General features: G+C 37.6%; 3 protein-coding genes across 11 annotated transcripts in view; 1 reads left to right on the top strand and 2 right to left on the bottom strand.

Moving 5' to 3' along the window:
- Positions 1 to 8,678, bottom strand: part of htr5ab (5-hydroxytryptamine (serotonin) receptor 5A, genome duplicate b) — a 21,495-nt gene extending 12,817 nt beyond the window's left edge. For 2 of the 3 annotated variants that reach the window (XM_055037714.1, XM_055037712.1), the window contains exons 1-2: positions 8,583 to 8,678; positions 3,312 to 4,095 (exon numbers count right to left, since the gene is read on the bottom strand). In XM_055037714.1, the coding sequence (XP_054893689.1) occupies positions 3,312 to 4,019 (708 nt within the window). In that variant the 5' untranslated portion in view covers positions 4,020 to 4,095; positions 8,583 to 8,678. Of the gene's footprint in view, positions 1 to 3,311; positions 4,096 to 7,702; positions 7,717 to 8,582 lie in introns of those variants that run through there. The other variant, XM_055037713.1, reaches the window with a different exon arrangement.
- Positions 8,679 to 27,190: 18,512 nt separating this feature from the next.
- Positions 27,191 to 33,616, bottom strand: LOC129364822 (uncharacterized). 4 transcript variants are annotated; one of them, XM_055037718.1, is made up of 13 exons: positions 33,374 to 33,616; positions 33,140 to 33,287; positions 32,674 to 32,787; positions 32,441 to 32,585; positions 31,906 to 32,229; positions 31,665 to 31,798; positions 29,988 to 31,298; positions 29,679 to 29,823; positions 29,490 to 29,603; positions 29,252 to 29,396; positions 28,487 to 28,635; positions 28,257 to 28,396; positions 27,191 to 28,154 (listed from the first exon to the last, which is right to left on the bottom strand). In XM_055037718.1, exons 7-13 carry the CDS (start codon positions 30,115 to 30,117, stop codon positions 27,997 to 27,999), a joined length of 981 nt encoding a protein of 326 aa, XP_054893693.1. In that variant the 5' UTR covers positions 30,118 to 31,298; positions 31,665 to 31,798; positions 31,906 to 32,229; positions 32,441 to 32,585; positions 32,674 to 32,787; positions 33,140 to 33,287; positions 33,374 to 33,616; the 3' UTR covers positions 27,191 to 27,996. The 4 variants fall into 4 exon arrangements, with proteins under 4 accessions (XP_054893693.1, XP_054893694.1, XP_054893691.1 ...); XM_055037719.1 differs by having other exon boundaries at positions 31,906 to 32,585; positions 32,674 to 32,792; XM_055037716.1 differs by having other exon boundaries at positions 31,906 to 32,585.
- Positions 33,617 to 50,223: 16,607 nt separating this feature from the next.
- Positions 50,224 to 142,691, top strand: dlgap1b (discs, large (Drosophila) homolog-associated protein 1b). 4 transcript variants are annotated; one of them, XM_055037668.1, is made up of 12 exons: positions 50,224 to 50,383; positions 83,072 to 83,157; positions 96,956 to 98,075; positions 100,602 to 100,816; positions 106,100 to 106,277; positions 106,761 to 107,016; positions 129,589 to 129,962; positions 130,045 to 130,124; positions 134,368 to 134,789; positions 135,711 to 135,802; positions 137,152 to 137,304; positions 137,784 to 142,691. In XM_055037668.1, exons 3-12 carry the CDS (start codon positions 97,017 to 97,019, stop codon positions 137,997 to 137,999), a joined length of 3,045 nt encoding a protein of 1,014 aa, XP_054893643.1. In that variant the 5' UTR covers positions 50,224 to 50,383; positions 83,072 to 83,157; positions 96,956 to 97,016; the 3' UTR covers positions 138,000 to 142,691. The 4 variants fall into 4 exon arrangements, with proteins under 4 accessions (XP_054893643.1, XP_054893642.1, XP_054893645.1 ...); XM_055037667.1 differs by having other exon boundaries at positions 96,952 to 98,075; XM_055037670.1 differs by having other exon boundaries at positions 96,950 to 98,075; positions 137,502 to 137,868.
- Positions 142,692 to 144,179: the final 1,488 nt, after the last annotated feature.

The raw sequence follows: 144,179 nt of genomic DNA, 5'->3' as shown, positions 1-144,179 counted from the left end.
GCCTATGAAACCGATTGCTGAAAATACATCACACATCAGTTTCATGTCTTTTCATATAATATTGCATTCACAAACAATAAGAAACAACTCATCAAATAAAATGATTCAACTAGGGTTTTAATTCTGGGTTGTTTTGTTTAGAATTCAAGGAAACTGGCTGTCGCTTATTAAACTTCAAAGTCTTCAACTATGCATGCACTGAAATATAACAAAAACGTTCTCTTGCTGGAATATTCCTGATAACATTCTGCTCGATGTGGGGGGGCGAAATCAAACACCATAAAGGTCACATCTTCATGGGTTGTATATATGACTGAGCTCATTTAAAGCTGTTATAACTTCTACTGAAGGAGTTTCTCAGACGTGTGAGCTTTACACATTTTATCTTGCAGAAAAAAAACTTGCAGTGTTGCTTTGCAGCTTATTATTTTGACCATTTGGCCAAAGCAGCAAACACTCTCTGGATAAGATGAGTCAAAACATATAGTGCAGGCAACAAGACATACATTTAACACTTCTTTGCTTACATAATATGATACACTGATACATACATAAGCAATAGAATTGTCTTAGTCCTTGGAGAATAATTCATTTGTGTGCATTTCTTTTGTAAGAAAAATATGTTTATAAGTTATGAAGGTTTGGTAAAAGTGTGATAAGCTGTAAGGAATGAAAAACAACTGCTGTGGCTTCTGCTTTAAATCATGCCAAGTCATGCTTCTTAGTTCATTCTACGTGATTATATGAAAGGAACAGCTGTTGAGTTTTGGAGCGCATATGCTGCATTGGCTAAGCAACAGCCAGAAACAGCAGGAGCTGTGCCATAACCAAGCGATCAGCAGAAAGTGCAATTCACAAGAAGTTAATGGAAAAACATAATCATAGAAATAGAAAATATTTCAACTTTAGTGAAAAAAACTGTTACTAATCCTAGAGCTTTGTGAAAATACACTATGAAAGAGAGAGAGAGAAAGAAGGATTTAAGATTCTTGTGAGGTTCACAATCTGTTTGGTGTAAGTGAACAAAACAAATCAGTAGCAAAAGATAGGTGATGATGAATATTATGAGTTCAGAGGTAAATTTTTCTACATATTTTCACACTGAAGTATTGGTTTAAAAAGCAATCAATTTTATGGTCTCCTTGAGTGTTATTTGTGCATCTAGGTCAGGAATACGTGCATCACACCTATTAATACTCCATGTTTCTGCTGCAGTGTCTATAAGTGTGGGTACATCTTAATGTCTGAGTGGGCGTATTGATGTGTGAGAGCAGGAGGGTTACTTTCTTGGATTCCTCTGCTCATATCACTGCTCAAATTAACAGTTTGCAGGTTATGGTTGGAAATGAAGGGAGAAGAAGTTTTACTGAGATGTCGCTAATCCAACAGCCGTCTATGGAAAAACAAAAACAACAAACCCCAGCCCCAATAAAATCTATTACCTGTTGCTTGGAGATTGATTGTCTGATTGATGAAACCTGACAAAAGAAGGGTAGTGAAATATCAGAGTAGGTAATTTATTTAGTGAGACTAATTTATTTAGTTCTCAGCCAAGAGATTTTATTTTGGGGCTGATGCCAGAGATACACAACAAAAGGGGGGAAATGCATTACAAATAAAAATGGTTGTCAGGGAACATTTAATAATAATAATAATAAAATCTTAGTAGAAAGATATTCAGATGTTTTTTTTTTTAAAGAAAACATTAAGGTTCGAGAAAAAAAAAAAATCAATAACCAACCAACGCCAATGTTAATCTCAGATGTCTTTACAAAAGCAAAAAAATAAGGGGTTGCTCAATTTTCTCAGCTAAAACTTCCCTGATTAATAGTTGCTAATGTAAAATGGAACGGATCCAGACTTTCATGTGCACTAATTAGATAATCGGCATAGCTTGGAAGGTGCAGGCCCCCATTAATGATGCTGAGACAGTATTTATAGTCTTCAACTCTCGGCCTACGCACACATCAACAGTCTGCGGGTGATGAGTGTTATGACTTCAATTATTTTTCCATACGCTCACACATCAGGTACTTGTGCATTTCTTTGATTACTGATGAGCAGCTCATCAGAGACAGTAATAAACAATAGGTCTGAATAGAAGATATTCATGCTTGATACAACTTAAATATAGGAGGCTAAAATGGAAACATGACACAAATGTTTCCATTTTAGTGTCTTGCAAAAGGATTCAGATTTCTGGAACCTTTAGGTTTTTTCATTTTGCAACTATAAATTTCAATACATTACATGCATTAGTAGCACAAAGTAGAAATAACTGAGTTGTAGAAGGAAACTATTAGATGACATAGTTTTCTTAAAAAGTCTCGCAGTTTTTCTTCAGATCCTTTAAGTAAAATCTAAAGCAACAAACCTCAGAAGACATCTTAATAATACAGAAGCATAGCAAACTGATATGTGGTAGAAAACTAACATCACAGGTCACCCAAAACACACCTTTCCTGTTGTGGAAGAAATGTGGTCATGGTAGCATCATGCTGTGGGGATGATTTGTTGTAAGAGATGGTAGAATTTAATTTAGGATTAGAGTGGGAGAGAGCAACTTCCAGCAGGAAAACACTATACAGCAGACTTACCATGACATGCTTCAGATTAAAATAGTTTCATTTTATATTCAGAAAGGCTAAGTCAAAATTCATACTCACAATAGAAAACTGTGGGAAGACTTGAATAGCAATGGGATTTGACTCAGTAGTAGCAATACACCCGTGGAAGCTAAATAAAAACATGCCACATTTCGCAGATTTGTATTTGTGAAAATGTGCAAACAATCATAAATTATTAACTTTTCACTTTGCAAATATGTGCTACTTCAAGGCATTTTCCAGGTTCTCTAAGTGCATTATTATCTTCCAGTTCCAATTTCAATGCCACCTCCTCTCCATTTTCCCCTGCCGATGCAAGAGATGTTGGACCGCTATGTCTGGAAGACTCCTTCAAAAGTTTTTACATTTTCACCTTTTGATGGACTTTATTGTGAAGCTATGCAAGTTGAAAAGTGTAGTTGCTACGAATGAATAGTCAGTTATACTTTTTTAGCTGAAAATGGGAATTCTGGAGACCATCGCACACTCTGTTGCTGATTCTTTGACACTACCACAGTAAGATGCATGCCTTTTGTGTTGCTCTGTCATAAAATTTCAATGCAGTACAATGAGGTTGGCAACTGTTGTGAGACATGTTGTGAGACAAGATGCTGATTCAATGTTTGTATACATTTCTGCAAGGAATTATGCAAGGATGACAAGCTGCTTTAAGGAGATTGTAATAAAATAAGAATTTTTAATTACCTCAGCCATAGGGGTGATTGTGTTTGTCTTACGGGAGCCGATGCAAAACTTAGCAGCTTTGTAGATCTTCCAATAGACAAACAAAACCACACAAAGTGGGAGATAAAATGCCCCAAAGGTGGAGAAGATGGTGTAGGATGGCTCCTGGCTCACTTGACATTTCATCCCTTCTGAGTAGGTCTCTCCCCAACCAAAGAGTGGCGACAAGGAGATTATGGAAGATAGCAGCCATGTCAGCGCAATCATCACGTTGGAGATCTTTTTCCGAGTCTTGAGTGTGTACTCCAGGTGCCTGGTTATGGACCAGTAGCGGTCTAGTGCAATGGCTGTCACATTCCAGATGCTAGCCGTGCAACAGAGCACATCGAACGAGATCCACACCTGACAGAGGACACGTCCAAGTTTCCACAGTCTGCCGTTCAGCTCATGAACCAGGCTAAGCGGCATAACCAGTGCAGCTACCATCACATCTGAGATGGCCATGGAGGCCACCAAGTTGTGGGGCACCCGATGGAATGTCCTCACCCTGAGGATGGTCACCAGCACCAGGAGGTTCCACACAAAGGTGGCTGCCACAAGCATTGCCAATAAAGTGAGAGTGAGCACGCTGAAAACGGAGAATGGACGGTAAAGGTTTCCCCCGGAGTCATAGCTGTCCAGACCCCCACTGAAGTTGGCTGTCAGCGAGCTGGAGTTGCTGTACGTCATGGTAGCTCCTCACGACCCCAGAGCTACCATGGGCCAAGCAGATTCAGAGAAAATGTCTACAGGAAGCCGATGCATTCTGCAGAAAAAAGACAGAAACGGGGACTGTGATTCAATCTGAACCAAGTCTCATTGATGCAAATGAAGGTAAAAGATGGGAATATCTATTTAATGTATTGCATTTAGTATGATTTTTACTCTCTTAATATGCACTGCAGTGCATCATTGTGTTTCTAGAAGAGAGGTAGTTTAGTGATTTGCTCACAATGGTAAAACACACTCGAGTCTCTCATTTCAGCAGTCAAGCAACCTGCCTACAACTTTTCAAGTGCAATTTCATCTGCTATTAAAAAGGCTCAGAAGCACTCAGGGTAACATCTCTAGCTCAGAAAAAGACCATAAATATTCAGTTTCATCATCGCACTGCTGCGCTCTCATTTGCATTAGAAGCAGACCTGTGTGTTGCACCATGAAACAAACAGTCTTTGTTGCAGTTTTAATTTTTCGAAATGTCACACACATTTTATATATATACTGTATACATATACACACAAAAATTTATCTCATAAGCAAATTCTGCTTCATGCTTTAGGAATGCATATGCTTTGTTGTGAATAGGAATTTTTGCTTTGAAAAGATTCTATTGCAACATACTACTACTCCAATTTCAAGCCATGAAAAAAAAAAGTGCCAACTATATCAACACATTCACAGGAGGATGCTCGCCTAGCTCTAAAGTCTGCACAGCGTGATTTTCAGCATTGTAGAAACAGTACATTTCAACCCACCAAGTGCTGTTGTTACTTTGTGACATATGATTTTTCCCTCTTTACCCTGGCATTGATCTTTATTTTTGTGCTTCTTTCCTAAACTATTTAACTAGTGTAAAAAATGTTACATTAGACATTAGCAATAACAATTTCGTGCACTAAGTTTTGGAAAATATATCTATACATGCATGTTTTAACAATCCCTTAAGATGCTAATTTTAAAGTTAATCACAACTTGTGATTTACTTTAATCACAAGCTGTGATTAAAGTTACATGCATGATTTTGCATGCTTTAAACATTTTACCGTCTCCCAGGAATTCTGTGAAATATGAACATTTTTGCGTGACCTTTACACCTACAAATTATTGAAAAGTTTTACAGAAGCATTTTGAATGCTTTGCAAGATGATAACTGGTTTCCCCATCTACTCTGAATCCCAATTGCTCATAAGGTAAATCAATTTTTGTAGTATAATTCCATCCATACAATAAATATCTGCTACCCAGACTTCCATAGTTTTATGATTAAAGAATTGATCCATTGAATAAAATCAGATCTGTCTAGCAGATAACAAAAGAAGCTTTGGTTGAAATCTTTACGTGTCATAGCTTTATTCGCCCAAAAGGTTTAATCGGATGGATGTTCTCCCTGTGCATCACAAAAAGATTCATCAGTTGTTATAAGAAAAATGTCATGTAAAAGTTGAAGTCTCTTCCTGAACCAAAACTTTTTCGCATTCAGTCATGTTACTACCACAAGCACTCGTGATGCTTGTTCTTGAGGTTTTTTTGAGGGGTGGCGGGGCACATTTCAAACCAACACAAAGTGTTATGTAACTATGAAAATACTAAAAACAAAATAAGAATCTGAAATATATGGCCTGCATACCATTAAGGCCCTTCTGAAGCAGCAACTGTTTCTAATCAGATCAGCTTATGTTAAGCATTGATGTTTGCTGTTTCTTATGCCATTTATATTAGGTTTCCAGCCCCATTGGCTAAAAATACATCCAATGGATTATATTTATGCCCCTCTGTTAAACCACGAGGAGCGTGTTTTTGGGGTTAAATGTTTCTTCTTTTTTGTGCCATATTGAAGCTACAACATCACGGACAAACAATTAAATTTATGTTTCATCTCATTACAAAACAAAAGACATCAAGTCTTATTCTTTGTCCAGATAAGCTTTTTGTAAAGGCGATGGTCACTTCTGTGGGGCTTACTTAGAGAAATGACTTATTTCACCCAGCTTTGTCTTCTTTGTTGCCAGCTGCATGGCTGATGTGGTTCATAATGGGGATTATTCTCGTATACCTTTTCACCTTGCACACAACATCAACCTTTCCTGTGTAGGTGTCACTTTTGACTTTCAACCAAATCCTCTAAGATTTTCCAGAGTGGAAAGTCTGATACTGCAGCCTCTGGAACTTAAGGATACATACAATTTACATAAAGCCTGGTAGGCTGGATCGCTGAGTTTTAAGCAGTCACATGTCCTCACTGAGCTCTTTAGCTTTAGCCATGACTTGTCAGAAAACAACTGCAGATGTTCTTCACTTGCTAGGTTGATGCACAGCACTTTTCAGAAATAAAATGGGCTATTGGGATGCTTTAAAGCAGCCTGTTTGCAAAGGCTTGCAGAACCTTTAACTTCACAATTTGAAATGGGTATGAATAATTATGGGCATGCACTGTTGCATAAAATTAAAGTTACATAGAGAGAAAATCTTTGATGAATGATATTATATTTTGCCATCTATATTTTTGCCACTTAGCAGGAGCACATTGAGCGAATTTAAAAATATTACTTCAAATCAAAGCTCAACTCTGTTTTCAACCCCCCTATTCAAAGTACCCCCCTATATGGATAGACCCACTGTCTATCCAGTGCAACAGTGGGTTGCACTGGATTGAATCCAGTGCAACACACTGTTGTCAAAAGTCATTAAACCTATGCCCTCTGTGTGCAAGTGAATTTAAGGACAAATCCTGCTGTTCTGTGAAGGCATCAGAGGTTAAAAACAGAAAGAGAACAGCATACCTATTAACATACCACTGCATGGCCATTGACCTTAAGTCTACTGGTTGGACTATTCAGAAGGAACCATGAAACTACAGAGATCCACTTGAGACTGAAGTCAAAACTTACCTTTCAACAGGAAAACAGCCCTATACATTTTCTCATTAGCGTGCCTAAATCCAAATGAAATTATGTGGCAAAGCTAGAAATTGCATAATTTTCTTTTCACAATAATGCACTAAATTATTCCCCAAATTTGTATGTGTGACATATGAGAAAGCCAGTAAGTGAAATGTTACATTACCTCTTGATGTTACAATCTGCTTCCTCCGATCAATAACTTCACAACACTAACCCCTGTGCTCCTTCTCCTGCCCTCTCTCATTAACAAGCCCAATAAAAATGCTGTACAAAGGGGCAGCTGTTGTGAAGGGAAAAGGTGACAGAGTATGCATGCATCCTGAATAGCAATCTTGCAGTAACTCTGCTGATATTACAGAAGCAGGGGCAGGTGTCAGGAAGGGCAGTGGACACACACTTTGCAAAAACTAAACACCCAAATGGAAGAATACAGAAAAACACACACACACACGCCTGTATACATATACACAGATGCGAGAGGAATGGAGAAAATGACTTCAAATGGCTTTACAGTCATTTAAGTCAAAGAGCAACAGCTACATTGCTTTGTACTTTGAAAGAACCAGCTGGCTCTTGGGTGAAATACTCCTGGGAATTTTAGCTGACATAAATGGATTGTGATTGTAATCTCATTACCTATGCAAAGGTGTCCACATCTACCATTTAGTAGGAGGAAAGAGGTACGGAAGGGTTTCAAGCTGAAGGATGTACTTGATTGTGGTACAAAAACAGCAATCTATGAGGAGCTTATACCTTTCCAAGGCTCATCCAACACAGAGTTCAAAAACTTGCAGGGGCATGTTTCCTTTTCTCAGAACCCTTTCAGTTGTCAGCCAGTCTCTTCTGGATGCAAACGTAATTTTCTGTAAGAAAGAAAAGCACTTTGTCTCCACGGTGATTGCCTCTCTTTCATGACTGTTTCTGTCATTGTTTTTCCTGTCTCTTTTTGCTACAGTTTGAAAATAAAAATGTGACTTTCTTTTTTTTAGAAAGTTTGTCAGCAAAGAAGCCATATTAGTTAAATAGCAAATGTAACATCTCATTTTCATTTCACATTTGGGGTCCAAATGCAGTGTCACAGCCAGTCCTGTGATTAAAACTGTACCTGCGTGAATGACATTTTCTCTGTGCAAAAAGCTCTTCATTAGGAAAATTGTTGTCTGCTCAGCTGTTGAACAATTTCCTCTGAGGAGAGTTTCTCTGAGGCTGACATTTGCGGATGAAAGGAAGCGGAGGTATTGAGATGTGTCCTCTGACTTGTGTTAAAACCTCAAAAGAAAAATGCAAAAAAAGAGGGAAGTGAAGCCTCATTTTTTCCAATTTGGTCCTGCAGAATGAATTTGTCAATCAATGCAAATTGTATGTTTTTTGTTTTTTTTTGGGGGGGGGTTTCTGCCATCTTCTGCCACACATGTACAGATGTCTAAATATAATTTAGATTTTACACAACAATACAATAAAAGGATTGCAATTCTGTCACCACTTTCATCATAATAATCTCGGAAGACACTTGTTACACTGCATTCCAGAAACACACCTTTACCTTTGAGACAAGAGTAGTCAGAAAACACAATTTTTCATGTCTTGTTGGAAAACAAAATTTCGGGTCATCCTTCCCTGAACAATAACTCACCCCGTTAACAGTTAAACGCGGAGCAGTCCCGACGATCTTGGTCCTGATCTCTTCATCCATATTCACTTTGCTGGTGTTTCAGTGCTGTGACTGAGCCGCCTGGCTCAGTGAGTGGATGACGGCAGGAACGCGCCTCGCTCCGGAGGATACGGAGCGGCTGGAATGAACCACGGCGCGAGCTCAAGGAGGGGAGGGCTCGCGCCAATTAAACGATAAACGCCACGTTTTCTTGCAGGAGAGGGAGACTTGATTGGTTGTGATCCGCACCTGAACACAACTTTTATTTTCTCTAACAGGCGGAACGGACGCGCATAAATGTATCCCCGTCAGCAGCGCGTCTTGGAAAGATTCCCTGTTTCCAATTAGTCTGACCATGCAGTGATCAGAGCGAGCTTCAGGAGAACGGCTCGTGCTGCTTTATGATTGATAATCCTCCCTGCAGTATCTTTGTAGGGCAACACGATGAACCCCTATTTCACAGAAAGTAGCTTGAAATCCAATTTATGTTAAGAGAAAGCGTACTTGTAGAACTTCTAATTGAGTTCTTCTTGATCGGAGCATAGGGAGATCCAGCGGGACACAGGCTGTCCTGCAAAAAAAAATAAAAAATAAGGGGAGAATTTTCCTTTGAGACTCATTAATGTAGCAGCCTTCATACACCCTGAAACGTTCTGGGTTACATAAAATGAACCCAAATGCTGAGCTTTGGTCTAACAGCAGAAAAAAAATCTCTGCAACTATTTTACCCTTGATGCCCATAAAGTCTGAATTATACAAAGAATATTGGATTAGTTGTGTTTTGGTTTTACTTTAGTTCAGTCCTTCTTAGTGTTGCTAGTTGTGTTTATTTCTTCGAGTTATTCTTAATTACCACAGTTTAATCATTTCTTGTGTCTCTTATTACTTAGTGTTAAATTGATTCTTTCTCGCTCCTCAGTCTGCCTTTTTACTCTCTCCTCTCACACATGTGACCAGTTTGCCAATCAGTTCTTCGTTTCCCAGTACTTAAGCTCCTCTCTTTCAGACACTCCTTGCTGGTTCCTTGTTACTTCCCGTTCGGCTCCGTCCTTCGTGTCTCTGTGCAATTACTTCCTGGATTCCTGGATTCAGAATTATTTTCTACCTTGGCCTCCTGTGGATATTTGTAAGTTCTTGTTTCTCATTTTTTCATTAAACATTTTTATTATCTCCACACCTCTACTATGTTTCAATTGAGTCCACAATCAACCACAAACAAATGTGGTTGATTATTATTAATAAACAATCCAAGCAAAGTAATAATAGATGAGATTGCCTTATAAATGATGAGATTGCATTATAAAGTCTGATTCTTCTCAGACTTTATAATGCCAGGTTTTTATTGGCATTATCTGAACTGACATTCAGATGGTTGTAAATATACAAATAACAACAAAAAATCAGTTTAGAGTACTAACCTGATGGGCAATTTCATCAAAAAGAAACAAGAAACCCGGTAATAAATGTGCCTCCGGAACAGCTGGTTCCAGCACCATGGTCAGCGCCAAGGGATATTTCCATTTTACTACACATGAAGCAAGCCAGTTTATTTTTGCACAGGCTGCATGAAGTTACAAGCTTTTCCCCTGGATCTGCGATGGATATGTAAACACACACACACACACACCATCCCACTCATTTGCTCCAGCATGTGTGGAGTAGGCTTATCCAACTCTCTGACTCTTACTTCTTTTCTAATCCAAGGGATTTCTCAGAGACAAAATAGCGTCTGCTAACTTACTGTGAAATATGCAGCTGCACACATGCAAAGGCACACTGAGAGTTTATCACAAAAGCCAATTCTTGGAGAGGGAAACATTCAGGCAGCTAAAGCATCTTTTCAGCTACTCTCTGAATTCCCTCATTAAGGCGCTGCTGCACAAAAAAATATTCATCATGGCAATCCACACATCATGTGACACTGCTCCTTTGTATGCAGATGCAAGACCATGACTAAAAGTGTTCAGCTGGTAAAGCCCCACGAAATAAAAATGAACTGCAGTAAAGAATAACAGTGTGCTCATATCTTGCAGGATGTAAGTAAAGTTTTTCACAGGAAAGTGAAAGCTTCAATGTCTTTTAATACATGTGGACCCCGTTGGGGGGAAATGTATATTTTTGCCTTGTTTTGAGCTGCTGACAATCAACTCTCATGAAAATCCTTCCTCCTCTGCTCTTCTTTCTTCTCCAAAACAGAGTCCTCTTTTTTTTCATCTGTGCAGCTTCCCACTCATCACATCTCCGACCTTGTCCTGCCACACTTGTCCTTCCCCATAAATTGCCTTCATCATCAATTACTGCTATTGCAACCAGAGCATAAGGCCATCAGCATCTATAACTTCACTCTGCAGGTCCTGTGAAATGACCAGAGTGTAAATATGGCGCTGCCTTGAGTGAGGGACTTCACCAGTAAACATGTCATGTAAATTCTAGCCTGGTTGTGTACCAGTGTATTTGTGTGTGACTTGCAGGATCAATGTAAGGTGTGATTGAAAGTAAAGAACAATTCAACCTGGATTTTCATTCTAGGGTGTCCTCTGTATGTTCTGTGATCCCAGACCGTCACACATTGGTTGACTTGTGATCAGCAAAAGAAATCTTAATTGCTGTGCTAAAGTAGTGTTATGATTTAGTCCTTTACATGCTCTTTGCTCTGATTGCTATGATTTCACTCAATTTCACACAAAATCAACATGCAAGATGCCTAAAAAGTGAGTTTGGGTCCCTTTTTTTCAAGATGCAGGCCTTATGAAATAAGACAATGATTAGATAAGCTTCTGAAATTATTATATATTTAATCACACCATTGTCTGGAGCTAGTATTTTCATTTTGACAGCACAAAAAAAGATGTTTGACTGAACTCATTTGATTGAGAAATCTGTAAAAATAATGGGGAAGTCCAGTATTAAAGTCCAAGGAATGAAATGAAGATCTAAAAAGGAAATATAATTCATCAGAAAGACCTTAGAAGCCATTTCTAAGCAAATCTTAGAAATGCTGTGCTAAAACAGATTTTTGAAGTGGTTCAAGTGAAGAAAAACTAAAGAACATTTAATTAAATCTCAGTGGACATCTGAATGTGTAACTTTGATACTTTTGTGACTCACACAATATGCACAAGGACATAAAATTTTGCTTCCACTTCTTAATGTTGAAAATCATAAAAGTTATGGATTCTTGACTTGTAAGAAGTCCAAGTTCTGTGTCAAAGACACCAAACCAAATCACTACCACTGCTGGCCTTGTTGCTGTTCTGGTTAACTTGGCTGCGTGAGCCGCCACTGGTAGCATCTATTGTAAGTACCACATTTTCCAACAGTTGTATGTGTTCACTTGTGTACCTGGTTAAATTTATTAGGACTAAATGATTGATGTTGTTGTTTTCTTTGCACTGCAGACAAAAAGGCAACTATCATGCTGCACTTTCTGCTGCCCTTGAAGCTTAATGACATGTATCTCCACTCTACCACCCATAGCTAATTACAGCCTCAACATATGTCAGTGGCTGTGAAAGCCAGTGGAGGCTTAGAAAGAAAGGCAAGGTGTTAGGTTGTGATGTGCTGATGTAAGCAGCTCCGCATGAAGGAAAAGCAGAGGACATTCAGTAAATTGAGAGGATGGAGAGGAACAGACACTGTCTGACAAGCTGTTGGCAGAGTACACCAAGAGCACAAACTCCTGAACGATGCTCTGAACTTGTGGTGTGTTCAGAAATGTTGCTCAAATTTAAGTTAGTGTAAATATTACATTTCGTCAAGCTGAGGATTTAATTTTGAAGACTTTGTATAGATGCCAAATCCTGCAGCACACCACTTTGGGTTTATGAACTGTTTACTCTTTTTTTGTTGTTGTCCTCAGTGCAACAGCATTAAAATGCACTCCAAATATAGGCTGAACATGTATTATTAAATATAGATTTATATTTTTACATAATCTGAAATCATTTTAATAATTTTCTGGAAGTAATGTTTGATTAAACAGCTGCTTCGACAAATACTTTTTATTCAGAAGTATTACTGTGAGAGAGCAGATCTGTGCTGTACACATTAAACTGTCAGCCTCCAGTTTTCCTTCATAACATCTACCCAGAGAGTTCTACTGTGTTATTTTTAGGGCAGCATGTATCAGGCCTTTAGCTTCTGATGACACAGCATAAGACATCATCAGATCAGTTACAGCCAGGCTACAAACAACAGTCAAAATATATCCACGTCAGTCTCTGGAGAGCCGAACCATGCCGGTTTTATCACAGCGAATGATGTTTAACTTTATAACCAGTGTGTGAGCAGCTGCAAGAAAAAAACAAAATATTGGATTTATTCTGTGCTCCACCAACATGCTGCATTATGAAAAGTGGAACATAATTCCATGCCTTTCAACTGCCTTTCCCAACATCCTCCACACTTATTGCCACCTGTGGTGATAATGTGGTGAAAGTCCAAAGATCAACAGATTTTCTTGGTAGAAGTGTAATGTCACACTAAAAATTGGTAGAAAAACATAACCTGTAATTTATAATTTCCGAAAACAAAAACCAAGGCCGGAATTAAAGGGGGGTTAAAAAAACAATCAAAAACAAGCATTTTCAGGTCATAATTTTATTCTCCACTCAAATGTACCTAGAGTGTTTTTTTTTTTATTCTTTCATACATGTTTTTAGAAATCCCTTTATCTCATGTGGCAGCCATTCAGGGCGCCTGTACATTTTGCTCTCTCAAAGCAAGTCTGTTTTCACAAAGTACCCAACCTGAACTTCTATCTCACAGAGATCCCTTCTCACACGCCTTCCTCACTCAGCTCCTCTAGACTAGCGGCAGCAGCAAAAAGAAAGCACTTTTTGGAACTGTGAATCTGCTGAGCTTATCATCATACAAATGACTTGTCCAATACTCCTAAGAACTGTTGTAAACGGCATAATGAGAACGACTGTTGTGATGATGTGACAGAGGCCAATTTTAAGGGGTTAAATTGTGAAGCCAAATTTCTTTTTAGCTATGTTTTGATACATACAGAATTGGATGACATTTTGCCTGCTCTTTGAAACAAAAACTCATCTCCTGGGTGTAAACTATCAACCCAATTCTTTGACTTCCCAGAAAATGAATGTCCTTGTAAGTCTCTTACTGGTGGACCTAAAGGGTGAAATAGCCACTTTTCGAAAGCCACTCCAACGTGTTAACAACTTGTTAGGGATTGAAGATGCCATCATCTGTCTTCATGCTTCAGAGAGCCTCTTTGAGAATCACATTCTTTCCTTTCTCCAGAGCATTAAAACAACTTAGCTTGCCGTGTTATGTGCAAAGCTCCAGAAAATCTGAGAGGCCTCCACAACTGCCTGTGATAGTGACGGACAGGCTGACCACAATGTATTAGCTGAAGTGGTTGTGTGTCACACTCTACATCTTAAACTTTGAGTACAAGTCAGACTTCTGTCACCTGCTGAAACACACAGATTACTCCACTTTTGTGTTTGTCTGTGATGGACAGAGGGATGAGAACAGGGAAATAGTGGACCCATTTGAGGCACAGTGTGGGAACAGATCGACTTGTTTTGAGTGGGAAGAAGACAAAGGCATGACCTTGTACTTAGAGGAGGAATAAGCAGAAATAGACTGTCAGCTTGCACCAGACTGTGAGAAGGTGTGTGGGTGATGAAAAGGCTGTTTAATTGGATAACTGACAAGAATGTAAATGCAACACCAGCACTACAGGAGAGAATTCCATAATCACAAAGAGGCAGTACAAAAAAATATATATATATACATATATACATATATATATATATATATGTATTCATGAAGGGAACATGCAACTCCATTCAGAAAGACCCCAGTCTAGAATTCAGAGACTGTTCTCCATGTTAACAGCGCTAACATCTCACCATGTTTATCCAAGTTAATCCTCAATTAGTTATTCTTAAATAGCACTAAATGAACTTTGAAGCTGTCTTGTTATTCAAAGAAATCACGACATAATGGAAATCTTGAATGATGCAACAGCTTCTTGGCATGAAAATGTATTTTATCAACAGTGATTGTGCATGGACAAATTCATGAGTGTAGCTCATCTTTAGACACTTCAACAATACTGGTGCTGATTTTTCTGTAAAGGTCATGATGTTTAAGTAAACTGAATTGAAATGAATTGAAATGACAAATACCTCCTTTGGAACTAATTGTTAAAATATATTATGAGATTCATTCTTTATTTATGCTTTAAATAGTTTTCAACTTTACATTGAAAATTACATTACATAAAATTATATTTTTGAACTAGAAATGGTTTTCATGTTTTCATAATCTAAAGCTTGTCTTGAAATGATGCTGCTGCACTTCTTGTCACTGTTTCTTGCCTTATTTTAGCTCATGTCTATTCTAAGACACTTCTCCGAATAGGTCCCGTCTGCTCTCGTTCATCAAAATAGCAGAGAGAAAAACTGATGTTCACTCATTTTTGAAGATGCACCAAACCTGCCTCTGGGCAAGCAGCATTATGTAAATGTGTTGAGATATAAAAACTTGTTGCCACCCAAGGAGAGGGTAAGCTTTTGCCTTTTTCATTATAGCAATCACTTCTATGCTTGTATGTCCTATAGTTTTAAGGCATTTTGAAAATCTTTGGAGAGTTGGGATGTGAAGATTATGATGAAATTATGATGAAATTCAGTTTTAGTGCCACTAAGGGTTTTAGTAGCACTGGTCAGTCCTTCCCCTATTATTCTGGTTTGCAAACATTGGTTAGAACTGAGTTGTTAAGATCTTTCATAGACATTGGAGACACAGCTGTTGTTGGTTAGTTTGCATTCAAACCAACAAGGAAATGATTGACAGATGAATTCTTGGTAATTGTACGCTTCTATTCGGCATGTCACACTGCAGGTTCCAGCCAGCCAAGAGTCAAACAAACCCTTTGACAAGTCTAAGCTCTTAATATGAGTTCATCAGTGTTTCCTAAATCTTGCCAAAACAATATTATTTGGATTTCCTAAAATGTGCTACTTTTTCCTGTTGCAAATTAGATGGCAACTGCTTTAACCACTGGATGGGGATAGGTCTGTTTTGCAAACAACAGGCTTATATCTATAAAAATACATTCTGCTTTACTAAAACTATACTCTCCAGAGTATTAAGTTATTCTTTGTAGTTTTAGTTTATTGTTTTTGGGAAAACATATTTACTGGTGTTGAATTGACATTGCCAATCTACTTTATAAGGCTGTTTCATGTGCAACACCATTTCAGATAAACAAATAAATGAACAGATAAAGCTGCTGTCAAAGTTAATTATTTGACTTCTAATCAATGTTTTTGGCTGCTCATTTATAAGTTAAATGGGCTTGTTTGTAGTTTGTGTGCTTCAGTTTCAACATCCTTGCAACATCAATTGGCCTGTGGACGTGGAGTGAGCTGTGTTAAGTCTTAGTAAGAAAGCATTTAACTGACTATCAAGCCATTAAACAGTACATATCTTTAGGGCAGCAGTTACAATATCTATTAAGAACAAACGGTTCTACTTTAGTGTCATTAGGTCACAAGAAATGTCATGAGACATAAAGGTATATTTTCTATGTGCATTTGTGAACTGCAATCTTACTTTCTTGTTTCTTTTGGAGTGATAGTTTATAATAATGGAGCAATTATTTTGGTAACTGTACCTGAATTAAAACAAGAGACGATCAGTGTGAGATAAAGATTCATTTCTTTATATTTAGTGCATTTTTTTAAACCACTTCTTGCTGCAAGGTGTCTGGGAATCTGTATATTCAAGAGGGAATTTGACCTTGTCTAAAATTATGTTGATAGCTGTAGAAATAACCTCCTGGTGTGGGAGTATGAAATGCATTGAAACTTTTCTTGGAAGGAAAAAAGACTCAGGTCATGAGAAAATTGCATTGAATGGTTGACATCAGGCTTGATGTAGACATCCATGGTAAGAAAAAAAAAAGTTAAATACCTTCAAGGTATTTCAGATAAATCAGGAAAAGTGCTTCGTGCAAGTAAAGGTAGCTTTATTTGTACAAAGTAAAGCTCAAACTTCACCACAGACTGTAGTGAAGTTTGAGTTTTGCAACTTTATGGCACAAAAGAAATAAAATAGACATAAAATGTGAAATGACCCATTTACAGCAGAATTAGGCTAAACCATGTCTTTTATGGGACAAACTACCTAGTTGTTGGGAAGGAGTTACATCTTTTTTTTGTGTATTTATCATTACTTACTTGCTCCTGATACATATCCAATGGCCATCGATGTAGCTCTTATGTTTTATGTTGTCGCAGTCTTTCTGTTATTATGTGGATTCCTGTAAATATTACTGCTTTGTTTTGTTTCCAGGCAAACTTTTACAGGCTCTGAAGGACCCAGTGCAACACAATGCCACATGGGGATTCAAAAAAAATAAATAAAAAATGATAGTCATCAGTTTGTCGCCTATCATTGGGTACTGCTTGTACATGATTCATTACTACTGGAGTAGTAATGAATTTTTACTACTTTTTAGTTGACACTCCTGCATCATTCCTCGCTATATGGGCTCTGGAAACACTTGTAACGTGGTACTGCAGAGATTTCCTCCTTGTGCAACCATCAGATTGATAAATTACCCAGGGCCTCATGTGATGCAGTGTACAAGCCAGGAATAGAAATACTTTTCCATCTTTCTATGTTTTCAGTTGAATTTGAAGCAGTGGAAAACTGGCAAGTTTGTCTGATCGTTACTACCTATTTACTTTCCCCCCCAAAAAATGTCAGTCCGTTCGCACAAGAATGTGATGCCTTGATGTTAATATAACTGGTAAAATATAACATTTTTTGATGTATTGTTTATTTATTTATGACTCTTCACACAGACTAATCTTGAGAATCCCACCCAGAAATGCTACTACAGTTTATATTCACTTAAATGTAGCTGCTACTCTCAGTTAGAATTTAATTTTATAGAGGAAACAGGTTTGTTTCTTATTTACAATCCTGATTTTTGAAATGCATCAATTTGAATTTATATTTTAAACTACATAATCTCAAGTTAAAATGAAAAACAATACATATATTTTTTGGGGTCAAAAGCAAATGAATAACAATATTGTAATCTTTCTAAGTAATTTTCTGCTCATCAATTTCAGACTTTATAAAGGGTGACGTCTCTCAGGAGATAAGAGTTCATCTTAGGTTGCCAGATTGATCCCCCACTATGTCTTTCTAAGTGGTTATGTCCGTGGGCAAGACCCTTCACCCACTTTCCCACCTGGTGGCTTGAGGGTCAGGTGGTTCAGGTACATGGCAGCATCGCTTTTGACAGAGTGCCCCAGGGCAGCTCTGGGTAACCTCTGGTAGCTTGCCACCATCAGTGCATGAATGGGTGAATGTAGTGTGAAATTCTCTGTGTTCCTCTGGACATGATAAAGTTCTATACAAGAGCAGGCCGATTACCATTTAGAAAAAGCAAAAAGGGTTTGTGTTTTAATTAAAAGTTTTATTTTAAACCACAGCCTGTTGACCATTTGTTATTTTTTTCATTACTGGATTGTGATAAGAAAATCCAATTACAAATACATCCACAGACCAGAGGAAGTTCTTTGTGTTCCAATTCCAGTTGTCTTATTTAAATTTCTCCCAAACCTTTGCAATGAGTGGATTCAAAGTAGGATTATTGTGCTTGATAATCTTTCAGAAATCTCGCTTTAAAGTGCTAAGCTTTTAGATTTGGAATGAAATTGAAGATGATGTTTTCTTCTTTTTTTCCCCCCCTTCAAATATTCAAATACTCCTGGCATAATTTAATTGAATGGTAGCCAATCTACTCTGAAAACACCTCAAATAATTACTACATTTTGACTAATTGAGAGAAAAACTTGAATATAAAGTATTAGGGCTAATTCAATCACTTTAATTTAATTATTCCTCAACAAAAATCTATAATTGAAATAGTTAATGAACTATTTAAGGTAGTTTAACTAGTAATTGTCTAATTTCAAATATAATGTGTCAAGTAATCCCCTGATTGCCTTTTTACAAGAATAGCCAGAGGGCCTGCCCTAAAAAACATATAAAATTTATCAAAATAGTCAAGGTCATATGACTTGGAATTAGCAGAGAAGCTATCTGTCTGTGGCTGCTTGAGACTGTCCAATGAAAAAGAAATGACATTCGTGATTTGGGGTTTGAAGTGGTTATGCCTTACCAACATATTCATTCCTCTTAGAACTTTGTTTCAGCTTGTCACTCTTCTGGTTCAATGTTATTGTCATGCAAATTGATATCATTAAGACCAAAGAATAAAAGACAGAGGACAAAGATGAAATTATGCTGAGGTCTGAGGGTTAGATCATAAAATCATAAAGTTATTTGTAACTCCAGCGTAGAAATGTATTTCCTCAAACTACAGCCTTTTTGCATTGTTGTTGGTATAAAATAAAATAAGTAATGTAGAAAAACCCTGTAGAATTTTCCTTCTACTGTGGCACACATTTGTGTTGTTCTGCTCCATTAAATCCCTGTCAGATATTATAACAAAGCATGAAAAAAAATTAACAATTCCAACAAATCTAATAACCCTGTGTATTAGCTTGCAGACCCAGGCTTTGCTCTGGCTGTGTCAAAACACTTTGAGTTTAATATTTAAAATATGATGTCAGAGCCTAACAATTTTCTTGAATGTCTTCCATCTGTTACCTGAAAGGACAATCTGGTTCTTGTCTCACCTTGTTCAGTGACGTGATAAGCCCACTGATTTCCGAGAAAATGACACACTGGGATCACATCAATTTCAGACTCCCCAGCCTCACTGTTCACAATTCTTGTGACACTTATGTGTAATGACCACTTCTGAAACAGTATGAAGGGTCCTTTAATCTGTAATTTGCTGCAATCAGAGCCCTCAGACCTTTGGGGTATATTGAGTCAGATACTTGAAATTGATCCCCATCGAAGAACATACAGTAACAGTCTGCTTTCACTTCCTGATCGAGGTATGTTGATGTGTTGGTGAGAACAATATCAAGTCATTACTGATAGCTCTAATTCTAAAAGGTGTCTTTTTTCCCGCCTCGTGATAGGGAGTGACTCTGTCCATTAGTACATTTTTTTTAAATATGGCATAAATCAATACTTAGCCACTCTGCTCAAAATTTGATTTAAATCAGATTTTGATCAGCTATACACAGAGGAATTTCGAACACATTTACGGTTTTCCCATCACCTAAATTATTGCTTAAACTGAATGTAGTTTATTGCAGACATATAACTAATGTGACTTATTTTTTCTGTAAAAGCAACAAACTGAAGGATGGTTTCTTGTCTCTGCTTAATGTTTTCAATCATACTATCCAGTATATTCTCAGTAGAGTGGAGAGAGTAGAGATCCTTATATTTTGCTGAAAGGCAAAACATTAAACATTAAACATTGCAGTATTTTCTTGTTTCTTTTGTTAGACTTCTGTTAGATTAGAAGGGGTTCTTTATCAACATTTCTTCAGGCTTTCTTGTGGTCTTATCAACATGTTGCTATATAGGCTGTGGCCCACTGCCATGTTATGCATCACAATTTTTTTTTTTAATTTTGAGGAAAAAGAAACCAAATGATGACAGAGGTTATGTGGAATAACACAAAACCTTTTCTGAATTTGATTAACAGGAAATGCAAAACTCCAAGAACACAAAAATGTTACATGTGGAGAAATTTTATTCACTAAGCACCACTTCCAGAATAAACTGACCAATTGACAAAATAGTGGAATACAAAAAGATTTGACAAAAAGGAATGACGTGAGAAGATAAAAATTTGAAACAGATGTACGGCAGCATTAACCAAGGAAGTTGAGTGGTGAACAGACAAAATCAGTAAACACAAAAATCACATAAAACAGCAAGTAAAAGAAAACTAAGCTTCCAAGTAACAAGAAAAACTCAGCAGCGACAAAGCAATTTATGATGAAGAAGAAAATCAGAATCAGTTTTATTTGCCAAGATGGTTCACAGAAACAAGTAATTTAACTTCAGTTCCATTTTGCTCTCGATGAAGACATTTTGGATATAAATATATAAAAAGGGAAACTAAAATAAATTTGTACCTCAAGAGGATCTTTAAAAAAGAAGAAGACCAGGTTGATTTGGCCACCTGGAATACAGTGCACAAGACTATAAAAATAACTAAATAGAAAAGTAACTATTCTGATAAAAATTCAAACCAATACATGAGATGAATGAAAGAGAAAAAAATTAACTTACATTCCTTCAGCCAGTGACATTAACAAGTTTGACATGAAAAAAAAAAAAAAAAAACAGAAAACACTTTGTGTGACAATGGGGCAGCACAAAAACCAAAACAAATGCATCATAGAATGTGACATAATTTGTAATAATCACATTACATATTAAAATACACTATAAAATGTTATGAGGTCATATATCACAATTCTTAACTTTGGTCAAATATTTAAAAACCAGCACTTTCTTTAATTGATCATTATTAGCATGGTTTCTGTGTTGATTTGCTTTCTCTTTTTTTTTTTAAACCAAGTCAAGGTGGAATTGAATAAATGGGTTCAAAACCAAATTTGTTTGTTTGTGTTTTTAAAGGTCTTGTCATTTAAATTATTTTCAGTGTTTCAGAATTTACAGTAATACTAAGATTGAAATCATTTTATTGAAATCCTTCTAATGTGCAACTTGATGTTCTCTCAGTCTGTGAATTAGTTCATAATGTTTGTTAATTAAATACAGTCTTTGAAGACCCACAAAATAAATAAATATTAGTCTGCTTTCAACTTTTCAAATCAACTATTTGTAAGTTTTTAAAATTCCCACCAATGAGAGCAAAATGCACATTTATAGCAACACTGGTTTTTTAAAAAAGTGAGTGCACAAAATGAACATAAATATAAAAAAGCAGGGAATTTGGTCAAAGATGCAGGAATGTAAGAATTCAAAGCAATACTGTTAAAAAAAAACTTTTAAAAGATCCTCAGTAGTGATAATTCTTATAAATGATTTATGTTTCTGTCTCATTTAAGCTACTCATGGACCACCAGAGAACCATGCTCATAATAATTATTGCTTACCTTAATTACAACTGTAATTTAAAGTGCATATATTTTGATTAACATGAAGATTGTCCTTGTTGGTTTGCCTGAGTCCTAGAAGATGTCTTAAAATGCACATCTGCAAACACAGAATTGTATCACCGCTAATTAGGCAAATATATATATAAAAAAAAAAACCTCATCCGTTTAAAAGAATAATTATTCTTACAGATTTCACACTTTTCTATCTCCTGTCCCCGTATCTGGACTGGGTGGGTTTGTCTTAAATATGGAGCAAGAAAGGAGTCAGGGATTACTGGCTAATTAGTCTTCTTGTGTCATGGGAATAATTAATTCGGAGCATTTACATATATTCTAATTGTCTTGGCAAACTAATTGGCATCTGTGTGCCACAGTTGAATTACTGAGGGCTTCTTAAGTTTGTTTGTTACCAGCAAAGAGTAAATATGTCAGCCTCATGCATGTTGTTGTTGCTCCATTAGCTTTGTGAAATGCACCAAACCCAGAATACCACTTGAATGTAATTCAACCAAAGTTTGTTCGTTACAACTTCTGTTTTTGTGTGAGTCACATCGGCTGCTCTTAGTTATGGTCCACAAAGTGCTGTAATTCAAAACGATTGCTTAATGACATTTTAGGGTTAAGGTTTCTATTTCATCTTGTCATTTTATGCATGAAGATATAGTTCGTTTGGGTTTTTTTTTAGTTTGTTTTTACCTCTATTTTCATTATTTGTGTAGTCTTGGGTTGTTTTTTTCTTGTAAAGCGTCCTTGTGAGTTTTGAAAGGCGCCAACAAATAAAATGCATTATCAACATTAATTTAAAGAATATTAATTAACTGAGAATGTTAATGAAATGAGACAGAGTAACAAACTTCTTTCCACGAGGGCCAGTTTCCCGCACACTTTTGGATGTGTCCCAAGACCAACACATCTAAATTAAATTACTGACTTACCTCATCTTGAACTCCTCCCCTATGGAGTCCTGACAAATACCTAATTATGTTTTCCATGTGTGTTGACACTGAAACTCATCTTCAAATTGCAGGACATTGGCCTTAAAAGCTTCGGTGTGATACCTGCAAGCTAAGCCAACCAATGTTTTCCAATAAGAATACAGCTTTGTGTGTGCGTGTGAGCGCATGCGAATATTGAAAAAGTTTACTTTATTTTCAGCAGCGAGGCTCATTTTTTGTTGGAAACTCTCTGGGATCCACTTCTGCTGGCTGAAAAAAACTTCATTCTTACTCTAAGAATTTCAAAATTCAAATGAAATGTTGACACTGAGTGTCAACATTTCAGAATTATGATGCAGTTTGGCCATTCTTACAAAGAGTAATTCATTGAAAGGCTCGCCTGCCTATGTAACCAATGTAAATGTATACTTAAATATAATATTGGTTCTATAAATATGAAGTACATTTGTTAAAAGGAGGAATGCATCACTGTATTTTATGATAAGCTTATAATCATTCATATATAACGGACCAGGACTCTGATGGCTGTTCAGGGGTTTTAAAATATATATTTACATATTTTATAATGAAGACCTTAATATTTTTTTCAAAATGTCCATACTGACCGTACGTTTATTTGAATGACAATCATTTAAAAAAAATAAATAAATAAATAAAAATGGTTGATTGCAAACGATGCATGATTGTACTAAAAAGATATTTTTTTCCAAGTGTTCACAATGACAAGGCCTCCTTTGGTTTAGTTGATGAGGAGACTTTGATGAGGATGGCATTTACCAAAATAATCAGACAGCAAAAATCATGCCACTGTTTGGCATTTGCAAATGATGTTCTGAAATTGAAAGTTCTCTCAGTAATTTTTGCAGTTTTGTTTTTAAATTGTGTGGAAATGTTTTATCACCTGATAACTGCTGCAGTAAAAATATTATTCATAATAATTGTTCAAAGACACATCATACCCCTCATGTGATACATTAAATCGAAAACAAAGTTTTGCTTCCTCTAAAACCTCCTTGAGGTCATTTCTTAAATACGCAGCAGCTGCAAATGTTTTCTTGTCTCAAACAAAGACTGCTTTCCTTAGTTTAGATCAGCTTCTTTATAAGAAGCATTACGCTGAGCAGCCCTGTGGTTCATATTAAAGCTCTACTTTAATTTAAACCTTAAGAATATCTGAAAATGGGGTCATGTTCAGGAACGTAGCTGCTGGATTTAAACCTCTTGCATTGATTTCTGCCAGCAGCACAGTTTGTTGATTTCAGACTCTGAAGACCTCACATTAAAATGTTAGAGATAATTGATGCTCATCTGGGCAGCCAAGCATGCTTCAATATTTTAAGCTAATTTAGCTGTACCCTGTAGAGCAGGAGGGCTCAAGTGGGAGGACAACTTGGCACAAGGTAACACTTTTTTTTTCTTCCCCAACCCAATCTCTTTCCTCTACATAATTATATGAATGAAATTAATTGGGAATACACATTTGCATATCTAGGTTATTTCTCTTATGGAGGGTAAGGTCTTTGGAGAGTACAGAAACAATTACAGGGCTGCCAGACAGTGAAATACCACCAGTTCTCGCAACACGTCTGCCGCCTTCAGCCAGTGTTTCACCCCAGGGAGGATTTGGCCGCAGAGCTCCAGAGAGATGTGATAAAGCCGTGGTGCAATATGTGCACGAGCGCCATCCGTGAAGCAATTTATTGGCCTTCACCTGAAATCTTTAATTATTTGTTTTGCAGAGAAGCAAGCACTGAAAATGATGTTTTGAAGAAAATGGGATTATATCTTCTGGAACCCATGGCAGCGAGTACACAGTGCAGGAGAATCTTATTTTTATGGTCATGCTGAGATGTTTTTCTTTTTCCCCTTGCATTTTAAGACCATTGTGCCAAATTCCAAAGATATTTTTAATCCTCTGGTCTGGTGCAATGAATTGTTGGAAGTGAAACAGCCAGAGTGTCCTGTTAAACCGGAAGCTCCTTAGGAAATGTGTGGGTGTTGAAGATGTTCTAGTTAGTCAGGAAACACTAATGCTTTGTCACTAACAGGATTTTTTTTTTTTTTTACTTAGCCCTTGTAAGTTAATCAGATGTTTTACAAATCTGTAATTATTAATCTATTACTTTCAATTACCTTATAACACGGTGTGATATAATGGATCATTTCATCCAGATCGTATAAATCTCTATTTGGCTTGCAAGCATCGTAATGAAGATGGCAACTGTGGCATGCATCTTGGGACTATGTACTAATACCACAACAAACACTGGAATTAACTCAATTAAAAAAAATATTATTTCATAAAGAAATGTCAAGTTCCTGAAAAGTATGGAGTATCTATGAACTCCACACTTGTTTAATTTTCATTTTGCATCAATTACTACTGTTGCATAGCAAGGATGTATTCAGTCTGTGGTTCTGCTGAGGTGTAGTGGAAGCCCAGATGGCTTTGATAGTGATCTCAGATCATCTGCATTGTTGGGACTGAGGTATCTCATCTTCCTCTTGGCAGTATCCCTTAGATTTTCTCCTGGGTTCATATGAGCCAAGCTCTCTGATCAATCAACTGACGTAACGCCACAGTGATTGAATCACCTTGGTGCCTTGGCAGTGTGGACAGTTGCCAATTCTTGCTGGAAAATGAAATCAGCATCTCCATACAGCTTGTCAGAAGAAAGCATGAGGTTTTGTAATATTTCCCAGATGACTTTAACTGTGAAATTCAGAGAACACATTAGACCAGCACCAGCAGATGACATGGCACCCCAAGTCATCACTACCTGTGGAAACTTCACACTGGGCTTCAAGTAACAGGGATTCTGTGGTTCTCTACCCTTCAAGGTCTGGGACCTTGATATCCAAATAAAAATCAAACTTTACTTACATTTTAAAATAGAACTCAAAACCAACATGCAAACCTTTCTGTGTTTCTTAACTTGTGTGAATGTCGTGGTTAATCTAAATTCAGCAAAGAGAACTGCCTTCTACCAGTCTTTGTCTCAGATTTTCATCCATAGGCTCTGTCTGCTGAACAGGAACGGAGGGAATTCAGCTGTAAAAGTCTGCTTTTTGCTCTCCCTCTGTTTAAAAACAGCAGGGGGAACAGGCCAGCGCAGCGCCGAATCTGCTTTGCAATTACAAGGAGCAGCAGGAACCCAGAAAACAGTTAGCAGGGAACAACGGGCATAATCAATTGAATTGGAATAAGCTAGAGAAAACAAAAAGTTTACTTGATCTTTTATAGATTTTCTTATTTTCTTCTTTGCAGAATGGCTTAATATTGATATAATCGTTCTTTCTTTATGGACGTCATATAAGGCCACATGTTTAAGACTCCAAATGAAAATATGTCATGCTTGTTCAATAAATACATTTGTCTGCATTAATTACCTGCAGAGAAGAAATGGCTTTTTATTTGAGGTTTTCTTCCCCACATACTGAGCAAAGACAGCAATCTGTAATTTTTTTGTGCAAAAATTATATGTTGTATAATGCTACAGGACGACAAAATTCACACATGAATTCAATTAATAATATTTTGAGAATCTGCCTTCTCTGTGTGAACAGGTTTCACAAAGCAGAACAATCATCTTTTTCTTCGACTATTCAGGGAAAACTTTGTGTGATCTCCAAAAAAAAAATACCCAGCAGCATGCTCTGTTCTCCTTTTTATCACACCTTCATTTATGCAGGTAAAAAGTCTTAAAAATACATGTATTTTTAATGGAGACCCACCAAGAAGTCAAAAGAATAAATAAATTTAAAAAATCATCTCTGATTATGATTACACCAATTAGCTAAGCTGATCAACTGAAAGCAAAACCTTGACACAATTGTGAATCTTGTCAAAAGGTTGCTCCCTCCTCTAGATCTAAATTAGATGTACACAAAAAAGCACCACAAATAAAAAACAAAAATATCTAATGCCAAGAGGGTAATCAGTCCTGTGCTTAGTCTAGGTAGGTAAGGTTTCTTGTTAGACTCTTGTTCTATTTCTTTTTTCATTTCTGTCCATGTTTAACAGAAAATAAAACAACACATCTGAGTCACATTGCACAAGACAGCTGAGAAGGATTTTTTTTTTCACAATGCCAACAAAGACTCAGTGTATATAAATTACTATCTCCTGAATTGAGCTGTTTCTACCATTAATTTTAAAAGCACATATGTAGTCTTCTGAGAAAAATAAGTTTATCGTGGTTCTTTGAAAATAACTAAGGGGAGCAAAGTACAGTAAGAACAGAAGTGTTCTCTGCACAACATAAGTAATGAGATATTTCCATAACATATTTACAGAATATGTTATGGCAGGATCTCTAGCAGATTTTCTTCTGGTTTTGATGTGGTGTCTTTAAACATTCCTCAAAGCAAATCTATCTGTCATTAAAATCAGAGCTGATAATCTCCTGTAGATAAGAAAAATGTTAGTGTTGCACAAATGGCCAATTTAAGCTTATGATGAGGGTCAATGACACCACAGAGGCCAGTTTTACTTGTTAATGTCTGTGTTCAAATACTAATGCAACCTTGTGCTGGCAGGCAAGAACAATAAAACACACATAACAAGCAGATGTGAAATAAAATTACCCGTATCATGCAGAAAACGGCGGAATTTTGCATTTCCATTTTTCAAAACAGTATCCATTTTGCATGACAAATCTTTATTTGTTGAACAAATGTCACTGCCATGGTCACATTCATTGTATCATCTCTTGTCTTTGTTTCTTCTGCTTTCATTTGTTACTTTAATAAGGCTCAGTGTCCTCATCAAAGGTTGAGCTGCTCTTCCCTGAAGCCAAAGGGCATGTTTGATATTCCATTCTTTAAGCAGTGTCGAGAGAGAGCTCTTAAACTTGAGTATGATTATGTCTTTGGTACAGCATCACAGACCCCACAGAGGAGCAGAGAGGGAGATGAAAAATACAGATGTTTTCTAATTTATTAAGAGGATTTTACAGTTATGTAAACACAACAAGGCGCTTGCACACGCATACACACATCCTGTGTTTTTAAGCTTCACTCAGTTTATTTTGAGAGTTTAGAATGCAGCACATTTCAAGCCACAACGGTCAATAAAATTAACATCTGTTGAATGCCTGTATTGCTTCTTTTAATGTAAAAACTGTTTTCCTTATGCACATTAAATGCAAGGCTTGCATCATTGTGCCATCTCCTGGTGCAGCTCCAGTTTAAATGTCTGAACATTAATCTAAGTGTTTGCTACCACCTTTTGGTGAATGAGGTATACCACACACTTAAAAAATTTCAGCGAATGAGGTTAGTACACAGGGTATGTTCAGACACACAACAGAATTAATTATTGTGTTGTTTTAAATAAATATATTGATCAAATGATGGTCTCTTTCTTTGCAATTCAACTCAGTTTTCTAATTTGTGTTTAATATCCCCTTCTGGTTTGCACACAGTCTCACAGCCTTCAAGTCTCAGCTCTGCAGCAACAGGCTTGTAGGACTTCTCCAGACATGCAGAGATCAAATGGATGAAGCTCATGATGGTTATCAGAAGCATAAGGACTCCTAAATGTGCAAAATGCTCAGTATGAAACGGGATTTGAACATGGATGAAACTCAATGATGAAGTGGTCTGTCAGGATAATACATCACACTTTCTCAACTTACCACAGACGGCAGTGTTTATGGAGAAATCCTGGACACGGTAGCTGCTGGTGAACATTGCACCGAGTCCCAGAATGATGATGGCATAAATGCTGAATGTGTGCCGCATGTATTTGATCAAGAAGAAGTTCTGCAGGATGAACCTGTAAGATTGGCAACAAACATGGTGAGTTGTTTCTTATTCTTTTATTTTATGTTCCCAAGCAAAACATGTTCTGAATTTCTACCCTTACCATGTAATCATGAACACAGAGATGATGGAAAGGACAGTGGCACTGGCCACTCGGTCCTGCACACCGGCATAATATTTAAGCACTATGCCAAAGCCCACCACAGAATGAAAGAGAGACCACCAGGCAAACACAGCTAATCCATTCTGTGTCTAAAAAAAGGGATTTGAACATGGATCATTTTTCACTTCCTTCAACACTTCACAAAATAATTTATACCTCACAAACTTTGGGTTATGTCAAAAATACAAACACAAACTTTAGTATATTTTAATCAGATTTATACTCTGATAGACCACAACACTGTGCATAATTGGCGACAAAGGAAAATCATCACTGCCTGTAATAGTTTATTTTTTCTAATGAAAATCTTAAAAGTGAGACCTGCATTGATTTTCAACCCCTTTACTTTGATACCTTCAATTAAAGTCCTATTCTGCCATTCTCACTTTAAGTGAAAATAGTAAAGCAGCCGAAAAACTATGTTCCTTTAAATCTAGACTAAAACCCCACATGTTAAGAGTTAGATATGAATATGTACATATTCATATAGCACTACTCAAATTGTTATTTGTAAAGAAAAAACACATTCATGTTTTTCCTCCATTTCACAATTAGGCACTATTTTGTGTTGGTCTACTGCATAAAAACCCAATAAAATACATAGAAATATTTGCTTGTAACATGACAAAATGTGAAAAAGTTTAACAATTGTTGAGGTTACTGGAAGGCACTGTAACACTGCAAAATCTAGCACAGTCTTATCACCAGATAACGTGTCCATGGAATCACACCAGGGTTGTTGATTGCCAGCCAGGCTTTGTGCTTGTTCAGGTTGGAGTAGGAAAGGAAAAGCATGTAGAAGCTGTGAAGTGGTAAAATCCACCTAGACAACACTGCTGGCAGGATATAGCTGTAGAAAGCAGAAATAGCTTTAATTTACTGGCAGAAATAATAAATTTGTTCAATCTTAGCCACATGATATACAGTACTGCATGCAACTTACTGTCTATCCCACATAGGCATGCTACACACTCTTGTAATATTTATGATAGTCCACATCAGAAAGAATTTGGGAGGGTGGATTTCAGGATTGCACGACTGGGGGCCGAGTACATTTCTATAGACAGGAGAGCAATGTCGAGATCAGAAATTCTGGAAAAAAACTATCTTTATTCTTGCACGGCAGATGTACCTTCTGAAGAGGCTCACAGCTGCATAAACAAGCCACATTTTAGACCACAGATCAATCCAGATCCAGAAGTCCTCAGACCACAAGTCCATAGTCAACTCTAGAGAGAAAGTCTCGGAAACATTCCAGGATGAAGTCTGAAAAACAGCTGAGGACCCAAAAGTTAAATATCACTAATCTGTGTGTTCTCACGATCTTGCAAAAATACTAATTTCAAAAGTTGTGTGAAAAGACACCAACATTTCTTTGATTCCTAAAATCTTTGAGGTTTAATTCCATGATTGAAAAATGCGTGCATGATGTATCACTCACCATTGGGCACTTTGTCTTCCTTTGCCAAGTAAAAAAAGACTTCTGAAATCATCTGAGTGATTATTGCAAGAACGATGCTGCCAGCGTGCATTGCTAAATGGAAACCAGTATTTTCAATCCGGAGAAACATGATGGAAGTCGTTGTAAGTTGTGATATGCTGACCGACTACAGTGGGGAGATTCTGAAGACAACGCATTAGTACTATTATGTTGTTCCTGGGACTTTGGAACTTGGCTTTCGCAGAGAAATTTTATGATCTTGATCTGATTACTTTTCCATGACATGTTGCAACAGCTTGGATATTGAGTCCAACTATTTGATCCATAAATAGAATTTCTCCAAGGAGAAAAATATAGTTATTTTAAATTGAACATTTATTACAAGACAAATAAAAACACCTTTTAACAACTCCCAGAAAGAATAAAGTTTAATAGAGTTAAAATCATTAGCTGCCCCTTTTCACTCATGTACATGTCTTCTATGACCCTATAAAACATAGCTTGGTCTCAGCTGTCAATGAAGCACGTCAGGTTCTGGACTTTAAACCTACATGTCACTCTTTGTTTACAGAAGTTCTGAACCCACATGGAGTGCAATGAGACAGAGTATGCTTCCTCTGGTGGTTAAATCATTACAAAACTATATAATTATCTGGATTTTATCTTCAGAGATTTTTCTTAGCAAGTTCATTGATTTCCACCAATGAACTTTATTTTTACTAACAATGTTAATGCAACTTGTGTGCAAAATGAAAATTCAAGAATATGAATATATTATGTTCCATGACCCAAAAATGCATATGTATATTTTGGAACATAGGACATTTTTGGGAAATTAGGTTGAAAACTGAGTACACTCCACTCCTCAATGTATTGTAATTTATTTCCCATAAGTTCTTTCAGTGTATTCAAAAGTTAGATTGTTGATGTCATTTATATATATAAAAAAACAACATTGTACAACACTTTTCCAAGATGTATACATCCTTCCATTGTCCAAATCTGCTTATTCTTTCAATTTTGTAGGAAAACACTCCGGCAGTCTGAGGTATGCATGTTGTCTCAAGTTTTCTTAAGAAAGTGGAATGACATTCTAAGCATTCATGATGTAAACATTCTTCTTTCTATGTAGATGTAATATTTTACCATCACAGGAAAGTATTTATAAGAAAAGACTGGGTTGTGACAATGATATTTCCACTGGAGTCAAACTGAGTTCATTGTCTGTGTAAAGCGGTTGTTTGTGATGTCTCCACGCCACCAGGATGATACGAACCACAAGCAGGACACAGGCAGTCACCAGGATCAAAACTGCAGCGTGAGACAGAAATCAAGTATTCAAGTGTACATAATCTTGGAACTTGTAGGCTCTTCATAAACAGCAGATTTACAATGAGATGAGAACTTTTGTCTATTTCATTTAGTTGAATAATAACTTTAATTTTTTTTTCCCAATAATTGTCCACATATATATTTTTCCTCAAAAAGCTAACACCTCACTTAAGCACCCAGGTTTGAGATTCATTAACATTTTGGAATTACTGTAAGCACTGCAGTTGTTCAATGATAAAATTATTTCTTAAAAAACACAACCTGTCCACAATGACTAATACACGCAAATCGACAATGTTTTACGTGTTTTATCTTTTCCGTATTGATGCACATTTGAAACTTTACCTTCAAAGATGTACAAATTGGTACCAGGAGATGTATTGTTGTCCAGGATGCCTGTCAACCACAGGGTAATCACAGGATAGATGGTCAGAGTATAGCGTATGTGCTCATCAAGGTAAAAGTTCTCCAACAGAAACCTGAAAGCAGCAGAAGACAAAAAAGGCTTTTATTTTTCTCTGCTCCTGTTTTATGACAAGCAACAGCAGCAGTTAAACTGCAAAAGGCAGCTGGGAGTCAGACTCACCACACTAACAGCTCCATCAGGAGCAGCAGCAGTGACAACATTGTGCAGTGATATCGAGATGCTTCCGTCTGATGCTGCAAGTAGATTGTCAGGTTCAGCAAAGTGGAGAGTGTCCCCCAAGTGGCATACACTGCCGCTCCATTTTGCACCTGTTTTGAGACAATGAGAGATAGATTGAGTGAACCAAAGATCAGTCAGTAAATGCTGCAAAGATGTGTGTTTTTGATTCATTTATTTAGACACTCTTCCAGTTACTTGCTTATGAACACTTAAGCCAAGAAATCGGTCTCAGCAACACCCATTGACTTTGAAGGGGGAGTTCGGCTGATAAAAACAAGATAAAAACAGAAAACAGGGAAGTAAAAAGGAAGAAGTCAATAATTTTCATCATCAAAATGAATGTTTTTTTTTTTACAATTGCTTATCAAAGCTGTGTGATTTTACAAGCTTTTAGTCATAGCTGTCATAGCAAATATGTTGCAAAGACCAAATAAAAAGCCGCCCAAAAAACGTTGCCATATATTTATAGTTTTACCAATATCCTGAACATCCAGAGGTCTGCGTTGTGATGTTTGCGTAGCCAGGCACCATAAATCTTTAGACCATGGCAGGAGAAAAATAGCATCACGTAATTAGTGAACATCATTAGAGCTGAGGTTACGAGCACTGGGAGCAGCATTCTGGACACAGAGAAATAAAATGTTCATATGAATGAAAAGAGATGACAACAGGAGGAGCCTGATGGTTAGTGTGAGTTAGTGTACTTACTCTCTGTCATACAGAAAGAGCCAGGTGATGTTCAAGCTAAGATATATGATGATGCTGACATGAGACCCATAAGGCAATGCTGCAGGTGTGGTGTACATCCACTCATATGTACTCCTGCACTGGGCAGAGATAATATAGTCAAATATGTCGACAAACAGAAGGAGCCTGTGGGGAAATAATCTATCTTTTCATGTGATGTTTGAGCAATCTGAAAGGTGTAAAGAGAAAATGAGTGCACTGAGGAGAAATAAACTGACTCAGTACAAGAAAGTATGATTTCCCACATGTGACAGAACAGAAGGGTGATGCAAAGTATTAAAACAGAAAGAAATATTCCTCCTGTGAAAAAGCCATAGAACCTTTCCATCTGTAACTTAAAAGTGTTGAAAACTGAGCACCTGGTTTAGACCACTATGTTTGTGTTGTCTGTATTGAACAAATAAATTTAGGAAAAAAAAGTGCTTACCTTCTACAAAGTCCAGCCAAAAAGTACACAAACATGGCAAAAAAACAAAAGTAAAAAATGAAATTCCACATGAAAAACGTCCACTGAGCGAGAGTTACAGATGTCATGTACTTGAGTGAGACATCTTCTGTGCGCTGCCTGAAGACACCTGCATTGAGAGTTACCTAACTTATTCTGGAGAATCCTTTTAAAATCCTTGAGATGACTGGATTCATGTAAAACAAACATATTCACCTGAATGCTCTCCAAAGCCTGAAAGAAAGTTTAAAGTAATTGCAGGACAAAAGGTAAATAATCCGGCAAACATCAGTATAATCCTGGGTGGGTTGTGGTTTACCATGGTGACCGTGAGGGCTTAAATTACACAGGAGGAAAAGTTTGTCAGAAAACGTATTAAAAATCCAAAAAAGTTTAATCTATTTGTCTTTATTCATCTGCCCTGTGGCTCTTAAACAACAAACGGAGTTAAGTCTCAGACGTATAACAGGGAAGGACAAGACCTATCATAACTGGTGTCACAGTGTGTCCTTTTTATAGCATTTGTTATCTCCGTCTGTCATAAATAGTTTGTTATTTTGTTGTTTAAAAGCAGGGCAAAGAGTAAAGACCAACTTGGATAAAAAGTACTCGAAACAGTTGAATGTGTCCAAAATAAACTAGGAAGGCTGCTGTGGGGAGTTTATAAACTAAAAAAATAATAAGCTTTAAAAAAACTAACAAAGATAAAGAAAGATTGATGATCTCCCATGGCTGACAGGGTGCAAACTTCCTCTTCTGTAAAGACAAAAAATGTGCCTCAAACTTGTCTTTTTGTTTGTTGTTGTTGTTCATAGTTTAGTGAAAAAATATATAAAGTTTGTTAAATTGTTAATTTCTAAATTTTCCTAAATGTTTGCTGCATTTTTACTACAACTTTCTGGGGAAGGTACAAGTAGAGGGTGCATTTTTAGAAACAGAATGGCTAATATTTGAATTCTGCTTAAAAGGAGTGCTGACTCCTTTTTAGTCAAGATAAGCCTCTGCAGGTCTTGTAAATGTGGCTTTTGACCACACAGTGGCACCATTGCTTAATAAGGTGGCCTTGTCAAGCTGTCAGAGTTGTGTGGACCAGCAGCTTGTGGAAGAATTTGCATGACAATACATGGTCAGTTAAGGAGATGAGACTTACCACTACTCTGAATATTTTATTAATCTAAATAGTGCACAGATTCGATCAAATTTTGCTGGAGTGGATTTCCATCTGCCAGGGGAGACAAAACACACAATGCTATGTACAAGTTATGAGTCATTTTCAATTTCTTCGTATTTGCTTCTAACAAAACAGATTTCATGGTGAAAATTTACTATGATTATGTGAAGTATTTTAATCTAAGGCTCTAAATGTCGGAACTTTTTCATTTTTGTTTCTTTTTATTGATCCACTCAACAATGGTTCAGGTATGCTTGAGGCACACGTTTTAGGTTGAACTAGTGTGTTCACACTTCTATACAATTCTGTGTACATCAAACTGTCCATAAAAACCACTAAGTAGTTGTATTACTTTTGGTGGCAACAATTACTATCAAGCTTTGCGAGACTCTGAGCATGAACAGCCTATTTAAGCTACCGTCTCACCATCTCAATCCAATTCAAGTCTGAACTTTGACGAATCCACTCCAAAACCTCTGTGTTATTTTCATCAATTAAGAGGTGGAGTTGCCGGTTTGCTTTTAAGTGTAGCAGCAGAATCTATCTTTTGGATATGCATAAGAAAAGGCTCTGATTCTTAATTTACTTTTAGAAGTAGAACATGTCAAAACGAATATTAAAGCGCCAACTGGTAAAGTCTAATTTGAAACTATAATGTGGAACTTGGCAATTGAGGTTCCCTAAGGCTCTGTTTTTTTTGTTTTTTTGGGGGGGCATTTTATCCAATATCAATCTGCCCACATTTGTTTACTACAACAGCATCACATTGTATGCATACTAAGAGATTGCATTCCTCTGATGTGTCTCCAATGATTTATAATGCTTTTTCTTACTTTTTCAGATTAAAGTTTTTTGTTTTTTTTTGTGGAGGGGTTTAGTTATATGCATAGATTAAATCAGTGTTTATGTGGGTATGCTGCAGAAAACAAATTATTATATTTGATAGTCATCATAGAAGAGTGGATAAAAAGCTCTCCGCTGTTACAGCTCTTCATGACACTTAAGTTAAATAGCTCTTCCCACTCTATTGAAGCTAAATATACCGAAAGAACACTTGACATTGTTACAAACCTTACAGTCAGAACGAAATTTGTGTCAGTTGAAGATGTGCTCTAAAGCTTAGAATGGACAACTCTTTCACGTTGACTGAGTGATTAGTGTGACCCAGGCGGCTGCCAAAGGACAAGGCCCAATTTGTTGGCTGTTCATCATCTAATGAGCCAAATCACATCCAATTACACGCCCGCCACTTTTGATCACTTTCATTATGAGGGATACGTGCATGATGGGTATTAATAAAGATCACTGTCACTTTGGGATTATGTTGTGATTCACATTGTGACTCATTTAGATCTTTGCAACAATAAATCCTATAACATCGAAGCATCATTTCATGACAACACAGTTCCTATATTTTTTTGTTGTTTGCAGGAAAAAAAACAACTTGTATCTGATATTCCTGCAAAAGCTGCAAATCCTTTCAATTAGGAAAGTTGAAAAAGCATGCCTATAAGACATTTCTGTGTAGGCTTTATTGGATAATAGGGACCGTCCTGCATACAACGTTTGGTATTTAGAGACCTTGACTAATAGGCTCCGTGAATTCGTCTCTCCCCAGCGCAGATTATGTGACTTTCACGCTGCAAATTTATGAGTAACATTTGTGGTTCCCCATAGAACCAAGGTGCCTGTTAATGTCACAATTATACTGCCATGACCAATACTGGTGGCTGTGCCACTTGGATTACAAATCAGGATGGCAGAGGACAATAAAGGTGAGAAAGTATGGGTGAAATGTGTAATACCCTTTGAATTACTTCTCTTGTTGTCCAGAGCAACCACAAACTTAAATGCCCACTTTATTCAGATCTTATATTACAAATCAACACAAAGGATCATGGGAACTGGGATAAAACATAGTTTTATTTTATTTTCTAAATATTGACAAGTGTGGTATGTATTTGTATTCAGCTATCTTTTTGATACACCACTGCTGTTGGAAGTCAGTTAGTAAATGGAGTCAACCTGTGGATATCAAATAGAAGGCCATAATAACTCCAGAGGTATCTAAAGATTCACAAGTCAAATATAAAAATCTGCTCAAAAGAAAACTACAAGCAAAGTACCTCACGTTCCTGTCCTGTATGGAAGATCAGTGAGAAGAAAACAATTGTTGAAAGAATGTCAAAGGAAATCCAATTTAAAGAATGGCACAAGTCATGTTGGAGAAGCAGAAAACATGAACAAATGTGCTGTGTAAGATAAGACAAAATTATATATTTTTAGTCTGCATTCAAAGTGCATGTTGCTCTGATCAAACAAATGATCACAGTAAAAAGTGATGGTGGTGGTCAGATTATCCTGAGGACATTCTGTTTTTTGTGACAGTGACAGAGAAACCAGTAAAAATTGGTACAAAGGTGGACAGAGCTTAGAACAGGAAGAAAACTAGTTAGAGGCTTTAGACCGCAGCAGAAGGGCATTTTTCTTTAAGCGCAGTTACCTTAAAAATACATCCAGAACTGGCTTAGATAAAAGTATATTATGTGTCAAGAACAGGCAATCAAAATTTTGATCAAATCCAATTTAGAGTCTCTAAAAAATCAGTAAATTTGGGATCAAAACCTGGCTGGGCTTAAGTCTGAAAAAATTAATGGACAATGTTACAAAACATGAAATTGAAGTCTAAGATTCACAGGGTGTAATACAAAATATAGAAAGTAAATCCACTGAACTTAACCCTGGTCACTTTTTGGAACTTGTACTACATTGTCCAAATTCAGATTCATACAACTTAACAAAAGGAAAAGCAGTAAACTTCAAGGTCTCAAAGGCATAAACAAAACACAAAAATATCCCCACTTAACAGTCCTCACCTAATTGAAAATGAAAATACAATGCATTAGTTATCTGGCTGACCACAAACAGGAAAGGACTAAGTAAAAGAAAATGGCAAAGAATCCCCGCCATAGTTTCCATCAATAACAAGATATCTTGAATTAAAACAGTTAACCAAACAGAAAAAATAATCCATACACAGTATTAAGTTTAACAGTCAAGCAATTTATGTATGCCCAGTAAGAATTGTTTTGACACTGAATGACTGAAGACTTTATGGAGTCAACTGATGAAGCGAAAGTGATTTCAGCTGTGCATCAAGGTGTAACAACAAGCTTGCAAACAAAGCAAAACAAAAAAAGAAGCTCTCTTCAACTTAGAGAGCCCCGAGAGGTCAGTGGATGTAAGCAGCAAAATGTTCAGCCTAGATATGAAAAGCTGATAGTGCCATAGCCCAAAGGACTTGCAACTCTAATTACAGAGAAAGGTAGTGCTCTAAATTATTGACCCAGAGGGCTGAATCCATTTATGTCCATAATAATCGATCTGCGATCGATTATTCTGGTCTCTCAAGTTCAGCGCTACAGGCAGATAAACGGTACAGATACGGCAAAAGGTAGCCTAAGTTTAAAGAAGTTAAAAGAAATGTACTTTTTATTACTGTTACTTTTCTTTGTTGCTTTTCCGCCTGTGTTTGTTTGTGGTTCTTGAAAAGTCTAACCTTATGAATCGAATGTTTTGAGAGTTTGTTGGTCGTTCGGGGCTCGATTGTTTTGTCTGTTGGAATGTAGGGGGACGTAACGGTTATGCTCCATTATAACACCGGACATGCAAAGAGTAACATTGTGTCCGTGTTTTCATTACTCCCCTTTATAGAGGCGTAACATATGGAACAATTTTTAAGGCTTATTGTAAGAAAAAAAATAATTAAAAACTTGTAGTAGTCATAGTTTTACAATAGTTTTTATTGCTCCATGATATTTGTGGTTGAAATGGGGCAATCATTCAAGGGATCTAAAGACTTTTGCAAGGAACTCTGTCTCATATCTCATATCTAAGCCTTTCTTGTTCCTTTAACGGTGACTTAAATCAGAAATCAGGGATACTTTGTTTATCCCCGGGGAGACATTTCGTCACAGCTACCTCGGCCAAAGATTCAAAGTAAATAGAAATGTAAAAGTAGTATATTTGCTAAAAATAGTTTGAGAATAAATAATAAAACATGAAGCAAAACTCTTCCCTAAGAAACTTTGCCTCTGCCCACAGCAAATACAGTGACAAGAGACAAGAAATTGTACTGGGGAATAGAGAAAAATTAACGACCGAAAAACATGTCCCAAAAAGAACATAAATAGATCTACGCTGCACCGGTAGATAAGAAATTTTTTAAAAATTGCACTTTTAGACTCTCAAACTACAATAACAGAAACATTTAAGGGCCAAAACAAAGTTAATTTCACGTATATCTGTTCGAACCTCAGGTTGTTTTGTAGTTTGATTTGATTATAGTTTTGAGAGTGTTTTGCTGCAGAAGGGACTGGTGTATTTAAAAAAAAAATAAATGCAGTCTTGGAAACAAATGGGTCTTCCTAATGGGCAAAGACTTGGTGCACCAACAGTAGATCAAAGTAGATCTTGGGATGACAAAATGAATTACGCCAGTTATGCCTGAAAAGGTCCATAATTTCCGCAAAGTATTTGAAGCAGATCGTAGCAAGAAGTTCAAAATGTATGGCTTGTTCCAAGTCATACAGTTTAAAGGCAATGCTTCCAAACACCAAGGAAATGTATGTAAACATCTAAATGTATGTGAAGAATGTTTAAAATGTGTAAAATATTGCTCTGGCATTTTTCTACATCTTATTAGATGGAAATCTTCCTTGTAATCTTAATTTAAGCTAAGATTTTACTTCAATTTAGCATTACACATGAAGACATTTTTTAAGTATTTATGTGCTGTGGTTATGAGCTTATCATTATATATAAGCTCATGAACACAAACTGATGTAAGACAAAATATTTTTCTAGCATCTTTCTATGATTCTCAGAATTTTTTTAAACTCTGTGTTCTTTTGTTGTTTTTTTAAATTAACACATTCCTATGTTTTGTTGGATCTTGTTTTTATCACCGTCCTCTGTTTCCCTGTGTACAGAGAAATTTTATGTTAGCAATTAAATTTAAGGGGACATTTGCGCCACAGCAGGTTTTTATTCACATGCCTTCTGGAATAATAGTTGCTTAGACATCTCTGAGGGGATGATACATTATCATCTCTGTTATGGATGTGTATTTTCTGTATTTTTTGTTATTTCTTTACTTTTCCTCACTTTTATTCACCTATTTTTAGGCAGATTTTTTTACTTGTAATAATTGCCTCTTTTGTGACATAATCCATTTTTGTTGTCTTTTTGTTTCATTTTGCCATGGTGTGTTGTTTCTCGTTGTTTCGCACTTCAAGGACACTGACTGCTGAATCCACAGAATAGTGAATCGCTGTCCAATATTGTTCATTAGGAAACTTATTGACCTCATACGGCCAGCCTGCAGCAATACATTCTGAATTTTGATGATGGAAATTTCACAGGGATCACAGTTTTCTTCCCTTAAGTCTCCCACATTTCTATCCTCAACAAGCTGTCATATAAAATAAATTCTCACATATGAAGCCACTTTGGTCTGCAGGAGCCTGTCAAAATAATCAGTTCATGCTACAAAAAAAGACCAGTAACTGCGACAGACTGCTGCAGAGCTTCAAATCAAGTTTAAACCAACAGTTGAAAAAAAGCTGAAGAAGCTGTGCAGCATATTTACAATGAGCACCCATTGCCTTTTTACCCAGGAAAGGTAAAAAGGCAAACAAAAAAAATTAATAAAATAAAAATCAAAAATAGCAGGAGTTTCATTGCAACTCAGAAGTCCATCAACTGTTGGAAGTCTAAACTCAGATGCAGAGCCCTCTTTTATAGTCACAGACACCACCTTGAAGAAAGCATAAACAAACAAAACTACTAACTTCTAACTCAAGTAAACCCATATCACAGTAAACCACATAAATAAAATTGAAAAATAAAATAATCATAATACTGAAAAAAATCTGTGACCAAAAATACAAAAATTAATTTAATAGGAACCTCTCAATTAATGCAAAGTTTCGATGACGTCATCACGTCATGACGTGGGTCCCTGCTGTGATCCGCAAATTACTTTGCTTGTGCTGAAACCAAAAAGTAAGTTATGTCGGATGTGTATTTGTGCTTGCATTGCACGTTGGCACAGACTTTACCCTCAGCTTGTCACGATGGCTCCTCCATCACAGTGTGCAACAACTTCTTGTTGGTTAATTGCAGCCTGGAAGAAAACATTTATGAGTGTGGCTGAAAATCAACTGTGACTTATTTATGTCACCCATGTAGATGAGTTATATGACACTCTCACTATTCGATATATGAACATCCAATGCATACCCCAGGAGATGCGTTGCTTGCATTTCATAAACACTTGACTCTTTGTATAGCGCCTCAGTTTTAAGTGTGTAAATGACTTGGAATGCTTCAAACACAACATATAAACACCAAGCTTATAAAGTAACTGAGAAAAATTGTTTCATGAAAATGTAGAAAAATAGAATTTAGCACTCCCACCCAATTACAATCAGAGTCGTCTCACCAGTCACTTCAAGTTCATAATAAACAGCAGTTCCAGGACTACAGGACAGAAGTTACAAGTCCTGTAACTGCCGTTTATGTTTGTTGATTTGTTCATTTATTCAAACTTGTGCAACACTGGCTTACTTTATTTATTTATTATTTTAAGCCAGGCGGATTCAGCCCCTGGACTTTAATTTGATAAATGAGCATTAAACAAAGAGAAGGACTGTTTTGATTGTCTTATTATTTGACACCAAACACAACCAGATCTGAAAACCATTTATTTAAAAAAAAATCTACATACCTGACTGTTCTGATGCAAGACTATGTAACACTAGCTATATATTTTATATTCTTTATATTCCTTGGGGTTTGCTTGGTGATGCAGTGTCATGTTGGTTCTATGTGAGTCAATAGTGAAGGCAACAATAACAGACTACAAAGGATTTAAACAGTTTACTGACAAGATAATGCATGGATTGTTTGTGTGGATTCAGGAAAGGTAGGTCTACACTGTGGAGGAAAGGTAAGTAGTCAATGAGATACTATAGGACAAGAGGTACTAAATGTGACAATACTGTTTGTGAGATGGCAGAGTTTCCAAGAAAGAAATTAGTTCACCCATGAAGGTTGAGATTGGCAGTAGGTAGAGTGTGATGCATATTGGCTGTGGTTTGTCTGTTCTTTCTTCCAGTAGGAGAGGAGAGACAGTGGAACATTGGATGACGGGCAGGTGGGTATGCTGGTTGAGGAGAAGTCCAGACAGCATGAATCAGAGGAATAATGAGGAAATTCATGAAGAAGATCTTGAGGTGAGTTTGCCAATGAATTCAAAGAACCAGGAGGCAGAACACTGGAAACTCGGAATGGAATACGAACAGGAACAGATTTTCCCAAACGTAGGATAACAAAGAGGGTATGCACAGACATCAGAGAATGCCGAATAATAAACTAGTGGAAGCTTGATTACTACTTGTGTAGTAAGAACAATCTGGCATGTGCCTCAAGTGAATTTATTCTTCCTGACTAAACTTATTCAGCTTCAGTTGTGAAGACACACCTGGTGGTCGCACCCTGCAATCAGAGAAGGAAGCTTCACGCAAAACACTTACCAACCTGCAAACTTCTCATGTTTCAGACATGGAAGGCCAAAAATACAAGCATAATTGATAAAATAACTTTCCATCTTGATCAACCTTTACTCTAATTAGCAAATGTCTTTCAGTCTTCTCATCTCTCCAGGAGATTTTCTGAGATTCATATCTTCTTTCGGTTTCCATTCTTTGTGGCGAGTAACTTCCTGCTGGTTGACCTTCAGATTTACAGATTTCAGCATCTGTAAATCCATCAAGGCTTTTGTTCAAATCATCGACCTCTGTTTCTGAATTAATATGTGAAGTCCTATCAGGTCAAAGTCAATTTTCAGCTTTTCTGCTCACAGCAGCATTCATTATCTGTAGGATGGAGATCATAAACTCTTTAATTTAATTACCCCAGCTTTGCACTCCATACGACGCTAAACTTATTTGGAGTAGAAAACAAAATTAAGACAAATTGAATGTTTGTCATGCATGAGAGAAAACAGCAGCTTCACAGTTGACAACAAGCAGGGGATTTGTTGAGAAAGACTGAGAAAGAGGACGAGGTGTGCTTGCAGTATAGCTCAGCTCCTCTGATCTCAGCAGTGATTTAGTGTACTTTTGTGCAGAATACATCCCACAAGAATGATTGTGATTTCTATTGATAGTAAATATAGAGCCGCGATCCTTCCCTGATGCCCTGACAGCAAAGCTTTCCTTTTTACAAACTAACATTTAACACATGTCTGCCTGCAGCGGCTTGTCTCAGTTTCTCTTTCTTTCTGTCCTGGGTTATTTACTTTCATATCCAGCTACCCCTCATTCTTTCATCTCTGAATCCAATACTGCCAGAGTCGTAAACTCCCAGTGGAAGAATGCATGGTGGTTTAGTGACATTGTGAGTGCCTTAAATGTAGAACTGCTTAGTTCTAAGTGAGAATGCCAGCAGTTTGTATTCACAGAAAAACTTTCGTTTTTGAAATGCTCTTTTAAAAAGCCCAATTTTTGTTGTCTTTCCATCCTCAAAATGATAAGTTATGGCCATAAGATGTCTTATAACATAGTGTCTGATGAAAGTATTCATACCTTGAACTATGTTATTGTTTGTCTAGTAACAACTACCATAAATATGAGTGAATATAGTGTTTTGACAAGCACAAGTTGTTCATAATTTAGAGGGGAAGAAAAATGGCACGTCTTGCAATACTTCATATGAATAAAAGTTTGAGAAAATTGCCTTCAGAAGTCACGTTATTAGTAGATAGAGTCCACCTGTGTTTAATACAATCTCAGCATAAATCCCGCTTGGTTTCTGCACAGAGAACATAAGTAGACAAACATAAGTGAACAAATAGTGCACCACACAGCAAACATGTGATGGATGAAGTTGTTGAGATGTTTAAAGCAGGGTTATAAATGAAATATCCCACACGCTGTACATTTCATAGAGCACCTAAAGACAACTGTAAAGCTGTCAACACATGGCTTTCCACTAAAACTAATAACCCAAGCATGAGAGCATTGATAAGAGAAGTCAAGATACTCCCAGGAAGTTTGGAACAGCTGTGGAGACCAAATAGCTGCAGCTTTTTTTCTACCTGACCTCTTTTAGGTGGAAAAACTAACACTGAGTTGCAGAGTCTACAACTCACCATAGAAAGTGGTGGTAGTGTCTTACTGTGAGGATGTTTTTGTTCGACGAAAACAGTAGCATTGATCTGTTGTTGGTGTAATATGGGGGAGTGAAAAGGTTTGAGGTGTGATTGTTTTTACAAGGCACTGTACGAAAGTCAAATATAATGTGTCATTTGCATTTGGTGTTTACTTGCAACAGTTCATAACATATTAAAAGAGTTGTCACTACAGGTGGATATTTTTCTTTCTTTTCCATCTTGGTTTATGCATATTGCAGTAAGGGCTACTTATATTGTCAGAGTACATGTGGCAAAAAAAAGCCTTTTTTTCGAACTATACTTAGATGTGAATTTTAATGATTCGCGAACAGGGTACATTCATGTTTTTTTGACAGACGGAAAGCACACAGAAAAGTCTTAATGAATGTGACACAGACTCTTTGCCAAGGTTAAAGTCTTTACTGGATGTGAGGGGAGTCCTTGAGACACCTGTCATTTCAAGTGGAAAGAGAGATGGAGAGGGCAAAGAGAGGGAGAGAAAGCAGTGCAGCGAAGCAAAGAGAATGTAGTCTGTTTGGTTCCCTCAGCACCTTCTAGCTGTCAGCAAATAGTTCAAGCAGGAATTGCTCCTGCCTGTCTCAACCAAAAAGGACAAGGCAGCAATGTGATGGCAGAAAGTAATGACACAGTGCCACCGTAGCAGTATTAGGAACCGGCTCCAGGGAGCAGGAGTTTCTCTCACAAAACTATCAGGCTCAGCTGTGAGGAATCTGTGAAGCGTTCACTCTCAAAGCTGCAAGCTGGTTATTAAAAAGACAAAGTTTTTTTTTCATAACACAGGGGTCAATGCTTCAATTTGTGCACGTGTAATGACGCTACATGCATTCATGTCCTCCTGTTTCTATCCCGTTCAAAATATTTCGACTGACTAAAAAATGCCTTGTCATTCATTCCAAGTCATTTTTCACAGCTGAGTTTTACATATTGAATTAATTATCTATCAGCCATGCAGCCACAAAAACGGGGACAAAATTATTTCTGAAATGTACTCTGAAAACAGTCGATTTTGAAAATAAACTTTGTACATTTCATTTTGTGTCATCAACTTAAGTTCACCATTAAATGCTTCGGATCAATAACATTCACAGACTAATAAAACAAACCGGTAGATAAAACTTTATGGTCCTCCGCAGGGGTTCCCAAGCCGATTTTCTTCACGTTGTGTGGAAAAATTGTTGACAGTAGTGAGGAACATTATGAGGCCACCCGTGGAGCTTTCACCTGATGGCATCGGACACATTATTTCTGAAATATAATTTTTTTTAAGATCTCTACTTAAAACATCTTTTCCAAACTGTCGCTTTCCTTGCAAACCTGTTGTATTATATCCTGCACTTTTACGTACACCAGAAATAACTTAAGCTATAATTAAACGTTTAGGTAAAACTGTTTTTGTCAATTTTAACATTTTAGTTATCAAAATATGTATTTATTCATTAGGCATACAACTTGCATCCTGTTGGTTTGGAAAAACAACAGCAGTATCAACATAAATGCTTAAAGTATGAACTATAATACACTGATTGAAAAATCTGTGTGAAAAGGAAGACATTTTGTTGCTATGTTTAAATTCAGTTTTTCAGACATTTATTTCCAGTATTGCACTTTAAAGTGTTAAAGAAAAGACATCAGGATAAAGGTAAGAAAAATTATAATTTTTCTGAGTCCTAATGTTTTTCAAACCAAGCTCTATGAAAACATAAAAACAAATATTCTTTCTTTGATTTTTATCACATTGGTCCTTAATTTGATGGTTGAATAAAAAGCCCTTATTTATACACTCTCTGTGAATGATATTTCTTCTTTTAAAAGAAAACATATATCAGTGCCTGACTTATTAATCCTTTCCTCTTACTCTGTCATCATATGCAATGTCAAAAGCCCTCTGTAACACACCCTTATACTGTCTTCAATATTTAATAGCTCCCAATGAATTTCTTTTGTAAAGTGTAGGGAAGAGGAAAAACTTGTGTCCCTTAGAGAGAACAGAAAGGTTCCCCTGATGTGATGATACGATGAAGGCTGGCAGCTGCATGAATGAGAGAAATAGAAAATTCTAAGTACTACCTGTTCTATTCAATAACGGGAAGAGTTAGTGGAGATGTTTTAGCATCATAGGTGTTATCATGATTATGTCCATCATGTGTATTTTTGTGTATTTTTCGGTAACCTTCCGACTCAAAATCACAAATCAAGTCGCTGTTAATAAATGAACCTGACACATTTTGGGTGTCAATGAATGAATTCAATTCTGTTTTAAGTGTTATTTAGTTCTGTTAAAGTGCAATCAAATGATCTCCAAATCTCCATATCCCACCTACAGACACATAGTTAATTGTGATAGTGATGGATTGCCAACATTTCCAGGGCTTGTTTTGAAATCTCACAATTCATTGTGTATTCCACCCCCTTCATCTGAATAATTCAGCTTCAATGCCAGTTCTTTTCTTAGTACTTTACGAGTGTTTGTATGACTGCAGAAGAAGCCTTAGCATACGGACTGAACAACATAGAGTACATTTCCAGCTCTTATCCTTGTGTTCAAAAACTCTCATCTATGCACAAAAACTTCTGGGTACCCTGGAATCTCTAGAATTAGGTAATAATTTGCTGGGAACTGAAAAATATGCAACAATAAAATTGCAGGCTTGAATTTACACACTCACGTGTACACCCCCATACACCTAGCCTTATGTGGACTTCAATTAATCATGTTTCAAGACAAAGAGGCCTAGATTAAATCATGTTGGGAAGCAATTGAGTATTCAAGAAAAAAATCAAAGGTTTTCAGATGTCCCCCTGGGCCTTTTCACCAGCTTCGATTGAAAGCACTGGCGGGAATGTGCTTACAGCCTTCTATTCTGTGGGTGTGTGGATGTGAGTATGTGTTTTCTTTTTTTCTTGTATCTAACCATGCCTCAGGGCTCAGATCTGCTAATCTCTCAAGTCTTTAAAATTGTTCCTCAAATAGGTGTAGAGACAAAAGGAAAAGTGAGATTGAGAAAACTGCAGAAGGTGCTACAGTCAAGGTTGTATAACTGTTTGTACTGGTGGTGTTGTTATGAGAAAATTATTACTGGTAATATAAAAACTATATTCCAAATACAGAGTCTCTCAGAATAAGATTTTTACTTTGGGAAAAGGAATAACACAAATTACCGTAAAGGTGAAGCAGAGGGAAAATAATGTAGGGTTTTTACTTTTATTTTGCAGCTAAGATCTAAAATTGTGTGGCATACCTATCTAGTCCTCAAACTGATGCCCCTAAATAAAATTTAATACATGTGTCTGCCTTTATAAGTCACCTATTTAATAGAGTCCTGCTATACACCAGACTTTTATTCATAAAATATTTTCCTTTAGCTTTACTAACAGTTGTCTAATTAAAAAAATGCAATGAAGTGTATTGAATTATATGATTATAATGTGACAAAATGACAAAAAGTGCAGAGGGTATGAATACTTTGCAAATAACAAAATATTGTGCTTTTCATGCAATGAACCATATAGAAAGAAAATATAACAGACTTTTTGTGTACTGGTCATTTGTTTTGATATCCAGGTTTCATTAACATTTGCATTGTTGCAAGGCTATATTTGCATTAGCAGCATCAAGAGAATTTCTTACTGTGAAGTTATTAATAATTCACAACAATATAACCTGAGCTTTGTCTACCACCACTATTGATTTAATCATTCAGGCATAGCAATTACTATAGGCCGAATAATTAAACTCATCTAAACTGCTGAGAAAGATAATTATGGCTTTATTTGTAGTAAACTGAGAGATTCTGAGATTTCTTTGCTTAGGGCCTGATCAGTTTCAAACAGACTGTCTAAATCTGATTTAACTGTTAAGCTTTTATTCCTTAACAATGATTTAAAGGAACCTTGCATTTTCTTTCATTTTTCAGACATTTTCAAACCTTTTTCTGCTTTGAATTATTGATAAATAGCTGTTGCATGCTGAGCCTAAGGCCGAGGAAAAACCTGCACTGGATTTAGATGCTAAGGAGATTCCCACTGTGACTCCCCGTGTGTCATATAAAAGCAGGCCTATGTGACCTACGTAATCTACACCCATTAGGTGTAGGTTACAGCTAATCACTTATTCACTCACCAAGACACCAGGTGGAAGTTATCTAATGAGCATCATCAAGCTCATTAGAGTCATGATTAGGAAAAGAGAGTGGTGGGATCTAATCCTGAACTACAGTCACTGATGTTTGGAAAGGGTTAGAAATTGTTTAAAGTCTTTGGGATTCCAGTGAACCACAGTTATTCGCAAACATGAAACAGGGATGGACATTTCTCAGACAGACCAGCCTACCACAATTATTCCAGAAGTGCACTTGCAAAACACCCACAAAGTCACAATAGAACCAGAGTGGAGGTTCTATAGTGGTTAAATCAAAGTCTGCTGGATGCAGACAGAATTGAAGACAAAACAAAAATTATGTACTGTCCTCTCGGTAAAGCCGTAGTTATTTACTGCAGTCATCTTTGGGTAAGAGTTTTGTTTCTAAAAATAAAATGACTTCTCACACTGGGATAAAGCAGGATTAAATCATCACACTAACAATTAACCTCAAAGGGAGTGAAATGACATCAAACTTGATGGCTGATATTAACACAGTATGATATCAGCTGTGAATTATACAAATTTCTTTCAGCTCAGTTAATTCATAACGCTCCACTGGCAACACTAGTAATCAATGTAATCTGCATACAAAGCAAGTACTGCCTCTCATTATCACTCCAGTTGCTTTTTCTCTCTGTCTGAAATGTTAGCTGTATCACGGGGGAAATATTGATTCCTCTGACACTTCCAGGGAACACCATTATTGACCGACTGCCACCAATAAATTGTTGAAAGCTAGTTGATGAAAATGCTTCGAGCTATGGCGAAGAGATCCAATAATGACCGAGTGCAAATATTTTCTTATGCAGTGTCATGCCCAAGCCCCTGTCATTGCTTGTATTCAACATGCATACTGCCATTGATTTCTGATCATTCAAAGGCCACACTATCAGACCCATGTAGCCTCCAGCAAGTTGAGGATTTTGGTACAGCTGCTGTTGCCAGGGTTATGGTATCAAAATATGCAACCTTGTTGTTAGATCCAGGCTGCCTGGGAGGCAAAATAGCAATGGCTTGGTTTGCTTTGTTGGTTTTCATCTTTCCCAGCAGGATAGCTTCCAGTCATTCCACAGCATCAGCTACACAGAGAGCTGGGATAAGATGGTGCGGTGTGCCGTTTTTGCACAACAAAAAGGGGGTTTTATGGAAGAAATGCACAGTATACAAATAAAACATCTTGAGAGTAAAACTTCTACTGAAACTACTGGGCATTTAATGACGTTGATTAAATAGTCAAAAATTCTATATGTATTGATAGATAAATCCACTTTTAAAACACGAGAATGACCAAAACAATCTAGTCACAATATCTGTGATAAAAAGATTTTGAGCTTATATCATAATAATCTTCTCCAGGATGGATTTGCTTATTTATCATGGAACTGCCAGTGCAGATTTTTGCATCATTTAGTCCTCCTCTGTTGGTTTTATAAAGCGATTAAAACCTTGTTGACCTTTAAGATTACTGTGTAAGTAATCTTAAAAAAAAAAAACTGTAACATTACAGATTATTGTAAACAATAAAAATATTGATTTATTTACTCGAATTGAGTTTTATTCTTGCAGGATTTACAAGATCCCCAGACTATCTCAGCATTGAAAGGACACAAATGCATACAGCAAATTGAGTTGTTGACCCTGGAGTTCAGAGAATCAAACAAGCATTTAATGCACCTCACAGATAGGAATTTTGAACTAAAACAGAGCTTCTTTGGATCCTCTCTATATCTCTGCTCTAAACAAATCAAAGAATAAAGCAAAACAATTTTATAAACAGCACAGACCAATGAGTTTCCTTTATTTTCATGACTATTGACATTGTAGATTCACACTGAAGGCATCAAACTATGAATTAACACACGTGGAAATATGTACTAAACAAAAAAGTGTAAAACACCTTAAAATACGCCTTATATTGTAGTTTCTTCAAAGTTGCAACCTTTTGCTGTGATTACTGCTTTGCACACACTGCATTCTCTTGATGAGCTTCAAGAGGTAGTCACCTGAAATGGTTTTCACTTCACAGGTGTGTCCTGTCAGGTTAATAAGTGGGCTTTCTTGCCTTATAAATAGTCATGAAATAAAGGAAACCCATTGAATGAGAAGGCTGTGTCCAAACTTTTGGTCTGTACTGTATATAGCTAGTCTTTGTTATTGTCATTAGTTCAGTTGATTGTGGATACAAAAACATAAAACCAATCAACATATCACACTGTTCTTTTGCTATAAATAGGCTTTTCAGGTGTAGCGCTGGAGCTCAAAGATGCATAAAAATCTAGAACTCTTTAGTACTCCAGAATGAACATTTTGAGTGATATTTCACTATTTAAATCATTTTAAATAGTGAGCACTGTGCCACTGCCTCCAGTGGCACAGTGCGCACTGGAGGCAGGAGAATCCACACTGAACAGACTCTACTCCGGCTTTTCCTTCTCTCCCTTCGTGTGCAGCGCTGGTTCATACGTTCAGTGATGCCTCTGCAGCCCACAGACAGAGCGGTTCAGGAAGATACTACGCTCTGCGGGACCTTGCCGTGCAAGTGACGTGCCGTAATCAGTCCTGACTTCAGATCATTTTCAAGGAAACAAGGAGATTCGAGCGGAAATCACAGGATTACTCTTTCAGGGGCTCCCGGTCGGACTCCGCTCAGACAAGGTAGGCAGCAAATGTTTGCATGTTGCGCCCTCCCGCCAACACGCTTCATTCATTCTGCAGAGAGAATATTTTTGTCATCAAGTGAAGTGATCATGTACTTTATGACATATGCACTTTTGGACTGGTGGGACTCAGACCGCAATGTCCTGTCGTGTTGCCTGATTTTTGTGCACGGAGATGTACAACTTTGTCTTGATTCTGGTAAATTTTAGAAATAAGGTTAACGTGCCCGACAAACTTGGTAGACTGCTTTATTTTAATTGGCGCGTTGACAGCTGTCCCTACTTTCTCAATCAGTGATAACAAGGCAGTTGTGGAATATCCAATCATCCCCATCCGTGCGCTTTGACGGCAGACCTGCGTCTGCTATTGCGTATTTGGCATTTAAATATGAGGACAAGCTGCAGAATTTCTGTTTTTTTTAATGCAGCGATCGTACTTCTACCTTTTCTCTTTACCATCCATTAACGCTGTTATCACTTGTGGGATGAGGTCGCAGCTTTATTCAGGATCATCTCACCGCACATTAAGGACTGTGGGATGTTAAATTGACCAAAGCCTCCAGTCATTCCACAGCATATGTTCATTTTTGAGGAACACTCTCAAGCCTTTAAACCCTCATCCTTAGTAAAAGGGACTACATGGATCATTCATGGATCCATGTCAAACTTGTTCAGTCTGTTTGGTACCCAACTGTCTTCAAAGATAGTTCAGTTTCTCTGAGTCTTTCCTACTCGCACTTCTCCACACTGACTGTGTGATTACAGTCATTAAAACACTGCCTGGAGTGGCATTGCCAGTGCAATTCAGTCAGTATAAAAGAACAATGTTGCATCTCCAAATTACTCTCCAGACTGAATCCAGCTGCAATTCGAATGGATCACTTGTCTGATCTAAACGGTTGACTGGTTTGTCTTGGGTGATAGTTGTTTGCAGGTTGAAAATGAAAATTATTCTAAGGATATGCCCAGTAATTAGGCAATAGTGTTTGAGCTGAGGCGAATGCAATGAAACCTCTTATTTCTGGAGAGGTAGACTGAAATCCTAAGATCAGGAATAAAATACTGAAGCCATAATTAATCAACTAATTAAAATGCAAGGCCTGAATAACAGGGAAAACACTTAATGCTGCAGTTGAACTGAATAACTTTTTTTTAATTCTCTCCTTGTGTTATCATTAGTTTTACTTTTCTACCAAAAGGCTTAAGGTGGACATTTTTCTCCTCTCTTATCTAAAGTATGCAGCAGTCCAATCCAACAATCTGTTGATCTTCCACTGCTGCCTGTGAAACTTGTGAAAAGACCAAACATGCACGCTTTCCTTATTATTCACAAGGCCATAGCAGTCTCCCTCACACAGCAGAGACTGTCTGCTTCTTCCTTGACTGTAGGGGTTTCATTGTACTGTGAAACAGAAGTCTTGTGTTTTTTGCCTGTCAAGTAATGTTAGTTTCTGTGCTGAACTCTAGGAGCTCATGCATCACAGTGTATATTTTTCTCTTCAGTTTTGCTAATAAATTAAATCAATCTATCTCTTTGCAAATATGTTATGACTGGTACCTTTTTGTTTTTTGTTGTTTTTTTTTTGGTCAGTGAGCCAAGAATTTTTTTCTGCTCCTGAGTTACATATAATATCATCAGGTTCATTTGTTTATTTATTTGTTTATTAGTATCGCACATTTCAGCAACAACAAAAATTAAAATGCATTAAATAACAATAACTCACCTATGTGTGATTGACCTCTGCACTTTTATGGATGGATAAAAGTGCAGAGTAATTAACCTCTGCACTTTTAATAGTGCAGAGGTCATCCATCCATCCATCCATCCATCCATCCATCCATCCATCCATCCATCCATCCATCCATCCATCCATCCATCCATCCATCCATCCATCCATCCATCCATCCATCCATCCATCCATCCATCCATCCATCCATCCATCCATCCATCCATCACACCCTTGTCCCTAGGGGGTAGGGTGTCAGGAGGTTATCTTTTTATTATATATATGTGTTTATATATATTTTGCTAACATGCCACCCTGGAAAAAGTTTAAATAAATCATTAGCGCCCCAAATTTAATCACATTATACCATTGCATGCATATATGTATTTTCTGACCTGCACTAAGTCATCTTCTCTGCTACAAGATACGTAGTTAATCCTTTGTAGGTGATGCCAGTGGAATATTGGGAATGCTTTCAAGTGAGATAAGAACTGTTTAATAATTCAACATCTTTTTCACACTTCTTACATACCCCAGCACGTCTCGCTTGATTATGCAGATAATGCTGTCCAGATGAAATGCGTCATTACAGAATGGCTTTGTTGTTGTACTACTTGAGATTGACTTTGAAGCATCAGAACGCTGAAATTAAAATGAAATTGTATATCTAGATATAAATGTAACAAATGGCCATTGCGTTTTCAAGGACCAGAGGGTTGAGGAGCATTGGCACAATGATTGCTTTCTAACACCCCAGGGGTTATCACACAAGAAGATTCTGCAAAGCGTAATGATGACAGACCTGTTACTCATAACTTGTGCCCCCCTGCAGGTTTTATTAAAGAAGGCCAAAAGTCTCGGCCGTGTTGTAATGACGCTTGTGGATGACAGCAATGATGAGTCAGGCGTTATTGTGTTCTCCGACGTGCTGTAAATCCTGCATGTGTGTTTTTTTTTTTTTCCTTCGCCAAATTTTAATTACGCCGCACTGTTGGAGAACCGGGCCCTGTCAAGTCCAACTATGTCTCGCTCCCCCTGTTGTCCCTCTGCGTTGGAGAACAGGCGATGTTCCATTTTCAAGACTTCAATCTCACATACTTACACTTTTAAGGGTCCTCTCGAAGCACTCCCATACAAATTCTGTAATTTTAGCATGTATAGTGTCTTGAGCACTTTTGTGCCATTTGAGTTGTAGTAAAAGAACTACTAGCAATTTAATATAGTTTCCTAACTTTACTTCTCAGTGCTATATTGGTAAAAATGTTAAAGGGTTAATTGATGAGTGCTGTTGTGATGACTTCCTGTAGGCAGAATTTCAGAAACGGCAAGCTTTTTAAAGAGACAGATGACAAATTTCAAGGTGTTAAATTAGTCCATAAAATATCGTTTAGGTCATATTTGATATATGAATGTAGCAGTTTTATAATGGCTGAAGTAAAAAAAACTTGTTTGATTCTGCTGTAAAATGTGAATGTGTCTGGAAAACGCATAATACTGCCCTGGTCTTTCTTCCTCTCTGTTTGTAGTTTGTATATTTGCACACAAGGTTACTACTCCATTGTTCTTTCAAGGCTTTTGTCTGTCTCCAATTTTTGTCAGCTTAAGCATAAAGAATATAAAGAATAAGACTATTTTTTTTTACGTTTTACAAGAATCATAAAAATAAGGATTCCCTTATTAGATTCTCTGGAATCTAATAAGCTCAAAACAATTGGGACATCAGTCATGAGCATACTATGCTTTAAGAAAAAAGCAAACAAACGAAAACGGTTTATTTTCTTCTTTCTTTATTGCAAAAAATAGGACTTAAAAAATAGGACTTGCTTTGGTAGTATAAAAATGTATTCGAGAGATGCTTTTTGTCAGGGGACACTATTAATTCTGGTGGGAGAAGTAGGGAGAAGGAAATGAGGACGTGTTTGTATGCCTTCCAGCAACTGGAGCATGCTCCAACTGTGAAAGGCCAGTGCCATTGTTGGGCAACATAATCCACCAGGGAGGCCTTAAGCCGGAGACTGGGGGAGAGCTGCCTTTATCAACGTCCCTATACGGATGCAGAGACTGGGCGAGAGTTGCCTTTATCAACGTCCCCATACGGATGCAGATGCCTTTCAGTGCAGAGTCTGCTGTAGAATGCTAAGCAACTGTTACTTAACTTGTGTGATGGAGTGTACACATTCTAACCTTGTTATAATTCTGAATGTAAAGAATGCAATGCGTCATGCCTGTATGAGGAATTGCAATGATGGTGGCAGATTCTGATTTAGTTTTTTTTATTATGTCAAGGTGAGCAGATATATGGCCAAATGTGGATATACAAATGGCTCCTCTGGGGTAAAGGCCTCCCATATATAATGGTGTGTTGATGATTTTAATGAAGTGTCGTGGAGTGTATGGTTGTCTGCAGAATAGATGCAGATAGTAATGTGTCTGTGAGAAGTCTCTTTATGGTCACTGTGGCTCAAGATTGATTTTATATAGACTTCTGCTTCTGTATTGGATTCTCTAGAATCTAATAAGCTCAGTCATTGTTGCTCCCCCAGCAGAAAGCATACAGTAGATTTACAGCACTGGCTGAGCATATCATGTACTTATTAGAGCTGCAGCAATTACTGATTTTCATTAGTGTACTATCACATCAAATTACATGTGATTTTGTAAAGACAATATTTCAAATGCCATATTTGTACTTGAAAGAGTATTTAACTTTGTATGTACAATTCAGTTCCAAATCAAGAGTATAGATAAAAAAGAAAAAGAAAAATTAACAAGCATTTAAATGAATAGTGAACAACCATTAGGTCCAAAACAACCTTGTGTTGTATTTGTTCACAACAATGTAAAATGAGCTGGGCATTTAACATGAAAAATACTTTATTCAGGAAAGAAAAAAAAACATTCTGTATTTGGTGCTTGTGACTTTAAGATATAATTGTTGGTGCTCATTTAAAGAACATATTATTGCGAAGTAGGGCTTATTCACCAAAATCACAATTCATTTTATATTTTATATCACATTTTATGACATTTTGATTCTGAAGAAAACAATTTGTATGATGTTCGGAACATAAGATTGTCAGCTGACACATTGAACTGAATAGACGTTTGGACCAGTGAGTCATGTGAGTTTTCTTCAACTTTGAGGCCTACTATTTAGAAATTGAAGAAGTCTTATTTTTTTGGAAGTGTAAAATCCAATTATATTCAAACAAGTGGTGAGTCTGGGCTTTAAAGTCATAGGAATAATGGCGTGGAAAAACCTTCATACAGAAAGTTAGTAATGGGGATGATTTGGATCTTATTAGTAATAAATGGTAGCATTGTATCGATGTGTACACACTGTGAACAGTTTGAATTTTGGAGTTTAGAAAATAGTTAGGATTTTTTAATCAAAAATAATTATTTAAATCTGTTTACTTTGTATATTTTTAATTAGTAAAACAGGGACACTTGAGGAGTTTTCTGTCACATTTATCTTGACAGTGTAATAGCGTCTGCCGTTAACCTGAAATTGTAAGAGTGTTTTTAATGTGTCATTGTCCCAAGGTACATTGTCTAATTATTTTAGTAGGAGTAGTAATTTTACTGCAGTCACCGGGATGTGATGATCCAGTCATGTCAGCCTATTTAACCTCCACAAAGTACAGATTTCATGTGCACAATAACAAATTAGTACGACATGTCCACTTTTCCCAGGCACTGAGTAGGGAAATTTCTCTTCCAAATATCTTGGTGACCTCCATGTTATTATATTTCAGTTTGACATAATTTGGCAACAATTATAATCGTGCATAAAAAACAACCAAGCTTTCTGATGATGGTAGGTCATTGCTTATTGGTCTGAAAACACAAATTAGATGCAGCCTGCTGAAAGATTAGCTCAATCATCAGTTGGGGAACTTTCAATCACGTGGTTATATTGACAGTTTTGGTGTTTCCCAGAGCTATGGATTAGCTTTCTGGAGCAGCAAAGGAACTTCTATGTCAGTGTTCCTCCATGCCAAAGCTCTCTGCATTAGCCTGCAGCTTCTGGCTTGGCCGCCTCTCACTTGCTGTGACAGGAGATGGAGAAAGACGATGAATCAGATGCATGACAAAGATCTCCCCGGAACTGATGACAACTCAGTTTCCGGAGATCGTCACATAGTGAGGGAGTGTGTGTGATCACAGTTACATTTATTTTAAAGTTCTTAAGTCAGTTTGCTTAAGAACCATGTAACTGACCAAACTATGTACCTATTGTGTATGTTCTACAAGTTCTGTTTTTAAAAAAATCCTGATTCATCAAACACACTGTATGAGATTCTCAGTGTCTACCTGAATGCAAGTGCAGCAACAATTATTCATAATTCCACTAATATGCAATTGTTTTATGATGCCATCATTATTTATTAGTTTATCAGTTTATTCCACAACTCTATTTGAATCTGTCTACTTCTCCCTGCTTCAGAGAAGTAGTTGGCCTTCTGCACAAGAGTCTCCACAGGAGGTCAGACTATCATGTCTCCAAACATCGAAGTAAGCCTTTGTGAGCCCAGATCCTGTGTATTTAAGGCAAGGAGATTTATTTCAAGAGCCCATTACACAAGATAAGCTGGAAAAGGCAGGTCTCTGAATGGTTCTCTGGAGCCTATTTTTAAATCAGTAGTGCAAATCTGAGGTGATGAAGTAGCAATAAGCAGCATGAGGTAGATGATGTGGAGTGGCAGGTTTTGATTGATCTGATCTTTCGAAGAAAAATATGAGATTTTAATTGCGCTCATCCCAAGTCTGACAGTCTGCTGGATGCATGGCTTATGCTCTTTTTTTATAAGGGCTTGAAAACAGAGTACCTGTCCTTTCTTTGATCTCATCCTTGACAAGAAAAGAGTATAAGATGGTCTGAGGCAGTCCTAACTCTGCACAAAGGTTTGAAGCTGTTGTCTTGCATCCAACTGGCATCAGCTCAGACTAAAAGCCCCTTTGTGTTCCTGATTTTAATATTTAAGACAGCCTCTTGAGTCTACCGCCAGGTTTTCCAGTAGGAAAAGCCAAGAGAAGCTTTTTCTGCTTTAAAACCTTCAACTGCTCATCACCATTCTGTGCTTGCAGCTCTTCCAACATTTTCCATTGGATTTAGCATCAGCCAGTCTAGATTTAGCATTAAATTAATATGACTAAATTTGTTGTACTACAAAGCGTAGGCATGCTCCTTTCTAATTAATTATGACTTACACATCAACACTTTTTAATACCGATTTTGACAAAGCTCCTTCAGCAAAAAAAACATCACATGACTAGAATCATGTTTATGGAAATTTTACAGTCATACTGATGTGACAAAAACGCGTATGGCTAATAGATAATTTATAAAGAAAGAAGGTGTGGGCCTTGATGTAATCATAGTATGGTGATGGATTTTATATTGGGGCCCATGAACTGTAGAACGTCCATGTGAGGAGAGGCAGGGCCCTAAAACTCTGCCAGATTTAATTTCACGCTCTGCAGAGCACAGCTTCTGAGATGGTGACATTTACATGGCCCTCTATACCACGGCTAGATGCTACTGGCCCAAGGCGCCGGCTAAATCAGGCCTAAGAGCCAATGAATGAGGAGCCAAAGCAAGCAGTAGTACAAGGCGGAGATAGCTAATGTGCTGTGTGGAAGAAGCACACAAAACTATCTGTCATTTCACTCCTTTCCTCTGCCTCAATTTAAACATCCTAATTCATTCTTTTTTTCACTGATAAGTTGGTACAGTATCAGGTGTCTTGCAAAATAATTTATACACCCTCGTCACATTTTTGCGACACAAAAAATTCTTTTTTGTTGTGGATTTACCAGAACTTATATCAATTGTAATGTACAAGTTGATTTTTGAAATTATTTATGCAAGATGGATTCCACAGACCTTTTCATGATGAGTTTTAAACCCATTTGTTTAAGAAGATCAGAATGAAACTTAATAAAAGAAAAAAAAATCTAAGGAATCATCCCCATCTGGCTCTAATATTTAGTAGTTATAGTTAGTTTTACGTGGCTCGCTGAATTAGTGAAAAGCTGATCTTTAGCCTGCTGGATTTTGTTTCAATTTCAGCAAGTGTTAGAGTGGAAGTTTTCAATTTTGCTTAGGTTGTGTATTAAAAATAAAAAAAGTTTTGTTTTTCTTTCTAAATGTTTGTTACATATATACTTAATGCCTTTTCTTCAAGTTTTTCATCTTATTTTTAATATTCACTGTGTTTAATTAATTGAAAAGGGAATCTTGTTGACTTGGCAGTAGTGACAATTTACCAAATTGTGTAAATGGCTTCTGTAAAAGCTGAAAATGATGCATGGTCAAGGTATTTACTTGTATTCAGCCACACTTACTCTGATTAACCTAAATAAAGCCCATCCTCAACCGCACTCCATTTTACTATTTTTTTTTTGCTTTTGCAAAAACGTAACCAGATTAAATGAATATTATCTATGCATATCGAAGTTTAAGTCTTGCCACACGCTCATTTGGATTTTAGTCTGGACTTTGAAAAAAATGAATTCAAACTATTGAAGTGTAAGGGACTGTAAACCTCCACCCCATTCGTGAATCAGCTCCATCCTCTGCCAGGTTTTTCTCAGCTTCTGCCCTGCTTTCCTCTGCCTTTTGGCAAATAAAAATTACACGTGTCCATACCATAATTCTGCTAATATTATGTTTCACTGTGAGACTGGTGTGAGGATTTTTTCCAACACTGTGTTGTTCTAGTTTTTTGTTTTATTTTTTACTTTGGGGTATTAAAGAGGGTGAAATATAAACGGTATGCATGCCTGACTGTACAGATTTTTGCTTGCAAAAACAAAAACATGTAATTTTCCTTCTAAAAACCTCGCACGCGATTCCATGAAAACTCACTGAAATTTATGACAGTAATTTGATAAACTGTTCAACAGTTAGTCCTATTTTTTTCAAGATCGTGTATGCAAAGCCATACATTCCAGGGAACATATTAAAGCAATTCATTTATACTTACAAACTGTCCTGTTACAGCTGTACTACTGTTTACTGCGTACGTATGTGTGTGTTAGTGGGGAGTGAATATTGCTAAGTCTGTAAGACCAGCTTTTCCAAAGGATTATCTGCTCCAAAGACCAACTGCTCATCTCTTGACCAAAAGGTCATCATTATGTCAGTGCCAGTGAACCAGCTCTCACCAACTTCACTATGTTGGTGATTGTTAGTGAAGTCTATATCTCACTATGGAAACGTGAGACATAGACGTCACTTTGTGGTGAGACATTATCCCTCACCAACCCGTCTCTCTTTCTTTACCACTAGTTGCTTTTACATATACACAGGCGTTTCTATACTGGATTCATAACGAGGCAGACAGCACTGGAGTCAGTTTGTTCTTAGAGAAAATACTGATTTTGAAGGTTGTGACAAAGTTCTGTTGGCATTCAACTAATCAGTCATCATGATCCCTAGAAAGCTATTTGCAAAAGGAATTGAGATTTAAAACATATTCCAGTCAAATGTTGCACCGTGACTATTCCGGCTGTTTTATCAGACACAAAAGGGTATCAGGCAGATGGACATAATGACTGGAGTAACTCGAGAGCAGGTGGATGTCAGCATTGTACATGTACGTCATGGACTGGTGAATCAGCGCAACTGTCACACAGATGAGTGTGCAACGCTTTGTCCATTACCAAGATGTAAATCTAGTTTTGGCTCATGCTAACTGCCACAATGAGGTGGTAACAAAGTTAAGGAATCATTAGTGAGGATGTCCCAGTGGAACAGCAAGGGAAGGTGAGCTTGGGGATGTTACATCGCAACAGATGACGATCATACATGCGTGTCAGTGTGTGAATACACACTACATGAGGGCCCTTGTCTTTTTTTCTTTCTTTTTTTTTTGCACAGAAACAAGTGAGAAGGGAACCAAATGTGGGAATTCAGTTGGCGACGCCAATAGCAGCCAGCTTTGAAATGATTAAGTTTATTTTTCTTCAGATCTGATTCATTTGGAGGCTCAAGTTTAACAGCATACGATCATGGCCCTGTTATTAAGTGGTAAAGTGTTAGACATTCTGCCATGAAAATGGTGTCATATTCTGAGGGAGCTATTCCTGTGAGGTTATCGGTAGGTTATAGTAAACAGAGCAGCTCCAAACTATGAAAACAGTTCTGGCTGCTGTCAAAGAAAAGCCTCGGGCCATGGAAGAACTGTTCTGAATATGAAAGCATTCCTGACACTATTTAAAAATCTTACATGAAAAATGCTAAAGCTGCCTGGATAAAAATTAGAACAGCATTATCCACTATCTGGCAAAAATGTTCCTCATTCACATTTTGTCACATTACCACCACACATGCAAGTAAATTTTATTGAAAATATATTTGATAGACCAACACGAACCAGTGTATAATGTGAAGTGGAAGATGCGCAACATAGCATGCAAAATGTAACACATTAAAATTCTTAAGTTTGGCATTATTTTATATTCTGCCCCACTTACTCTGCTATAATAAATTGGTATGCTGGCTACCAACTTGAAGTAGGCGTACCACAGTTTTAAAAAGTAAGATTTTGCAGGATACTGTTCCAAAGGTTTTAGGTCCCATTAATAAAATGCCGGGGAACATCTGGAGTGGTCTGAGTTTGGAGAAGAGTTTCTCCTCACCTGTCCTTCCATCCCTGTTTAATAAAACAGCAACACTGTCACTCTCATAACTTTAAGTGAAACCTCTTAAATGTGCTGAAAACTAAAGGACATGGCTTTCTCCAGTTATTAAAGTTGTGATTTTTTTTTTTTAAGTTAAAGTTGATATCTGAAATGTCTAGAGCATTTAAATAGAGAGCAGGAGGACTAATGGAGCCCAACTAATTAGACAACTAATATTGGTTTCAGTGTGACTGTGTGTGAAGAAGTGATGATATCCACCACAGTAATTGCATTTATTTGTTGCTTCTCCTAAACTTTAAAGGTTATTGATTCCATATCAAGCTTAAGTTTTCCACCACTTACAATTGTTTTTTTGATAAGAAAATCAAAACGACAACAAAAAACTGTTTGAGCAATGCATGATATATCTGCATTAACTTTGGTAGCCGCCAATGTTTGTGTGGAACAAATTGAAAACTGACAGTTACTGTTTGTGTATGCATTTTGAGAGGGCGAGGTTTGGACAGATGATAGTCACAGTGAAGTAGTGCAGGATTGTGAGCTGCTTGAAGCAGAGAAACAATGTGAATGGTCATGTTGTTGAAAATGCAGGGAATATATATTGATACTTGGTTAAATAGTTGATATTGATGCATCCCTGATTTTTATATAATAACTTCTAAAAGAAGTAGGTTTATTTCCCTCTTTTTTTTTTAGCACATTTACCTAAAGACTTCACTTTGAAAAATCTGCAGTAATGATAAGCTTTGTTTTCAATCATTTCAAGGCATATTTCCGTTTTTTTGTTGAGTCTACCAGCTGGTATTCTCTGTATTTGGCCTACATTACAACATGTGGCAAAATACCAAATGTTATGTTTGTATTAATACCCAGATTATCTCCTCATTTGTGGAGAGAATAAGTTGTCCAGTTGTGTTTGTGCTCTCAAATGACGAAGGTCATATGACATCACAAGAGGCCATTAAACATGTCAGTGAAGTAGAGGTAGAGGTGGGACAGAAATGTCTCCAAAAAGGTGTTGCTATGCAAAACCATGGCTGATACCAAGGAGGCAGGCCTGGAAAAGAGAGAGAACATAAGAGGGAAAAACTCTTTTTTTTTGCTCTAATAATCGATTTGAATGGATCCAGAAGTGCAGAATCCTTGTTTCAGAGCCAATCATCCAGATTGCCTCTCTATTCTTTGTCTTCCCTTTTTATCTTACAGCAAAGCAGGTAGAGTTATGTTTTTGCACGGGAAAAAAGGGTAATTTTTCCTCCTTCTACTTACTGCTGCAGGAAGCGCGGTTTGAAAAAGTACATAAGAGACCATAATAACTAAGTTGTAATAGTTTTGGGTTATATGCGTCATACACTTGTTGCTAGTCAAATCTCACTCACTGGAAGAAAACAGGGTTGCTCATATTGGATTTTGCTTTTTGTGGCTCAAAAAAACAACACTCCAAATAAACTAGAAACTTACAAATGCCATGTATTATTTTAGAATGAACTGCAAAATAATAACTGTCCTAAATTATTGTTAAAATAATTACAGTCATTGTAAGTTGGAAAGCAAAAACAAGGTTTCTCAATGGAAGTTCTCAATTTTTTCACATCAGCATAGTCTGATTTTCATGCCCAGGCTGAATCTTGATTTTTTATTTTTTTTTAATAGGATGTTGCACCATAGTAACCCTGTTTTACATACTGAACAATGGTTAATATCATTCTGTTACCAGCTTCCCACCTGCAGATGAGTTTGTGGGGAAACAAATTAGTCATGTTCATATCGGCTTGCCTCCATCCTTGACATCCACGTCCGCCCATTTGTGACACAGAAATTTCATCTGGATTTTCTAGTAATTAAATTAGCAGGGAGAAAAGGTCACATTTTCTTGGATCCAGTGCATGCATTGGGAGAGTTCCTTTCTAATTGAGCACAAAAATGAACAGACAGCTGGAGGTCAGGCTTCAGCCTGGTCCTGAGGGCTGGGTGATGGGGCGGATGTTCTGGAATGAGCCAGCTTATTTCCTTGTTTAGTTTCCATTTTTTAGGTCACTTTTCTGACTGAGCTTTTTCTGACATCATGCTATTTTTAGTATAGAAAATGTAGATGTGCATAATCGGTGGTTCTGTATTTGTATTTTAATCAGTGGACTGGGGAAGTGCAGACAGATGACTTCACTAAGAGTGTTTGTGTGTATGAAAAGGGAACAGAAGATGAATGAATGTTCACAACATCCAGTAAAGACAGCAGCTCTGAGGAATGGTTTCAGCACCATGGACGGCACTAAGTTCTTCAGGCATATGACAATGCTTTATCTGTACTGGTGAACACTGTTTACATCCACTCGTGCACCCTTTTTCAAATGCAAATGTACATTTATGGATTAATTAAAACTGCTGTGCAACAGAAATTGGAGGCTCATGTTATACAGTAAACATGTTTGCAGGATGTGCAGAAGGAAACAACCTTACTCAGCCAATATTATTTAAGTTGTCTGCCTCCTAACAGACTATCATCTCTTGAAAGAAAAAAAAACCCATATAATTTTATTTGATTTCTGACATTACTACAAAACATAAAATGAACAATACAAGATAGTTTTCTATTTTGTTATGTAATAGTTCTAATTTAACAGATCCAACTGCCTCTTGTCAGAGCGCGCTTTGTCAGGGTCATCACTGGCCAACAGTTTTGGTAGCTGTGACAAGCTGGGGCATTTTCCTCAGGCTTCAAGAAACCGAGAAAGAAAAGATTTTAATGATGCCACTTTCCCAGCATACATTTTACTAAAGTTACGTCAGCCATGAGTATTGGATATTTTTTAGCAGATAAGAGTTGTGCTAGTGATAGGAAGAAAATTTTTCTTTTTATGGTTTTTGAAAGACAAGACTATTCAAAGCTATTTGAAGTTTGTCATGCTTTCATAAAGTTTAACTGAAAGTTGAGCTTAATGTAAATAAGAAAGTTTGTAAAAATGGAAAGGAGCAAAATATCTTCACAATATTGTAACTATTAGACATGACTTTTGTGTGGAAGGTGGTTTTACAAGCTCTTGCATCATGGGTTTAACACATACTGTATTTTAAAAGGAATCTTTTATGCTTTTGTACATTTGAGTTTGTATTTAAAGAACTTACAACATGTTGTTGTTTTATCTTCTTTTTATGGTTTATTTGTAAAACTGAGAGAAGGTTCAAGTCTTCTTTCCTTCAATGCTATTGAAGCAGAATTAAAGCTGCATTTTTTATACCAGAAAAGACAATAATCTTCTCATTTCTTTAAACTTAGGGTTGGTTGTAAACCATTAATATAAAATATACCAGTACATTGCACACATGTCTTATGCAGCAAACGATTAATAAATAAATAAAAGACTAAACATTGTATGTCTAAAGTATGTGCAACACATACAATATGTATCTTCTGTGTATGTACAAATAATACTGCATTTGCAATAGCATTTTTTCTGCAAATGCTACTGCAAAAGAGCAGCAATGCATGTGAAAAACCTTTAATACCTGGAAATAGAAAGTGTAATGTCATGAACAATTTCTCTAATCCCCTTGGTTTTTTCACTCAATGTGAACCTTGTGACTTCAACAGTGATATCCCATTGATTCGTTTAGCAACCTTAGATTTGCAAATGGCAGTTTGGATGCTTCAAATGCAAGACACACTTATCACAATCTTTATTGGTAATTTTTTATCTACAAACATCTTAGAATATATCATAAAATGTGTGCTTTGTTGGCCATATGTCCTGCTCAGGTAAAATCACTTTAATATGATCAATTTCTTGTGTTTTTGGATACCATATTAAATAAGTGATTGAATCTGCTTGTCAGGCGAACGACTCTGCCGAGTTTTAATGATGAACTGAATCTGCCTGACTGGAATGAATCGGATTGAATTGTGTGAACTTTTTATGATCAGTAAACGCGCCTATGTGCAATACACTGTGCTGACAACACTGTTTGGTGAATGGAGTTGCTAGATTGAAAAAGATTAATTTAGATATTTTTGAATTTGTTGAGATACTTAAAAAGAAGATAAAGGAGATGCTAAACTTACATGTTTGAGAAAGAAAAGTAGATTTTCTATTTAGACATGTCCGATGATCTTTCAGGTTGCCACAGCACAGAGCAGGACTACAGCAGATCATTTTTGGAATTATTTATTTTCAATACATTTTGTAATATAATGCACACATTTTGAGAAGTAGATGTTGGTGAGCTACACTGTAGAGAGAAGAGTAAATAGAATATGTTTTAATTCTTTTTAGTTGGGTTTTATTTATAGAACCCTTTGTCCCAAAACTTTGATGCATTTGCAGACTTTTTTCAGTGACTCAGAGAGAGACAACTTTGTAACTTTTGGATATGTTTGATAAATAATTGTTTAATCTTTTGCTAAGATGGTTCATTGTTCAATTGCTAGACAATGTAGATTTATATATATAAATATATATATATATATATATATATATATATATATATATATATATATATATATATATATTTTTTTATTTTTTTTTTTGTTTTTTTTTTGTTTTGTTTTTTTGTGTTTTTTACTGAAGTCAGAATTCACAGGACAGATCATCTCTGGTCAAAACTAAACTGCTCAGTGATTTTGTGAGTTGACATATCAACCACAGTTATATGTCAAGTTTATCTCTAAAATAAACTGAGGGTTCAAATTTGGTTTTAGGTTTGGAAAATCAAAATAAACATTTCTGTTTGTTATGACTTCAGTTTAACAAAAGCAATATTTTAAGCAAGATAAAGTGCAATTTTATGCATTATGAGTTCCTAGTGGGTCTACAACAAAAGAAAAATATTATGTAGCTTAAATGTGGATGCTTTTGTGCAATGCTTAGAAACTGTATAATCTGAGTGTAAACACATGCTCGGCCTATGATATTTGTACTTTTGAAATGCTTGGAAATGTGCAAGCAGATAAAGACGTGTTGTAGCACAACATTGAAAGAATGCAACATAGCCTTTGCATGCAGGAGCACAATATAATAACACACACAGTGATGTCATTTCTATAATCTGATGGAATCTGGGCCAGCTTTGATGATGAGGCAGCCTGAGGGATGAGCAGTCACTGTCATAATGATTCGGCGTGTCAGAGGGTGGAGCTTTATGGAAGAGTGGGAGATGCATATTATTAATGTAGACACACACAGAGAAACAAATAAATAAATTATATATATATATATATATATGTAATGGAAGAGAATGATTCCATTTTATTGGCATTATTTTTTGTGCTTTGCATGCAGGTTGCATAAAAAGTTGAAAACTTCAATATTGGATCATTTCTGACGCACTGCTATAGCATAGTCGCATTTACTAAATGTGGGAATTAACTTGTCTAATTTATCACAGTAGGTTTCTCTCAGCCATAAACTTTGTTGCTTCATAATTTTTAGTGAAGTTGCCAAATTATAATTTTGATGTTGCATGTTTGGAATCTCTCCTGCATTCAGATGCCAGATAATTTAATTTAATTTTCAGGACAAAACCTTTTAATGGAGAATAAATAAATAAATTTATTTGATTTCAAGCCACGCAATGATTTCTTGGAGCAGACCCTGTTAAAATTACACCATGCTTTCAGACATTCTAATTAAGCTTTTATGCAGTGCCAACCACAATTTGTGGTAGTCTTATTCTCCTGACAGTAAACTGGTGGAATGTTTTCAAAGCAAATTATGACACTGATTGAATGTGTGTAAGTTAGGAAAATATTAAACAAAACACAAGTTGTTAGAATAAAGTTCTTTTCAAAAACGGTGTCTGCTAAAGTCTGCCCAGAGCAATACGATTATCTAAGAGTCAATGTGCGTTTATTGATTCCTTTGAAGGCTTAATAAGGCCATACTAATGTGCCAGACATTCTCATATTGCCTGAGCCAGATGTCAGCATAAATAATTAACTCAATGCATTCTAAGTGGAGGGTGAATGTTTTTTGAGTTTTATCCACTAAATCTTATTAAAATCAAATGTGGTGGTTTAAAATGTTTTATTTTCAGTCTATGTAATATTCAATATTTTCCATTGGATTACATTTAAAAGATTGACTGATCAAACTTTAAGTTTAATGCTGCAGCCGTCAGTTTATTGGTTAACAAGTGCATCCCGGTTTCTTATGACTCTCGTCTTCCTAAGAACTCTCTTTTCTTGCCATTGGGGGCTTTATGTCTAAGCCTACTTATTTTACATATAGATTTAGCCTTAAAAAGTCACTGGGATGTTGTTTCTGTGGATGATAGCTGACAAATTTAAACAGTGGATTTAGATTATGTTTCTTTGCTTTTCTGTACATGGCTGCCAATTAGAACTGCTAAATAGATAAAACCACAACCATGTTTCAAATACTTGTCTTCTCATTTTGTTTTTAGTGCTTGGAAGCAATGTTTGATAGGATGTAATATTTCAAGTGATGTGTATTGTGTTTCTTCATGCAAATAGATTTGGTCAGAGGCCAAATTGTAAAGGTCACTGAGTGGTGGAGAAATTATGTTGATGGAAAAGGATGAGAAGGGGAAAATATGGCTTTATCACATCTGGTATTATCATGGCAGTATTTATCAAGATAGCAATGCCTGTTTTCTAATATCATGTAGCACTATTCTTTTAATTTGAAATTCTCCAGTATGGACAACACTTGAATAAATTCAAGCAGGCTTGCTAATGAAGCCTGCTAATTCCTCAGCTGAATTACTGAGGAGATAATTCACCCATTTGGATGAGCTGTGTTGGAGCAAAGACGCATCTAAAACCTGCCACACACTGGACCATTAGGACTGGAGTGTGACAATTTCAGTGTATTTCTGTCTTAATCATTCCAATGACAAATTTTTGGTGAAATGTTTAAAAATATGTAGCAAAATTGTCTGACTAGAAGTTAATGATCAGATTGTCTTGAGCCACAAGACATGGAGATAAAACTTAGTTTGCATAAGCAGTTGGTACCTTTTCTTGAGTGTTTTCTCTAGTGAACAGTGGAGATTATAAACCCCAAGTGAAGTTACATTTGAATGCCAAAAATGAGCTCAAAATATGCTGGAATATCCAAAAATTGCAGTCTTTGAAAAGCTGCAATTTTCATTAAGAACTACAAACCCCATAGAATATCTTAACAGTATTTCTGGGTCTCTTTTAGAGCTTTTATTCTATCAGTTCTGGCAGGCTGTTGTTGCTTAATTACTTCTTTCAGCATCAGTAAGTAGAATCTTTATTGTGAACATACGGTGTTATACAATCAAAGTAATTGCTCCCTTGCAGCAAGAAGGTCCTGGATTCAAATTTTACCTGAGATCTCCGTGCATGGAACGTGCATGTTCACCCTGTGCATGCATGGGTTCTCTCCAGGTCTTCCGTTTCCTCCCACTCTCAAAAATTGTGGCTATTAGGTCAATTGATCTAAGTTGCCCTGAGGAGTGAGTGAGTTTGTGCATTGTTGTTTGTCCATGTTGCTCTGTGATAATGTGGTGATCTGTTCAGGCTGTAGTCTGGCTCTTGCCCAATGACTGCTGGAGGTATGGACTCCAAAAGCAATATAAAAATACAGTTGTTAAATGATTTTGGAGAGCTGACAATGTTGTGTCTATACGATCATGTTCACATCTTTTAAAATACATAAAGAACAAATGAAGTGAAAAATCAACAAGAACACTTTCTTGGCGAATTGTCCGATAAAGCAAGATTGAAGGTATTTGGAAGAAATGTTGAAACCACTACTCCAACTTTGAACTAAGAGGGTTGAGTGGGTATTTTTCTGCAGTAAGGTCTGATGCACTTCACATATTGGATGACATCAGGAAGTAAGAACCCACTTGGAAATAACGAAACAATATCTCCAGGGAAGTTTCTTCACCAGCAAGAAACTCAGAGCACAAATAGACAATGACCCTCAGCATACCGTCAAATTAGCTACAACGTGGCGTAAGAACAACAAATGAATTGTTCTGAAATGAGTATAAGAAGCAATATGTTTTTCTCTAACCTTTTTTTAATTCTAGAAATTCTAGAGTGTGTAAATAAACATTCTGTGTATGTCTAACCAGTATATGGGTGGACTGCCAGATGTAGCAGGAGGACTGATGGGAAAGGCTGCCATCTTTGAAATCTACTGTGTTGCATCAAACTTGATGGACCAGCTTTGTTTGCTATACAGCCAAGATTTACTTTTGTCTCTTTCCACACCACACTTCTCAGTGTAACAGAATATTTGAGTTTGATTTGTAATTTTGACAAGAAACTAGAAATGCCAGGATCAAACTTGACTACACAACGCTTGGGTTTCCAGAGGTCGTGCCTTCTTGTAGGCTGCAACGACCACGCTGGTAAACTGTTACCCATTAAAAATCACTGGAAAATCTCACGTTAGCCAAGAAACCATAATGTCTGTCGTGGGCTGGCTAGTTTATCTGCTGCTGATAATTCATAAAAGATGGAAGGAATCAAGTCATGGAGGAGAAAGGAAAGTGTATGTTTTTTCTTTTCTGATGCTTGAACCCTTACAATAGATAGTCAATAATACAAACGGTTAACTCACTGCTTTACTTTTTTTATTTTTTCTATTAAAGATCATACATGCTGGGTGCAAGCATTTATAGTCAAGTTCCTCTAAAACAACTTCACCCCTCCTCTGCTGTGTCAAAGTAGAAGAGTGCCAAGAGCTCGTATTACACATATTCCACTTTGCAGAAAATATGACTCATTTACTTTTCTCACACGGGAATTTCTTGTGTGTTGCATGTCCTTGTGAACGCAGCAGATCTTCTAGTTTTCTGACTAAGCCTTATTTTGTTCAGCTTGTGTAATCCCCTTAAATTCCCCTCTGATATCCCTACTTCCTTCACTTTAGATTAGGAGAGGGAGAAATCAGACTCCTCGACGAACAGAGTGGAGAGCCTTTCTGAGGGAAAACACATGTTTTCTGGATAATAAAATGCCTGATCTAGCTTTGCATTTGGATTTCTTTCAAAGTAAAGCCCCTCCAACATATTAAAACATATGTCGTGTGCTGTAATGTTTACACTATAATCCCGTACTGCCACATTTTTTTGCATTTATCTTATTAAAATCCTGTTTTACATGCATGCCATTCCTTGAATTTATTATCATAAACCTGATTTAGTTTTGCATGGAAACTAGCTTCTTATGTCCCAGAGATATTCTCACATAGCCACTTAAACATGGACTTGTCTAGTGAGGAGATTTCAACCTTGTTTTGCTCTAATAATCAAGCCCTCTTCTTGCATGAATGTCACACTCTGCTGCATTAATGTCGTAACTCAGACAACAGTCCATGGTTACACACAGTGTAGTAATTTCATAGGAGGCTGCACATATTGTGTACACACAGATTTAATGACCATGTACTGTGTACTTCTTGGGGTTGTCTTGCATAGCTTGTAGGTGTCAACAAGATGAATGGGGAGATGCTCCTCCTGCTGGCTTTTTTATATTCTGCACAGCAGTCTGTCTAGGTTTTTCTGTCTGGTGATGGGCGTCAATGTAATGATGAGCCAAATATTTTTTATTCAGTTTTCTTGTCTTAATCTTTGAATTATTATTTTTTAAACATTAAATATCATGTACATTATTTTGTTGTTGATTATAAATTAATCTGTTTAAGAAAAAGTCTTTATTAAGGTAAACAACAATATAATGCTTTAAAATGTAATATGAAGAACAGGTCAGAACATCTCTCATGATGATGTTTACTGGATGATTTTAAATATGATCTGGTTTCCCCACTATGCACATCACAACTGTTATATCTGGAACTTGTGGTCATCCACTCAGCAAGAGACGGTTTTACACATCGAATGGTTTGCCATTCAGTGTGGCAAACCACGTTGAATGGCGATGTAGACAACAATGCATTTATATTCTTATTTCTGGGCAACGTAGAGAGACAAATTAGGCTAATGTGAATGTTTTTGAACTGTAGGCGGAAGTTGAAGCACCTGAACAGAACCCTGTTCAGAATCCTCACATAAATGTGGAGAAAATGCAGAAAGATCCCAAGACAATTTTCTTTCAAAACAACAGTTCACAAAAATGTCAATGCACATTAAATGTGGAATATTGTGGCTAAAACATGGTTTAATATAATAATTAATTTTGAAATTAAGTCTTATAGAATAAATAGGTCTAGTGGCAGACACACTAGTTCTATCTTTCAAACATGATGTAGCTGTTTCTCTCTGAAATCCTGAGCCACATAAAAAATTCTCAAAGAGAAAACTGAGATTTAAGGGTTTCAAGCAGTGCCTCTGTGGGTTTCATAGAGATGTCTGAAAATGACAGGAATTGAGACTTCCTGAGCTCCTTAAATGTCTTTACTTGTCAATCTAAACCAAAGTTCCTTGTATTTCCTAAACTTATTGGATTCTAACATTTTGTCACTGCTTAAGTTAGGAGAAAACTAACCCGTCAATTTGAAACAATTAAAATGTCATTGAATTATCTATACAATAAAAAAGAATTGGGAGCATTTTGATGGACTTAGATGGACAGTGAAGGCTCATCAGAGCTGTTTCAATTAGCGCATTTTCAGTCATGAGTCAATTATGTTGTGAGTTTGAGTATATCCAAGACATAAAAAACAAAATAAAGCATTTCGAGTATTTGTGTGGAAAAACCCACCTGAGCTGCATAACTCATCTATCTTACAGTAACCTACTGAAGTGACAGCTTATGCTCTTTCAGATCTATATTTATTGCTCTGTGAAACACAATTTTCTCTTTCTGTCTGGGTTAAATGTGGGTAGTGATGGGTTTTGCATGTTTCCCTTATCCTTCAATTGAGAATTAAGAACTGTAGCTACTGTTTCCTTCTGCCAGTAAGTGTATTCAAAAGAGCTGGAAAAATCCTTTTCAGACTGAAAAGATGGGTATTGAAAGTAAATATTTGTGCATATAGTCCTGAAATTGATGTATCAGGTATACAAATGTTTAAAAATAACATTCTCACTTAAGGTGCATAACATCTAGTCCATGTAAAACGGTAGGTTATGAATTCATACCATTGTCTTGAAGTCATGAGTGTGTGTCTGCACAGTTTGTCCTGCGTCGACCTGTCCAGGGTGTAACCAGGAACATTAAATTGATTTTGTTTTGAAGTGACCCAAAGTTGTTTACTGAAGGGTTTAGTTTCAGGAATATCCATGACAATATTATAACGCAAAACAAGCATAAACAGTCAGGTGAGAAACCTGCATTCATCATAGTCAACAAATTTCCTCTTTTAATAATTTAAACAACTATTTAAGTATTGATATTTCTTTCAGAGCTGGGAATCTGTAGCTTTCTTAATGTTATTGCAGGCTTAGTGGTAGCATTATATGAAAAAAAAATGAGCTTGGCAGTTGCCTTTTACTCTATTCACTGAGAAGAAACAGAATAACCTTTACGTACTTTGCTGGAAATTAGCATGACAACCAGTCGTTTATATAGATTCCAATAACTTGGAGTGGTCAGTTATAAGCATTTACTTAAATAATCCTCACTTTGCAGCCTTTCACACAGATTTGGTGAGATGAAGACCCCAACTCATGCCTGGAGTCTATCCTTTTGCAAAATGCATCTCTGGTTCATACATTTTTCCTTTTAACTGTAGTTGGATTAATTTGCTTCTGACACTACAGATACTATAGTAAGCCCTTTGGACTTGGACAGATTTATTATTGGTCCCTTCCCGTTATAGAGTGAAGCTATTTCTGTGCTCATAGCAGCATTGTAACCCTTCTTCAGCATTCTGTCTGAGCAACGGAAAGAATATTGCTGATATGCACCTTTTTTGGGTTGTACTCTGTCAGTGAAAGAGGAGGAGCTGGCCTGGGGGTCTTGACTAAAAGAGCTGTGGGAATGCCAGTGGGAGCAGTAAGACAGCCTTATATATGTTGGTGGAATTTACATATCAGCCATTTCCTTTTGTGCGTGAAGCAGATAACGTTGTTTGCCTCACATGTTGGTGTATGTATATAAAAAAGCTTGATTGATATCTATTCTAGTCTATATGTTATGCAAATTGTAGTCCACACTAGTATCCTACAATCATTAATATGAAGTTGACCCAATCCTGCAGGTCTACCAGATTAAGGCAGCCTTAACACAAGGTATTACACTCTCTATTCTAATCTCAGCAATATTGCATGCAGGCCATGATTGCAGCTCTAACACTCCTCTCCTTGATTTGACTAACACTCAAAGTGGGAGGTGTCCTCTCACTGTCTTTGTGGATCTCCTCCTACTAAGCAAAATAAGGAAATGAGTGTTTCAAAGCAAACAAATCTGGAATAAATTTTTCCTTGTGGATTATTTTATATTATTAATCTTTAATAGCTCAGTCAGTAAGATTTTCAGAACAAGCTGTTCTTCGGAGCCCAGTGATGTACATCTCTAAGAACCACATTTATTTTTGTATGAACTCTGAACTGACCTGTTTTGAAAGTCATTCATGTGTTGTTTGAAGAAGGCTTACAATAGAATGTCTTTATTTTGTTTATTTGAAGAAAAGTATTGCCAAAAAGTACACAATGTGGCTGAGAATAGGCACTCCACTCAAAGAATATTCTATGTATCGGTTTCCCCTTCATTCCGTAGTGTTGCAAATGACGGATAATTTGCTCTTAATTAGAATAATTAAGTCGCTGTATGTTTTTTTTTTTTTTTTTTTTTTACACCATGAAAGACACTGACAAAAATCTAACCTTGTGAAAATAAAAGCATGCCTCGGTTTTTTGTATGTTATAAAAAATATATTGTTTTACTTCTGTAGTGAGGGTAGTAAGGTGATCTGCCAATAGACTTCTTTTGCCTCATTGAGTTGAGTTTTGTGCTTCTGTATAGTAAGTGGTATGAGCTGAATTAGTACTCCATAATCTTAGCAAGCAGGAGCACAAGATGTGGCCTTAAAATGGAGCCTTGAGGAACCCCACATGTGACTCTGGACTTGCTAAATTACAGGAAGGCATTTGCACTTGCCATGAAGGCCATGTAATATCTAGAAGAAATCATTTTAATTGCATCACTGTTAACCAAGACTTTTTTGGATCTGTTGTACATAAAAAAACTGGATTGGAAGACAATGACATTTTTTTTTTTCAAATCAGAATGTAATGTACTGAAGCAGTTGAATTTCATCTCTTGAATATTTTGCTAAAAGGAATACTTGGGAAAACTATTTTTTTTAACAAAGCCTTCAGTCTTATGTAGTTATTTCAAGTTTAGAACAGATTTAAACTTAGCCGATATTGTGATTTGTAATCCGGTGCCAGAAGAAATTTCAGCCACCACATATTGTTGGACGATTTTTAGAACCAAGTAGTTTATTTCAATAAAGGCACTTCTCTTTGTTGCGTCTTTCTCATTTCAGTCTCTTGCTCTAGGCAATGTCCCCATCCTGAGCCTTGTCTGCATCTCTCTGTCAGAAATATAATTCACCTTTTGATGGTCTACTCATGACAAAGAAGCAGAAAATGCATCTGTGCATAGATTTTCTTTTAATAATCAGTAAAAGGTTTTGGTTGAGAAAGGAAGAAAGAGAGAGGATACCACAGACAGATAAACGAGAACCTGACAGAAGAGGCTAATCAGGCTGAGGAAAAATGTCATCACTTTGCCACCATCTTATTTGTCATTACTTTTCCCTTTTTCCACCGTAGAAATTTTATTTTTCATCTTATCAGAAAGCTGCTGAGCATTGAGCCATGGACGAGAGATAAACACTTGACGTCTGACCTGCTGTCAGAATAAGCCTGAAAACCATCAGATTTGTCTGCAGATGGGGAAGGGGGGGCTCTTGCTTCTTTTATTGAGCTGGCTTGCATCTGGAGGTTTCAATCAATCCATTCACACCAGGAGCTCAAAAAGAAATTGAATTATGTCCGGGGCATTCAACCACAGTTTCTTAATTGGTACGGGATTAGTTCACATTGATTTGGTCTGATTAGAGTCCCCAGTTTGTGTTTCCACTTAATCACTGAGCACACCCTTCTCTTCCACTGCTATTTGCAGGCGCTCCTTTCCAACAGCTTATGCCAATCATTTACAGCCTTGGGCAACTTTTAAAATTTGCATGAAATCACTAGTGCTGACTATTGCTTGATCTGCTGCAGCAAGGCACACACTTTTCTACGTGTGTGTGTGTTGTATTAGAGTAACACACTGCCCAACATGTTCTGAAAAGTTGGCTTGTGGTTACACCAGTCCTTTCTGGGCAGTTGAGGCAATGAAGTTGGAAAGAAAAGATCAAACAAGTTCTTCTCTAGAGGCAAAAAGTTACGATGGGAAGAAAGTCCAGCTATGCATGAGAAAGAATTTTAAATCGGGGTACATGTGGAGATGACAGGCAAATGGACCATCTGTTTTTGCCCTTTATAAATTAAGCTCAGGATGGATCATTTAAAGTTTAAATCATTATTCCTTCTGTTAAGATTTTCTGTGTATTTGACATGTCAAAAAGTGGAAATATGTTGCACTTGGTGTTCAGGATGAGGGCACACAGACTTTCCCTTATAACCTTTGATTAGCTCCATTTTTATTGGACTTTAATTTTTAGTTTAATTGTCTTATGCACATGTGTATCCCTTTTTTTAAATTTAATTTTTATTGTACATTGGTGAACCAGTGAGTCAGAACAAAACAATTCCCAGTTACATAGTCAGTTTTTCAATAATTCACAACATACAGTGGAATTGTCCCGAAACGTGACTTGATGACAAGAAATTATGCAGAGCATGCCCATTAAATCTGTTGTTGTAGACATTGAGCAATCGAAAGAGGGTAAGAAAGCATGCCAACAATACTCAGTCATTCATTTGAGTATTGAAGCTGCAGATCCCAGCAGCTTCAATACTTGTGGGTTTTGCTCATGTTCAAGGTATGCTGTTCAGTTTCTTAATATTTTTGGTAGCATTTTTAATAAGTGAGTAACTTATTTTTCCTGCTGATTTGTGATTTGTTTTCTTACTTCAAAATGCCTGATATAAAATAAGTAACAAAATTACTTGGTTAAGGGTAGAAAAACAATATTTTTTTCAGCATTGTGATTTGTGAAATGTGAAAATAGCAGTTGGCAAATTTTCTGATAGTTTCTTTTGTTGCATTGCCTTGGATTGAAAGTTAGATTTTCTTTTATATAAGCTATCTAATGTTATAACAATAATGATAATGAGAACACATGTACATAGATCCACTCATAAGATAGAATGGGAGTACACGCTCAGCTGTCAACGTCTACTGAGTCAGTCTGGAGAAAGCAGAACAATGTAGAATGTTTCTTGTATTGCCTTTTATGATTCCATAAATATCACATTGGTATTCATTTCATTCCGAGGCTCAGTAACAGTCACACAGTCAGACATAATGCGCCATATGTTTCTATTTTCTCGTTTCACAGCATTGGCACTACAGGCTTTCACTCTCCCTTCCAAGATTTTAGTTGACTGACTGCTGTCCTTAGGTAAAAAATAATGCAACTCTTAATCTGATCTAACATAAACTGACAGTGGTGTCAAAAATTTTAATTTGTTGCAGGAACAATGAAGAACTGTTTCAGTAGCTAATCATGAATAAGAATATTTATTTATACAATTTATTCTTTAGAGGACTAGGCTTTTGCTTTTTCCAAAAGACTAGTACTTCACAAAATCACTTCACAAATAAACCCCAGTTATAAAACTGAGGTTAATTTATATAAACAAAGATTTATACATGTAAATAAACTGCATTGTTTCTTGTTTTACCTTTTCTTTTAGTTATCAGACAATAACAGGGGTCAAAATGTTTCTCTCATCTTAGTATTTTAAGACTAGCCATGAGTCAATATGGAGTCCCAATCAGTTCGAGCCATTTATATGCTGGAAAAGCCAGCAGCCTTAGAGCGTTGTAAAGCAAAACACTGTCAGGGCTGTACTGGTTTTATGATCTAGATCACTCAGTGGAATTCTGGATGCTGCAGTATCTGCTTTTCTTGATAGTAAAATTTTGCACCCAGGGGAAATGTCTTCAGGAATCTTTGTATTGTGAGATTTTCCTAAAATGACACATGAAGCTACAGACTTCATAAACTCATATTGGCTCCTAATGATGCTCTATTAATGCTACACAGTGTTTGGCTCTTTTCTCTGTTGTGACGCTGTGATAGTTTTCCTATTGTAAACTGGACACGCGAAAGCAGCCCATTACCACCTATGTAATCTGAAGCTGAGTTGCTCACCGATTATATACACATATAGTATCTGAAGTTTTGTCCTAATTTGATGCATCTTTTCCAGGATGGCTCTTCCATGACATCGTGGAAGAGAGGTTGGCCTACTGGTTCTCAGTCTTCTTGTTGAAAGTGAATTGTAGATTAGGCCAAATGTCTGTAAATTGTAGTGATGAGCAAGTCCTTTTTCTGAATTTGCTTAAAACATACAAGACAATTCTTTTTTATTTCTACTTTCTGCTTACAGTTATTTGTTTGGAGTATAAGCGGCAAAAAAAAAAATGTGTCCAGGTCTTACAGGGTTAAGGCCACTGTTAAGACAAACTCCTTTAATAATGATTAAGGAAAAATCTGTAGATATTAACCTAAAATTACTACATGATCATAATTGTTTCGAGAATGTGTTCAAACTAATCAACTCATGTGATGTGAAAATAGTGATGTGTAGTTTTTTTAGGACTTGTGGTATGTTGCTCTCCGGTCACATCTCTGCCACTCAGGTGTGTGTCTGCAGAGATCGAAGCTTTGTCTGAACAGGCCATATCACACAGACAGGCTGGCATAGAGCAAAAAAAAAGAAAGAAACGGACTCTTTGTTACTGCTCTCTTTCCCTATGAGCATCAGTTTAAATGGTACACTTATTTGACTAGATTTGTTGCATGAAATGCACAGATTAAATCCAGACATGGAGAAAAGTAGGGTTAGTTGGACAGATGCAATCTTTGATCAGAATCGAGTCAATGACTTATATAATGTGCTAGAATCAAGCTATTTCACTCCAGACAATTGCATGTAGTGTCTTTCACCAAAGGAGACCTTGTTTTGCAGCTGCACCACAAAACACTTGTCTAAAACCCTTGTTTACAAGATAAGAGACATGATACCCTCAAAATAACTTCGAGGGTAACAAAAACATCGAAGAATTATTTTTATCTTGTGAAAATACTCAGACCTGAATTTACTTCACCGATATCTGAATAAGCATTATATAAATGTACATATAAACACACTGGAGAGCCAAACACCTGCTTTTTAATAAATGAGTGCTTGTCACCAGTGTGGGGGTTTTCACATTGCACCACTGTGAATTCATTAAAAGTGCCCTTTGGAAGTCTAAATAACCAGGTGGGGTGCCATCAACCCCCCTCTGCCCTCCAAATCATTCCCTGCATTTCAATTGCAAATACTGTAGTCTTCATTGTCCTTGGACAAACACTACAGATTAAACAGGCAAACTCTCATCCTTACATAATCTTGACTGACCGGGCAGATATGTGTTTAAGTTTCATTGTAACCCAGGGACCTTCAAGGTGCATTTCAGCAGCTCAGAGCTTCCTCAGGAGTAAAGAAAAAAACAGACTTGAGACTGTGGCATCAGATGAGTCTGTTAGTTTAATCACCTACTGTTTTATTACTCCAAATCTGGAACTACTTTAATCACATAGAGATTTGGTTGTATGCTAAATCGGATTGTTCTTTTTTTTCTTCTGTTTTTTTCTGTTGCAAGATGAGATTTTAAAAGCTCACAATCATTGCTATTTTCATGCATTCTGCTTGCCAATACATTTGCCTTTCAGGGTCTACTGAGATGTTCTATAGTTGATTTTTATTTGATCTATACTGATGGTACAAATAGTAAACATTGCATGTGGATAGACTGAGTAAGTCACTTGGCTTGAAATGTTTTTTTTTTATGAGGTGATAAAGCTAAATGTTAAACATTATTTTACAGCTGGAAATATCATGAATTTAGCTGTGAATATATAATTCCCACTTTTGTAAATTGCCAATTCAAATTTAAGTTGATTCAGTTTTTCCCCGAGGGTACAAAAAAGGACAACAAAACACTTGGTGAATCCTTCTTCATTTTTCATTTACCATACCAGTGTGGTTGTGATTCAGTATGATCATAATTATTTTAGGACCAAAGGCAATGTAAGACGGCATGTAAAAGGGATACAGTGATGTTGACATGTAAATCATGTTCAGAATTTCATGTTAGAAAAAAGGGTTGCTAGCGTTACTATTTTGGTGTCTGTGTGTGTCCGCTTAGGGGGCAACATTTTTAAAAGATTAATCCATGCTCTTGTATGGTAAACAGTATTGGACTCTTCAAAAGCAACAGAGCAATTTTGCTGTAATGTGTTTATAATGTTATGTCTTGACATCAAGTTTGAAACGGGCAAAGTAAACCCTCAGTAGGAAATACGGTTCCTTTGTAAGAAGCTTCTTCAACCTGTTACATTTACATTTGACCTCTTTTTTTTAAATGCCTTCGTGACAGAAACATCCGACTAAGTCATCACTTCCACACTGATGACTGACAGTTTAGCCTCTTAACGTATAGGTCTTTAGGCTGTCTGTACACAATTTACTTACCAGTGTCATCCTCCTTTAATCAATCAGGCATAATTTCAGTGTATGTTTGTATCTTTCTGTCTGTGTTTATCAATCTTCACTGATCTTGATTTTGTTTTCTGTCACTTTGGTGTTCCTGCTTACTGATAAGGAATCAACATTACATCTGAGTGTCACAAGCTCATGCTCCACAAATTTAATCTGCGTCCAGAAATGAGCAGCAACAGGAGGCCTGCTGCTGTCAGGTGTGAAATTATACTGCTGTGAAAATATTACAAAGCACAGTGATGATTGCTGCTGAAGTTTGAATCTTAGTTTTGTATAATGGACTTTTGCTACACAAAAGTGGAGATTATGCCTCACGCTGGGCCGGCTGGCAGCCAGCTGGTGCTGCTGCTGACGTCGTGCGAGCGGAGCTGAAGCTTGGGGGGTGGGGGGGTTTAATGCAGCGGGGCAAACGGGCTGATTCACACCTCGTCCTCAGCTGCCAAAACTTCAAAGGATCCCCCAATAGTCTAAATCTCCATCTCCTTCAGTCCAGGCTCAGCAGTTCACTTCCCCTCCCTCCACCTCCATGGTCAGGTCAAACACAGCCTCATCTTTTATGTATCGCTTAGTCCATTGATTGAGCTCTGAGAGATTCACGACTACAGAAAAAGCTATTTCTGTATCCCTCTGAAGCAGGAGAATGGATTTTTATTTTTGTAGAGAGAATTTATTCATTTCCTCTTGATTTTTCTGTTTCCACTTCCTTTCTACAAGTTTTTCTTTTTTTGGATAGGTCAATCATTTTCTTTTTTAAATAATTTAACACAGATAAATTATTTAGACTTCAGGTAGGATCTACTGGAAAGCTTCCGCTGCAGTTTCAGGGCTGAATTTCAATTAAAAAATATATATAATGATTGTAATATTATTCATGTTTCTGCACATGTAATTATGGCAATAATCGAGTCTCTGTTTCTTTCGCAGCACAGTTTAAGATAGAAATTTTAAACTATTGTTCAAAATATATAGTGTGCCAATAATTGTTTAAGCTCTTCTCTTGGTTATTTATTCATTCATTTTCCTGCAAGTTGACATTATTTTCTAGATTGCTGCTCCTCCCTTTTTCCTGATTTTGTGCTTTTGTTTAGGTGATGTGTTAACTGTATGCTGGCACAAAGTGTGTTAAATGGACATTTTCCCTGGAAGAGTTGGTAAAAATAATTTAAGAGAAAGTGACAATAAATCTATTACAGTACATGCTTTTACACCCCAAGCACTTTTTTCAGATTTCAATTTTAGATGCAGTGGTTTTCCTGTCTTGGCTGATTTAACTACTTGCTGATATGTGGCACATTACTTTTTAATGAAGTATAATACGGCAAAAAGAGAGGAGACACTGATTTTCAATGTTTAACTTAGGAGATTTATTTATTTATTCTAATATTGTTTTGAGATGTTTAGGTTAGGAAATATTTTCCCAAGCTAAAACCCTTGGTCTTGGTGAAATGCATGTAGACTCAAGCAGACCAGAGACTATGCACTGTACTATAGCGAACTATAGTACAGTGCACTCTGGGTCAATACAACCAAAACAAACATGCAAGTCTAATGCTAAAAGAAGAAATTAGAAGATCGAAGACAAAATAGAAATTGCCGAGAAACACAATTGCTCAAATCTGACGCTAATCCATTTTTGTTTGCATTTTGTGAAGAAGGAAGTTGCACTGTTGTCATCTTTGAATGTTTTTGTATTGTTTTTTTTCAGTGGCTCATGGTGGAGTACCACTACAGATGAAAGTATGAGCAGGTTTTTCAAATGGTATTATTGTAGTGATACCCTTATTCCTTGACATTAAAATTTGGTCTTCCAAAATTTTCAAGATCCAGCAGGTGTCAGACAATGACAGAAAATGTCACCTTTCACCTTCTTTGGAAACCAGTGAGGTGAGCATAATCTGGTGAGAAGGGCGCTTTAAGAGATTCTGAATCATAAGGCCTATCTGTCGGACATAACCTTTTGTAATCTCTTCGACATTGAGAGTACATTTAAAAGCTAGTGAAATATCAGGTGTGAAGTAAAGGGAAAAGCTAAAAATGATTTCTAATGTGTATTTTTAGCACAAAGCCCTGCCCCCTTGGTGCTTTAAACAGATGCTACTCCCAGTGGAGAGCATCTCCAGCAGAAACTCTCCCACTGTTCAGTTCATGTGTGAACGTCAACAATGGAAAGGGTCTGGCTTTTTTCATCATCTCCAATATTCAACTAAACCTTCTCGTTTTATTATGTTTCAATGATATATGGGTTCATTGGAAAGGCAAATCTTTTTTTCTCAGACACCCCTCCAAAAATATCTTAATATTCAGTATTACCCCTTAGAAAAATGAGCGTCTCAAAGTGTTAATCTGTTCCACTCAACTTCATTTAAACTAGATGCCAGGTGTAATGCTAAGTGGTAATAATCCTCTTTAGAAATAAAAACAAGATAAACCCAGTTAATCTTAATTCAAGAGGTGCTTGCAGTTCTAATTTCAAAAGTTCTGCTTTTGCATCACGTCTGCTGCAGCGACACCTGATCAGACTTAATGTGATACGAACTTCATGAGTAGATGACATCAATACATGTAACCGGTGTTAGAGGAATTGCCTTTTAAGTTTCTCTGGATGCATGAATGAATGAGATTCTTTTTATCTACATGAAATAAAGTTTATTTTTGTTTTGTTTTTTAGGGATTTCACACCATCTTTTCTTGACCTACACTTTCATCTTCATGTGAAAAAACTCTGGTGCTCACTGGAGTATTAGTAACCTTCCTCTGACCTGTGAGATAGTATGTGTGTGCAACCTGTTCCATCCCAGTTCCACCTGGCGTGAGTTAGACAGACCACCATCTGTTCGGTGCCCCCACGCTGAACTAAATGCCACTTTCATAGAGTATTAGAAAATTGGTGTTTTTGCTCAACCTAATTTACTAAAAGCATAATTTTTTTTTATATATATATAATTGCTTTTGTTTTATGTTTGGTTTCGTTTGCTCCAAAGATGAAATCAGTTTGCATTACCTTTGTGTGAGAAAGAAATCAAGAGGATGGGCCATTGATAAAAGCCATAGGAAGTGGAAGGTAAATGCAATCTGCTTGCTCTGCTTTTCAGCAGTGAGGAGCCATTGCACTGATACAAAGGCTGGCTTTCACTCTCTTTCAGAATACCTCAAGGACTTGACATGCTAGATTTAAGCAAGTGCAAATAGGCTTAAAATGAATTCTGCACATCCCCTCCCTCCTTCCGTTTCTGTTTGCAGCTTTCCAAGCAGGCGGGGTTTTAGGATCAAAACCAACATGCTGGTGCAGCTTTTTTTTTTTTTTCACTAAAACAAAATGGGACTTAGTTAGGTATGCACATATTTTAATGTCATTAATCCAGACCATTTTATGTTTGCTTTTTTTCTAGTTTTTAATTTCAAGGTCATCTTAAAAGCAGGCATAGATTCTTAAAAATGCCTTTTGAAGAATTACAACATGCTCTGTCACCAAGCATTTCACCAGTAATGAAACACATGCAGTGCACTCTGAAGTGAGTGCAGGGAAGAGAGCAGAGAGCAACAGCACAGCATGAGCACATGGCACATGGACTAACACATTACCCACAAAGGGGGGCTCTGCGTGTTTTGATGTGTTGTGATGAATTCTTAAGCACTAACTATGTGTGTTTTTTTTTTTTATTATTATTCTATTCAAGGTGCAGAAATGTGGAAACGCAGACGGCAAGGAGTGTGGAATTGAGAAACTGGAAAAAAAGATGCCAAAGATGAAACAATAAAGCCGGTGAGTTACTTACGACTGTGGATGAGTGCTTTTTATGTGAATGTTACAACTCCTACAGTGCATTGCAGAAGTATTTATACCTTAAATTTTTCACGTTTTGATGTTTTTGGTGCAAAAGCGTTTGTGCTGTTTAATTGTGAATTTGAAGTCTGAGAAAAATCCAATAGGTGTTTTATAAATGAAGTTTTCTTTTTCAGTCTTTCACAAAGACAAAAGCAGTTAAAACTCTTCAAATCCTTAAGAACAAGCACACATACTGTATTCTTTGAGACACACTTTTAAAAAGTCTCACATTCTAAAGATTTGCCACAAATGGTGCAAAACAAATCCACACACCTATGTCGGAAGAAAATAACTTGTAACATCCACTTGTGTTTTCTGGCTCTGAAGAAGACGTTTTCCCCTAAGATGTGCTTTCAAGGTCCTTGCATAAATTAACCAAGAACTGTCTGCATTCTTAACATAAAGTCAAACTTGTTGTTAGTGCATGTTGGACTGCCTCTTGCCCCCGAGGTTTCTGCTTTTCCTGGACAGGATCTCAAGGTGTCATTGTGGAAAGGAAGGGCTTTGGCTTAAGAGCCTCAGGGACACGGCTTTTCTTTTTTGCAGACGGGTTTATGTTGGCATTCTCAGGCTATGATCTTCGGGGTTCCCTGGAGTGGTTCGCAGTTGAGTGTGAAGCATCTGCAATGAGAGTTGGCTCATTTTCCTCGTTGCTAGAAAAACATGGATTGCTTCCTTTGGGTTGGTCTCCCCTTCATTGGGAGAAGTTTGGGAATCTTAGTGTCTTGTTCAGAAGAGATGGCAGGATGGACCAGGAGATGAGTAGACACTCAAGTCTCATGTTAATTTTCTAAATTAAAATAAAAACTTCACAACACACTTTTTCTATCTTTATTTGTTAGAGTAAAACAAAAATCACATGAAATTGTCTCTCCATTTCACATTCTGAACTAGCTTGTGTAGAACTCTCATACAGAAGTCCAACAAAATACACTGAAGTTTATGTTTGTAATATGAAAACATTACAGAGCATAAATACTTTTACCAGGCACTGCACAAAAGTCTTCAATATATATAGCTTTGGCCACAGTGTCACACATGAACAATCCAATACCGGAGTGTGAGTAAACCATTAAATATCAAATTTAAGTTAACACATTCATAACTCAACTCTGACCTTTTGAGAGCAACCTTCTGTGGTTCTGCTATGGTGCATCTTCAGTAGAAACGCATCTGTCAGGGTTGACAGGTTACAATCAGCAGCAGAAAGGAGAGAGAGCCACAAAGATATCTCTGAGACTTATGGTCTGGGAAAAAAAAATTGTCATGAAGATGAAGATCATGGGACAATTTTCAAATGAGGAGAAATACAAAGGACAGATAAAATAAAAGGTTTTCTGAGGCTGCTTGGGTAAAATATCTTTTTCCTGTTTGTGTACAATGATAACTGGTGACAGAGCAGATGGCAGTGGAGGGATTTACACGTGGACAAAGTGTTCAAAAATGCCTAATAGCAAGTAAAAGTGCTGAACATGTTTCCTCTGCCAGGCATAAGCTTTAGCACTCTTGCAGTGTTTTGCAGAAAGCAAAACAGAGGGCAGAGCCAAGGATTTAGGGACACATTTATAAAAAAAAAAAAAACATTAATGCTTTCATAATCTGACACTAGGATAGTAGTTTTTGCTGTATTGACTTGTTGATGGATGCTATAGAGCTGTGGACTTCGTCATTTTTGTCTAAAAGCAGCAGATTACAGCTGTACAAAAGGGCAAAAGCAATGGCCCAAATGGTGGTAACAACTCGAAACATATGAACTGTATACACATGCCTGGGGCTGGGACTCTCTAAAGTAAATTATGTCTAATACCTGTTTAAGACTTATTTTGAAAACGTATTTTAATCTGACTAAGAAAATGTGTTTAAATAAACTAAGATTTTTTATGTACGTGACTGTATACAGTTAAAATCGACATTTTTCAATTAAAATGCAAAAAGCAAGTTTAAAAGGTTTTTAAGCTTCTCTAGAATTGTTCAACATGAAGGCAGTAAAATGTCTTACTTAAATTAAAAATAATTTTAATGTTAATCTACCATTCCTATAATTGATAATTTGTGAATTTTGTGCCCCTCGATCATATATTTCAATACTTCAAAGTTAGTTTGAGACTCAAAGGAAATAAATTTCCTAGCAGGTTGTGTGAAGTTTATTTTCCATGAATCCTTTTTTTGTTCTTTATTAAATTGATTCTTGTATAGAAGCTTATTCATATCAAGCACTATAATTTTTCTCCTCAAAATGTGTTATTATTGCAATATGTTATTTCAAATATAAGAGAACTGAAATATGTTTTCTGTATATTTTAAACTGTTGTCCTTTAAAATCAAATATCAACCTTTCTTAGAATATTTTATGTGCAAAACAAAACAAGCAAACAAATATATGCGATTTTATTTTTTTCCCCCAGTGTTGTCACTAAATCAAATGTGACAAATTTCTGTCAACACAAGGCAAACTGAGTCAATTGACGATTTAAAAATGGCACACACCTGAGGTTATGTAGTCTCATTTGCTGCACCTATCATAACAATAACCAGACCATGAAGTCAAAGGAAGCTCTTTTCAGACAACCAGAGAATTAATTTTGATATGTGGTAAAACAGGTGGCAGTATCAGAATTAGCTTGCATATATGCTCATTGTGTAGTATTAATTTAGAAAAAAAGTTTTAAGGATTTTAATAACGTTTGTTGAATTGAAATAATGGAAAAAAAAAAAAAATATATATATATATATATATATATATATATATATATATATATATATATATATATATATATATATATATATATATAAATGTGGGTTATAATTTATTTGGTGGTCTCAATATTCAGCAGTGTTATTGCAGATTCATCTTTTTTCAACACATCAGACAGCTCTAATTTAAAAAATAGATATATTTTTTCCTTCTGCTTTATGCAAAAAAGTTATGCAGCTGTTAAATAATAAAATACAAATCCATAATTTTACATATTTCTGAAAAGATTTACTGTTTTATAACCAGAAATTTTGTATCACAAAAGAATAAATTGCTTGAAAATAATCTTCAGCATTCTGAGTAAATTTCCTCCAAACTGAATTTAAAAATGTTTTTCTGTTTTGTTTTTGTTTTGTAGCTGAGGAAAATTGTAACTTGTTGAATAGCTCGGCTCTTTTCTGATCAGCTTTAGTTTGCAAACCAGCTGTGAATCCTCAGGCCAACGACTGCTGCCAAATAACTGGATTTATTGCAAGCAGAGCTTACCACTTGAAAACATATCATTGCCTTGGCATGGGTCGTCATTGAAGGCTATTTGAAAAATAAGCCATGTTCTTTTCCAACTCTAAGCCACAAAGTTGAGTATCAGAGGAAGCATTAAAAATAGAAAAGGCCTGGAAATTAGGGGCATAGATTGTGTCCAATATTTCTTCAGAGCTGCTTTGTCTTTTTTTTTTTTTTCTTCATTGTTTCACATAACAAAGGTCTTGAATGTTATACTGATGGATGATGATTCATTACATCAGAAGTGCATGTTTAAGGAGAGTACAGTGCAAGCTAGTGAGTAATTGGAGACTGAATCCTCACAGCTCTGATCTGGTGATAATAACGAACAGCCAATGGCTAGGAACTGTGCAATGATAGAAGATGAACCTTAAAGCTTTGAAAATGATTGTTGGTGAGAGCAAAACACGACATCATGAAGAAAGGAAAGTGAAGTACATGATTGGACATGTAGAGGAATATTGGATACACAGCTGACAGAATGAGAGTGTTGAATCTTTTCCTCATACAACATTCACTTCTACATTTCTGCTCAGTTTAACAATATATAACACAGCCTCAGATAATCTACTGAAGATGCCGTGACACATTTGTTCAGATGGAGTATCTAATGAAGAATGTTGATTCATTTTTTTACACTGTGTGCAAAGACGATAGACAAAACACTCAATGGCATAAATAGATTTTGGAAGAAAATGATATTTCTGAGACAGAATTATGAAGCTGTGATGTGGCTGTGAATGTGATCCAAAAATCATTTTGACACATCAGTGATGACTTTTCACACAATTTATAGGGATGATATTCTGTTGTAGAAATTGTAGGTATTTCTAAGCTTTCTCCAGGACTTTGCTTAATACGTTTTTAGATTAAGGTATTAAGAGGAGCTATTTTGACTCTTAGTCTTTCCTTCAAGCATCCTCAATTAATTTTTAATTACTTTTCAAAGTTTCAATTAAAACCTTATATATATATATATATATATATATATATATATATATATATATATATATATATATATATATATGTGTGTTTCAAATGTGAATTAAGGCCATTTCTTTTGGAAAACAAAGACCCTTTACATGCAGTACTCGTCCAAGCAACACCCATGATAATATCTAATAGGCAAGAAGTTAATGTTCTTTGATGCACCGTGTCACCTCGGTTACCAGTAAAATTAGGGAATATTTATCTGTGTGTACCTGAGCAAATTATGAAATGGGAAGCTAATTCAACTTGCTCATTTCACAGTTCATTTAGCTGCTCATAAAACGCCCAACTGCAAATCACCTTTTTTTATTCTCTGAAATTCAAACATTCTCACACAGGAAAAATACAGGTGCAATTTTTTGCACCAGTTATTAGCACACTTATAACAAACAAATCAAATTTTTTAAGCATTGTGAGAAATATGACATTTACAACAGGAGAAAAAAAAAACACCAGGTGATATTGAAGAACGTTAAATCTGAAACCGCTCTCACTATTTCACTGAAATAAAAAATATATATATATATTGCTGATATTTCTTGCACTGTTGCAGACTTATTTTAAGTCTTAATAATGTTTTTTTTTTTACTATCAAAAACACAAAACTTATTTCCCTACTATGTAAAATTAAATCAGCCCAAACTCATTTGGATTACTTTCTTCTGCTGGCTAAAATGCTAGAATGATGAAAGAAGATTTAAAATTCAAAGGTTTCCATGTAGTTTTGTAGCATTTTGTAGCAGTATTCTTAAGGTCATTGTCCTTTTGGACAACCAAAGTAACCAGACAAACATGTGCTCCAGGGAGTATTCAGTTTCTTGAGTTTGCCCAGTGACTCAGTGATCAGAGGAAAGCAACTGGACTTCAGTCTGGAGTCTTTGATAGACTTTGGCTAAGCATGAGTTGACATGAGACATAATGTCCACTTTGTTGGCATAAACCCTGTAGACTTTTGTTTACTGAGTAATTTACATGCCCTGTTCATGTCGCTAAGTTCTGATGTGAGGTCAGCTGGGAGCCGAGTTGCCAATCATCAGTGTGCAGCCTTGACCTGCTTTGACACCTGCTCTCTGTGCTGGCATTGGTGTAGGAAGAAATCTCCATGGTGTTCAGAGAGAGCTGGAATAATTCCTCCCAGTCTCAACAGGGGTGTGTGTGTCCCAGTGTGTTTCCTTGGGGTTCGTATCTGTATTTGTGATTGGTTGACTCTGGCATGTGGGTGTCACAGTTTATACATGTCTTCCAGTGCTCATAGGAGAAGACAGCAAGTTGCACCCCATCCTCCCCTTCTTGCCTCCCTCTTACTCAGTTGGATCTCACTCCCAGACCTGTCAATGTGTCCGTTCATGTGTCTTTGATGTGTCGTGCCACCCACAGTACAGGGGAAGCACAAACCATCAAGATTTCCCTCATCTTTTCACCTCCCATTACGAAGTCATGACCTCTCCTCTCATGAGTTTAACACATAGGTTAGTGGAGGAAGAGTAGAATGATCTCTTGAACATGACCTCTTGCTAGTCTATTTTTATTACTTTTTTTTTCTGAATTCATTAGAATGACAACGTATGCAAATCCTAATTACGATTGGGTTTTTCTCCAGCACACTATTAATATAATATTTAATCCTTATTCTACCTGTAATGTTCAATTAAAGTTGATAAATGCAACAGCAATAGACATTTAATGTGTATTTAGACTGCATTAGCTGAGAGCATAATAACACATTAGTTGTGTGCACACAGCTTTCTTTCCCTGCATGTAATTAACTGTAGTCAGTGGCTTGAAATCACCTGACACTGCGTCCCCCTCTGGCAGCATTTTGATGCTAATGCTGGATGACAGAGCCAAGTGACTATACTGTGCCTACTGTACAATCAAAGAGCATGAGCATAACCTGATTTTGTTTTTTTTTCCTGCAGAGAAGGTGAGTCACTTTAGACAGAAACAGCTGGAAAATGCTCTTAGTTGTGTACCTTTTATCTGTGTATGCTCTGACTATATGCTGCACTCCCAAGTCTCTTCATAGCTAAAAATAGCAGCGATAATGAAGTTGTACAGTTATTATAAGCCACAATAAATGAAGAAGGAATCAAGCAGGAAACTGAGGCAAGCCTTACATTGACATTTACAGCAGCTTTTATTACCTTCTGGGTAATGCTTGCAGTTGATATATCAGGCCCCAATATGCGATAACACTCAGACTCACCAGGCTTTGATTTTCTTATCGCCATCACAGTGGTAGCCTGCGTTCCCATAGACCAGAATTAGCTGCCCCAGATTTTTTACGGGCTTTAATAAGAAAATGTGACATTGTTTCTCTGTTTGAGCGCAGGAGAAAACGGCATATATCCAAACAGGCAGAGGCTGTTTATCGGGCGCTTCAAAAGCCTGTTTATTGACGAGCTAAAATAAAAGCTGCATGAATGCTACAGTGTCCCAATTTGAGAGCAGTTATAATGGTGTATATTGAGAGAAATAAAACAAACAAAAAAAATTATTTGCTTTTTATTTAATTATGAAAAGCAGTGTAGTGTGAGGTAATCATGGTGTAATTGCTTTACTAGAAAAAAAAGAGATTTTATATCACAGTAAGTATAAGCAAATTTAAAAGATACAGTATGTGTGATATCTAATTTATTTTATTTGAAACAACAATTTAATACAATATCACAACAGATGATTACAAATATAATAATGTTAGATTTTATATTGTTGTTTTTGAGAGAGAGCTTTTTGACTCAGAAATAGCGCAGGTGCAGCATGTATTCTGAATAACGTGGCTGTTCTAGGCTCAAGTCCATAACCCAGATGGAGTACATCTTCTCTTGTCCTCTTCACTCTTCTTCCTCTGAAGCTTCTAATGAATAAAGACTATAAGGTCCATGTGTCCTTTTAAAAGCAAAGTGTAAATTTAAAAGCCATTTTCTCAATTTTGATTGTGCAAAATATAATAAAGCATTTTTGCAGGACAGTTCCTTAGGTTTCCTGCCTTACAGCCTCTTGATAGATGTCATTTTTCACCATGGACTGCAGGTGCATGATGCATTGAGCTGAAATGTCTAACGATGACAAATTTTATGATATTAGCCTTTTTTATACAGTTTGCTTTGACTGGAGTCATTAACCTCCAATGATACTTTGCAGAAATTTAGTCTGTATTTCTACGCTCCCCACATAAAGGATTCATGCTTACGCCATCATCCCCTTGAGAATGCTAAAGCATTTTCACAATTTCCCTACAAAGCCTTTATACACTTACAACAGGTGATCATGTGATTGCCACTCACATTTAATCTAAAAGTGCCTACCACCTGTGAGCTTTCATGAAGAAAAAAATATATCATTATTTTTTCAACAGAAAATCTATTTGTGATGATGATGGCACCCTCCTTTCTTGTCTAATTTCCCTTGGCTGCTTTTTATGGATGGTTTTATTAGACTTTGGAAAATTAAAGAAAAACAAGTAAGAAAACAGGAAATTATTTTTCCACGTTATATCGAGGTTAGTGAAAATAGATTAGTTAAAAAGGCTTAAAATTACCTTAATTTAAATGCTCCAATTGTCCTCAAAACAGGCTTAGGACAACCTCTATAATCAGTTAGCACTGTGTGTGAGTGTATCTTGTGGCCTTTTAGTCAATTAGTTTAGAATTGTGAAAAAAAAAAAAAAACTTTTTTTATGGTCAATTCTGAAGAAAAGCAGAATATGCTTCTGTATTCTCTCAAAGGGATGATGGCAGAAAAAATAGAAAATAAAAAATGTTTAGTTAAACTAGCTATAATGCTTGACTTTCCAAACATTATATGTGAAGATAGTTCTCATTCACAACACATACCATGTCAAGGCTCTACAAAAAGTCAATACAGTCCAATCATTGAATTGTATTGGAGCGGTTACTTGGATCACCACTCCAAGTTATCAGAGTTTATGTTCTTTGATGTTGTATTGAATAAATGTCATTTTGAACTTCAGTACAGCTTTTGCTCAACACCTAGCAAAGGTATTCACGTCCCTCGAGTTTTACCTCATTTTTTCACATCCATCATCTGAAAATGGAGAGATTACACCTCTGGAAACTCGGTAAGACATGGCCATCCACTTTCACTAACAAGTTTGACAAGAACAGCATTAATTAGAAAAGCAGCCAAGCAGTCCGTGGCAATTCTTGAGGAGCAGCAGAGATGCGCTGCACAGTTGAGAGCATCTTTTGACGGACTACTATTAGTTTTGAATTAATGACACAAACGGTCTAAGGAAATAAATTTATACATTATTGTGAGAAAGTCTAGTAGGTGATATGTTTGCGCAGCGACATTACAAATTCCTAACAGCAAAATAGTCCTGCCACTTTAACATTATTTCTTGTGAATTTTGCATTTGAACTGGATTATCAGAATTTTACCTGACATCTCATAGATGTAACATTTAATAGAAAGAGAGGTAATTCCTTCTCTAGGAATTTACCTCTGACTGCCTGATAAAGAATAACTTCATATGTGACTGTAAATGTAACCTTTACAATGAAAAACAGAGGTCTGGGCTGCCATCATTCTCTTCAGTTTCTACTGTATACCCTTGATGGAGTCAACCTTAAGCCATCAAAAGCAATCTCAGTGGAGTCGTGGCCTTTTGTTATGAAGTCAAAGTCAAGTGTCAAGGCTTTTCAGTTTTTTTTTCCTCTGACTCAGTTGCCAAGATTTCTTAAATGATTACATTCATTTTTTATACACAAAGTAGAAGATATATTTTCAAACAGATTAAAGTTTTATGTGGTTTGTATTTCTATAGAAATGGTGAGCTGCTTGTCAAGTCAGTTTCCTTCTTCCAAGCCTTCCAAGCCTTTTCCAGGCTTTCTCCCAAACCCACTGCCTAGGTTAAATTGTTCACTCTTCTGAAATAGTCCTCATGACTAGTGGAATTTGTCTCTGGAAGTTGATTATTGCATCCCCTCCCGTAATTCAGCACAGTCACTCAATTTGTCAGAAAAAGGCCCCGACAGTCAGCCTAATTATATTGGTTGTGACAAAGGAGTTGTCTTACAAGAACCAGGCGCATCCATTCACCCGTAAAGGCTTGCTGTATAATAATGCAGCCAATATAGCTGGCAGAAATATGCAGATTTTGGTGTCAAAGCACATCATCCCATTAAGAAAGTAGATGCTTTGAAGCATTGCTGTACATTTGACTTGTTGAAAGTGTTGAGAACATGCCAAGCTGCTACTTGCAGTCACATGTCATGGAAGCAGTTATGACAAAGACATGTTAATGCTCTATATTTATGGGTGTAGATAAAAAAAAAAAAAACACTTTTGTATGAGTTATTTGGTAATATCACCACATAAGATTGTGTAAGTTTGCCTTTGTTTTTGTAAATGGTCAAAGTGTGAAATTGATTCACAACCACAAGATATGAGTTGCACTTTTCTTCCAAACCACTCTTCTTACTACAGATAAGAACAAAAGATTAGTTCATCCATCATTTACCTGTCTTAAAATGATCTTCTCTGAATCTCCTGGCATCTCTAAATTAACACTGCATATTGCAGAAACTCAAGGAGATACTATCATCCTCAATGTCTGATTTGCCTCTGGTTGAATTTAAAACACTATGCTATATCATTCTGGTGTAGATTTTTTCTTTCAACATCCATGATGTCTGTATCTGACTGCTTCCAATCACCTTTTTATTTTCTCTTTACAGTTTTCTGGTGATTGTCTCATAGATTTTTAAAAGATCTTATTTCCTTATATTCTTTTTTCCTTTCACAGGGATGCATAGTGGGACATTTGGAAGCAGTGTTGTCAGGCAGCAACATCCCAGCCTGTTCTCTGTCTGCATTTGGTCACATTTATTCTTTGGGTGTCAACGACATCTCACAATATTAAAATGCTTTAATATTGTGATATTGTCATCAAAGTGAGGTGCGACTTGCAAAAATGCTGTTTAAATGCTATTCATTTGTCACTTTCAACTGTGATGCCTAGAATATTTTACCACCTCATCACTTGCTTTTGTCAGAATTTTCACTTATGGAGTCCAAGACAGGTCCACTAAGTTAGCAGATTCTGAACGGTATCCCCTCACAGACGGTGATATTGGCCAGGGTCTCATTTATAGAGTAATATGTAAAGGGATTTTGTCGAAGCTAAATTAAGTTTTACCTCGCAACATATATACTTGTCCTCTTAATCATATTCTCAAGGCCTATTTGATTGATAATCTAGAAATGTGTCTGGGAAAGCACTCAGTTCTGTTTTTCAAACTGGAGTTTTGAGACAAAAGAACTAGTCATACTAATTGTAGTCCCTACCCCTTTTATTTTTTTTCCCAACAGAAAGTAGCTGTGACAGTCCTCTTGCACTAAGTCTTATTGATTTCCCCGTTTCCTTTAAAGATTGTGTGGAGTGACTCAATGTGGCTTTGCATTTTAATACCACATTTGTTTACTTTACTTTAGGGAGACTTGAGGCTCAAGGTGATGCAAAGAACATTAAAGATGTAGCTAACCACTGCAAAGCAGCACAGCTATTAACACAGTATGTGAGATAACAAGTGAAATATGTCTTTAAATTATGAAATATAAAACCATTTATTGAATTTGTACAATCGTAGTATCAGTGTGTAATCTTCCATTTTTAAAATAACTTAAGATACAACAGATATGGATTTTTTAAAAATATCATTACAGATATGTGTTTCATTTTATAATAGCATTCATGAACTAAGGTTCATATTTCTCATTTTATTCTGCTTCAATTATTGTTGATTATTCTTAGGCTGCATTTTGGATAACCTTTAAAAAATGTAAAGCAAATGTGAAAAAGTTGGTGACATTTCAGTTAGATTTTGATTTATACTTTTCATTGATCAAGGAGCAAGCTACATCCATAAGATGAAGTCTGAATGTTTTTAAAATTTCTGAAAGTAATTATCAAATATACTGGGCTGTGGGTGGAAAAGCACTAGTGTTACCAGGAATATGATATGTAGCAAAGAACAAATTAGTTGTCTGTGAGAAAAGCAGCATTATCATTGGATCATACTTCAAAGAGGCCTGTTGGGTTGTTCATGTGCTGTATGGGGAGGTATGACCCGAGAGGTAGAGACACAAATAGGTCAGTCAGTTACGATGGACACAAACTATAATCCATGACCACAGCTGTCTTTGAGGGCTTGCCAGTGTGGGCCTTACCTGACAGGCACAATAAACCCAAAAAGATCTACCTGCTGAAAGCTGTGCTTTTTGAGCAGCATCAAACATCCACGTGGATATGGTCTATGTCAGCTGTACACCATGTTTGCCTTCATGTGTGCATGTTTACGTGTTTGTTGCTTGCGGGGAAAATGGCATATATGACCGAATGTCAGTTTACAGCTCCAGTGCAGTGTAGCAGACAGCTGTGCCAGACGCAGTTCTGTGGATCACCATGAGGGCCCTTTATTTAGGTCACATTCTGTGCTTCAGTAGCCAACAGAAAGGATCTCTGTCTACTGAAATGAATACCTTTAGCTGGACATAACCCTGCAAGAAGTGTATGTTTAACTGATATGTTTACTTTGAGTTCCTTCTTGTGGGTCTGTTGTTGAGACCGTGCTGCTTAATATTGGTATTGGATATAATCCCGTGTTAATATTAGCAGTAAAAGTGCATGCATAATTTCTGAGTTTTCAACTAATCGAACAAGAAAATAATAAATGGACCTCAATATCTTGCTTTTGACCTACACCCTGTCCTCTACTTGCATAAAGGTACACTTCCTCCGTTTTTATCCTTCTTGTCCTCCATTTTTTCCCCCACATTTTGTTTATCTACAAAACAGTCTGTGCTGTATTATAAATCGTGTAATGATTTGCACTCTCAGGCTCAGCCGTTCTGCTGTCAGTGTGCTACACTGAGGTGCATGGGGTTTTATTTTTGCTTTGCTGCTTTTACTTGCAGTCTATTAAAAACTGTGTGGATTCAGCAACTAGCCATCCTCAGATGAGTAAAAAAAGTAGTTTAAGGGGTGCTGATGGATGTATTTGTTTTCATGACAGGAAAAGGTCATTTATTACAGTTGATACTTGAAGCCCAGAAGCTATTTGTTGGGTCCGATAGTTTGCCATGTAAAGAACTAAAGGTTTAGAGGGAAAGTCCACAAACATAATTCATGTTTGTGGACATGTGTGTGCATGAATTCACTGTGTACAGGTGTACTGTAAGCCTAAAAATAAATGCTCTTTTTGACCCAGTTTTTTCGTTTAGTGTTCTGTAAAAGCCCTGGATTAAAAGCCTGAGACTCTGGGTAGTTTGTGTGAGCTTCTCTTGCAGAATTAAAACAATCTGTTCACTGCACTGGATCTGATGGTTGCACTGGGTACGTGTCCACTGCAACTATCAGTGGCTTGGTGGACAAAAGAAAAAAAAAGATGAGTTTTTAACCAATAAGAATTGTTTAAGACCTACTTCCTGTTTGTTTTTAAGATAAAGACCTGTATTAAGCTTGTATTAATTTCTTCATTAGAAACACTTGTTTAATTTCTCCTTAACACAAATGTCAGCTAAACCATTCACATGGCAGAAACTTAATGCAACATTGTAGTGATCTCTAATATTTGGGTGTAATAAAATAAATTAAAATTAAAAAAAATAAAATAAAAAAAATTACTAATGTTTCATGTATTTAGGTGTCTGTCAATCTTTGACCTTTGTCACTTTCATAAAGTTTATTCCAGCCCTGCTTATCACCTGAGTTTTTAATTTGGCATGACACTCGAAGATAATCACTTATACAGCAATTTTATGACAACTGGAGGTAACAGTTACTTGGTTGTGGTATAAAATGCCACTGCTTGCCTGGCAAATGCATATCACCACCTCTTCAAATTTTTAAAACTGCTATACCCATTTGTTTGTGGTCTTTTTTTTATTATTTTTTATTACACTGTTGTGTAATCTGACAATATCCTTGAACAAATAGTTTATATCTGGCTTTTTTTTTTCTGGTAATTTCAAGCCAAACACAGACAAAATGTACACAGAAGCTTGACGACAGATTTGAGTGTCAGCGGCATTGTAGCTTGTTGTTTCTAAATTTAGAGTGCTTATATGTATGGTTTTAAAGGACAAACATAAAGCAGTGACTGAGATGAATAGGTTCAGCATCAAATGTTTTCATCTGCATTTCAGGGCCATGAGAAACTTTCTCCAAAATGAAGCAGATGCTATAATGTGCTTGAGTGTACAATAATGTTACAAATATATAGTTCTCATCATGCTTAAATAGGAGGCAACCTGATTTCTTATGTTACTTCAGGGGGTTTCTGCTCTCACCTGGTGAAACCTCTCCAGGAAGCAGGATATATAGTTGTCTTCTATTATTGCAGTAAGAAATGTTATGAATGATAGAGAGTCAGCATCAACATATTTATAATTCTCTTTTCTGTCTTTCTCTTCCTGTTTGTCTGTTTTATTTCATGGATGCGTCTTTCTTTGTAGAGCTAGATTTGGGGCCTGTGCAGACTTTCTGCAGAAGCAGTCGGGTGCACAAGCCAACCGGGCCAAAATGACCATGAAAGGCCTGTCCAACAGTCGCAGTCACCACACAGTGACCTGCGACCCATCTTATGACTCCATGACTCTGGGGCACGCCGACCGTCGGTCCTACTTCCTCAACCAAGGGGAAGCTCATCCCACTGAAAACCCCTGCTACACACAGCGGAACGCCTTCCAGACTGAGTGCAGTGCCTATCCTGACCTGACCAGCTGCACTTTCCCTCGCAGACATTACAGCTCCCAGCATGAGCTAAAGGAAGAGTGCAGCGCCATGGTGCCTTACACAGGGCCTACAGGGAGCTGTAAGGGAAGCGGAGGGAACACCAACCGCATACCGTCAAACTTGCTCGAGCAATTTGAGACCCAAGCTCCATTGAGACGTGAAGGCTACCACACTCTGCAATACAAGCATACAGCATTGGAGCACCAACGCAGTGACAGCCCTGGTCGAATTCGCCACCTTGTACATTCTGTGCAGAAGCTTTTCACCAAGTCCCACTCTCTGGAGGGGCCTTCAGGCTCTGGAGGAGGTGGGAGTGGGAAGATAAATGGCACCAAATCCAGCCCAGATGATCCTCCCTCATGCTCTGGGACCCTCAAGCACAGCAAGCGTAGTAAGAGCAAAGACCGCTCCAAGTCAGAACCGAAGATGCGTACAACAACATCAGGGTATTGGAGCTCAGATGACACGCTTGACCGAGAGGTGTGTCTGTACCATCACCACCTCGGGGGTGGAATTGGTTCCATGCCTTCAGGGGTTATGACTATTGGACGCCACCCAGATAAATCCCAGTCACAATACTTTATGGAGTCCTACAACACCATCAGCGCCCAGTCACTCAAGACCTCACGCAGCAACAACGATGTCAAGTGCTCTACATGCTCGGGTAGCAGCAGCGGAGGTCTGCCGCTGATGAGTGCCCTCGATGGACAAGTCCAGCTGAAGAAGAGCTCATGGTCCTCTACGCTGACAGTGAGCAGAGCGAGGGAGGTGTACCAAAAGGCCTCCGTCAATCTAGATAAAGCTCTCGTCAAAGCCGAGCCAGGACGCACTTGCCATTTCTTACAGGTAGGATTGTAGCATCATCACCATCTCTTGCATGTCATGCTTCAAATGTCATCTGTGGCCCGCTACTACTCTATGCTTCTGTTTTTATTCCCGCATGGATATGCATTTGTTCATGTCTGTAGGAGTTGAATGAATGATTCATCCTGTCAAATCTTGATCATTGTCTTGTGTTTTGTCTTTTGTATACTCATAAAACATTCTTGAAAAACCATACCATGGCATCTCCTCTTTTGTGTTGATGTGCACTTAATTTTAGTTTTCTAAGTTTTTATAGGCTTATGCTGTGACATGTTTATGGACTAGGGACAAGATCAAGTTCTTCTGTAGTTTCTTCTACTGTTTCTTCTGTACAACAATTGCAATTGCAGTATACAGTAGAGTGAACACTTAGAGTGCAAATGTAATCTTTTCTGAGTGGCACACATTCGTGTCAAACTACATTTATTCTGCTGTCAAGATCATGCTTGGTCTGGTCTTAGCAGCAGTCATGAGATTGCGTGTTTCAGTCAGTGTGGTGCCGCTGCAAGATCAGAGCGAGCAGGAAGTTCAGCAGACAGAAGCTGAAAGTAAACTGCCCCAGTCCCAAAGCTCAGTGGTCACACAGCAACACAGAGAAACATGCATACTGACACTGCAACGTTGCCGGGTCACGCATATGTTAGGGGTGTTTTTCTGCTTGCAGAAGAATTTTCAAGATTTTCAGTTTCTTGCAAAAGTATGCGTATCTCCTTAATGTATTTAAAATTATTTTAAATACAATAGTCATAAAATCATATTTAAATGCACAGAAAAATTAACAAATAGAAAATAAATTTACTGTTTTGAATAAAATAAGTTACAAAAATATAGTGTACGTTTGTGTCCAGGTCTTTGTCCAGGTCCACAAAGTATTGACTTTGTGGACATGGCTAACTAAAACAGCTGCTGCTCTACTGGGTTATGTCCTGACCATTTTACCACATCTGCAGACTGATTTATTTATTTATTTATTCTATTTTTCTAGCAGAATTGTTCAAGCTCAATCAAATAAGAGCTAAATATGCTCTAAACGTAATCATTCTACTTTAGCTTGGGCTGTATGCTCCAGTCTGAATCATTTTGCAGTAGTTACCATATTTTTCGTCCAGGACTCTCCATCCATCTTCCAATCAACTCTTACCAACCTTCCTCTCCTGCTGACAGAAAATATACTTCTCTTATTGATCATTTTCTTGTCCAGACTGCAGACTGTCCTGTCAGTATAGGTGGATACCTAGGCTCATGTAGATTTATGCTTTTTACCCCAACGTAAGATGTTTTATATCCTAAACCTGCTTTAAAATGTCCTTCCTGTTCACAGTTGTGCACTACTTTGTTTTGGTTCATTTTATGTTTCTGGATGCAGGAGGACAAAATGCTATAAAGTTCAAAGTGTAAAGTATTTTATTCCATCTTGTGCAGTTGGTTAAAATGTACTTTTTAGAAATGTTGACAGATAGTACAAACGGCGTATCAGTGTGCACAGTTCATGCCTGTGTGTGCATACGCTACAAAAAACAAGGTAAATAAGGCCAGCAGAGAAAAGCATGAGTGAAAAGGACAGAGTGGGGGAAAGCAAAGGCAGTGTGCGTTCTCTCTGGCCATGCATTTTAGCATCCTGGAAAGCAGACTGAGCTGATTAAGGAAGGATGTTGTCATTGCAACGTGGCAACAATTCTTTCAAACACAAAAAGCTTTTTTTTTTGTTTTTCTTTGTCTTCAAAGTGAATCTAATCACTTAGTGGGAGCATGAAATATTTATCAGTGTTTTTATACAAAAAAAGCATACTGGAAGCTAATGTTTGCAAGAAAATCAAAATCCAGCATATTACAAGTGCTTTATTTTATAAAGTGCAAATCAATAAATAAAAAAAATTAAGCATGCCCTTATTTCACGCACCTCTTTTCACAGTAGTGCAAACGTGTTTTTTTTTTTTTTTTTAACCACTCTGTAGTTGGCCCTGACATTAAGGTCAGCTCGGTTTCCTAGCTACGCAGTTGTCCATTGAATGATTTCCCTGCACTTTTTTTCCTCACTCTGTATCTCATTTCTTTCACTTCAGAGCTGGTGCCCTAAAAGCCACTCACATTGGGAGTGCAGTGGTTGTGTCGAACAAAACCCCCTTTGTTTTTCCCCTCCTCTTTCCATCTCTGCTGTCTTTGACTCGCTCTCTTTTAGATTATGCCAGCTGGGAGATGGGTTTTCCTTTTATGTATTTTTTTTTTTTACCTTCATTAGTGAGTGTGAAAAGCCAGGAGAGCAGGCAGAGGCCAGGGTTTACAGCGGTATTCTGTCAAAACAATTAATTTTCCCACGCTTGATATGCAGCACGCATCATGGGACGGACAAAAGAAGGCCATCGGCATTGTGAGATTAATGGTAGGATCAAGACAGGCCGGTTTGGAATATATTCTGATCTTGTTGGATAAATTTGTGGATCTGCTTGTGGGAAGGATGTTAAATTCTTTTTTTCCTTTTGTTTTACTAATCTCACCTCATCTCTGCAGGTGCCTCAGGATGACTGGAGCGGATTCTCTCCAGTGGAGAAGGATGATGAGATCCCTTGCCGGCGAATGCGCAGTGGCAGCTACATCAAGGCCATGGCAGAGGAGGATAGCGGCGACTCGGATTGCAGCCCTAAGCCCTCGCCCAAGGTCCAGGCACGGCGAGCCAGCTACCTGAAGGCCACACAGCCTTCTCTTACTGAAATGACCACGCTCAAGTGAGTGTACGCTATAAATGATTTGGTCATTTTTGGGACGGCTTTTTTTTGTTTTCACTCAAAATATTAAAGGGTGGTGAAAGTCAGCATGAGAAATTGGTAATATTTTTAGAGCCAGTAAAACATCATCTAGTTAATTTTTCAACTGAATTTGGACTTGGTCAGGTAGTGCAGACTGAGTATCAACCCAATTTCAAACATCCCAGCAGCCAATGAAATAGAAGGCCTTTGCTTTCGATTTCATTTTTTTGCCTGGTTTGCCAAAAGGTTTAACACTCTTTTTGCTTTGACAAATTATACCATTTGTGAGGCACAATACTTAATCCCTTATTGTTTGAAGGTATAACTTTCTAGAACAGACTGCTTATGATTTTGCAGTCATTGTGATTCTTAAAAGGGGGAAACAAATAAAACAGTTCTTTGAAATCATTGACAAAGACATTAACAATGCTCATGCCTTGTTTGAGAGGGTTGTCAGATTAGCAAACTCTCTCCTTTGACGGTAGCATCTGAACTTCACTCTACCAGGTCTTGTAATAAATTTACTAGCTTTTTCACTGAGAAAATAAAGTAGATGCCTGATCTGAACATCTTCATTAATCCCAGCACCAACGATGTGAGCAGTCAAAACAAATTCAGAGAAAATTGCACTATTCTACCAACTCCGCCATAAAAACTTAGAGGAAATTATCCACCGATTAAGCTCCTACTGCTGCTGTCTTCAAAGGCTACCCAAAGGTTTTCCTAAGAAAGGTCTTCCTGTTATTGCATCTGATCTGACTGAAATAGTAAACTCATCCCTCTCACCAAATGTTTTACTCCAGGTTTTAAAAACATAAGTTATCAAATCACTGATAAAAAAAGAACAATCTGGGCAAGTCATTTTGCAGAATTACAGGTCAATCTTCAACCCACCATTCATCTGCAAGGTTTTTTGAAAAAGCTGTTTCAAATGTTAAATGTCAGTCCGGTGTGTACTGACACTGCCCTTGGCAACGTGTTCAGTAAGATTCACATAAATGCAGACTGTGGAAGAACCACAGCGCTGGTTCTGTTGAACCTCAGTGCAACATTCAACACTGTTAACCATGATATATTATTGAAATGACTGGAGTTGAGTAGCACTCTCTGGCAGAATATTTGACTGGCTTCAGTCTTACCTAAAGAATAGAGATTTCTTCATGTCAACATGTATCATTTTACCAGAACTAGCAAAAATCACACCCAGGGAGCCTCAGAGAATATATGCATATTTCTAGTAGCACAGAATATACCAACTAGTAGAAACCATTTAGTTCTGTCACCAACATAGGTTGTGTGATTTCTGTAACACCTTCTCATTACAGCTCTGATGCAATTCAGTTTTTTTTGTATCTTTTCATTTCAAGTTACATTTAAATTTCATTTCAAATGCACTGTGAACAGACCAAGCCATCATTTAAATGGATCCCTATTTGTGTGCAGAAATCTTTCTGAAACTAATTACATCGCTGAAAAATCTGCTGTACTTCAGGAATGTTGTCAATTTTGTTTTCTATCTGAAAGCAGATTAAGAGCTGAGTGTTATTAATGGGTAATCAATTAATGATATTGTTAGGTAAGGTGTTTGCTTCTCAGTGTTGCTTTTAATCCTCACAGCACTAATTCAGAAATGTAAGTCTATCAAGGACATCTATAAAAGTCTTGAAGTGCAAATATCTGAAAGCACTGTGGAGACTACAACAAAAGAAAACTTTTTGTATTTTTAAGAAGTTTAAGGATAAATGTATTAAAGTACTCCATGTATGCCAAGTTTGGTTTTAAGAAGAGCAAAAGTCTTTTTCATTGTTTGTGGCTGAAAGTGATTTTATATGATATTAAGAAAATTGCGGAAATGACCAATATTCGATGGCCTTATGAAGCATTTACTCTTGGACTGGTTGCTTTGCAAACAGCAGCCAATAGTATGTCAAGTACTGTAGCATTGTGCCCAGGTATTTGAGTTTCCAAAGCTCTATTTTCTGTTGAATACAGCTTACAAATAAGTGAGTTCATAACTCAATCATAAAAAGGACGTTTCTAACCGCCTGTATATAAACGGTTTATATACAGGCTTGAGGTAGAAAAATATATTCAAGTTTCAAGGTTATTCCATACCATTAAACAAATCTAGTTCTTATAAATATTTTAAAGCATTCATTAAGTCCTAGACACTAGATCTTTATCTTTCACTAAATGGAGGTATTTTACTTTATACTTAACATAAACAGAGAAAGAAAGGAGGACACATTTCTTGTTTTGAAGCATGGGGCTGTGACTGATTAGCTGTGTAATACTTGGAGATGAGAAAAACACAAGTGTATGCTCAGTCATTGTTCATGGTTGCACAAACACCAGCATGCAAAGACACACATTCTTATATAAGAACATGTGGCACAGCTTGGGGCCCCACTAATGACTTGAGTGAGGCGCAGGGAATGCCATCATCATTTGATACAATCCAGCGAAACAACCCCAAACTGCAGTGCTGCATTTTGGAGATAGGGAGTGAGTCGGGACCCGCTGACAACTTGTTTTCATACTAAGTCTTTGTGAGCTGGCTCAAGTCTGTTCCACTCTGCAATGATTGAATAATCAGCTTTGTTCGTCCATATGTTTCAAAAGGCAATCTGTGACCATTTTGTCCTTGGTGTGCCTGGAATTGCTCCCAAAAAGTTAGGCAACGTGTTTATTCTATTCTCCTACTTGAATATTTTTGTTGTTGTTCATTTTTTTTATTTCCTTTCTTTTTTTCTTTTTTTTTTACAGAAGAACTGCAAATAAAGAATTTGCAAAGTGGGGAACAGAAGTAGAATGATTTCATCAGACACCTAGAGCTACTCTATTATTTATTGTCGACTATGAAAAACATCTAAATGTCAATTGCTCTGTAGAGAAATCCTTTAGAAATCACTGACCAGTCAGTCTCATGTGTTACAAGTTGGATCTCACTTTTGAAATGTCAAAACAGAGGTCATTGATTCCATAAACAGCCTTCACTGTAATATGGAAAAAGATGTGCAGAACAAAGGCATTGTCAGAATTTTGTTTTTGACTCCATTCCTCTGTGCATCACCCACACCAAGTTTCTGTTATGAATGATTCACAAGTATCTCTGACATTTGAAACATTCGGTGTGACAAATTTGACTCAGTTGAAAGGTATCTAATGTCTCCTGAGTGCAGAAGAATATAGTGGCACAAGGTCGGCAAAACTTCTGTTTTAATTCATTGGATGTTAGTTGTTTTTTTTTTTTTTTGGTTTTTTTTTTACAAAATTGTTGAACCAACTAACAAAGCAAACATGTTATGTACAGACTTTTTTTAAAATTGTTAGCAAGTATATTTTCTTATGTGCAGCTTCTCAGTGAAGTCAGTCCTTTATAAGAGACATTTAAGTGAAATTTCAATAATTACTGAGTTTTAACAGAGCTGCTCGTGTCACAAATAATCTTAACAGATTACATTGAGTGAGGAAGTCTTGCAGTTGGTTTAATTCAAACCTTTTAAATTTGGCCCCTCAAGAGCACTGGCTGTGCATGAAATTGCTTTAAATGTTCATTATGGATTGAGGAGTTATTTTTCATATTTGATATTTCTGGGTTATGACCTGGACATTTTTACTTTTAAGATAAAGGAGGAAAAAGACATGAGCTGTACTTCTAGAATATGTTGAAAAAAATATATTAAAAGAATAAACTATTCTTGAGGTGTTTGATACCTCTTGAGAGAGGGTCAAACAATATGGATGGAAATTTTGCAATTGCTAAATGGGCATTTGACATCCTTATTCCTGCCCCAATAATTTGTCCCTTCAGTTCACCTTTATCCTCCAGTGTTCCATCCAAGGATGACTAATCTGGTTTGCTTTGCTGTGGCAACCAGGCTCTATTTTAAGGAAGAAATGCATAATTGAAGAGATCTGACCTGGAGGCAGAGAGCAGGAGCTGTACAGCATGTTTTTATGTGATGTTCTTAAATACTTAGATAATAAAATGGGAACCAAAAGGAGAGGGAAACGCTGAATATTTGCCTTTATGTTATTAGTATATTTAAGAATCTGATTGACGATCTTCTAAATTTTTGTTTTTGTGAGCTGGCCATGATATGTACGACGAGGAGAACAAGTCTGATGCCTATTTCAATGTCTCCTGATTGATGACTTGTTTGACCCATATTCAGTGACCCAAAACACACAGTTGTTCACACCTATGCAAACAGGCACCACAAATCACGCAGCACAATCAGATTGGAAGCAGGTGGAAGATAAGGAGACACAATTTGTCACCCTAGTGGGTTTTTACATGGCTGAAAGTTGTAGTGTTTCTTTGCTTCAATTCAAAAGTCTGCAAATGAACTCAAACCTAAAGGCACAAGTACAATCATATCCATTTTTTGACATTTATGAAACAGTCTCAATGGTTAAGTGTTTCAGAAAATATTGCTAAGTATCTCAAGGACAGACTAATAATGCTACTGCTATATTGTAGTGTTTTGCTTATTCATTAGATAAGTTTGTCCTGAAGCAGCAGAGCTGGATCATTACATCCTATATAATCAGGTGCACATACTCTCAGCTCGGTAACATAAAATACCATAATTATTTAGCAGTTTTAAAGAAAAGATTCTACCTTATACCCAGTGTTAAATTTATTTCTAAATCCAAAGCATAGTCTGAAAGAAAAAACTGACCACAGTGCAGAAAGTACTGAAGATAATGGAGAATGAATGGGGGTAATTACACATGACACAGGCTTGGGTATTGAATCATAACTAGGCTTTTTGTTCACTAACAACACCCACGGTCACTTTACTGGTCTGTCTGCTGATTCACCTGTATTTATCTGCAACACCGATCTGTCAGTCTCCCCTCCTTTGATTTTTATTCCTCTTAATGCAAAGACAGCAATTATTTTAATATACTGAAGTAAAAGGTTTTCTGGAGTAGCAAAACTGTTCATTCTGTTCAGAAAATGCACTTACTATTTTAAACTGTTAGTTATCGACCAAAATAATAGACAGTGAAGATGACACATTAACCTCTCTTTACATCAAAAAAGCATATTATCAAATTATATTTTTTACTGTGAAAAACATTGTACAGATGGATTCCAATTTAGTTATTTACAGGGGGTGTTTTTGCTCTAAAACCCTTCAAAGTTATGTACTCCCACCCATTTGTCCTGCTTCTACATTGATTTGTTTTGAGTGATGCATTCTCTTTTTCCTCTTCCTTCAGTAACCCGTTTCCCTTCTCTTGTGGCAGGATTTCCACGGAGCACTCGCCCAAGCTGCAGATTCGAAGTCACAGTTACCTGCGGGCGGTGAGCGAGGTTTCCATCAACCGGAGCCTGGACAGCTTGGACCCAGCAGGGCTGCTGGCCTCGCCTAAATTCCGCTCCCGCAATGAGAGCTACATGAGAGCCATGAGCACCATCAGTCAGGTCAGTGGATATCTGGAGGCCTGTATCTTATAGCTCATCCACCATGTCTTGTAAGCTTTTGCAGTGGGAGGAAGTCCTCCAACTGCAGGAGGACTTTCTGCTTTCTGTCTTTGCAATCTTGCAAAGATTAGTATTCAAATTGACTATCTAAATGAAAAAAAAAAAACACCCCCTGGTCTCATACGTCTTCCTTGATTTTCTTTTTCTACTGTCTAAACACATTCTGTGAAACAAAAGAAGCAAATTTGCAGAATCTAAAATAAGGGGTCAAATTTTTTCTGCATGTTTTAAATATATTCAAATACACCAACAAACATGTTATATGTGCATAAAGTTTGTTGTGGTGGCCTTATCAGAATCAAATATCATCAAATACCAAAATATGTTATGATTGGTCTATCAATTCGTAAATGTCACCTTTCAACGTTTCTTTTATCCAGTGCTTTGTGGCATGCTGTAATTCAGGGCCTTTTTCTTTCACAGGTGAGCGAGGTGGAGGTGAACGGGCAAATAGAGGCGGTGTGTGAATCGGTGTTTAGCGAGATGGAGTCGCAGGCGGTGGATGCCCTGGACCTGCCCATGCCCGGCTGCTTCCGGATGCGGAGCCACAGCTACGTGCGTGCCATAGAGAAGGGATGCTCACAGGAGGAGGAAGAGGGCGTCGTCTTGCTACGTGAGAGAGGGGCAGACTCCCCCCCGCGCACTGCCACTACTGTCCGGACCATTCAGAGCAGCACAGGTTGGGGAAACGTTCGTTTTTCACATGCTAACTCATATACATAAATATTCTATAGCCCATTATATATTAATCTGGGTGCAGAGGTTTCTAAATAATACAGCTCGAGAATAAAATTAACCAAGGAAGAAAAGAGTGTTCCAGTTGCATCAAACAAAGACATTTTATTGGCATTTGATTGCACATGGTAGTCCTTACAAAGGCTGTGATCAATCTGCAGCCCATAGTCACACTCTACAACCGTCCTCTATATTGCCATCCACCTGACCCAGTTTCCTTCTTCAGTACAATTAGTTGAATCCAGAACTGTTTCTTTTCCCACGTAGAGAGCTTAACTAAACTCCAAAGCTTGTGGACTGCTGGATCTTATTTTAGCCCCCTTTTGTGCCTCATGGTCTACAGAGCTTGACTTTTCAGTATCTCTATATGCCGGATTGATGCTTAGTAGTCCTGGCATTCAGCACCGAGTGCCTCCATGTTTCAGGCTGCAAAATCCAAACGTCATTTGGGTACATCGCGCGTGTTGAGTCTCTGTCGCTTGATGAGGCCTGGCTTTCCCTTCAGCTCTTATTTAATTATGCCAATTAGACGAGAGCATTTCTCCAAACCAAGCTGACAAGTACACCAGTTGACTCATTAAACACATTCACTGCAAAATGGAACAATGGTGACAAGAAGTAAATTTTTGAGTGTGACAAAAGGTTTAACTCCTCTGCAATTAACTCTTTTCAGGGTTTCAGAGACAATCTCTGCAGTGTAATTCCTTCTTTTCACCACAGTGTCTTGCATAACCCTTGAATGTTTGTGCATTTTATTATGTCATAGTCAAAAAGCTTAGTGTATTTTGTTATGATTATTATTTATTAGGAGAAATTAACATTTAATTATGAAAAGGAAGGAGAATGATGCATGACGTTAAAATATTTGACGAAGAAAATTTGAAAAAGTTTGCATGCATGTGCAGACACTTGAGCATTGTTCTTCTGAGGCTGGAAAACTTTGCCCTCTATTTTGCAAGACTTACCATAGTGTCACCATTAAATTTAGTTTTAGGCTTTGACTGGGCCATTGTAGCTCATGATTATGCTTCTTCAAAATCAGTTTAGATTCACTTTCCTTCACTTTCACAATTATGGTCTATTTTGTGTTTGTCTGTAACACATAATCATAATAAAATACATTGATGTATAAGGCTGCAGTGTGACATGTAAAAATGTCAGCGAAATGAATATCTCGAGAAAGACACTGTATATCAGAAACAGTGCTGGTTAACGTTGCAATTAAAGACAATGATTAATCCAGCTGACTGTCCGGTTGCGTGACTGTAGGTATTGATCTATGGAAGACTGAGATGAAGACACAGACGTTTGCAGTTCCTTCCCAAGAGGAAACAGGAGTTAATGAAAGCCATCTATCAGGGGAGATGCAGTGAGAAACAAAACTCGGTTTTCAACCTACACAGCTGCCGCACCACAAATATACCACAGAGAATCCCTCTTCTTTGCCTCTTTTGCTATTTACTGTCTCTCATATCTTTCACAGTAATATTTTCTCAATTGTAACACAAAGACAACAACTTTAAAGGCCAGCAGAAAAAGCACTCATATCAGTCATAATGGCTACGGAGAAGCAGGCAGTTAAGTGGACATCCATTTTTTTTAGCCTCAGTTTGCCACAAGACAAGAGATTAGTTGGTGGTGTGGTCAGGTCCGATTCAGCATTGCTCCTGATTGGTTGTCAGAGTTGTATGTAATTTGTTCTGGACTTTTTCTGACCTTTGAATGAAAATGTGCCTCATAATCAGCTGCAAACAAGCAGACGAGGGATGTTAGGTTGGTGATGTAGGGAGCAGTTTGCCGTGGTTTTCCTGGAAATAAAGGACTCCTTCACATTACTGTCATAGTTGCACTACTGCACTGTTCATCACTTCCTGAGATTTTCATCACCTAGTCAACAGTCAGTGAAATTAATTAGCTACTGATTTTTAGCCTGGTCCAGTGGGAAGGTGGTGACTGGAGAGGGAGAACAGCTCAGCATGGCCACGTTTTCTCGTTCTTGCTCCCTATCAGAACATCGTCTCATGTGCAGAGGTTAACATCCAGAGGATGGCACGACAGCAATTTTCTGCTCATGCAGTGTTAAATACAGGTGTCATGGTAAGTATCATTCTGAAAGAAACTCCATGCCTTAATTAAGTCTCCTTTTACATCCCTCAAAATTGAGGGCTGTTATTTCATGTTCATATCTGTTGTGACCCCTATTAGCATAATGTAATACTGGAAGCTTGGCTGCACAAGAAATATGATTAAATGCCCACTCATGTCCCTTAATGTTCAGTTTTTCCATTTAGATATTTTTGTTCTCAGATAATAATTTTAAATCACTTTTATTGAATAAAATACCAATAGGTTACATGGACTGCCTTGGATGAGCATTGCATAATTAGAATATATTTTTTAATCTAATGCACATACAAATCAAGAATTTCCTCTTTCCTTGTGGTCTAAATGTGGTGTGAAACATAGATTACTTCCTCCTATGTAGTCCTTAAAATGAGGAATGACAATATTACAGACCAATCAAGACCATGTAAGTACAACTTACTCATAGTCGGAGCAATAATTCTATATTTTTTAACTAATGAACCATAAAAAGTTCAAGCCTGGATGAGGAGAAGTATTTATTTTGACACAATGCACAACTAGAAGGTGGAAAACTTGTTGGAGGGCACAGGCTCATAAACTCTTCAAAATACCAGGACATGTTAAAGGGAAAACTTGGTGATGTCGTAACAGGTTATGACTGGGACTCTCAGCAGAATGACAGGTTAGGCCCAACTTCTTCATTCAACCTCCTAAAGACACCAGATTTTTATACATCTTTATCAGGAATGTCAGTATTTATGGAGAGTAATTACAACCTGATATTAACTTTACCAACAGCACAAAACAATTCTGCTTTTGGAAATTACATCCTGCATTCATTTATGCTCTTGCTTATTGCTAAGTGGACAGCATTTGCATTGCTCTATACAGTCATTTCTCACAAAGCAAAATCCTTTAACGGCTTTTTCACAGTTATTTATTGCCATTGTTCCACAATACAGAAGAAGCACAAAAGCAGGCATTCGTGCACATTCACACATGCGCACAAGCAGAGATTTCGGTGGATTTCACAGGAAATCAGCTGGGGGCCCCAAAGTGAGAAGTTAAGATGTTGTTTTAGTAAATATTGCACGATGTTTCAGAAGGCTGTTCTCAAACACTGGTTCCAGAAAAACAACCCACACTTATGGCTCCTGCTCCCGTTTGTCCCAGTGGCAAACCGCCAAAATATCTCACCAAGCACACACTCGCACTCTGGAAGCTGTGAGAATCCCATCAGCTTCCTTTCCGTTTCACCGCTGCGCTTCTCCTGCCCATTATTATTGATGATCTTTTAAACCAAAGGAGGAGAAATGAACCTTTGATCTCCTCTCTTTGAACGTGAAGCGGCTTCCTCTCTCTCTATCCCTCTGTCTTTGCCTGTCTGCCCACTCAAACTGGCACACCGCATCACACTCGAGGTACCCTCGCAATCACTCACGTGTTTGCTAACTGCAGCCCCCGACTGACACGTTTGGCTGAGACATCAGCTCCATCGGATTGGTTTAACAGAATCTGCGGCAGATCCTCTTTGTAAATCCATAGTAATCAGTTAACGTGAGGATTTCACCGCCACTAAGCTGTGGCTCCTCCACCTCGCTTCGTCTTCAGTTAACATATTAATCACCTTTTCACCCTGCTACGTCTAGCACCTCCTTCGCCTCTGTTACAACTGCCACATTCCCTTCCTTTTTTCTATTGTATAAGATTTAAGCAAGAAAGCTTTCAATTACAAACGTGTAACATTGATTTTAATAGAAACTTGTCATACTTTACTGTTTCTCTCTCTCTGCCCTATCTTTGATAGTCTGATCTAGATTTTTATGCATTTTTTTTCTATAGAAGTGGTATTAGATTGACTAAAATGCTAGGCTTTCCCCCCACCTAGACTCTATAAAACTATCCAGGTCGGTGTTTAATGGCTGTGAATTTTCTTCAGCTCCAAAGAGAGGCGTTGTACTGAATAAAGCACTCCCTAAGGCGTTCGGCATTTGAGGAATACTAGCAGTTTAAATTGCTGAGTGCCTTTTCAGACACTCAGTGGAATAGCACCTCTTCATTTAGTTTTTAACTCTCAGGTGGAGATGTGCCTTTTCCCTGCCTACATTGCTATGCTGGATTTGGAGTGGTTAAACAAAAGTAGATAAAGCTGTTTGCAAAAAAAAAAAAAAAAGATGCATTCAATTTTTGAGCATTAGAATTTGACATTTAGAAGACAAAAACATGAGAAATCATTTCAGTTATAAAAAGATGCATCTTATTCATATTTTTTTAAATACATTCTTTTCCCAATTTTACAGGCTAAAAGCTTAAAAAAAAGACAAAACAGCCTACTTATTATTTTACAGAACAGACACTCAAATTTATTTATTTTCAATTATTCCACATTTATTTTTGATATTTGCATTTCCTGTATTCAGAGCCAGTTGCATTTAGCTCCTGGTGAAAGTGCATATAAAGTCTTTAAAATATATTCTTCAGAAAAAGATGTGAAATTGCATACATTTTCTCTACTGAATTAATGTATTCAAATTAATGAAGATTAGATTTCATGCCAATAAGCATAAAAGACACATAATTTACCACTTAAATAAAAATAAAGAAATGCAGGGAGTTTAGACTGCATTACTCACCTCATAAGCATGGCTGTAGTAAGTCCCTTCTTTTTCCACTATTCTGGAAAAACACAGTGTTGCTGAGTATTTGCTGCTCTATTGTACAGTGGAGTACTAGAAGCTAAATGTGAAGACCTGTACAACACTGCCCCCAGGGGCTCAGTTTAACACAGCACTCCACCTCTGCCCCTTCTTTTACAGTAGCTGGGTGAGTGGGTGGATGGAAAAACTACCAGACAGCTTGACCCAATTAAGAACAATCCTTGCCATCGCCGACTCCTTTCAGTAGGTCCTGATCTGAGAATGGAGCCCTGGAGAATAAATATCATCGGATTTCCCACAGCGCTAAATATAGGCAGCAGGGATACAGAGTGCCACAGTCTGAGCAGATCAAGATCAAGCCAACCACTCAAGCAGCACGGGCCCACGCAAACATCCAGCAGCAGGGCCAGAAGTTGTCATGTGCCGGCATGACTCAAGTTTGGTAAAAGCAAAAGAAAAGACCACTCTTGTTTCTTTTTTTCATAGTCGTTGTGAAGGTCCCCACAGTAAGGTCCCCTTCACAACAGTGAAGGGGACCGGTGAGGAAATTCAGGTGAATTATCAGTGTTGTAACTGCTGGTTTAATAAAAATTAAACCAGCAGTCCAATTAAACCAGCAGTCCATTAGTAGTGGAACTTGGCTGCAATTAATTGCTTTTTAATCAAAAACCGTAACAAAATAATCAAACAGTTTAAATTCAAATACCCTTTCTATTGCGTAACTATTGAATAAATTGACATAGGAGACTGTTATGACAGATTATGGCTTAGTAATTACTTGGTAAGAAAAAAATGTTTCCTAGTACAAGAACAAAATAAATGAATTACTAATTTGTGATACAAGATAATACTGGACTTCTAAACAAAATACACAAATTATTATTGAAAACAAAAATGGACTTTGTCATATTCTTAAATGTGGGTGAATGATATCACTTACATACATAGACATTTGAGAAGTCAGGAGGTTCTGCGGGGGAAAGTTAGGATGATGACTGTAAATGAGACTGTCCCACCCTGGATAAGTTTGTGTCGGATATGTTCGGTTGGAGAGGGGAGTGGGAGTTTCCACTGACACAAGATTCACTTGTGTCAGAGAGAAAAGTAGGACTGCGCACGCCGACTTGTGTGAGCTTAACTGAGATCTAGAGACTGTACATGGAGATTTTTCAGTGTTTGTACAACACGCTCCACAGCATGTGGGACTTCTGGATCCGACTCTGTAAGTAAAGTTCTAGAGCTGTTTGTTACTGAGGATGGCATCAGGACCGGGAATTGAAAACAGAAGCATTCACAGGAAGCAAGGACGGTGATTTCAGAATAAGAGCATGGTTTAATTAAATAATTAAAACGAAAAAGTTAAGTATGTCCAACATCCATTGAAAATTGTGAAATCTTAATTCTACTTGTTAAAGAAAACTATGACCACATTGGTGGCACGAGTTGAACCTACATTTGTCCAAATGGCACTGAGATATACTTTGAAAATTGGGCTCATGATTTCTAATTACCTCACACATTTTAAGATGTAGACACAAACACCCCTCTCATAGTTTCTGGCTAGTCATCCTTCATTTTAAAATGTACTTATTGTCTTTACAATGCAATTAATTTAGAGGTCACTAAACTAAGCGCTATATGAAAGCAGTGTAATTTATGTTTCTAAAGATATTTTTAACGCAACGTTTTAGTCTAGTAGTTTAATAGAGGGTTATAGACACACAGTATGTCTTTTCAAAAAATATTAATACCCATAATCATCTCTGCATTTTTTTCCACATTACAGTCCCAAACCTAATTGTTTTAAATTTTTTATGTGATAGACCAGTACAAACTAGCATTTAATTGTAAAGTAGAGTATACATATACCTCTTCAATTGTGGTATATGTATATGCTTTTTTCACTGTGCATGAATACGCAAGGGCACAATTTCCACTTCAGATCACTCAGTACTGTTTATGTGTGGACGTGGGAAAAAAATAGTTAAAAATAGTTAATATCCCCATGTGGACAAGACTTTAAAGACTTTAATAAGAGATGCAAGCAAGATTTGTAACTGGAGGAGCTGCAGAGATCCACCACCCAGGTGGGAGAATCTATAGTCATGGTTTCTGATGAAACCATGACTATAAAATTTATGGTTTTTCTGTAATCTACAAATGATCTACATAAAGACCACATATGTAGATGTGGTCTTTATAGACGAATGACAGGGGGAAAAAAACATTGTAAGAGAGACGCCTCATTTATTATAATGCATCCAGAAAAAATATGCAGAAAAAAGTCTGGTCAAATGAGAGCAAAATAAGACTTTTTGGCCAACATGAAAATCGTTATGTGTGATGGACACATGGTGGTGGAGATATTATACCACAGCACTGACAGGAAAGCTGGTCAGAGTTGATCTGAAGATAGCTGGAAGAAAGTCTTGAATAAAATACTTGTTGAAAGCTGCTGCAAAAGACTTGGTTCACCTTCCAGCAGGACTGCAGTAAACACACAACCAGAGCTTCAATGGAATGGATGAGGTCAAAGGAAATCCATTTGTTTGAATGGGTTCTACAGACTTAAATTCAATGAAGAATCTTTAGCACTACTAAAATTGATGCATTGAGCATTTTCCTTCCAATGGACTAGATTAGTTTGCATTTTGTGAACACATAAAATCTATCAAAAAATACACAGAGGTTTGTTTGTGTTGGATAAAATGGTATAAAAACATTTGAAAGACCCTGTAAGTGGACTGTGGTTTACAGCAATGAGGCCTTTATAAACTTTCAGGATCTTTCCATTCTCTTTTCCCTCCCAAATGGACTCCATATGAACATGTGACCACGTCAGATTAGCTTGTTGCTTCCAACAGAGACACTGTTGGAAGCTTCCAGCTCTGGATTTATTTTGGGACGCATTTCAGACATGGACCGGGCTGACAGGTGATTGAGGAAGGCATGGTGATACTGTATCACAACATGAGCCTCTGCATGGTCTGGATATTTAGGTTACACTAAAGTCCCCTCTGGAATTTGGCTTCACTGGGGTTCATCTCAGAGTCCTGTGCTGTTTAGAGACGAAAGATTCTGCACCCTTATAACGTTCAGGGGGTAAAGATAAGTGGTGCCACTTACCACCGGTTCAAGGCCTGCGAGGGTCGATAGGGAACCTCTGACGCCCTACTGCCTGACAGATGATCAGTCTGTGGCCCCATGTTTCTGTTCAAGCATCTGCGTTTAAATGAGTCAGAGAGACGCTTGCCAAGCTGAGCTGTTTGCTTGCTCACATACCATCTTTCAGAAGTCTATTTTAAGAAGAGGTTGAAAAACCCAGCTGAGCACAACATGTCATGGATACACACAAACAAGTATTCAGCACATAGGCATGTTCATCCAACTAGGCCAGGGTTATGAGGGATTATACTGCTATTGTGTTAATAAGAACCTTATGAGTTTAAGAAGACAGAGTTATTGCCCTGTATATATATAGAAAAATTTTAAAAAAATGATTAATTTGGAAAAACTGCAACAATGCTAGCATTTATTTATTTTTGATATATTATTATTAAATTATTCTTTATACTGTTAGCATTTTACTCAGGGAGACTATCTTAAAGTAAAAGAAGTTACAAATTATGATCATCATCCTAAAGCTTCCACTTAAACATATTTTTAGACTTAATGTTTAAACTTATGTTCCCTTTTTTTTGAGTCACTTATTGGTGACTAAATCTCAGACAGGAAGACCCCAAAATCAATTGCAACGAAAGGCCATTGTGGTAAAAGCAATTCCTAACTGTTTTGTTATGAATTGCTTAACTGCAACTAAACAAAACTTTAGTTGTGGTTTATTCAGCATCTGGTCATGACCAGGCAGTCGGCATTCAAACATAGTATTTAATTTTCAATCTTTCTTTTTTGTCCAGATACATTCGAGCTTCTAAAATGAAGGAAATGTATATAGCAAAGGTCCTAATTTCTAACATTTGCACACCACTTTTTGGTTTGATGTCCAAAGCCAAAACTTGTCATTGTCCAGATATTTATGGACCGGACTGTAATGGCTTATAAAATGCTCAGGGCAGGAAAAAGGCAGACTCTGAGCTTTTGAAGATGCCAAAAAACAGTATTAAAAATCTGTTGCATTTTAAGATCTCTTTAGTTAAGTCTGATTTCTTAAACATGTTTGCTGTTGAATTTATTAAGTAACGGTTTGTCACCACTAGAGGGAGCTGCATTCCTAACTATTTGTGTTTCATCCCTGCAAGACATCTGAATATAACTTTTTTTTTTTCCTTCAAGCGCTCTGATATTATCTTCTAGGCCCAGATTCTGTATCGACATAATTATAGTGTTTTTACATAAGAAATGGTTTCTCAGATACAGCGTGAACATTGTTGGATATTAAAGCCCTGAGTCATGACTGACATTCATGCTTCACTTGATGTATATGTGCCTCCAAGTCATGAAGATTAAGCCGCTTTTTGTGAGGATGTTGCATTTTGAGCTCTGTCCTTGGTTACACACAAACACACTTGTAGGTTTCTTTGTTTCCTCCTCTGCTCTTTAATTACAGGGCCAGTTAAAGCTCAGATTTAACTGCGTGTGTCTTTGCATGCAAAGTACAGGTGCATGTGAGCGGATCAAAGTCTACATCTTCTAAGAGGGAATTTATATTCAAAGAGGAATATAAATTAAACACCACTCTCTCTCTCTGTCATCCATTTCTTGGATTGTCTCTCCTCTGGCCTCTTACACACCTGCATATAATGCTGTCATTCCCAATGCTTTGAAGGTGCAAGTAGGTGTGTTTGACAGGAAACCAGGGCCGAGTCGAGGCATGTGGGGACACACTGCGCTCATGCACTGCTTGCACGTGAATTAAAAAAGAAAGAGAGAGAAAAAAGATAAAGACGGCCCGTCTCAGTCGTGGCTGGCAGCTGTATTCGCTTTGGAGCATGAGGGTGTGTGCGCACATGGGATGGTGTCAAAGTGTTTGTGTGTGGCTTCTTGGTTCACAGCTGCGGGATCAAGCCCGAACTGGGAGCTGGATGTGGGTAAACTGTGATTTGGCTATCTCTTTTCCTGGAGGAGATAAATCCTTACCATGCTGGTGTGTCAGCCACTCGGTAATTACTTCGTCCTGTCACGGCTGTCTGAGAATGTGAGCCAGTGGGAACTTGCACTGTCGCTCTTTCACTGACACAAAGAGGGGAAAAAAAAAAAAAAAAAGCACTCGCCGTTTCTTTCAAACAGCTCATTGTCAACATATAATGCTAACTGCTACATAAATAGAGCCAAATATGTGTGAATGTTTTTTTATTTATTTTTTTTTTACTTTTACATCTGAAGTCTTGTGTAGATGTTAAGAGAAACAGTTCTTTCATATTTGTCAGTGCTTGTCAAATGATTCTATTCAAATTAAGGGTCTTATTCTGCAGGTTTAGAAGTCAATAAGGTTTTGAAGTGACATAATTAAGTGTTTAACTTAATGCTACCTTCCTTTTTTACTGCGATTGACAGTCAGTGCTTGTTTGAGACATTCATTTTTGTCTCCAGCCAGAGATATTAAATGAAAAAAAAAAAAGTAGAATTTATTTCTCTGTCATCTTAAGTGATGTTGTCTTTTGTGTGTCCTTAGTAAGAGCCTGGAGAAAAGAGTCATAGAATAGTGGGCTAAAAGATGTGGAGACCCAGAACCAAGAGCCCAACTGGCATGAAATAATTTATTTTAAATATGAATATTTATATTTATTGTAACAATTTAATTGTTCACCGTCTGATCTTTAAAGTTCCAACAATCTTAATTATACTTTCACTGTTTTCTGGCATGGGAAGCTATCAAAAGGAGACCTTCCTCCTTTTGAATGTCCTTTTTTTCTCTCTTTCTCATTTAGACTTAAATTTCAGGCATACTTAGAAATCCCAGATAAGACCATTGATTTCAGCTTTCAGAGACAGAGAGATGTTGTTTTTTGATAAGCCATTTAATTAGCCAAATATACTCTACATGCTCTTTTTCAGCTCCCATCATGAGCTCTCTCTAGAGTTGTTTTGTGTCAGTTACTAACATGGCTATTCTGACATTAAATACATTTTTATAATATCCTTCGCATCTGTAAAAGGTGCAGCCAGGACTAAGTGATTTAGAAGAACTTTCCCATTTAAATAAATGTATCATAGGTTTTAAATAAATGTATAAAAACTTAATGTTGCATAGATTATAAGACATTATTAAATCTCTTCTTTTATGCAGCACAATATAAACTCAAGATATGAAATAAGACATGTACCAGATAATTACATTTAGAGAAATCAATTGTTCTCCAGATGTCTGACTTTAGCAACTGAAACTTTCTTGTCTTTTGTTCTTCTTGTATCTTGAAGATTATTTGGTGCTAAAAGTAAATGAGGATTTTTTTCAGATTCTTCACTAGATGTCACCATTGTCACACCTGTGTGTTAGCGTGCTGCTATTAAAGCTTGTGTAATCTGATTCAGCTCAAGTGAATACGGCCGCTGTAAGGTGTGACATGATGTGATCTCAAGTAGCCTTTCAGGTCTTTTAGTGACCTGAAATATTGCCCGTAACCTGCCTGAGCAAGCTCGTGAGCAGAATAAAAGGTAAAAGGATAAATCAGAAGGACTTTAAGCTTTTCTTTCAGTCGCCGCAGGGTGTTTATGTTTACTTACGACTTAATTGGTCCTGGCTTGTTAGGGGCCTTTGGAATGCTTTGATTATAGCCATTCAGGGAGGAAGAGTGGCATTTGGATATCTTTTGACACAGGAAGCGCAAAGCATGAGAGTGTCATTCATGCTTCTCCTGCTGCTCTCAGTTCGAAAAAAAAAAAAAAAGAATTTAGGAGAGGGGGCGCAAAGAGGAGGAGGAGGTGATGGCAAACAGCAAAAGAATGGCTGCGGCTGTGCACACCCCTGCTGTCAGCACACATGCAGTTATTTCCAGTTAAAAGTAAAACGAGGATTACACCCACCCTCCCAGGTTTGGAAATGAAGTAAATGGGCCGACTGGTGTATCAGGTGTGTGGTGGGTTTTCTCTGTCCCACTCCTCCTGTTTCCTGCCCATGTTTTGGCATCAGAAAGAGCAAAGGAAAAAGCAAAGCCCCGAAAGGATTTCCTCACTGTTGACTGTGGATGATCCCTGTGGCTCCTGCATGCTGAAGCTGGGCAGGGCAGGGCCTGCAAACCTAAAGCCCCAGGGAATGAAAAACATGAGGGAACGGGTTGTGTAGTCAGACTTCATGCAGGGGAGGACAAACATGTTTCTGTTCAGCGCTGTGTTTTTTGCAGAATATTGAATGTTTTGAAACTCTGCTTGACAGCTAAATGGTGCGGTTACCGAGTTCATGTTGCTTTCAGAGCAGAATCTGTCGGAGTAGCTTGGTGGAATGGTGCATGGCTATAAGTGGGTGGTTTGGGCTGCACAGTGTGGGAGGCCAGGCCCCAGTGCAAATTAAAGACTTCTCTGTGAAAGTCCCAGACTCGGCTACAGTAATATGACTGAGCAAGAAGTCTGTGTGCGAGCGGCGGGGGAAGAGACCCAGCCCCTCCCTACCCCACTCTTTTTTCTTCTTTTTTTTTTTTGAGCCAGTCATTAAAAATAAGCCACAAACTCAACCCTGATACGTACTGAGAGACAGAAAAAGAGAGAAAAAATGCATCCCTTCTTTCTCCTCCCTTTCTTAACGCTTTGCTGCTTCACTAACCAAGTAAAACAGGAGGAGGAGGGGGAGTTTGGTTTAAGATTTTTAAGACGTGCTCTCAGGCCCCTCCTCCATGTAAAGAGAAGCAGGAGGGTTTTTTCTCTTTCTCTCTTCTGCAGAGGGAGAGAGAAATGAATGGGGAAAGGAATGCAGGAGACAAACGACAGCTCTCGGCAGGAGAGTGGGAATGCTGGGGAAGCCATTGTTCCCCAGTCCTCAGTCAAATTATGCAGGTAGTGAATGTAAATACGCAGGAAGTGAGAAAGGAAGATTGGTGTGAAAAGTCACACCTCAAACTGGCAGACCCAGCACCGATGTATCAGTTCAGTAATTCATATTTTTCCAGAAAAATATGCTTGTTACTCCTCCAAACTAACATACCCAGCCAGGACTTACAGCTGCCATCTGATCCCTTCTCCTCCTCCTCCTTCAACAGGATGTATAAGGTCACAGGGTCAGGACTGGAAACCACAAAAAACTTTATGCACCAGCATTGCCTGGTTCTTGTTCCAAATCCCCTCCACTCCCCCACCTCTTTTCTACCTCCTGCCTTTTTTTTGTTGTCTCCCTCGTTTTCCTCTTCCTCTTTCTCCTAACCATCCAATCTCCTATCGCCTCCTCTCTTATAGAAGGCCTGACGTTTAGTTTTGGGCTCAGATGGTTTAAGTGTGCCTCTGGCAGTGGATTAGGCTGCTAGTGTCTCCTCTCTCCCCCTCCAGCCTCGCTCCATGTGCAAGTGGTCAGGACAAAGAACGTCAAACAGGAGGAGAGAGGGAAAGGAATGCAACAGGGGAAAAAAATAAAAACAGGCACCAACACTGATGTTTTACTGCTTTCCTCAAGAAGTAAACTCAGCACACTTGAAAAAGCAACTCTCTTCCTTTTTGAAATTTTAAAACACAGGTTTTACTTGTCGTCTTTTGTTGTGAGTCCCTAGAGAGATTGCAGCAGAAGGCTGAAAGAAGTGAACTTTTGACCACATTCTGCAGCATTTATATGTAAATAACAGCTGCAGCGAGGGCAGCAATCTTTCATGTAATGACACGACATTGGCATTGTGTTTAGGCCCTTAAGGCTGATTCCGCCTCTTACGTGTGGTTTGTTTTAGAGGTTTGTGCTAATTTTTGAGGGTTTTTCCTACACTTTGCTACAAAACTTTTAGGATTTATAACTGGTGAATAGTAGATAAGACAAGCTTGTACACAATATTGGGTAACAAGTTAGAGACCGGTATATAGCAGAAGAATTGAACAGTAACAAGCTGGTTGAGGCGTAAACAAAATATTACAAAGATATTTGTGAAATATTTAATTGTCTTGAAGAGGTTGAAAGGACTTTCATCATGTTCATATTATTCATAAGAATTTCTTGTGAAACATTCAATTTAAGATCTATTTCAGTGATTTGAAAGAAATTAAACTGCACTCGTGCAGCTCCTTCTTTCAAGAAAAATAGTGAACTGAACAAAATAATTCTCTGAAAAGTGATTCAGTAGACTCACTTGAAACCCTTTTGATTTGTGCAGAAAACAAAAGCTAAACAAACCCCACAAAAAATTTGCCTGACCACAAAAATGTCATTCTTAATTTTCTGCAAAATATTGTTAGTTTCATCTTATTCTGGTGAGGTAAACATTTCCCATCTCCTGTAAGATGGATACATTGATTATTTGGAACCCTTATAAAGAATCTGTCCTTTTTTAGCTCAGAGAACTCCAAAGCACTTTCCACTACATTCAGTCATTCCCACACACATTCACACACTGATGGCGGTGTGCTACAGTGTAGCATTCCACTGTAGCACACAGTGGTATGCCTTGGGGACATACCACTGTATGGTATGTCCTTGGGACAGTTTGACAGAAATGAGGTTGCCTCTGACCACAACAAGCAGGCAAGGTGGGTTAAGGATTTTTCCCAAGGACATAATGACGAAGACAAAAGAAGCAGGTGTTGGAACCAACAACCGAGTGCTTACAGGACAAATTCTTGCCACCGCACTCTTCCTATTTAAAGAGTTCTTCAGTGCTTTTTCTAACCGATGGTCAACTCTACAAGCGGTCTTTCTCAGCTGACAATGTCAACAAAACAGAGCAGACTTAACGGAACACAACTACTTAATTTTTTACTTCAAGATAAGACTCTCAAACACACTAGCAAGCAACTTAACTCAACTCCCATAAGAACACAAGCAGCAGATTTCACAGTGAAAATAATAGTGGAGTTTTAATCTTTTGAGATGTTGTTACATCCCTAGTGGACAGTGATATATGGCCACAGCTGTGTTTGCCACTTCAAGACAGTGAGGAGTTGATGGTGTTCTAGTTATTTTTACTTTTCTACTCTGTAAAGTAGAAAAGTTTCTTTTGATGAGCACAACAGTGCTCATCAAACCTCACTTGCCGTTAACTATTTACATATTCAGAGACCTTTTTTTAGCCTCAGTCACAAATCCAGTTTAATGACTGACTGATTTCTTCCAGCTACATGATTTTGCCCCCAGCTATGCTGGACTCCTTACAGTTGCCACTGGAATTGCTGCCGACACATCTGATGTGTCACTCAGCACAGTGAGACAGTCATGCTTTTAAAGTATCAGTCAGTCAGTGAGCAATGCTCTGGGAAATGAGACTAGTGAAAGCATGCGTGAGATGTGTGGGTGTGTTAGCTTTAGTGTTTTGGCTAAACCTCAAGTTTATGCCCCACAAGGCTGATGGAATGTACATGAGCTGAAGGAAACAGCACGGCCAACTAACCCCTTTGTCCCGTTCTCTTTTTGTCTCTACCTTTTCTCACTTTTTCTCCCTTTTAAATGGGTGACTATGCTCTCTCTTTTTCTCTCTCCATCTCTGAGTCCCCTGAAAGCAGGTCTTTTGAACAGTAAAAGAAGCCTGATGTGTCTCTTCATGTAGTTATAGGCTAGACGGGGAAAAGCTGTTGCGAAGGAGGAGTGGAGAACAATGTGAAGTGGCCTGGAGCTGTGACAGAGCAGGTCTACTATGTGAAAACCCCTTCATGAAATGAGCTCTAGCCAGAGACATTGGCAGAGAATCACCACTGGAAATATGTAGTCTCCACTGCCACTTACTTCACTTGTACTGATATCTTCTGGATTTATGCTAAAGTCACCCAGATATTTTCTTGCAAATGCCAAACATTGGGAAAACTTTGCAAGAACAAACACTTAGTAAAAGTCTTTTTCAAAAATATTATATTAATATTTGTGCAACAACATTTGCAACATTTCTTAGAATTGTTTGCGGGTGCAAAAGTATACAATATAGGAAGTGGTAGGGAGTTTTCACACTGTTGAATAACAATTCCAAAGTTAACTCTTAACAAATTACAATAAAAGTTGAATGGCTCTCAAACACTGATAACAGGAGTTTATCAGTATTAGTACCTTCTGATGACTCTAACATTATCCATTTCCTGTGTAGATTCATCCCACGATGTGCAGTTAAACATTGTTACCTTTGTGTAGGAAAAGTCTCTGACAGTATTTACAATGCTCCAAATTTTTGCTTACGTCAAAGATTTAACTAGAGTTGACCTTTTCTGTTGCCAGTGGTGCTGTTTTTAGACCAACTTGCAGTAAAGCAATGCTAATTTTAAATGGTATCAAACAATCGTCTGCATACATCATATTTACATAAACTATTAAAACTTAGAGATTGCGCTAAAGTAAAACTGAAAACAATTTGATTCAAATTGTGTAAAATTCAACTTATCACTATACTTGGCATGGAGAGCCTCAAGCTATTAAAGAAGCATTGATGTAACAAGGCTTTTAGTTGAACTTGGGTCATAGGAAAGTAGGTTAAGTGAAGTGGATCTGTTGCTTAACACCACACAGTTGGCTCCCATATTTAGTGGCAGCCGACAGTTGTAAACACATTCTTATCTTAGAGATTGAATAGCTTGGCGGAGCAGTTGACTGCTGTTGACACAGGTTTGTGTCAGAAAGGGCAGCCCAGCTTTGTTGATATCATTGCCAGTCAGATGACACTGCACTTACATACAAACCAAAGCTCTGCAGTGATATGCAAGCTGTAGTTTATGTCAAAGAAGGAGAAAAGTGCAAAAGTTAGCACAGGATGTTTATAACTTCCTCCCCAACCGGCGCTCACACATGCTAAATATACTCCCTTTAAAAGGCCCTCTCCTACTGCCACCTTCCCCTCATGCTCACACATGCACATAGGCGCACACAGTGAGCTATTGTGTCTGAGATCTCAGGCATCTGGAGAGCAGAAACCCTCTACTGTGACCTCTGACCTCTGCAGGCTAAGAATTGCAGACTGACATGAGGCTTTCAGAGGGACTTTCAGGTGGCTCAGAGAGCCGTCAGTAAGTCCTTTTAAAGGGACTATTGTATGCAGCATTCAGAGGGGCTTTTTCTGTGCTTGTGAATTAAAGACATAAAACTCATTTTAAAAATTGTAGAAAACCCTCTAATTTTAGTGCAATTTTTTAGTCTGGGAAAACTAATCATACATTAAAAAAATGGTGGTACTGGATAACATTATTGTATGACAAATATAGCTGGATAATTTTTTTAGCACATGTTTTACTTTCGTAAATCGATTAGAATGTTTGGTAATTTTTACTTTTGTAATTCCTGACCTGCCTTTTCCTTGATTTATAAATAGGACATGACATAGTAGCCCACGATTCAAAATAGGAACTTGTCATTCAAGTAATTAGGATGTGTGCTAACATCAGAAAATAGCTCAAATAAAATAGCCACTCACCTGTAGAATTCTTTTACAGGTGAGTAAGTCCTCTTTACTTAAATTTACCTTATCGGCACTGACAGCAGTGTAGTATTGTATGGGAAAAAAAATCAGCACACAACTTAAAAGGCATGTTCATTTGTCTTTCTTTCCAAGAAGTACTAAGTGACATAGGTAACAGTTTCATGTCACATTCATACGCCAGAAAAACAGAACACAAATTTCTCATTAATCATAATATTCAACATTAAAATAACTCAATTGAATTTATTTCTGAGGGATTATTCCACATCCATACCAGTGATTGCACCCAGCCAACAATAAACTAATCAAGTAACATCTGTCACGTTGCCTTTCTGTTCACAACAATGGTGTAATGTTGCACAGTGTGAACCTTGTAACGTCATTGTCATTCTTGAAAGCTGCCCTAGAAACAGAAGGACAAACCTTTTTGTTTTTTTGACTAGCATCCAAGTCAAACTGGTTGGGAGAGTTTTAGCAATCAGCTTCACAAAGCGGATGCTTCAAGGCATGAGACGTGCTGGTGTATCCTGCTCTCTGTTTTATTTCTTGTCGGTGTTATGTTGGCTGCCAAGCCAGCGTTCCTGCTGTGTTTTCTTGTAGGTTGGCGCTTGGAGTACTGTCCCAAATAGCTAATAGAAGCTCTCCTCTGCCTGCTGCTGGTACAACACCGGGCCTACTGGCAAACCTTGTGTTGCTGTGTTTTACCATGGTGACACTGTTACAAAGGACTCCAGCTGGTTCACAGTGGGATTCTGCGTGAGGGAGTGTGACAGACAAAAAGAGAGAAGACAGAAAAATGGACAGAGCCGTGCCGTGACTTATCCTCATCCCTCCTCTTTTTCTTCAATCTTCTTCAGTTTTTTCCTCTCTCTTAGCACACCGCCCCCCCTACAGACCTTCACCCCCAAACACAGTGCAGCTGGGCTCAGCTGTCAGTCGTTCACCATCCACCCCCTTTTCTTTATCTTTGCATTTGTTTGGCTAGCAGTGGATTTCCCCTTGGCCTCCGCACGGGGGAGCTCACTCGCTCCTCCACCAACTCAGCCAGCCCTCTTAAACCAAACCATCTGCTCTTTGAAGTGGCCTATCACAGATCCACAGATTGGAGGTTACAAAGCAGCTGTCTGCCTTCAATCTGAGCACAGTGATTAAAACAAAGGAAACAGCGCACACCTAGGCAGACACACGGAGTGGGACACAGCAATCTGTGAGTCAAATAAAGAGGTGGGCTCCAGGATTGGCAAGTTCTGTTTTTGTTTCTGGGGCTAGAAAAAATGAATGGAGGCCACTTTGTCCTGGGGGAGGGAAGGCTTTCTTTGATATTATCAAAGCCAAGGGAGGAGAGAGTGCTCTGCCAAAAAGAAGAAAAAAAAACAAGCCACTATTCACACCAGTTTGTCAGCATGAGACTTTTGAAGCATTTGTCAAATAAAAAGAGATTTGGCAGGGAGACACTAGAATTTTGTCATTCACAAACTCCTCTCCTCTTTTGGGAAGACAATGCTCACAGCAGGCTGCAGATGAGATGAATTTCCTCAAGACCATTTCCACGAAGTGAGAATGCTGTCTTTTTCTGTTCCACGCAAGATAATGAGTACTCTTTCCTGCTTGGTCTTTGATGTTATTAGGTGAGGAGATCTTTCCTTAATTATCATGAGAGGATTTGATGGAATCCTGTGTCGCATTCCTGTTTTGCTCTGTCCTTGACCGTCTCTGCACGTGGGAGGTCTGGGCGAAGTATACTTCTCCCAGCGCCTTCACTTCTGTAACAGAACCAAACTGGTTTGTCAAATCGGTGGAAACTATGGGAAACTTCACCTCACACCCCCCCTCTCGCTACCCCTTGTCTTATCAAGACAGTTGTTTTTCTCTCACTTCAGTCAGGCCGGAACAAATTTAGGGATTCACTTGTTTTCATGAGTGGAATTTTCTTAAAACGCCAACATAGTCCCTTGTACAGACCGGCACATTGTTGACAACCCCTCCTTTTGGATGGAGAGCATTTCATGGACAGGAAGTCTGCACTACCCCCCACCTACATCTTGATGTTGAGAGGCTGAAACATTACGCTGGCTTGTGTCAGTGTTATAAGTGTTTCTCTGCAGACCTGCACATTTGCTCATGTGTATGTGGGCCTGTCCAGACTCTTCTGTGTGTTTACTTAACCTGCCTTAGCATTCGAGACCGCTTATCATTCTCTGGAGTCCCTGGCTCTTGCCCTGACAGCAAGGTGGGACGCTACCCTGCCGTCTCCGGTTTCATATAGTGCTTTATTGAGCGGATGAAAACCCTCCAACTCTTCTGAGGGCCCAAGAGGAGAGCACAGACACACATGCACACACCCTCATGTGTGACTTTTAGATTACTTCAGGGGATAGATTGTCTGAAAGCAGCTGACATTTTATCCTTTGAACCTCCTGTTTGATAGGGGCAGGACCTCACTCTCTCCCTCAGTGCATCTGCATGCGTTTTGTTGTTTCTTTTTTCCCTCTCCAATTTTGACCTAAAGGGCAGTTGCAGTACTTAACAAAAATATTTGTATTCCTTTTTAAGACATTTCTACTGTGCAACCACAAACTGTTGTATTTGATAGAAAAACACAAAGTACTGCATATACATGTGAAGTTAAATAAAAATGATTAATTGTTCTCCAATTTTTTACTTGTGAAATTCTGAGGCATGTTTTGATTTTTAATAACTTTGAATAAAACTAGTGGAATCATTACTTATTAAATGGAGACCATCTGTGTGTAATTTTTTCTCAGTATAAATACAGCTTGTCTTTGAAGTTCTCAGGGGTTTGTTAGAGAACATTAGTGAACAAACGGCAAGACCGAGTAGCACACCGAATGGTTATGGCATAAAGTTGTGGAGAAACCCAAAGCAAGATCAGGCTACAGAACAATTTCCCAAAGTTTGAACGTCTCCAGGATCTTTGTTGTCTCTGTTTGTACAGTGTATGACGCAGTTGCAAAAATCTGCCAAAGACATGATCATCCACCTACACTGACAGGTTGAGCATAAATTACAGTTTGTGACTATGGCTGAATTTCAAAGGTCTTCTTCTCTGTTTGGAGTATCTGTTTACTGGATAACTGCTAGCAATTCACCCCACAAATCTGGGATTTACAGAAAAATTTGTCATGATAAAGTCATCATTGAGAGAAAGTCTTTATGCTGTGGGTTCTTCAGCACAGACAGGCTCATTGGTCACAGTGTTGTTGGGAAGATGGATGGAGGTAAACAGAGCAATACTGGTGGTTTGAGGCTGCAACAGAGTTTACCCTGGTACAGTCAACATACTCCATCTAATCTGACTTAACCTCATTTCACAACAAATAATAGAAAACAATTTCAGTTTGCATGTAAAAATCTGGTAATGATGCCCCAAAATACTTGCAACTGTAATTGCAGAAAAACTGAATGAATTATTGAACCAGAAGGGTCTGAATAAAAATTCAAAATTTTGGAATTTTTGTTTCCAAAAAACTAATAAATATTATTTGTTCAAAATAGGCCCATTTTGTAGCTTGCTTACTTAATGGATCATCTTAATTGTTCAAGTTGAGTTTCCTGCTCACATTTCAAGCAGATGACACTCTGTTGTTGACGTGAATACATGAAGTTTTTTTTTCTGTTATGCTGTCATTAATGACACTCACATTGTCAAACATGATCTCAGCACAGTGCAGATCATCAGAGGTACATTTCCAGCCTGTCAAGGTCTAACTGAACTCTTGTTTGGGATCATCCAATCACTGCTGCAGCTGGAGGCGGCAGATGACTCAGACAAATCAAAGTCAAGATGAAGTCATTCCTCTCTTCTCCTCCAGTATGTCAGGACACAAAGCAAACAAGAACCCCGGTTCTAATAGTTTTTAGACATAGCTACTGGCACTGGGTGCGGCTGGCAACAGGTTGTCTGTTGCATGCAGAGCGGCAATCTCACTTGGGTAGGATGTTTGTCTTTTACAGGGATTAAAAGAGAGCCAGGAAACCCGCTGGCCTACTTTTGCCGCAGAGCACAGAGAGAGCGCGACCTAGTTTTGATGACGGCACCATTACAGGAAGAGGGGATTCCAAGTCATAATGTCGTTAGGAGATGGCCATTTTGGTCTCTCCACCAACAGGCTGTGTTTTTGTTGTCTGCTGGAGTGTTTCTGTAGACAAGCTTCTGAGTCAGGGTGTGTGAGAGCTTCCATTGTTTGTACACGACCTGTAGCTGTAACATGAGAAGGAGGGAATGCTGACAGAAAGAATGAGCGTGTTACAGAAGACAGCTCTCATTATATTTTTTTAAAGATATCTATTTGGCTTGAATAGATCTCTATTGTTGACTTTCGTGGTGTCAATTAACCTCTGTGGTGATTACTTGTGCAAACAGACATTCATCAGCGGGCAACCATTTTGTCAGCATTACCAAATTATTTAAGATATAGTCAGCTTGTAGAGAGCTTAACCATTTAGATCAGTGGGTCAAGTCGCTCACATGTTAATCCTATTATAAGATGCATCTCAGATTTGTCAAAGTTGCCCCTAATCTGTTGACTACAACACTTGGACTATAGATGGTGAATTGATGCAGAAAAACTTTGGAACTAGTGTTATGTAATTGTTTTTAACAAAATAATTAGCTTTGCAATTAATTGCTCCTCTAACAGTTCCTGAACAAATAGCATTGCTGAAGCTACTTGGATTCATTTGTGCTCTCTATAAAATAAATCAGTTCTGGATAGATAAAGGCCAATCACTGCATCTCTAATGTAGATAATTGTGAATCAGATGCTAAAGCTTCAAGAGAGTGGTAGAAACGTCAGGATTTCATTCAAATCACATATATGAATGTAAACTTCTCTTGTTTTCCCCATTTTAAAGAATCACTATCGGGAATGGACTATTCACATCATGAATAAACTCTAGGAAAATAGGCCATCACGGATCATAATGAAAAAATTAATAAGCACCAATTTACATAATAAATATAGTGTACTTCAAAACACTTAATACATTGATTTCATAGGAATTTTGAGAGGTTGAACCAGAGATTTTGATTTTCCCTCTTCATCTATACACACACAAACACACTGCATAAATGTGCTCATTTTAAAAATAAACTCACCACCAAAGAAGTTGAGAATATGCAAATATAATCCAATGTAAAGTTTATTTTAAAGCTTTTTACGCATCATTACCTTATGGTTTTATTTACCATCAATATGTGCAATAAGCTTTTGATTTATTCTCCAGATATAAATAAGTTGGGGGTTTTTTTGTCATTGTTTTTCTGCTATTTTTCTGCAGTGTCATCATGCATCACTACATACAAAAAGACGCCTCCACCTGTGCCACCAAGGACCACCCCGTCCAAACCATTCATCTCCATAACGGCCCAGAGCAGCACCGAGTCGGCCCAAGACGCCTACATGGATGGAGGCTCCAGCCAGCGGGCCGGCATCTGCTCCCAGCAGGGGCTCTCCAACTCCACGGAGAGCATTGACAGCATGAAAGCCCTGACGGCGGCCATCGAGGCAGCCAACGCTCAGGTACACGGCCCCGCCAGCCAGCATGTCACCAACAGCACCATCACCATCACCGCCACGGCAACCACTTCTGTCTCGGCCGACAGCAAGGCGCAGAGAGAAGCGCTCAGAAAGTGCCTCTCCATCGGGATTCAGGTTTGAAGAAAGCGGAACTTTTAAACACACGTCTCAAAATAAAACTTGGCTGCGGTGTTGACAGTTTCTTCCCTCTTTTTAGGTGGACCCGGAGGAAGGAGGGCCAACAGACGAGCAATCGAAATTCCAGTCGATAGGAATTCAGGTGGAGGATGACCGATGGTGAGGTGGGGGGCACACAGAGAGAAACCGGATCAGCCTAAGGGGAGGCATGGTCTGTTTGGACTGGGCCTGTTTAGACAGATAGGGATTGTGGTGTGGGCTACAGCTTTTGATTCCCACCCCTCCTTTCACACTGACAACTCCTCAGCAGCTGTCCCCAGTTTAGGGGAGGTTGGCGTCAGAGTCCCCTCATCCAGGGGCCCCAAGCGACAGCTGGGCCAGAGGATGTGGGGCAAGCTGAGAAGGGTGAGGGGGAAGAGTTGACAGCCATCTGTTGCTCAACACATTGTGATTCAGACAACTTTGAGGGTCTGTGTTTGTGTATGTTTAGGACAGAGGAGAGAGAAAGCAGAGGGAGGGTGTTTTATTGGGTTTGTTTGCCTCAGAGTGACACAGAGTTTCTTTCTTGCTCAGTTTCAGGACTAGCAGCACAGCTTGCACACCGTTTGTCACTCTTTGTCCACTTTTATTCTCCCCCGTCAATACAGTGGACTTCTATTCAGTGACCGGTACTGGTTTTTTTACCTCCATTGTCAAGGTGCTGTTAACTTCTAGATTTCAAAGAGATCAGCTACACTCAAAGATCCCTGGGAGAGCTGAGTCCAGCATTTTTTTTTTCAAATGCACACTTGAACAGTGTCTGAGAATGTGAGGGGATTTCCTCAAAGACTAGGTCTCAACTGATCAGCCAAGCTCAGATTTCCATGAGTCGCCAAGCCAAATATTAACTCATGCAGACACCTTCGAGTCTGTCTTGGCAACGTGGGATGTTATGCAGCACAGAGCCCTTTTTCTTTCTCAGTTAATGTTTAGAGTTAGTTGAGCTTCAATTTTTTTTTTTTTTGTGGTTTATATAAACTATTTACCCTTTGGCATGCCATGCACCTACTTTCTTGGTTTGCTTGGGATGTTTTAGATTTAAGAAATGTAAAAAGAAAAAAAAACTGAAAATGACTGACCAAAGTGGTAGACTTTTTTTCCTTCTAAAATGTCTGGATATGTTCCAACTTACCCGCTTATTTCTTTATGTATGACATAGCAACTTTGTGGAGAATCTTTTAAAACATGCTGAAAAACAGCAGCAACATGTTGAGTTTTCAGGAGAGGGTTTAGACATTTTGGTGGCAGATGGCTTTGCAGTCTGAGCTCTGCAGTGACTAAGCCACAGTCAGGAAATGTCTTTGTAACAGACAGCTTGGCGTCATTGCCTTTTCATTGTTACCTTACTTACTAAGGTATTGACATTTGACTTTAAGCTGAGAAGACAAGGAATCTCATCCTTTCAACTGTCACTTTCTGGATGTGTTGTTCTGTTATCAGTCACTCGGTTCTTGTGTTTTACATTATTACTAATATTCCAGTTTTTCTAATATTTTGTGATTTAAACAATTGTACAAAATCTAACTTATATCAATTACCTCTTTGTGTTTACAGTGTGTGTTGAAAGTATCAATGCCAATTAAACTATTGGACTATATTCTTTTTGGTCACATTATTGACCCAAATTTCAATGTATTTGGCCTTTTTGCCTTGTATTTACAGGGTTCCTAAACTGTCTGAAGAGAAGTATAGAACTTTATAATCTTCCAAGTGCATAAAAAACTGTGTGGAAAAATCATTTTAAGTTTTCTTCCTTCACTTCTTATCTCATTGTCTAAAAAATTTAAAACCTAATCAAATCAGTAATGTCTGATGAGGAGCCATTTGTATTTATTTGTTTATTTGATGGTCTTTATTTTTGGTTTGATCACCACAAATTGTTCAACTCACAGATCATTTTAATAAAAATAAATAAATACAAAGTCATTCAAAAAAGAAAAAAGGGGCCATTTTGTGGCTTTTTTTTTTTGTCCTCTAAGATACTTCTGTTCATTCAACTGGATTGGATGTAGATGCCAAAAAAACAAACAAAAAAAAGGATATCACTAAAGCCATAGTAATATGGGTTATTATAGGTCATTATTCTAGATTTTGGGTTTAATTTAATATCAATTACGCATTTAATCTAAGTTTATGCAGATGCCATGCTTCTAAGTTCGAAACCAGCTTTATTACTATCAAGTTTGATGCTTTCTGGAGGTGTGGGGGTAGTTAAAAACAACCTAAGTCTCTAAGTGTTTTCAACAAGTGTGAGAAAGGCATTCCCACAGTATGGTAGTGCTACCTCCATATTTCACTCCTACTATTGCATGTTCAGGGTAGTTTAAATTATTGGTTTCCCAATTAAATATATTGAAATTTCCGGCTGCAAAATGACTAGATGTGAACATATTTTGCATGTTGTCCTCATTTATTGTCTTTCCTCCTAAAAAGCCTTTCTGCCTCTTGTATTTGGCCTCCTGTTAATCAATACACCGACCTGTCTAGGTTGTGTTTTGCCTCGCCTCTCTCTTCCCCTGCAGGAAGTTGTAGAAATTCAGCTGAAGTCATTAGAAGTGAACACCTGCCCGCTGCAGTTACTCTTTAACTGCTCTTCACACATACTTACACACACCAGGGCTGCCTGTATGCACACACAAAGCGCAAACACACACGCTGTTTGATCTGCTTTCTGCCACTCCCCCTGGTCTTGCTCTCCTGCTCTTGCTCACAGAAGAGGAGGGATGAATGAGGGAGAGGAGGTGGGGGACTAAAGATGAATGCTTCTGGATGAGGAGTGTTCATCCGGAGATGGGCTAAGGCAGGGGTGATGGAGTTATGGTCAATCGTACAGGCAGGTCAAGCTTAGGTTCTTGTGTGAGAACACTGTGGTCATGTTTGGGTCAGAGCGCGTTCAATAGACTTGGCTACTGAGTCATTGGTGCATCCATTGCAACCATGCAAACCTAACACCTGCATCCCCCTCTGTATATTGTTGTACTGGTATATTGTTCATTACCGGTCTGTTAAGCAGCATCTTGTCTGTGTGTGTGTAGCTACACAGTCACATTGTGCGGAGAATTTAGTAAAGCCTGGCAGGCAGTGGCGCAGTGCTTCAGAGCCAAACATTACACCACAGCCTCCCAGGTGTGTGAATGAGGGTGTTTTTCAAGCCTTGTACCCTGTATGTGCGTGTCGGCTCCGCAGCAGTCCTTGTAGTGTGACAGATGTTTGCACACACTATTGCTCCTGAATGAGGCAGGTGACAAAACACTACCTATGCACACACACACACGCTTAAAACGATCTGCACTACAAAAGCTATTCATCACTATCTATGGCAAGATCGCTGTGATGATGATTTCAATTTTTCACTCTCGGCAGCCCCTCCAGGAACTCCATGTTAATGAGTTGGCTGCAGCATGAAAAGAGAGACACAAACTATTCTTTACCAAAGTTCTCACACTTCTTCATGTTATATTTTATGTTACAACCTCAAATATCAATTTAGTTTCATAGGGATTTTTTGTGAGAAGCCAAGGCGAAGTGTGATTTCCCATATTAACATTCCACCACACATACAGACATCCTGTATAAGGTTTTGTGTTTCCATAGCATGACCTTGCCACTGTTACTGTATGTCTCATGTTTGATAGAGGTCAAAAGTGTCACATTTTAGTGTCACTATCGTCTCCCTCATCTGGATTTAATGCAAAGCTAAATCAAATCCATATTTGTGTGGAAAACAGAAAATGATTCCTGGTAAACAAGAGAAAAAGTATTCCAACAGCAGAATACTGCCTCCACCATATTTCACAGTAAGAGTGCTATGTTCAGGGTCATATGGAGTGGAACTGATTTTTCATCTGACCATAGCAGATTCTTTTACATATTTGTTGCATCTTCTACATAATCTGATAACACTTTATTTGACAGGTTGTGAATAAGACTGTCATGGCACTGTCATGTCATAAACATGACATAACACCTGTCATGAACATGAATAAGTCTTCATGAATATTTATGACTGTCATAAAGTGTCATTTTAAGACTTTTAAGACAAAGTTGACATTATTCAAAATATTATGACAATTTGACATTAACCAAGAAATCATGATCTAACATAAATTTATTGTAAAAGTATTACTGATTAAACTTTAAAAACTTATGCAGCTTTATGTTATTAAAGCTAAATCAACCCGTCAAGTGTTAACTAATATCTTTAGAATATAGGCCACACTTTTCAGATTGTGGATTATAAAATATATTGAAAACCACATAGAAATTATCTTCCAATTTTCAATAATCAATAAGGGGTAAGAATATGTTTGCTAGGTACTGCATGAAGTCTAATACCTTACCTTGTTTCTGCATCTGTCTGTAGTCACCGCAGGATGACCCGGTCCAACAGTGTGACCACAGCTGTGCAGGCCGACCTCGATGACCCGGCGGATGTCCCTGAGCTCCCGCTGCGGCAGTATGCCACCATGCCGCGCCAGCATTCCCGCGACGCTGCCACCTCCACCGTCAGCATCCAGGGCTCTGGGAACCACTACCATGCATGTGCCGCAGATGAGTATGGTGAGGTGGGCTTTGACCCGTCCATCCTGCCTCCCCCGGATCCCTGGATGGACAGCGTGCCTGAGCAGGCGGCAGCAGTGGAGGCCCTGGAGGCCGTGAGCAGATCGGTGTGCCCCCGGGACGGGCGCTGGTTCCTCAAGCTACTGCAAGCTGAGACGGAGCGTATGGAGGGCTGGTGCCGACAGATGGAGCAGGATGAGGTGGAGAATGAGCTGCCTGATGAGGGTAAGCTAGATAATTTGATGTAAATATCACATAAAGATAGGAATATCACCTGTATTGTAAAGTAGTATTATACGTGGTTTCGCATCATTGCATCCTCTGTAGATTTAGAGGGTACAGGCATTTGTGGAATTGGACCACAATAGCTTCTTGTTCCTGTCTCAGGCCCTCTGGCCTCTACAGACATACCGTGCATACTTATCAATAGGCCACTGCCGGCCTCAGCCCCACATGTGTCTTCTAGTCTGTGTAATGATCTTCCACCCAAACAGTGCAGCCCTCAGTGCTGCTCCAGAGCAAGTATTTGATCCTGAATAAACCCATGAGCAGCTCCTGAGTGCACGGTCATACCAGTGTGCGTAAACAAGCCCCCAGGCAGGAGGCCCTGTATTTATACCTGTCCTAACGGCGCAGCTGATTTCATGCCTTGCTGAAAATGTCACTGCTTATGCAGCTAGTGGTTTTGGTTCCAGGCAAGAGATTCTTTCACATAGTGCAGAGAACAGGGAGGGTGTCTCAAGGTTATGTTTTCCCAGATCCCACGCTACCAGACACACACACACACGCATGCATACACAAACACCCCGAGGGAGCTGAAGACTTAGTGCCGATTCATTACTCCCCTTCTCAGGTTCTGATTCTTCTAAATGTGGCATTTTAGCTTGCCTGGTAAATGATGTGCAATATGGGGCAGAAATATGTAATTTAAGCAAATATTCAATTTTCCAGGATGGATTATATCCTCTAAAGCACCCGTCCTTTTGTTACATTACCAATGCACCTCCCCTTCTATAAATGGTGCAGCATGCCTGCAGTATGCAGCTGTGTGAGTAATTGCATTGTGAATTGCGTGCGTGTGTGTCTGGTATGTTTGCGTGCGTGTGCATGCATGTGCTTCAATGTCTTTTTTTTTTTTTTCTGCAGTCCTAGGGAAGATCCGCAGTGCAGTGGGGAGTGCCCAGCTGCTGATGTCCCAGAAGTTTCAGCAGTTCCGGGAGCTGTGTGAAGAGAATCTGGTATGTGTCACCTCATCCTCTGCATGCTGTCCCTCTGTAACGCCCTCCCCCTCTTTACACTGACATCATCCTGCACAAATCATGCTGACAGGCCAGACTAGCAGTCATTTAGTATGCATCCAGTGCAGACATTCCATCTATTTCATCCATCACATATAGAAAAGATCTTACTGAGTTTAACTAGTAGCCTGATGAAGATGGATCTTTGAATTCAGACACTTGTACATTGAACTCCATACCCTTTGTTTCACAGTCTTATATAACAAAAAAAAAAACACTAATTATTGAAACTAAATTGTGAAAGGTTTTTCTTTCTGTTTTGCCCTATATAACTGCTTACTAAATGACAAGAAGATACCCTCTCTTCCTAAATATTCATATTCCTTTGTCACATGACAAAAGCATTTCAGTGTATTTAATTGTTTTTTTATTTTATTTTATTTTATTTTTTTTTTTGGTGATAGACCAATTCAAACTTGAACATAATAGTAAAGTGGAAGGAAGATGGGATACGATTTTCAGCAATTTCCCACATGTAAAAGTCTGAAATGTCAATTGTGCATTTGTACTGGCCTGTTACACTGACAGCCATGAACAAAATGCAGACAACACCTAGCTAGTAACCAGAGCTAAGATGTGTATAATTCCCATTATGAATTCTGCTGTTCTTTGAGGGCCACTGAAGTTGGTTGGTGAACATCAGTGAGCAAAGACCAGGGATCACACCGGACATTTTAGGTATCAATGTCCAGGTTATAAGCCCAATCTTTGAACATCTTAAATGGCATTTCTTAGTCCATCATCTGAAAAGAAAAGCAATATGGCATAACTGTAAAATCTACCAGGACACGGTGATCCACCTGAGCTGACAGAAGAACATTTATCAGAGAATTAGTAATGAAAAAGTAGAATGATGCTCTCCATCCATTCTGACAGATTACGGTGATCCTACATTTCTCTAATTTTTATTTGGAAAATCTATTCAGCAGTTCTATTTCATTTTCCTTCGACTTCATGATTATATTTTGGTCTTTGTTGGTCTGTCATGTAAAAGCCCAAAAATGACAATACAGTTTTTGGCTATAAGGTGAAAAAACCTAAAACGTGAAAGATTAAAAAAGAAATAGCTTCTTCATCCTCGCTTGAAGAAAAACAAGGGGTATTGTAGTTGTCAAGGCACATACTGTAAAGCAGCCCATTTCCCACTTATTACAGTATGGTGCTAAGTGTCTGATAAACGCCGCCTCCTTCAAATAGGTGCCAGTAGAAAAACCAATAATCAAAGCTGTGGGTAATCAAGCATATAAACAGTATTTGTCTGCATGGTTGTGTTCATGTGTATATGTCAGAATCGAAATGCACACCCGCGGCCCGTCTCCCAGGATCTGGCGGGTTTCTGGGACATGCTCCAGCTGTCCATCGAGAACATTAGCCTGAAGTTTGACGAACTCCACCAGCTCAAAGCCAACAACTGGAAACCTCTGACCCCCCCAGAAATTCAGGTGCGCACACATGTGGCACACATGAAATCCACAGTGCAAATCTTAAGTGCTTTAGCCTCCAATATGGATTTGGAATGCGTTAGTAACCTTGCATGCTTTCTGCTGTCATATTAGCTTTGTTGTAGCATGTATATATGTGTTGCCTGCCTGACGCCGCTACTTGTCTTGTGTGTTTTGCTCTATCTCGTTGTTGACAGTGAGCTGCTTTTGAGAAGCCACTCTACCTGCCATGCACCGTTGGGGCCTGTCCATCTCCAATGGTCTTTTTACCTCACACAAAGGCCACCATTGTGCTCTCTTACCCCACATAAATGGCTGCCACCGTGAACCATAACCTCATTTCAGATTGCATGCTCTCGCATTATGCCGCCAACTGCTCTGCATAACCTCCATGCAAAGTTGCAGTTATCCTGCTTATTTAGCTTCCGCCTGCCCCCAAAGGAATCCCAGCTTTAAGACTGTTTGTCATCCCTGTCCAGGAGAGAAGGATGCCCCCCCCTGTGCCAAAGAAGCCCCTGAAGGGCCACCCACCTCTGGCTAGGGACCGCTCGCTGGAGAGCTCCGAGCGCCAGCGCCTGGAGGCTCGCAAACGCTTGCTTGCTGCCAAACGTGCCGCGTCGGTGCGGCAGAGCTCGGCCACTGAGAGCGCAGACAGCATTGAGATCTATATTCCCGAGGCTCAGACCAGACTCTGAGACACACAGAAGCGTACGCCTACACGTCTAATATTCTACACTGTCTCATAAACACTGTAGTAGCACTGAATGGTAAGGCTAGGGTGCTAGCATAATATAATCACCTTTTCTGCCGACTTTCCAAATCACTGTGGGCTCACTCGCCGTGGAGGGTGTCTGAACAAGAATTGTACATTTACAGTATTTATTGAATTATTTATATATCTCACGCTTATTTCCTTTTTCCCAGCTTTGATGTAGCAATCCTGTTCATCACTCACAAAGATTTGTCTAAAAACAAAAACACCTCTTCTGTTAATATAAATGAGAAAGCGATCATGTCCTTGGCACTTTTACACATTTTGTCACATTACAATCACAAATTTCAGTGTTTTACTCTGATTTTATGCCATATTGCAGCTTTTACAAAGAAAGCCATTCCCCACCATGTTTCACAGTAAAGATTGCGTGGTTACAGAGTTAACATTCTACCATACATAATGTGTTGCATATCCACAGTATGATGCTGACACCGTCATGTTTCGGTGTGGGACAAGTGGGTTCACAATTCTATCGCATAATATAAACTAAAAAAGAAAAAACAAATCATAATTTTGCTTTTTTTCCCAAAATGAAAATCTGAAATGTGCAACATGTATTTGAATTAATATCATTGTACTGTACATCAATCTCTGCCCAATCTCATGTATTTTGGTTTTGATCTGGGAAGTGCACACCAAAGACTTTTTTAAAACAAGACCGCTCTCTGGAAACTGTCTGTATTTTAGGTGTTGTTTGGGGAAAAGTTCCACATTTAGACAGCACTGCATCACTGTTTAGATGACACCGCCAAGAAGCCTTGAATCTGCTGCAGTTGTCATGGCAGGTCTCTATATGGCATGGAAATTTGTGTCCGCTTTGACCCGATGTACCAGACAGTTTAAGACGGCTGGAACGCAACAAAAATCTTTAGGTTTCACATAAAATCATCTCCGTTTAAACATAGTTGTTCACTTGACAGATTCTCACACCTGAGCTTTGGAACTCTGCTGCTCCCCCAGAGGTATACTATAACGTTATCTAACAAACCTCAAACATAAGGCTTACATAACAGTCATATTCAAACTGACATTCAGTTAGACACAAGTGAAGTCTCATTAAAAGTGGGCTCATTTTTAATTAATGTTATTTAGAGGTATCAGAATAAAGAGGGCTAACTACAAAATCAGATTTCTGCATGTAGAAGTGTTTGTAAAGCTGTGTATTCTTTTCCATTCACATCACCATCACATAAAACATGATTATTTGCGGTTGCAATGTGACGTTAAAAAAAGTTCAGAGCATTTCAATACTTTTGCAAGGCTGCAACTAGATGTCTTTCTAAGCTTCATTGGAGCAGTTTAAAAGGCCGGCTCTACATGAGGCCAAGCGTTTGGGACTGCAGTCCTTCTTTTGAAGGAGCCACAGGCTTAAAGTCTGTGTGTTTGCGTGTCAAAGCGGGTTTGTGCTTTCATTCAGATCTCAAAAGTGCTTCCTATTTTTCTAGATCTTAAAGAGTCCTAATTGTCAAGGTAGCAGCATCAGCAGAGTCTGTCCTGTCTCATTTTAACTCAGTAAGACGTCTGTAAAAAGGAACCACCAGTATAACGTAACATGACTCGCATGTGGAAGTTCTTTTATTCATTTTTTTTTTTGTTTATTCCTAAACAAGTGTTGTGTTCACACACCTCCTGTATATCAGACTAAGCTAAAATACTGATATTTGGTACAATATAATATAGTTGTACTATATTTTTCTTAAATGTCATTTTCAGCCAAGAGGCGTCTTGGTAGAATTGAGTCTAGAGAAGTAGAGAGGGACTATTTCTCCTCACTGTGTGTGCATCTCTGCCTCCAAATGAAGCAACTACTGAAGGTCAGACAGAAGAATCCTATTTCTAATATTTTGTATTCATGTTTAATTTATTGAAAGGGGAGGGGTGGTTGTTTATTGACATTGTGATTATTATTATTATAAATATTAATATGCACTAACTGTACGGCCCTTATACTGTGTTTGGGTTTTGTTTATTGGGTCTTCTGCATGAAAGGCACCTTTTGGGTTTTTTTTCTTCTGTTTCTGTGATCAGCCTTAATTTCTACTACAATAGTTGAGCACAACAGCAGTCTCAGGGGAAGGGGCATGTTGAGTGAGTAAGTGTGTGTGTGTGTGTGTGTGTGTGTGTGTGTGTGTGTGTGTGTGTGTGTGTGTGTGTGTGTGTGTGTGTGTGTGTGTGTGCGTGAGTGACTGTGTGTCTTACTTCACATGAGTGTTTTAGTAAATCAGCAAATTCAAATTTCATAGAAAAGTTAATTTGCTATAGACAAAATGAAAATTTAACATAGAATAATTAAGCAAAGGGAAATATTTCCAGGGTTTTTTAGTAAATTTGATAATTTTATTACAGTTGTCAGTTGTAGTTTTCTGGCCATCTGATTTCATACACATTCATTGGGAGAAATTTTGACTTGGCAGTGTTGCAGTTACACAAGTAAGAAAAGTTTGTTTCTATAGAAGCTGCCTGTATCGCAGCATATTAAGGAAAAATTTTGTGAAAGGAAAAGCTGTTACATAGGCTAAAGTAGATAATGATTCTTATCATGTGAAAAAAATATCCTGTGAAATATTTAAATTCAAACTAAAATAATCATAATTGCCTATAAAGTGTCTTCTTTAAAATTAGGAATTTATTACTCTGTGTGTAATGAATGCCTGTATAAATTTAACATTTTTAATTTAATTACTGCATTAAGTACAGTTTCTATGCTAATCAAATTTATTGAACCTCTACTGTATGTGACCCAAAGTTCCATCTCTTGTTGTGTTTAATCCTTCTCATAAGGATTATCCCACATAAACTGAAAATAATTTCTGCCATATTTTGAACAATTTTGATGTTGGGGACACTTGACCCAACATTCTTCAACCGTAACAAGGTATTTCAGTCAGCTGCTTGAATGTGGAGACAATCCTGATCCAGCCTACTGTCGTTTTTATTAGTTTAGCTAACCGAACAGCAGGATGTCGTGTGCAATTTAGTTGTCCATTTGATCTGATAATATTTGTGCCATTGAATTTGCGGGAAAACATTTGATCCTGCTATTTTACCTTACAAAACAGCTACCTTATGTTTCCATCGAGAAAAAAAGTCATTTGTGACAGAAGTTATGATGTACTCTTACAATATGCATTTCTTTTGCTGGATGGATGACATTTTAGAGAATACACAATAAATTTGGCCAAGGCCATTTTAGTTGTTTTTTTTGTTTGTTTTTTCATTAATTTTTTTATGTATTTGTATTTGCATTAAATTGTCTGGTAAAAGATAGAACCTCTATTTGTTTTTTTTAGTGTAACATATCAATATAAACCACCTCATATAGCAGGGAATTAGAAACCAGAATGTTGAATTGTGGGCAACAATCTTGACACTTCTGAATCTTGTGATGTACACCAGCATCTCAATCGATTAAAATATCTTTGAAAGCTTAGCCTATTTTAATAATTCAATTTAAAAAGTGAAACTCATATGCACTCATTACACAGTGATATATTTCAAGCTTTTATTTCTACTCATTTTGATGATTATCACTTAACACCAATACAGTTTTAACTAAAATTGTATTAGCATTAACTTTACATGACACCAAATAAAAATCATTTTCAATATCTAATGCCAGGGCTACTGAAAGCAATGTAAATGTACATTAGAGTATATACACTTAATACTTGGTTGGGGCTTCTTTTGCATGAAACTACTGCGTCAGTCTGCTGAGATATGGAGATGAACTGCTGGTGTCTCTGTAGTTTCACAGAGTTCAGGTCAGGCAGGTTTCCTGGCCAGTCAAACACAGCAACACTTTTGTGATTGGATATTTGAATAGACTTTGCTTCACCAATACCTTTAAGCCAGCAGTTACTTGTGAGCTCTTTCACATCTCTTTACCCCTTTTACTGACTTTCATTGCAATTTCAATGTAAGTTTCTCGAACAGCTGTGAGCTGTGGTAGCTTACTGCTGTCAGTGACAACTGTTGGATGACTGTCATGTCTGCAGTCTTCTCAATGATGGCATTACCCAAAGGTTCAAGTACTTTGACTTTTTCCAGCATATTTCACATCATAAAGCAAAAACAAATATTTTTATTCAGTTCAAGTTTCCAAGACTCATGCTTTGAAAAAGTAACCAAAGGGTCTGTTGGAGTTGGGATTTGAGAGTGAGACTGAGTATAATAAAAAGCCAATGTCATTGTTTTTTTCCAAGTTGCATCCAGGTTTTGAGTTAAAAGGTACATATGGGCCAGCAGCAGAATTTTCTGAGAAACTTGATTCTCTGAAATAATGGGTATTCATTAGCTCAAAAACATAATCGTCAAAATTAAGACAAATAAAGGCTTTAAATATCTCTTAAATTGTAAAATTACATGGGTTTCACATTTTGACTTGAATGACTGAAATTAAACTTTTTGACGATATTATAATTTGAGGTGCACCTGTGGTTGGTCAGATAAATATTTGTACATAAATGAATGTTTCCCCTATGTAAATGTAAACTAAAACACATGAATAACACACTGAACAGATATACATTTTGTAATTATGTTATTACACTGTTGATGTTATGGCACATGTATAAGCTCTTATCAGCATTAAAGAAAAGAGTTATTGCTGTTATTTTGGTGGGTCCATTTCTTCTTTCCCTGTCTCCACATGTGTTTTCAATTGGAATATAATTAAGCAGATTAGTAGGCCGTTTTTGGGCGTTTCCCCTTCCGCAGGGGCAGAGCCCCATAATTAGACGGCACTCTCGGGCTCGGTTTAGCCTTGATGCTCCCGTACACAGCGCAGCTTCTGGTGATTTGTCACTCACACATCAGTCATGCTGAGAGGGAGGCACATTGGTTTCGGTGGTCACAATTGGGGTTAGGGGTTTGTGCTGTGATGGTTGTGGGAGGATGTTGTCTTTGTGTGCACCCTGGCCCAAGGTCTTCTACCATATGCATGCTTCAGCTTGGTGGTTAGGACCTACTGTTCCTAAAGGTCTCCTTAAACTTTTATTGGTGTAAAAGTTTTTAGAAAGCATAAAAATTGTAAACACTTATGCCAGAGCATTTAGGACTTAAAACACTTCAAGACATTTTTAATTGAGATCTCACAGAAACCAATGTGTATATCTCTAATATACAGAAAACTGAAAATAAAAATAGATTTTTCTTTGTTATGCAAAATCATGATTCCACTCTAGAAATGAATGTTTACTGTGATACTTATTATACTTTTCAAGAGCTGTATGTACCAATGGCCATCAGTAAGCTCCAGACATAAATTAATATCCCGTACCTAAAGACAGAATATTACATAATTTATATCCTTAGAACAAGAGGACTTCATTTGTTTCGTTATACATTTTTAGTATATTTCAAATAACGGACAAACAAATTAGCTTTTGAGCTAATGAGTCGATACAATTCTAGCTTTATGGCATGTTCAAGTGACTGAAAAATGTTAAAAATAGAACAATTTATACGAGAGCTACTTTGGAAACTAAACCTTCCAGTTTAGTTATTTATAGAGAAGTCTGTGGTTATTTACTCTGGAGACTGTGGTAGTTAGCAGTGTGGAACAAACATAGTAAAACACATGCTATAAAAAAGAAAGCATCAAATGATACATTTGATTTCTATTCTATTAAAAGACCTCAAATATTAAGTGTTTTGGGGTTTTTTTTTTTCCAAACACTGTGCTATGAGGTGCTTGGAGGTGGTGCACCACTAATGATATCTCCTGAGTGAAACATGCAGATGTCGGAACATGAACATGCATGAACAGAACAGTAAAACAGTATTTGCTTAATTCAAATGCAATAGATTAAAATGCATCGTTCCTAACAAATGTTGCACACAGGAACATCATTTTTGGTGCACTACCCTCTATCTCCATTGGCTGTGAAACAATCATTTTATTTTGTGAGAGTAGTAAACACAGTGATGATTAATTTTTTTCATGAAATAGTTTTTTATATAAACAGAAATTTTTCAGTTTAGAGGTGTTTTAACATGGTAGAAATCTTTGGCCTTGGCCCCTCTTCAGCCAATAGTCAGTCTGGTGTTAACTAACCTGGATGTATACTAAATTATGACACTATTGTAAAGAATCATGACT

This window comes from Poeciliopsis prolifica, unplaced genomic scaffold (assembly GCF_027474105.1).
Source record: "Poeciliopsis prolifica strain line A6 unplaced genomic scaffold, Auburn_PproV2 SCAFFOLD012, whole genome shotgun sequence".
NCBI lineage: Eukaryota > Metazoa > Chordata > Actinopteri > Cyprinodontiformes > Poeciliidae > Poeciliopsis > Poeciliopsis prolifica.
This window is presented reverse-complemented; position numbering and strand designations above follow the sequence as displayed.

Bases quoted from the DNA above. Each gene is read 5' to 3' on its own strand.
- LOC129364822 (XM_055037717.1), bottom strand. From the start codon at position 30,117: ATGTTTCTCCGGATTGAAAATACTGGTTTCCATTTAGCAATGCACGCT. The intron at 29,824-29,987 runs GTGAGTGATACA...TTGGGTCCTCAG, and splicing joins GGAAGACAAAGTGCCCAATG to CTGTTTTTCAGACTTCATCC. The intron at 29,604-29,678 runs GTACATCTGCCG...TCCTGTCTATAG, and splicing joins GCTGTGAGCCTCTTCAGAAG to AAATGTACTCGGCCCCCAGT.
- dlgap1b (XM_055037668.1), top strand. From the start codon at position 97,017: ATGACCATGAAAGGCCTGTCCAACAGTCGCAGTCACCACACAGTGACC. The intron at 100,817-106,099 runs GTGAGTGTACGC...CTCTTGTGGCAG, and splicing joins ACTGAAATGACCACGCTCAA to GATTTCCACGGAGCACTCGC. The intron at 129,963-130,044 runs GTTTGAAGAAAG...CCCTCTTTTTAG, and splicing joins GCCTCTCCATCGGGATTCAG to GTGGACCCGGAGGAAGGAGG.